Source organism: Lipophrys pholis (genome assembly GCF_963383615.2).
Source record: "Lipophrys pholis genome assembly, chromosome: 13".
NCBI classification, from domain to species: Eukaryota; Metazoa; Chordata; class Actinopteri; order Blenniiformes; family Blenniidae; genus Lipophrys; species Lipophrys pholis.
The window spans coordinates 9,319,034-9,463,212 of record NC_137632.1 but is presented as its reverse complement, the minus strand read 5'-3'; the positions used below and the strand labels follow the sequence as shown (position 1 = coordinate 9,463,212).

Sequence of the window (144,179 nt, the reverse complement as noted above, 5' to 3'; positions counted from 1 at the left end):
TAGGTGCTGCACAAATGACAAACATAAGAATAGGCAGGTGGTCATAATGCTATGGCAGATTAGTTTAAATTAAAGTATAAATATTTGACTTATAGACGTTCCTTTACGCCGTCGCTTACGCTTGCTCATGTAGATTTGTTGGGCTTTTCAGGAAGATTGCCCTGAAAGGACTTTGTTGTATTTGGCATTTTATGAATAAAGTTGAATTGAATTGAATTATACTGTATATCTGTGCAGTTTTTTTTAAAAGATTCAAATAACAATTGAGTAGGTTTGGGTTCAGGTAAAAGAATGGAGTTTCATGTTCACCGAAATCAGCTGCTTTGCTCTAATTCTTCTACATTAATTACATTACTGCAGTTGTTCACTGCACCTTGTTCTAATTGCTTCCCTCCTTGTTTAACAGCCACTAACAAAACCACATTAATAAAGTCAATTATTTCTCCCATTAACAAACAAACATTAACAAAGTATTTCTACCTTATAGCAGGCACATTGATCAGCCCTGAGTCTCGTGGGTTAGACAATTGAATCTGGCACCAGAGCCGCATGAGACCTGTGGTTGTTTCCTTAATGCCAATAAATGATTATAGTACACTGCAAACAGTTTACTTTTTAATTTGACTTGTAGACTATCCATCCATCTTCTATACTGTTTAATCTTGTGCAGGGTCGTGGGGCGCTGGAGCAAATCCCAGCTGACTATTGGCAAGGGCAGGATACACCCTGGGCAGGTCGGGCAGGAAGAACCCAGACCATTGCTTCGCTATGTGGCCCCACTTGTAGTAATACATAATAATATATAAAGTGAATATAATATTAGATAAAGTTGTGTAGAAAAGCCGATTTTACTGTGTGCTGAGGACACTCCGGGAACAAAGACACCACTGGAAAAGAACTGGGCACACTGCAGAACCAATTAGAGTCATGGATTAAAATTGCAAATACGACTTTTGACCCAATATATCTGAATTTCATATCTTGTGTGACACAGAATATACCTTAAGAGGTGGCGGCTGTCTTACTTTGGGCTCCTAACGTGAAGAGATCCAGTGGTGGAGGAGCAAACCCGCCAGTAGACAGACAGGTGACCTTTAGGTCGCTTCCACAATCTCTACGGGGAGAAGGGTAGAGCACATTCGAGTCAGGGCTTACATCATTAAAGGCATGATGTGCGTGAAAAGCTGATAAGCAGGAATTAAAATGGAGACGGGAGCATTAGTATAACTAAAAGAGTGGTTACTTGCAAGTCACATAAAACCATATTTTATCCGCAATTGTACATAGACAACAAATAACATTTTGAAAGTGACAGATTTTTCAAACTTCTTAAATATATTCACTTATTTTGAGTTTAATAGCAAAACGGTGGAAAAATTGAATTTGAACAAACAAGCAACAAAAGGGCATTTTACAGTGGCGGAATCAATAAAGTAAAAAGCAGTATATGACCAGCTTCAGCACTCTCAAGGCACTCCAAACTGTCACATTTAACCATTCACTCACCAATGCTGACACCATGAAAGGCGTTTGACTTCCATTCATCTTGCCCAAGCACACTCTGGCATCTGGACAGGGCAAGATGGTGGATCGAACCACCGGTCTACCAGCCGTGACTCGGGACAGAGGACGCCATCATCTTCCTGCTCAACCACATTCCACGCCCACCTGGACAGACGAGTCAGCACTGTGAGAGTCATGTTCTTCGACTTCTCCAGTGCCTTCAACACCATGAGGCCGGCTGTGGTCGATGACAAGCTGACCCTCCTCGTGTCCTGGATTGTTGACTACCTGATTAACAGGCCGCAGTGCTCCTGCAGGACTGTGGGTCAGGGGCAGTGGTCAGCAACACCAGGGCCCCTCAGGGGACTGTGCCCTCTCCCTTTCTCTTCACAATCAACACCAAAGACTGCTACAGATATCATTATTTATCTTTATTCTTCATACTAACTTAATTGATATTTATTTTGTGTTTTTCCATGTGGAGCTATGCAAAAAAATTAATATTTGGTATTAATACAGTATTTCTATTATATTCTTCTCTATGCAACCACACACTTAGATTCACACATAGGCACAATTTAGGGTCACCAATTAACCTCACATGCATGTTTTTAGAAGGTCAGAAGAAACCGAGTACCCGGAGGTAAGCCATCCACCAACACGGAAAGAACATGCAAACTCCACACAAAAAAGGCCGGCTGATATTTAAAGGCATGAACTTCCCCCTGTGAGGCGGGAGCACGAACCACTGTCCCACCTTTATTCATAGATTTCTTTTATACAAGTAAATTCATTGAGACACAGACCTGTTAAAACACACAACACAATAGATAAAGTGCAAGGACATGTATTTGTCATACACAACACTATACATTATAAGATGACTCTCTACCAACTGTCCCTCAGCAGCAATTAATGTTCACATTTAAAGCTGTGGTGTGGTGGTTAATGCAATGTGAAGTTTTCAGTTTTAAAGGTTCTTCCAAGTATTTGCTGAGTACTCTGGTTTCCTCCCACAGTCCCAAAATACTTTTAATAGTGTACATTTGCTGTAAATAGTCGACATGTGTGATTTTCCCTTTGTGTTGGTCCTGTGATGGCTGGGAGTCCTGTCGATAATGTCCCCTGCCTCCACCGAGTGTGAACCGGAATCAACGCTTGCTTAAGTTCTTAGTTTGATACAGAAGATGAATTCACATTCACAAGGTAAAACCTTTATAAGACATATATTCTAATATCAGTCTGTATCAAAACAAGACATCAGGCCATCAGTTTTGGTTGGTAAATGTTTTTTTTTAAACTCTTCTTTTGTATCATATAGTAACTGCTGCACACTTATGAATTAAGCACATGGAAGTCTTTGAGGCAAATTTTATTATAATCAGCAAATCTGTTTCTACAATATATTGGTTGTAAACACCACATACACCTTTGCATAAATATTCAACAATATAGATGCTAAACTTGTTTAGTAAGAAATGTGTTCTGATAAATATATTAAAAAAGATTAATTGTTTGTTTAAATATCTATTCATCCATCTTCTGTACCCACTTTAAATGAAGTCGGGGAAAGAGGTTGCTCTGTGGTTGAAATGTCTGGCCACTGCACACTGTACCTTACCGGTTCAGTAAGAGTTAAAACTGCACACATGAGACTACAATGACTCAAATGTGCTCAGGCTGCTCAGAGTTATTGCTTCCTTCCTCTTGTAAAATGATCACTTAAGTATTATATAATATATGAAAATGAAAAATAGCAATAAAAAAGTTATTCATGCACAAGAGGCAATTTGCTATTTTCTCGGAAGTAAAATGGGCAAATTGAGGATGGGGATACATAAATCAGGTTTGACTGAAGGCAGCTGAATTTCCCATTTCATTTCCAGAGCCTGTACTAGAACACTCAGGTCACGGTCCAGCTCCATATTTATGAGGTCAAGCATTAGGACACGAGATTAGAGACGACATGTGGAACTTTGACCCCTCATCTGGATTATTCGATTATATGAAGCGAATACCAACCAGCTGAGGGGATGATGAGGAAATTAGTTTCCACAGAGCTACACACAGCAAATGTTTGGGCACATGCGCTACGTGTACTGTAAGGAACTAATCTCATCCCATAAATAGTTAAAGGCAATTAATAAAATCACCTGCCCCCCCTTCGCCTAATGATGATGGATGGAGTCTAAAAGAGAGATGGCAAATACAGGAAATGGAAAGAGTAAGCTTGTGCCCATTGCCCATTGGTGCATGTTGAACATTTTGTCTGTCTGCCTGTGGGCTATTGATAAATTCCAAAAACAGAGCTGAATTTCAACAGAGTGAGACTGTTTGGACAAAAGATAAGTCAGTCGTGAACCCAGGCGTGACAAAAAACAGGCAAAAAGATATTGTACATAAATGATGCATCTCAGACAACGAGGGCTACTGCTCTGCAAGTTTTCAGTTTCCCAGCTCAATTGCACCTAAATCTATTGAAAATGTCGGCATTAAACTCTGCAGAGAGCATTACAAAAAGGCACCTATTACATTCATGTGGTTACAAGGAGAAAACAAGCAGGCATGTCGGTTCTCCGAGACCAGGGTTTAACGCCTCGACCCCCCCCCTCAAAAAAAAAAACCCACCGTATATGCGTCCATATAAATGGAGTGTTTTACTAACAAACCTGTTGACTCTCAAATTACCTCAGTCTTTATGTACAGCAAAGATAAGCCATGATTGTTTAAGGCATGGCGACTGAGCCGACGTGTCGTGTTTTATGAAATATTAATGTGCCTTTATAGTCAGGCATGAAATGTCTCATCAACCTTCAATTAACCTTGTGGCACTTCATCCCCTCTCCCTCATTCCTCTCGTGCCATAGGTGTGGGTGAGTGGAGGCTGTTGACAGTTGCATGGTGGTGTTTACAATCTAAGAAATCAGATTTATCTGTACAAATTGCTGGCTTCCCCTAAGTGCCACTCAAACCAGATCCCAATAGGTGTTTGGAAAAACACAACAAAAGAAAAAAAAAGAAAGATGTAAAGACAGACCATGATTCATTCATGATGGTATGACTGCCGATTTAATGCTTTTTATTTCTATATAATATATACTGTATATATATATATTTTCTTTTTTACATAGCATCATTAGCAAAGTCTCTATTGCTTGATGATCAGTGATTCAATTATGTAACAGAATGGACTTCAGCAAGGGCGACGACCTTTTTAACACAGAGTGCCAGTTTGATATGATCTTGTACATAAGTATACCATGATCATCAGCAGGATAAAGACTAGACTACAGTGTGACACAAAGTCCCACCCTAAAAAGGCCACTTAGGACTGGGACTTTAACATTATTTTCAATTCATTGATTCCTGGAGAATTTCACATTTATTCCAACGCAGAACGATTATCAGTGCACCGGTAAAATTTCTGATGGATCAGAAAATAAATAGACATCTGTAAGTAGGTCTGCACACTGCATTTACGGCTCATTTTGCTTTGAGAAAAACAGCTGTGGCCATTCTTGTGAAAAGCTGAAAATGCAAATCAGATCAACATGTGGCTCCTTCACATCTTGAGATTGCTCAGTGCCGGACTATACAGCATAAAGGGCAACGTTGTAAAATTGTTAATATTTCAACATGCCACCTATTGTACAGCAGCTATTTGCATTTTCTTTTTTTTCAGTTCCATGGGAAAACTAGTTTGTTTGTTTCTTAGTTATTCCATTAGTTTTTTTGTTTTAGTTTTTTTACCCACGGTCTTTGTATTCTTATTTTCAGTGTAAATGATGACAGGCTCATTGGGAAGTGGTCATCTATCTGCAGAGTTTTCTTGTGCTAAATTGTTAGCTGTTAAAGGTTCCTGCCATGTTCCCAGCTTCGAAATGAGAATTTACCAACTGGGTTATATAATAGGTGCTTGGGGTGTAGAATAGTTCGGTCTCTTCATGCAATGCCTTGGCTGCCATTAAATGGGGACTACAGGCCCAAATATGCTGAACACTAAATATATAAACAGATATAGATGGAGCCTTTTGTCCAACTTCGTGGTTCACTACGTGTGTAATTTCAAAAACCCAGGATGCTTGTGGATGTGCAGCAAATTGGATAGTACTAGTTTTAAAGTATTTTTTTTACCCATAATCACTTAATATTCTTTTACCTTGCCTTGCCACTGATTACATGTAGAGGTAATGTTGTGCAGTACAGTTCTTGTGCGACTAGTGAAAGACACAAAGACGACAACATAGCTTGGAAAACAACAGAAATGACGACGATGAAAGATGAATGTGTGCGTGGATACGAGCAAATCGACAACATTGGACATCGGGACAAAAATCCTTCAGATGACTTGTGTGAGCAGCTTACAAACGTCTTTACTAGAAAATTTAAAAATATAAAAACAATATGGCAACAAATTATCACCAGAGGCCAAATTTTAAATACCACTACAGGCAGAAATACTTATTTTAGCCGTTTAATGGATATTTGGTTTAGAAACGTCTCATGTGAAAACAAAAATGTGCACTGCTTTCTATTGGAGGTATGATTAACAAGCAAACTGATGTAAGGGAGGTATGACAATGTTTCAAATGCATGAAGCAAAACGTGTGTGTAAAGGAAGCATATTTGGGCCTCAACACACTTTGTACTGAGCAATTTTCCTCTTCCCCCCCATTTTATTATTTTTCTCTTCCAGTCTATGCTTGTTCAAGTGGAATTGTTGGGTTGTCTCTGTAAAACTGCCTTGAAATGACTGTTGTATTTGGCACTGTATAAATAAAGTTGAATTGAATTCATTGACTAATCCTGTTTTCCTTTTTTTTGTGCGATTTTCTACTAGATTACTTGTATCACAGTCGGTATTAAAAAAAAACCCACAACTATATTTGTCCTTTTAACCCGGGTGTTAACAGGTTTGGCTGATTTCAAGCCAATTTATGTTATTAATGTTTCTACTTTGGGGGGGGGGGGGGGGGGGGGGGGGTGATTGCGAGCTAAGATTAGCCACTGTCTCGGTCAAGAATCTAATATAATAGGGAAGTGCCATGGTTTCAGTTGATGTAGATGATGCTTATGATTACAGTAATGAACTTGAAGATGAGCTTATTAATCCCTTCTGATTATGAAGGCGATTGCTGCTTATCATCTTGAAATTAGAGAACATGGTTGTATTGTGTTAAAATCCATTGATCCAACCTGACCTCCGCCTGGATTACATGGTTATACAACCTCATCCTACTTGCTCCCTTGGACATAATTATAATGGCTGCTGGAGATCCAATGCTGAAATGTAATTACAGGATATTAAAAGTTGCTCGCACATAAGACATATGTTGGATATTCTTTTTCCTCAGCATGCAGATCCATTATTTAATGTGACTGTAACTTTCCAGAAGAGATTTGTAAAGGGGTTTATCACGGATTCCCTCCTGACAGTACAACTAGATGAATTAGCAAACTAATGATTTCCTTGCTGAAACCTTCAGATGTCTTTGTCCCATGACTTTCATCTCATGGGTCTTGATATTCAGGAAATCCATAGTCATTACTCTGAAATGCAATCAGCCAGGCCCATTTCCCAGGAGTGCAGATGTTAACTCAACTGAGTTATAAACCATGTCAAACTAAACCTTAAATATGTCCATACACATCGAATGTAATTTTGAACACAGCACTGTTGGAGGTTCTTTACATAAGAACCACGTTCCATATATATCCAATAAGCATGACACCACTGTGCAGCCGATGCATACCAGTGGCGTAAACTGACTACATGATTTGAAACATGAAAATAGGTTCAATCTGACAGGGGAGAAAGCAGGATCTCGAGTAGATGTGCATTAATGTTAGTGCTGCTCTTCAGTTTCTCATTAAATTGATTTCTCTTCTGATGTTGCTGTGCACTGTGGTGTCCACTGTGATCTAAAATATCCTCATGGACACGTCCTTCTGTTTACACATAACAATAGTCCGGCCTTGGCACCTTTCAGTCGTGGTGATGGAAAACATTGATTGTGGGGTAACAGATTCTGTGATAGAACTTGGGTAAGTGATAGAGTTTCCACTTCTAGATGGAGAAGTGCCTATCACAGACAATGCTCGGCCTATTTGGGTGGGAGTCCACCCACAGCAGATTAACAACTGGAATCCCCCTGTTGACACACTGATCTGCCACGGCTTAGCTGGTGACTCAATACGGCCAACAGAAAATGGAGGAACATGTTGAGGAGGCTTTATCCGCTGTGTCCTCTGTTCCCATACCAACATTAAAGTGGTTGCTCACAAACATGAAGAAATAGTGGAGTGGGGGGGATATAAAAATATAATAACTACTGTTTATATGAAATAGAGAAACTGTAAATCTTGACATTGAGCTCAAAAACGAATACTGATAGACAACAGTACTAAAGAAACTGGTGTGCTTGGATTAGGTTCGGTTGAATGGCAAAAGCAGCTTTTGTCAGAGATAAAGGTGTGCCATGATAAGAAGTCGATCAACTTCTATTTGAGCTTTCTTGTTTTTAGGTCTCTTTCATTCATTTTATATACCTACTCTATCCAAGTTAGGGTCGCAGGAAGCTGGGACTGCGACAGTAGAAAAGAACAACTTGAATATTTCAAACCCTTTAACAAGCATGAACTATGAACACTATCAAAAAAAAAAATAAGGCTACCACCTTCAAAATAGAAGCAATGTAATTGGATTACATGCAGATTGTATACTAGCTTTCATCTGATTCTTCATTTCTTGTTCAGTCGTCACACCTCAGGACAGTCGTGAAGGTGCATATGTTCCTTTGGGTCGTATTACGCCCATGTGTGGTATATAGAAAACTCACTCAAAATCAAAGTCCACAAGCAGATGCAGTTTCCTTTGTCAGCATTTCTTCAAACAACTAATTTTTAACATCCTCGTGTGTGCCATAAATACCTATCACTTCAGGAACTGCAAAAGAGAATTGCTTTTTTACAGTTGTTTTTTTTACAGTGTTTCCAAATGTTAAACGTACACGTGTCGTCATAACATCAGACAAAAAATGAAAATACAATATTTATTCCTTCTCGGAGAAAGGTTTTTAATATAATAGGCACACGCATTATGAGTAAAGCCTTTTACAGATGGAAAACTCATTTCTGCTCTTACACAAATAAAATTACCTGAAATGTTTTGTTCTGAATATTACCTATTTATTGATAAAGTGAACGTGTGTGCTTATTTACAATGAGCACACCCTATAGTGATGGTGGTCATTCACACCATTTTTAAAATGTTATTACGTTTCCATTTCTGCACCTGCAAAGTTGTTCGGTTTCAACCTGGGAATAGTTCAATTGCTGGAAATCAATCATAACTGAAGTAGGATAATAGATCTGTTTTCTCCAGTCAAAATCTTGTTATTTATTTGACGTGTACACACACTTTGAAAATAGCTCGGGGCAAAAGCATTTCTTGTGCAGGGGAATGTCGTATCAAAACAAGATTGGACCACATTTGCTCGTAAAAGAAAACCTGCGATGCAACGTGCCCCACAAAGAGGAGCAGACATAATTGCCAGCACATTTGTTTGAAATTTAAAATATTTAATTGTAATTCATACATCATCAGCTGATCATTTCTCCCAACAAGCAAACTTCTAGTTTAAATCAGTCTTGCTCCTGGCCACTTGGAGGCCCTAAGTGGGAAAAAAAATAAACAATGAAGCCCCCACAGTCATGATTATAATCTGATATTGTCGACCGCACACACTCTAGGGCACGCGCTCCTGTGATGGCAAAGCAACTTTACACACACATTGCCTTAACAGGGCATTTAAAGACCGGTAACAACTGCTGCTGGAAATAACTGAAAGCATAAACACACTGCAGCAGCAGCTCTTAATCGTGTCATTAATTGCAGGCAAAGTCAACAATATGGACAAACTTATTTGTGATATTTCGACCCACCTCTGAGTGAAGCCCAACTTTCCTTTGTTTTGTCTTTTTCTCGTTTGCTTGCTCCAGATCCAAACACTCATTTGTTGATGAATTGAGGTCTCCAGTGCGACCTGAGGTGGATGTGTTCTGCACACAGACAAGGATCGTTCATTCCAAGGAAAATCTCCCCATTCCTATTTCTGTTGTTGCCGAGCTGCACATTTTCTGATTGTAAGAGATGGAGATTGTGTAAGCTTTCATTTACATAAGAGACAGTTTGTATGTGAACATATGAAAGCAAAAGGAGGGTAAAGCCTTTTCTGGCTTATATAAAAATTGGAAAAATGCATGTCAGAATAACATTAATTGGTTTTATTCTATTTCATTCTTGTGTTTATTGTTTGTTTTCAAACACTTCAGGGCTCATTAGTGCCACCATCTGAACAGCAGCATGTGTTAGTGGTAAGTACTTCGAGTACGTACATTTGTTAAAAAAACAAAACAACAACTACAAGTTAAATATAGCTTTTCATGGATGAGTGTCATAATGACAATGGATTATGACATGTAGGCAATGGTGCTGGTACCTGCCTGCTGGGTGTAAGTAACTGACTTAAAGGCAGTAGACACACTGACTTAAAGTTAACTCTTAAAAGGTGATGACAGTCAGGCAGGAACAGAACATAAAGAAATCCGTACCAACACAATAGCCGTGTCGATTTGGCTGCTCTTTTTTTTAAAGGTGTTGCCACAGCAATTCTTTGCAACTTACCCCGTGCTAAAAAATCCATTTTTGAGACCGTATTAATTCAAATCTAAAAAAAACCTGTGAGTCCCTGTGGGATTTTAATATTTGGAATGACATTTCTCACTGCTTGTTGGGACAACTTCTTCTGCCTGTTATTGGAATATCTACTGGACAAATACCCCAGCCTGCCATGTGCATGTGTGACTGTTCTTACTGGTGCTGACATCGGTTAATCCCAAATGTAGTCAAACTTGAAGCTTTTTCAGCTGTGAAAACAGCAACACTGTGTGCAATATTTGTCAGTCAGCAGAGTTATATTGCACATATTTCCACTAGGTTTCAGCCACACTCTGTGGCACACTGTTTTCTGTGCAACTATTCACAATCATCCAGGCTTCACGCGAAGATGTCACAAATTAATTATGCCCCTCTTAAAAACAGTTCCTGTAAAACACAAGACACATAGATTAATGATAAGTGTAACAGTTTCATTGTATGCTGTGCCTGGTGTTTACTTGGAGGCCCAAATAAATTGGTATGAGATTGGTATAAGTGATACTGGTGCTGGTTTTATTTGGTATTTGATCTGGAGTGAAATCTTTGGTGTTGCACATCCCAATTAAAAACAACAAGGCAGATTAAGATCCTGAATTAAGAGTGTAATATCATTCGTGTCAATTTTAGGTGCAGTGGTTAGTGCTCTCGCCTCATAGCTGCAATTGATAAGGTCATGGGCTCAAATACCCGTGTGGAGTTTGCATGTTCTTCCTGTGCATGCACGGATTTACTCCAGTTTCCAAAATACATGCATGTGAGGTAATTATCCTCAATTGCCAATAGCGTGGATGGATGTTACAACTGGATGTTTTGTAATAAAATAAAAGCAAGTGTCATGAGGCGCTTCAAATGTATATTGTGAAAATTTATCCAGCAGAGGAGGGCCTTCCTAGTTCTATCAGGCTACTGGATGGTCACAATTCATTGTCTACCTGCTTGAAATGTAATGGGAGGCTCAAAATGAGACTTTCTGGGGACAACTTAAATAGACTCGATGTGTTGGAACGGCACCTCCTGATACAGGCTGATCGCAAAGGCGACCTGATTTATTAAAACAATTATTTAATGGCTTTTTGCTTTAACGGATAATTCACAGGCACATGCATTAACACTTAAGTCACTCAGCACTGAAAATGTGCAGCGCAGGATAATTTAACCAATGTGAGTGACGAGCTGCACGGAGACGTGCACTTAACTGTCTAATGTAGACCAGTGACTGATGAACTCCGTGAACGCTGAATACACGGCTGACCTCCCTTTCATCAACGCTTCCTGCCACCATATGGAATCCTGTCATGTTGTTCGAGCCCGACAGCGTTTTATGAAGCACCTGACAACAGAGCTGACCTGATGTAAATAAAGCTTCGACTTTAAAGCAAGAAGGACGATTTCTCTTGTTTGTCTTGTGTGAACTACAAAGCAAGACATTGTGCACAAGGGTTGATATTTGCTTTTACATTTACTGTATGATGGTGGTGTTGTTTAATATCACTCCACAATAGAACTGGCTTTGTTTGAACCGTATCAAAATAGGTGGAGCAAAAATGACGCCATCTGTAGCAATTGGGAACAAAAGAAGAAACAAAACAAATCAAACTGATCAAAACAATGAAAGCTCTTGAATTCATGAGATCCACATTCTCTTTATTACATTTTTTTTTTGCATTAAGACATTACTAATGCTCCACTGCCATTCTACTTGACTTTTTAAGGCAGAAGTCAAGCAGAATAACTGGATTTGTTAAATCCATGTCTCTGTTTAATGCAATTTATATGTTTGTGCTTGCATGGTTCTGCCACTGGTGGTCAGATGAGCCTTTCACACACACACACACACACATTGTCATACCGCATGGGCTGGCAGCTGCACAGCTCTGTGGTGCATGTTTCCTTTGTAGTTTATCCGTTTATCTTTTTTTTTTAGCTAAACTTGAAAGCTCTCCAGTGATATTAATGAACGTGGAAACCATGCATTTCTGAAATTGAAAGAAACCAAGAAAGAATGGCTTGCTCGTCATGTTCTGTCATAAAAACATGAGACAATATTTATGACCCAACATCTTATAAAGAGTATGTCAAATACATGTGCACACTGTGACATTTGCATCAAACACAACCTGCTTTAGGATACAAATTGTGTATAAATAAGTTGTGACCACCCCGTGCAGAAACAGTTTAGTGTGTTATTTTACTCTATACACTGGATCATATTCCGTGTCATGCCCTTTCTTTCCTGCAGACTGTTTGATTGTTAATTCAAGGTGAAGGTTCACTCTCCACTAATGAGCTGATCAGAATCAGTCATACCACCACTATGATTAATATAATATCCTGTTATCAACTTTCTGGAGTCGGCGAGTCTAACGAGTGAATTAATTTGCGACTGCGTATGTGTGCGAAGGCTTGTGGGGTGGGGTGGGGTGGGGTGGGGGGGTGGGGGGGGGGTATCCTGGATGTAGGCCTCATAGCAGGCAGAGATAGACATCATTGTAAATGTTCATGGCAGAGCAATCTTCAGATTCATTTAGTGATTGGAAGGCGTTGTCTTTTACGCTCCGTCCAGATCATTTCAAGCTAAAACCAGTTTCTGTATGACAGAAGGTGTTACACCAAATAGAGGGCCAACACACAATTGTGTACGCTGCGTGAGGTATGTAGGTTGCCTAATTAATCTCGAGTTTGGAGCCTCATTGGAGAAGCGTACCGTGGTTTCACCCTGCTTTGAAAATATCATAGTAACTTTCAGTAAGCGGTGAGTCATGATGGTGTTAATAAAGGAGAAAACCAGTTAAGCACACCTGTGTCGTGTCTCAGAGAAAAAGGTCGATCGCGTCCAAAAAAAAAAAAAAAAAAACTGTCCAACAAACTCATTAGTCCGCTCTGAATACTCATTACAACTTTTATCCTTGGCTTTAAAGAGGTAAGGTTAACAGTGATTTGGTCCTAACTTGTCAAAGTGAGGGCAGAAAAGGACCGAAATGCAGGACTAAATTAGAACAACGGGGATCTTTAATAACTGCTGGAGTGGGAAAGATAAAATCAGTATTATAAGGAGACGCAACACGTGAAAGAAGAGTGAAGTACATACCAACAGACGTACCAAGGAACAATGCATTCGTATTTTGTCACTGTACTTGAGAATTTATCTTTCTATGAATTTTGTACTTTTAGTCCCGAAATTTGAAAATATACTTTCTCTTCCTTGCATCCCTCTTTTCTTTACTAGTAGATAGTAAACTTGAAAGTTAAAAGATTACAATTGAAATTTTGAGGTTTTATTTATTGACACGTGGTACATGTAATTATGAATGTGGTTTCGCCACACCGTCAAACATTCTATCTATCCATGTTAATATACTATCGTAAATATATTTCGGCTCAATTCGGATTTTTGTACGATTATACTGTTTTGAACGTGATCTCGCTCTGCTGTTCAAGATAAACGCGGTTCACAGATTTGACTTACTACCTAGAATTGTTAAATGCAGCATAGCCCAACAAAGATAAGCAATTTGCTCATTTCTAGTTCATGGATGGGATTTTTATTCAACATTACTTGAGTTGAAAATTCACCTATGGATTGGCATTTTTCTAGCCTTTAAACAAACATGACGGAGCGTATGCTGTCAATTTCTGTACATGTATCACTTTAACATACTTCATCTTGATTAATAAAGACAAAACATTATGCATTCATTTGCTTCCACTATGAAACAATCTGATGTCAGTCTAGCTGTGTTCACTGCTGGTCTGTTTGTTTTAGTCAGAATCAAATCATCAGACTGATGTCTGTGGCAGATGGCATTAGAAACAGATGCTATCAGTCAAGGTTTAGTTCCATTTGGGTCTAATCACCAATGCTCTTTGTGACCTGTGCGTGCGTGGGCATGCACATGATGTGTGTGTACGAGATAGAGAGAGAGAGAGAGAGAGAGAGAGAGAGGTTTTAAGTTAGAATCTTTTGCTGAAAACATCAACAGCTCATGTTATGGAGAACATAGTTACTGTGTGTGTGTATGTGCACGCGCGTGCAGGATTAGTAATATCTAAAAGTAGCCGTCCCAAACCAAAGTCGACAGCATGACAGACACCGACATTTTTACCCCGTTATCCTCTCCCTTTTCAAATCTCCTCTCCGTCCCATCTGTGTGGCCTGTGACCTCCTCTGCTGCTGCGACACACACTCACTCATGCACCTGCTTTGCTCTCGCTGTAATTATTAAATGAACTGCGGCTAGACTTCATTGTTAAGGCATCTTTAGAGTTTGGTGGGCAAATGGGTGCAGCACACAGTATCACAGTCAATCCGTTTTATTTGACTCGGGCACTAAAATACAAATATGCACAAAAGAAATATGGATGTGATTTGTGATAGAAGCATTCAATAAAAATGGGAGACGTAGATGTGTGAAACTATGGTAGAAGATACTTGCAAACCCATGAAAAGAGTAATTTATCTTCATGAATGTATGATATCAGGCCCGTCGCACTATACGCAGTTTACAGCAGTGTTTCAGAATGATGGTAAAGTTGTTTTAAGTGCTATGAAGGGGTAAGATGATTGAGAATATGTAGATGAGGGGAGGAAGTAAATCCCCCATCCCCCATGCAAACTGCACCCTGGATGTACTCATATTTGCCAAAGCAGTTGAAATGACTGCTCATACTAATACAATATTCACCATTTGAAGACTGTAATCTGTGACACTGTGGGTGCTTTCACTTCAGACTTCCCCATGATAATGGCTTTAGGGAATAGCGTCCACCCATCTTCCTCCAGAAGACTGGAGGTGATAATGGGGCCCTTTAGCATGTTGTGTGTCTTTTGCTGGGAACAGAAAGTGAGGATGGCTAGGTGGTTTGTTATGGCGTGTGTAGTTTTTATCATTATGCAGGGCCTTTTCATCATCTGCAGAGCTGCTACATCACACGTGTGAGGACACTTTTAATGGAGAAGTGGTGCAATAACACTATATGGGAACTGTTGCATTAAGCATAGCCACACTTGAGTCCTGTGGTATTTGTATTTCAAGAAAAGGTCCTCTGTAACATGTATGAGAACTTTGAAGCACCTTATCCACCTCCTCTGCACTGATGTACTATAGAGACGTCTTCCTGAAACCAAGCAGGACTTCACATGTTTTTTTATGGTGGGATTTAGACCATTTCTCATGTCAGAGAAAGCAATAAAGGTGAAGGAAAAGTTCAGAAAAGCACGACAAAATTTGACTATGTGGTTTTGTTGTCTCTTTTTTCACATTTATGCATTCATTTTTTATGCAAAAAGTGACAAAAAATTAAATGATAAGATATTGGAAAAGATTGTGGATAAAATCTCAATAATTGAATAGAGATTTCTACCTGAACTTTGAAGACTTTAACCCTCAGTAGCCACACACTAGGAAGAAGAATTTGACATTGTATATGTCAAGAAAACATTTTTCAAATAAATCAAAAGACTTTACCTCTGCATTACTTAAATGTGACATTATCAAAAACCGATGGCATTAATGATAAAATTAGTCCAATATCTGACCTATTGGCTGCATTTGTCTCCAGCTGAAATGTGTTAAGAGATTCTATTCTTAAAAGCTGTGTGAAAGATACTAACGTGCACTGAGAAATTTGCTGACCGCTTGACTAACAATTTGCTGAGGTCTGCACTAATGAAAAACACCTCTATTTTATGGTTGCAGGACGTGACCTGTAACATGTGGTTATCTCAAGTGTTTGTAGGAGACAAAGCCTGAGACACAACATCTTAAGTTGGGGGAACGAAAACCTAGACTACAATCGGTGGAAACCCGTCACAGCTGGTCCCTTTTGATGACCTCGCTCAAGTACCCCTTGACCCCAGGCTGGCTTCGTGACATCCTGCAAACCTCAGCTAAACCTGCGGAGACCCCGTGACTCACCATTTGGAGAGCAGATGAAAACGCATAAATACAAATGTCGCCTAGGCAGACACGTCATTCTTCCCGTGAACTGCTCGCAGTTCACGTCGCTCGGTTTAGAGTAGGAACCAAGACCCAGAATTCTGTAAATTGAGAATATTGCTTGCTTATCGCACTTCAATATAATTTGATGGTCAATCTTTAAGAAACCTGACTCATGTGTCTTTCTTTAGTTAGACTGCCAACAAAAGGACTTGTGGTGCGAATTGAAAGCACCAAAAATGCTTGCTGCAAACAAATGCAAAGCTGTTTTATTTTATCCAATGAACATTCTTCAGCTTCTTCACTTTAACCTCACTCTTCCAGGATTCAACATAATCTGCAAGTTATTGTGTCAGAAACACTTCATGTTACATAGAGCATACCAGGTCAACCAGTCAATCACAAAGCAAACACAGGGGGACAGACAGTCACTTACAAACTGGCCTAAAAATAAATAAATCATGTAAACTCCACACAAATAGGCAACGAAGCACAAATTCAAAAATGCAGCTATTCGTGCAACATTTGAATGTCCGCTGAGTGTGAGTGGTCACCACAACACCACCAAGCAGCTTTTAAATATGTTCATATGAACCCATACACGGAACATATTAGCAGTTCGACACAGGTACTTAAAACACCAACAAATATTCTGATCTCCTTTCACAAGATGTATTTTTGGCAGATCGCTAACAGTTCTAAATTACAGACAAAAGCTTCCAAGTTTACCTTTTTATTTTCCCACTTGAAGGCACTGTAAAACTAAACAAAGAAAAATAAATATTACACGCTGCACATCAAATTGTTTGTTTGTGCACCTCATTTACTTTCATTTGAACAACACAAATGATGTACTTACAGACAAATGTGCACTACAAACGGGCAGGTGCAGCTAACACAGGTAGCTCGTGCTGCTGCTGCAGTGAAACAAAATGGATGACAAACTTAACTACGGCGACCCAGCAGGTCAAAACTCAAACTCGAAATTCACTTGAGGCTGGACACAAATCACCATTGGGTGGAAGCTTTAGCTGCCTCATAAAGGCAGATTAACTTTCAGCCAGTGCTTTTCTAAAACTATTTTACTGTCTTTTTTTGGGACAAGTAGGTTTTTAAAACACACCTTTGACATGTTTCCAGTGTGGTCGTGATCAGAAATGTCATATTTCTGAGAAAGATGGCAGAACACTAAAGGCATAATTGAACTGCTCTGCAAAGTTGATCTCTGCTCCCTGAGCTCCTTTTGATATTTATTCTGTATAATGTTTCTTCTGGCTCTTTATTATTTGATTCCTAACATGACATTTTGGTTCATTACCAATGCCACTGACAATACTGAGTCTATGACATCGTCCAATGATCCCATTAGCTGAACTGAACAATATGAAATAGATTCCAATCCCAATGGCCACCTGAGGCCAGACAATAAATAGAAGAGAATAGTGAGTCCTTGAATTTACAATATAATGTTCCTGATGTGTTCCCACGGGTTAGTACTTGGGAAAAAGGATTTATTAGCCTGCTCTTTGGACGTATGGTCCTCCATACAGGCTCAGCTCATTGTGCGCATCAGCTGCTTGCTACGTTACAATGCAACATTAAAAAATATCGAGATTAAACAGACGGCCAGCTGAGACGCCCTCTGCTTCCGGTTGCTGAAATGTTTGAGCGCATTAAACATCTGTAAATCATGGGAATAGCTGTGATGGCAAAAGTGGGTGAGACAGAAAAAATAAAATCACAATTATGTCATTATTCTTGCGGACATTTTTGTGTTTAATCTTGTTGTTACTCAGAGCAACAGCAGTCGGTAAAATAAGAGCTGTGAATGTAAAATTGCTCTGTTTGTCTAATTGCCTCATGTCAACATGTCTCAGATAGACAGAGAATAGGCCACACTCATCCATAGCAGACTGCAGAAGCACAATGTCTGTTTGTGTATTGTAGTGGATGTTCTGAGTGCATGAAGTAATTGCTGCATATGGGTACACTTTTGTTAACTCAATACTGCCAAGTTGAAGCTTTAATGCATTGTCGTCCTTCTGCCAGTTAAAAAAAAAAACAAAAAAACATACATTATATTGACAAACCCATATCATATTGCTTTTACTTTTCATACGACCAACAAAGAGGAAAAAAAACAAACATGAACTCATTGCCTCCTGTCAACATCTTACTTTATATACCTGAGTGCCCCTCATTGTTTCAGTGATATGTTGATGTGAGTCGGAGTTGCTGGATTGAACAGTGCAACAACGAGACCTCAAGGAGGTCCTATGGATTACTGCGCCAATCAGGCTGATGACGTAGAGAAAAGCAATGAATGTAAATCTACGTACTTGTCGTCTGGGCTGTGGAACTCATACAACATTGCTATAAAAAGCTATGGAGCGGCAAGGATCCTCATTTCAAAGACAGTAAATATGGATGCAATTCAAATTGTGCTTTTTATGACAGCGCTTTGTTGCAAGAAGAATGAAAGCAGACTTTATTCAACACCTTAGGGAGATGCAGTTCATTCATATAGTGAACCTTAACCGCAAATGCTAGCAGCAGTGGGCTGCCACAGTGTGGCACACAGGGAGCTGACAGGGGTTCACAAGTCTTGCTCCGGGAGCCATAGGGGTGACCCGTCAGCTGTTTGAGTCAAACATACAAACTTCTAAACTTATTATTCTATGGCCGCATTCATAAAACTACATGATGTGTGTAAAAATATTATTATCAATAAGAAAAAAGACCATTTGAAGGTCTCTCCCAGTAATGGCTTTATTCCTTTGAACCGGTTGGATTAGATCAAAGGTCTCCACAGCCTATATCTCTGGTGGAGAAGCACCTTGTTTCTAAACAGCTGGCCAGGAGCTCAAGCCATTCATATTACCATGTGATATGTTAGTGGTTGAGGAAACCACATTTTCAGATCAATTGCATTAAAGTTTGAGCATTTTATTAAAGCTCACTCTTCTTTTACTTACATAGTTACATATACGCACTTGAGTCTCATTTTCAAGAATTTTGTTGCCCAAAAGATTTCATAATCATTAATTTTGTTTACTCCAGCTGCTGTCAGGTGCTTCCAAAGAACAACCAATTGCTGCTCACTGAGGCTTCAGAGATTTCAGGTGGGACTTTTGTTAAAATCTTCTCTGTCTCTATCCTGTCCATCAATCCTGTCATCAATCCAGTGGAGAGAGAACAACACAGACATCAGAACCATCCATGCAAGCATCCTCTTTTTCCTAGTAACCTTGTGACTAATGCACCACTGAAAACAGCAGTACATAATTCATTTCTTTTCTGTCCAACTTGTTGTGAGTGCAGCCTATGAACAATGTAATACGTTGCAACTGTAACTATGGCAATGATGAAAACAGTCACATTATTTAATTATTGCTATGATTACACTTAAAAAAATGTTACTTGATTCTTTGTTTTTAAATACATAGTGAAAGGTGGTGCCCATCCTAATGGTGGACGGGCCGACTGCTGATGGGTGAGGCTTGGGATGAGGGACCGAAATATCACCTTATCGGAAGATTTAAGAGCAGACAAACACAGAAATTGCATTTTGGGGGGGGTCTCTTAAGTTGTTTTAGCAGAATCAAAAACGGATATGTGAAACTATTGCAACTATTGGCTCTCTCACTCGCTCTCATTGTGCACATGGTCGAGCAAATGCATTGGACATGTGGCGCTTACTTGCTAACACGCTCGACCACTCACATTGTTTACTTTTATGTGTTCTGACTGATAATTACAGCCAAAGGCAGCTCAGCACACCGATGTACGCTCATAATATTGTCTTCACTATGAAGTGTAGGAAGCAAAGCAACAAAGTAACATTTCCACCAAGAGTTCATCGGGAGAGTAGCCGCCTTGCATCATAATCTCAGAATGATTATGTATCGAGATTATCTGTAGATAAGAGTATCAGCAGACCAAAAAACCCGACTAATCCATGCATTCATATCTCAACTGGAGTACGTCATAATTTGTCCCGGGATGCCAACAGATATGTGTTGAGTGGGCGTGTGACTATACAGCATGTACGTATTAGATATAAGGTATTTACGTACCATAGAGTGTTTGAAACTTCCAGAGAACACATGTTTGAGAGTGTGCTCTTGCCTGGCAACCGTATGCCCTGTGTGAGTCATACCTCGTAATCTTCACACTGACAAGTCAATTAAAGCTCGGGAAAGCAGGAATAGATTCACAATGTCATCATTCTCATTGGAAGTCAACTAGTTTTTAGAAGTTTGTACTGTGTGTTTAAAGTGTTTTAAGTCCAACTTTGTTATCTATGTGTTTATCTGCTCACTCTTGCGAGCCCCATATGAAACAGTACTTGAAATGTCTTCTCTGCAGATCCGCTGAGGATTAAAGATGCTGTAAAGTCATTGCGAAATACTGAGAAATATTGCTGTGGACTCATGCAGGAGAACAGTAAGGCGTGTACACTTCTGTTTTATATCACATTTCAGTCTAGACACACAAAACAAAGAAACCCATAATAATACTCTATATGCTTCAAATGGAGGTCATGATTTCCCAATGCCATACATTGATTACTGATATCAAAATATCAAAGTGAAAAGAATATTACTAATATCTCCATCCTGTCACCTTTCCTAAGGTACTGCAGGCTGTGAAAGGTCATTTACAATATGTACATATACATTTTTCATCATTCGATTATATAATTGAGTTTGGTATTCTAAACCTGCACAGAGATACATATTTATATTAGACTCTCAAAACGGACTCTAACACAACACTGGAATGTAGATTTGAAAGCTTAATGAGAGTCTCTAAACATAATCATTGAAAGGCACAGTCACAGGGAGTAACACGTTTTTCTTTTTTAATCTATTCCAGTCATATATTTTGCCAGACTTTTGAAGAATGCTGGCCTGCAATAAAGTGTTTTTTTTAATGAAAAATTAACGGTTTGCATATCATTTTATTTCCACGCATTGCTTAAATAAGAGTTGCATAAATGTAGACAAGACAGTGTGTTTTTTTTGCTTTCTGTTTTTTGCTCCGAGATTCATTTCAACAGTTTAACTGGATGGTTTTGCTAAGTACATTTTCTATTCATCCTGATGCATAATTAAGATGCACTTTATTACCATCAGTCCATGTTTGTATTCAATGATGTGCTTCTGGAATGAATGTTTCAGGCAATTTAATCATAGTGCTGTATTTCTATCAGGTTTGAGATCTTACTGTTGGGCGGGCCTCTGAAGAAATGATGTTTCAGTGGGCTTCTTGAATTTGGGAGAGGCTGTGTTAGCCATTTGTAAATGGCAAAATTGTGATGGCTACAAAAAGAGAGTATCTCTGGAACGCAGCTCTTTAGGGGTGTCCCCGGCCTGCAGTCGTCAACACTATCACCTAATCAGTGTTTATTTCATTTGCCATTGAAAAAAAATTCACATGAAATTCACATGACTCATGCTGTAGTGGCAACATTAATAGCCTAATGCCCAAATCCCACCAATGAGTTGATTAAGCATACACATCTGTTTGATTATGCCTGTTTCATTAGGCCCGATGACCTACAGTGACCAAATAAACAATTGGAATTTTCCTTTTTTTGTCATAGTTGCCCAATAGTATGAATGGCACTGCTGTTCTGTGTCTAAATTTACTCTCAGGAAAATGATCCTCTTCCCCATTAATCCGTTTAGTTCTGATGTTGCTCTCCTAGCCTCCCACATGTTCTTAAACCTGAACAGACACAGACACAGTAAACAGACTGTCCTGCAAAAAAAAACAAAAAAAAAAACAGGGAGGATGCGCCAGGAATTGGTTTAAAAACGGTTACGAGGGACGATTGCATAACCTCAGAAGCTTTAACTTTGAAATATTAATCTTGGCTGACATTTTTCAACAGCTCTCAAGAGAAGCCTACCAATGGGATACATGCACAGCAACACCTGTTTAGAAGTTATAGAAGGTTCATCCATCTTGTTCAATACCTGCTTCATCCAAGTTAGGGGTGTGGGGAACACAAGCACACAAAGACAAATATCAACACACATTGAGAACCACCAATTAACTTTAGAAGGAGGTGTTCCTACTGTACACTGGAGAATCTGTTCCTGGCCTGAACCTTCTGCTGTAATGCAAGCATGTTTACCACAATTGTCTGGTTGCTAATGTTTAATAAAACACAGTGATGATTAAATGTCATGTTCATTGCAACTCATTGTTACACCTAATTGTGCCAGCTCTGAATAGTTGTTGCAGTCATTGTCAGTCTGGCAAGAGTCTGAAGTTTTGAAGAGATAGAAGGCCAGATAAGGAGGTCGACATAGATGGATGGGTCAAAAAAGCATCCGATGTTAACTCAGTAATTCACATTTTCATGTATATTAAGGGCCACGGGTGTGATATATCCACCCAAACATGTAGGGAAGTCGATCCACTATTTGGACACACTGACTGTGACACACACTGTCAATTTAACATGTTATACTGAGAGTATATGATGTCATATGAATAGATCTGTATACGAGGCACAGATTTCTGACATCTGAAAATGCTTGCGTCGATTGTGTCTGTTTGAAAAGGAGGTGCAAAGCAGTTCAGCCTTTCAACCAACTTTTAATTCTGCGCTTTACACTGTAAAATACTTTGTCACCAGTCATTTCCCAAATTCAGTTTTACTTACTGTCATATGATGACCTCCTCCACCCACATGTCCATCTCCACTGTATCAAACTTAATGTTGTGCTTGTGGGGGCTCATTGCTCCATTCAATCTCTCCAAAAGCAACACTGCTTCCAACAGGTCCTCCTTTCATAAGGAGGGCCTAATGCATGTAGAAGATTCATATTAATGCACATGTTTGTGCACTCGTGTGCCACTCATGTTGTACTCCTTCCTGCAAAACTCTTTTAAACTAAGAGTGCAATCTGTTTCCATGATATTAACATGCTTTGTGCAGAATATAGCACCCATCCTGGTCCCATAGAAGTCAAAAATATTAGTGCCAATAACTCACCTGTTAACAATCATGTGGAAGCTTTTAGAGCCTTTTTCTTCTATTGTATGCAGCCATGGGCAATACAACAATCCAAGGTGGCCTAGATTTCTTCATTTGCTTGGACAAACAGAAAATGCCCTGTTGTAACAAAAAAATTGTGCAAAGGTGCTCTTTGGAAAAAGCAGTGTTTATTTTCCACTCAAACGCTTACATGGGACTTCTGCCAATGCATACAGAGGAGAAAGAAGCAGCGACCACAGTGGTAAATGAAAGACAGAGTCGAAATTGCACATTTTATAATCAACTGCATGACACTGACCTCTGTTGGTGAATGCACCACATTACTGCGTTAACCCAATGTGTCCATGAGTCTCACTTAAAATAATTAGGAACCTCTTTATTATGCCAATGAAGATTAATTAATCTCTAAAACAACATCAACATCAGTGAACTATTTTCAAAAAAAATACAACATTTTAATCAAAAATAATAAAGAGGAATCCACTTACCCATACATGTGCTTCAATGAAACACATCCACATTGTGGTTTGAATGACAGCTGGAATATTGGATGGTGACTATTGGCGGGCTAGTTGAGGATTAGTCAGTTGAGCACTTCATCCCCACCAACAAGCTGGAATAGAAATGAGGGCTTAATCCGACAGGGAGGGGCCACAGGAACAGAGCGGAAGTCAAACATGAATATGCAATATGCTCTTCTTCAGTGTTGTAATCCACCATTAATGATAGCACTGACTATAATGTACCAGTGAAAATAAAAGCTGAGACAAACTATCTCAACATTTTATTCCACACATCATGACATATCTGACAGGCCCCAAATAAATGGATGAACCATGACCTGACCTTCAGAGTTTTAGCACATTGTGCTGTAAACTCAGGGGAGATATAATGTGACCAATGCTCGAGAAACAGCGGGATGAATGTATGTGCTGTGGCATCAAATACTGAAAGGTTGAGTGTGCATGCAACTAGCCTGGCTGGCCTGAGCAGGTCCCAGCTTCAAAATGTATAATGGGAAAATATTGTCCCTGTCGTGTTTTAATGAAGGCGACACATTGTAAACAGAATGATGTACACTCACAGTCTGCAAAATATTTAACCAGAAGTCATTAGAGAGGGTTTAATTAAACTGTATGGTAAATTTATGAAGTTGTGGTTGTTAGGGTTGTTTATCTTCATTGCACTGGGAGATGCTGTTACAGTTGTGGCATGCGCCATTAACATAAATGAGAAGGGTAGAGTAGTTGCACGAGATAACTTTAGAGTGGTTAATTGTAACATACTGAAGTGGCTGGTGAGTGTATATCACGTATAAGTTCTCTGTGTTGCGGATGCTGAGATTTATGGTGGCCCAAAAGGGCCAACAGCACAACACACCAACAAAAGTCACAACACAACAACAAAGAGCTACATCGCAACAACAAAAGCCACAATACAACAACAAAAGTCACAACACAACAAAAATGAGCCGCAACAAAACGCTACAATGAAAGGACGCAGCGGTCGGAGAGCAGGCGCAGTTTCCAGGGGACCATATTTTCTGACGGACTTGGGGTCGGAGAACAGGTTTTGTTTCAGGGGACATTTTCTGACATTACGGAGAGTTTAATGAGACGTAAATACAGTTCTGCGGCTAGATGATTGTGATTGATGTCATTATGTTCTCAGATATCAGCAATCTTGATCACTGTCTTGACATTTTCGTAACGTTGTGTGTGCGCTCTTCGGTCTGTCATTTGGTTCTGTTTTGGTTCCGTCAGAAAATATTGTCCCCCTGAAACAAGGCCTGTTCTTCCGGGCGGACTATTGGGAGAATTTAATGAAGCGTAAGTAAATGGACTTGAATTTAAATATTTTATTGTCACTGTTACAAAACATTCCATATTAAAAATCTTTGATTCCCTAATAATGATTTAAAGAATTATTCGGGAGCAATGCTCTCTCACTTTACATTATAACCAAGTTAATTCAACTACATTACTTCCATTGACTACCTCGTAATAAAAGATAAATAGCATACAAGTAAACAATACTTTATTTTGATCAATATACACTTCCAATCATGTTGGGTCAGCAAAGGTGTATTTTTCCTGCCCGCCTTACCATCCATGTTTGCCTATATAGCTATGATCTGGTAATTATACACGTTGGAAGGTCCACCATTTTGAGTGCCTGCTATAATATGGTTATGTTCATCTGATTTGCAAAGATTACCAAAGTAATGCTGCAGTTAACGCTAAATACTGCAGCACAAATATATAACAGTATCACAATTTCAACACAGTGACCAACATTGCTGATATCTGAAAACACATAACGACATTAATCAAAATCTTCATGCAGCAGTACTTTACTTACTTCTCATTAAACTCTCCGTAATGTCAGAAAAGGTTGTCCCCTGGAAACAAAACCAGTTCTCCGACTCAAAGTCCGTCAGAAAAGAATCGGTTGTGGCGTTTTGCTGTTGTGGCTCTTTGTTGTTGTGTTGTGGCTTTTGCTGGTGCGTTGTCCTGTAGGCCCTTCTGGGCCACCGTAGGGAGATATGATGAGTTCAGCTCATAGCTGAATCAGATAACATTCACTTATGATTGCTCTGGCTCTTGTTATGCACCTGTGTGCTGTTTCCCACTAACATAGTCTATTTTTAGACTGGATTGTTGTATACTTCCTATAATGTGTTTTCACTGCCATCTTGAGGTAAGTAGCATTGCACTTTCACTATGTCCTTTTTCATGAAAGTTTTTTTGCATGGTTTCTACAGCATGTCCTGCCATCCATTGTATTTGTCCAAATTGTGGAGCTGGAGCTAATAATCTGCATTAGCCCTTTCTAGGACGGTCCTACATGAACTCTGTAATCACCGCACTTAATGTGTGTTTGGATCAGCTCCAGTTTCCACAACCCTAACATGAATAAAGTGGATATAGAAGATAGAAGGATTAGTGTCTGACATGTGGTTGCGCTAACCCTAACCCTGACCCCAAGTAGCATATTCACTTTCAGATACATTTGGAGTACCAGGGGCACGGACCTCCAGGGGTCGCGGCTGGAGGGGTTTAGTCCGAGGATGGGTGCTTAAGGGTTGTTGTTGGTTTTTTTTGCACAGTTTACATGATGAGAATGTCTGTATGTTGTCAAATAACATATTGATAATTGAACAATTACTATCAAAAATGACCACAATCTCAACATAAATCCAATTTCAGGGAAATCATATAGAAATGCCCCAAAAAATACCCTCTCCCATAGCTATTGCATTATGTATGTATTTACAGCATCGCTTTGAGGTAGCCGGCTTTCATGGCAGCATCACTGACATCTCAGGGTTGTGTCGTATACACTACTCTTCAAAATTTTGTTGAAAAAAAAAAGAAAATAGTTTTTTTCAACTTCTAAATTTTTCCAATTCTCTTGGAGGTTTAGGTAACCAGATTGAAGTCTCTTGCAGGCCGATTTTGGCCCACAGGCTTTATGTTTGACACGCCTGACCTATGGACAGTGACATGACAATAAAACTGTCAACAGTAAGATTTACAAATAGTACAAGCTTTGACTTGGCACAATAATTCAACCGCGGTGCTCTCCGTCTGTGCTATGTGCAGTTATTTTCTTGTTTGCTTATTTTTCAATATTTACTTTCTCTTTTATTTGCTCAGGAGACTGGAAACGTACACGTCTCTTGTCATTACACGTCACTCAACTGCCTCATTAAGGACTTTTGAAGTTGTTGCATCTCTGAGCGATGAATTATTACACCTTGTGTCATCATGATGTTGTAACCTTTCTATCATCATTATTCTAGGCTTTTCTCAGAGCACATTATCTGTATATGCTCACTCTATATTATCCTGAAACATGCACATTTTATTTAGTTCTCATGGGAGACTTTTTGTATCGTACCTGAAACAAAATCCCGTCAATCAAAACCACAATAGAAGAGCAGATTATATATGTCTGTATTTATTTTCATCAGAACACAATTTTAATCATTGTAGCAGTAGTTTTCATACTTTTCGAAAAGGTCATGACTTGTGAGACTGTTTTATAAATCATTTCATCAAAGTTGTTTGTAAAAAAATTAAAGAAGTTACTCGAACTAAAGCATCTATAATATTACAATATACTGGTAGTATAATAGTAATCATAATAATCATAATCGCAATGATACTTCTATATGCCTTTGAACCTTTTATCATTTCTATAATCATAAATCTTTCGCTTTCTCACACACACACACACACACACACACACACACACACACACACACACACACACACACACACACACACACACACACACACACACACGCACACACGCACACACGCAGAGAACCGCAACCTTTCACAATGAGGTTGCGAAGCTGAGGACACGTCTATTGGGTAAACCTCACCACATTCTCTTTTAACATCAATGATTTCAGACGCTCAAAAAAAGAAAAGAAAAAAAAGGAGTAGAAGAAGGAGTAGAAGGAGAAGAGGGAGAAGAAGAAAGTAACAACATGACATCAAATGAAAATACACAGGAGAGACATACATTATTCAGCATCCTAGGGAATGTATTTACAACCAAAAAAAAAGAAAAAAGAATGGGCTTCTGCATAGATCCACAGGATAGAAAACAGAACTATCGTTAAAACAGAGAGAGGCTTAGAAAGAGTGAAAGAGGGGATTATTTGTGTACATACTATTTGGTGGTGGTGCACTGGGTAGGGACAAGGGATTTTTGTAGTCTGTGCAGGGGTGAAAACACAAACTTGGTTGGTGTGTGATGGATTGTGACAGACCGTACCTCATGACTGCTACAGACCATTCTAGACTGACTCCACACACTTTCATCTCAGTTAAATGCTGCAAAACTCTGACAAATCAAAAAGTACATGATTAAATGAACACAGATTAACTGCTGTGTGCATGCCTTGCATTCATATCAAATCAGAGACTTACATCGGTCAAATTGAATTCTGTTTCTGCTTTGGAAGAAGCTTCTTTTTTTGCACAGAGAAACGTACATTTTTGTGGACAAACACATGACAACAAATATGCACAGCATTCGCACCCATGCAACCACAGTGGGAATGCATCACTACATGTAAAGCAAACCGCTCTCTGCATTACGTTTAGATGGATGTCCAGTAGACGAGATGGTCCGAACACGATGGGGGACGATGGACTCACACCCATTGCTCTTTTGTGAGATCGCTTACAAAAGGTTGCGTGACGTCTGCATATTGCTGACATGGCACATTTCTACATGGCTGGCAGACCCTGTATTCCTACACATATTCAATATGTTTAATTATGAATTCATTATGAAATTTGTTGCATTCTACTATGCTTTGGCACCAGTTTTAGGTCAGGCCACATTATTCACCCCGGCTTTATCTGCTCTCCCGCTGACATCGCCCTTCATTTCATATTGAATATATTGCAGGATATTTTCTATTAGGACTTTGGCAGATTATGAATTATCACTTGTCTGTTTTGGGTCTTGGGGTGATTATGCAGTTCTTACACTGCATTGTCTTATACTGTGATTGCAGTTAATGATGGAAAAGCTTATGTTGCAGACCCCTGGCCAACAACCCCAATGACGTGATAGAGCAGCAATCGGACATGAACACAGAACAATATGCATGTAATAATAGGCACGCATACAACAGCAGTCTTTAACCCACAAACTACCAGGACTCACATATTCCTGCAGAGTCAGCTTTTCTGATTCCTGCATGAATGACAGTTTCAGTGTGGTAGGCCTTTAAGCAGCAGCGTCAATGTACAAATTATGCTCCCATCTACTGGTGGACATTGGTATAGCAGCATTGTTCTATCAGAGAGCAGTCATCCATAGTGGGCATGGGTGTGCTGTGCCAAGTGAGCATGAGCAGATGTGTGTGTGTGTGTGTGTGTTTCATTCAAACAGGGTAGATACAGTGCAGACTGGGGGGAGGTCTAAACAGCTAAAAACAAAAGAAAAGTCAATAGCCTATACCTGTAATATAGACATGGTATCAATCAGAATGAAATGGAAATTCTTATATAAGGTATACAGTAAAATTCTTGACATCAGATATCGGACATCTCATATCAGTAATAGTCATACTTGAAAGTGGGAGAAGAAAATGCATCGAACAAATTTCCTGCTTGTCTTTATCGGATACCTGATCTCACAGCCGTCGAAGACAACAGAAGATAACAACTTTGAAACAAAAGGAATAAGTCAGCCCTTAAGGTCACGCCGTTCCTCTCTGTTCACACACATCAACATTTAAAAAATAAACCCAGGGAGTCAGCTGACTTTTGACGATTATCGGGTAATGCGATCAGCGCTTACACATACAATGACATACTCCTCTCTCCACATTTGTTTCTGTTCCTGCTCTCCGGTAACTGCCGGTGAAATGCCTTCGTTCTGGGGAAAAAATGTAATAAAATGCTTTTACCCTTTTGAATATACATGTTCTTGAATGTGTCTGACTGTGTCGATGACAATGTTTGTACTGTATATTTTCAATAAGCCCTTTACTTGATGAGACATTAATTTGATGCTGGGAAGGAGGAAACTGGACGACGGTGGCGGGGCATGCTACAGCAGCTGATTTGGGGATGTGGTGCCGATAAAGGAGAAAGTGAAGCTGAGAATAAAACCTTGCACAGCCTTGCACATGCAGTTGGTGTATCGCGCATTGGGACTGAACAGAAACAAACTGGGTGCAGAGTGGCATTATCACGTGGGACTGGATCGATGCAATGAGCCGGGGAGCAGGAGTCACATTAACCTGCATTCCTGCAGCCAGGAGGCGATCAGTCGCAGCCAGGAGTTGACATTTTCGCCTTCTTACATCTGCCGCAGGGGGGATTGAGTTATAGTAAACAAATTCTGACAAGTCTTAAAAGGTAACATTCAGTCATCCCTGTTTTCTTTAAATGCAAAAGGCCTGAGATTAAAATCCAACTAAGACAGTTTCACTCCAGGGGGCAAATTGTGTTTTCAAGCGGTGTTTATGGGATTAGGTGGAAATCACATAATGTAAGTCACCCCCGTTAAGCTGACAAGACAGAATAACCTTCGAAACCATTTTCTTTTTCTTTCTTCCTAATGGATGACTGGATACTACCTTTATAATCTAACTTAAATGGAGTAACAGTATTGAAGATGTTCATCTGGTCATCAATTAGGCTCACTGAGTCATCTGTGACTAGATCCTGAATGGGGTTTTGGTAAAGAGAAACAAAATAAGCTTTCTTTTGTTAGGTGAGATAAATTTATTCAGTCTGTGCCTTTTTTTTTTGTATTTTCTTTTTTTTTTGGAGGGGGGGGGGGGGGGGTGGATGTGTTTTCTGTGCCCAAATTAAAACTGTAAGATATTCCAGATGTAGTACTTTAGCAAGTATTATAAAAGACTTGTAGATTAAAATCGAGCCTTTTCACTAACCGTCCCACTTCTGCTCGTGTTGATATGCGTAGTAAACATTTTCTAGAGGTACTCTGGTCTTCTCATTTGTTCATAAACAGTCAAAACATGAATCAAGCTCTCATAGCGCAGCTGAAAATTACTCCAATGACTCAGCACATGCAGATTCAACTAAAAAGGAAGGTGGAACGTATTTTTTCTTAGTACCATCATGTTTTCTTTCCAATATCAGTTTGTTGCTTTAGAGTTAGTTTGTTCATGTGGCTCTATTGTAGTTTTAACTTAGAAAACTTAGAAACATGAAAAAGTCCAGGAAGAATTCGTGTTTTACAATCATACACTACCGGGAGTAAGAAAATACTCTATAAAGTTGCTGTGATTTGGTTGGGTTTATTCAAACTGACCGACGGTACATCGCATCTCAATTAACCTTTATTTAAGAAGGTTAATAGAGGTGAGACTAATAATAATAATAATGCTGATATATTCTATTTGCGATTAGGGTGGAATGCATCGTGTTTATGCACAGTTGAGCCATGTGTTGTTGTTTTTTTTTTAACCGATGCCAGTCACAGACATCTTTTGATCCCTGGAAACAGTCTTATAATAGATGAACTATTATCTCACAAAACAAAGGGAGGGATGCCATAAACTCTGCGTCGACCAAGAGTTTATTACAGACACCAGAACCACATTCAAAACCCAGTGCACTTTCGAAGGATTTTGGCCAACGAACTTAGCATGGCGGAGCAAAGTCACATCTGAAGGGGGGTTGGGGTTGGGGGTTGGGGGTGGGGGTAGGGTGGGGGCGGGGGCTCTATAAAAACATCAGCTGCACCAGCGTGTTAGGTAGGCTCTTAGGATACGAGTTAGCATCACGCATTCCTCCTCTCAAACACGCACGTTTGCACATGCACACTTAATCTAGAAAAAGAAGCCGTCTCTTGTTCTCGCTCGCTCGCTCACTCGCTCGCTCACTCGCTCACTCACAGGCATGCACACACACACAAATTTGCAACAATTTTTTTGTTTGTTTGTTTTTTTGTTGTTTTTTTTTTTTTGCGACACATTTTTCCATCCTGTTTCGAGAACAACACTTTCTTCCTGTATGAGAGACCCGGAAACAAAGACAAAGGATGAACATTAAGAGAGAATATGATTGTGTTATTCCATAGTCAGCCAGTGCAACAGAAACCAATAACTGGAACACAGTGTAAAAAAGCGTAGTGAGAGAAACTCAGCCCAAACGAAAGCTGATCTTCCCTCTCAACAAAGGCTGTGGCATTGTCCTCTTTTCCCTACCGGAGGGACTGGATGGATCCCTCAGTACGTCTGCGTGTTCAGTGATTTATTCGTTTTGATTGATTTGTGTGTCTTTCATCCCAATGCGTTCCCACATTTCCCGTTGGCCAGAGAGTGTTACAGAGTGTCCACAGGCACACAGCTCCAGCCGCTCACGCAACTGCGGCTGTAATTTTCCACAACTGTTGCCATGGCGAGGGATTCCCCCACCTCAACAACCTCACCTCCTCCTGGCAGCGCCATCACTCCTCATTGGCAGGGCTCTCCTCCAGAGGCGCGATGGTGGGGAGACCCAGTCCTGTTGCATTGTGAGATGCAGTGAGGCTGGCAACAGTGTGTAGGAGGACAAGGACGAGCAGGCAGAGTTTGAGCCGGCTGTTACACAGTCTGCAGGCTGCCGAGGAGCTGAGGGAGGTGCGGTGCTGGCATGGCGGGTGAGTTCTTTTCAGGGTCCCCCGGGATCGGTTGTCCACTTTCAAGTCCCACCGCACGTCGCAGCACTTTGCTTCTGGGTCCACGCCTGATGGGTGGTCCTCCAGCAGCCCTGGGGGTGATTTGGAGAAGTCGGGGTGGAGAATGAAAGAGTAAGAGACGAGACAAGGGAGCATAGAAATATTCAGGAAATAAAAAAGAAAAAAAATACATTTTGTACAAACAAATACTTATTCATTTAGACAATCCAACCACAATATCCATGGTTGATAGATTCTTGATTGTATGTATGTATGGTTATAGCTGTTTATGCTGTATGTACAAAAAGATGTTAGATATTTACAGCATTCCAAAGCACAACAATTCAATGTCAACAAAAAAGTTTTTTCCTTTACCTTTTTAAAAAAAAAAGTTTTCTGAGGCCGCTGCATGATGAGATTTTAACTTGGATGCTGCACCTGATGGCTTTCCTTTAATCTGCTGTACTATGTTAAACAATAGAAAGGTTGACGACACACGGATAAACCCGGTGCTGTCATGAGTGATCACAGCCAGTGAGCGAGCTCAGGTGATGAAGTAAACTTTTTTTTTTTACAGTCAGTTTGATGATTAGCAGCTCAACTGTGACTAGAAAGATCAAGTAAATTACTGTGTGCACCTCACAAAGTCTACATGTATGATTCACACAATGACGGTGCGTACATACATACATACATACATACATACATACATACATACATACATACATACATACATACATACATACATACATACATACATACATACATACATACATACATACATACCAGGAATAAACAATTCTCAAATTCAAACTCATTTTGAAGTTTATAACCATGGCGCGTGATACTCAATATGGCCACCAGAGGGAAGCATCAACCTGTATAACCGCTTTCACAGTCCAATTGCTGGGATTCACCCCTAATATAAAGTATATGCGAAGATCGGAATCAGATTCTGATACATCTAATCATTGATTTTGATTCAGAACTGTGCAGGTTTGTGTTCAATCCAGGAAGATTTACTTTATTGATTCATTTGGAGAATTCACTTCTCTGTATTTAGCCCATCCTGTGTATAGTCACCCACACTACTGATACTAAGAGCAGATGAAAGTGAACATATCAAGTTTTGGAGAGACAGTTTTATGCCTAAATATGTCCCAAACAGCTGTTTTAGTTTTATTTTTTTGTCGTAAACCATGTCCTTTAATAGTGAATTGGAGCTTGGTGTACTCTCCTTGTCGAATTAGATTTAAGACGTTTTGCAAATCCAGTTTAGTGTGTTTATTTGTTATTTGAAGGCTTGTTTTTTGCAAGTGGGCATGCCCACCAGTGTAATTTTGGAAACTAATACTGCACTTGTACAAATGTCATTTCTAAAAGATAGATGAATAAAAAAAAAAATCAACATTTGCAACTATTGTTTTGTTTGTTTGCCAAGAGATTGGAATCCGTGACAATGTTCCAGCTGTGATGTCCATTTCATTGTATTGATCAACTTCCAAACTCCAGTGGAAAAGTATTCATAAGTAAATTATACTCAAGAATACTTTTTCATTACTTTAGACATGTTGCTATTATGCTGCAAAAAAAACCAACAACAAACAAAGAAGCTTTCCAGTAAAATAATCATTGTTCCAACAAAATATATGTTATCAAACACCCTTGCTTTTCATGCTAAGATTAGACTTATTACCGCAATGCTCCATTGTGCAGCTTGATCTCAGTGCTCGGAATTATTAAGCGGAACGTAATTAAGTAGAACATCCTGCAACTGGAATGTCACGACTGTTTGCTCCGTGTCTGGTGAAGTATTACTGACCGAGACCTCAGCCCTGAGCAACAAACTCGTTCACTCCCCGTATTGTGAGTTACTGAAGCTTAATAGATGATTTCAAGCCAGTGAAGTTGGAAGGAGCAGCTGAGGTAAGAGGGGAGCCTTTTACTAAACGCACTTCAGCCTGCACCAAAGTCTCACTCTACTTTACTAATGTTTTTTTTTTGTTGTTTTTTTTTTTTTCCTGAATGAAAAACAACCTTCACAGGGAACAAACACAAAAGAAAAAAAAATACAAGCAGAACATTGGGTGCACTGTAGGGCGATGGTTTTGTACCTGTGCATATAAAACTGGGGCTGCCTCCGTGAATGAGATCATCATTGTCGGGCAGAACGAAGGGGCACCGCTGTTGCACCTCCAGGCAGTACTGACCACAGGGGATTCGCTTGCTGCAGTGCTCCTGGGTGGTCTGGAAGTACTGAGAACACAGCCAGGGCTTATAAACCATCTAGGTGGAAGACAGAGAGGTGAGAGGATATTGATGAGTTAGGATGGGGGGGAGGGTGCATTGGATGATACGCATACACACATGCACATTCTCACATGTACGTGCATCATCATGACCTCTACAGCTATCGATTTCTCAGAAGTGATCCTAATGTGCACTGTTACATGTGGCCGTTGCTGGGCTTTGACCGTTTCATCTAAAGTATAACCCATCTCTCTTTCTCATCACAATTTTTTTTTTAACAAGGGTAGCTTTTGTTGTTTAAGGCCCTTGCATTGTATCTGACATAAATGTTTCCACAATTTAGCAAGTTTGAATAGCATCAGAGCTCCAAAGACTGACTTCACACACTCTTAACGATTCAGTCCAGTACCCTGGTATCAGTTTACAATCACAAACATTAAACTAAAGAATGGATCTTTTCACATTTATTCAGAAACTGGAATTAGAGGACAAAATCCAAGCTGGAATATCTTTTTCTGAAGTCATTTTGCATTTGGGTTGGCTTTAACAACTGTCAGTGGAATAATAACAATTAAAAAAAAAATCAACACTATTGTCGTAATACATCAAATTAAGTTTGTTTTATCGGTGCAGAGCTCACTTAAGTAAACAATGGGTCGAGAGGGTCAATTGTCTTTAATAGTGAAAAATCCACTGTTTCACTAACATGAACAAAAAAAGAAGCTTGAAATCAGCATGCTCACATCTCGTCGTTCATTCAGCTCATGTGCATCCATATAACACATCATCTCTAGATAATTAACGCATGCAATAATTGCTTGCAGGCTCTTCTTCGTGGAGATGGAATGAACACCTGTGAGACAAAGGAGGCCTAAGCCATAAACCTTAAGAACATAATGACGTGTAAAAACACTGAAACGCTGTAAATGTGATAAGATCAGACATGCATATGCCGTCTATACTTGTTGTATGGTGAATTAAAGCCATGCATTTTATCAACACCCTCAAGTTTTCCATGAAAACAGAAAAAAACTGAACTGAATAAAGGCAATTTGATGATTAATGTTTACATTGTATTGTGATTTCCACAAAAAAAGAAACTCCCAACTAATTCACAATGTTGACATGGGCTGCTATTCTTGGAGATAGAACAACATGATCTCTCCACTACTGCGGCCATTCGTTAAGGAAGGGTTAAATATAGGCAGCTCCATATGAAACAAACTGTGATATATTTGAACACATTTCCGTCAGAAACAACATTGACTTCTGCGGGGATGTCAGCTATAGTAGGATCACATTGTCTGGCTTTCCTGCCCCGTTCACTTCCTCTCCTCCCTTGGTTGCTTTACTTTATATGGGCACCGATCGCTGCACATGGGAGCAGCTCTGACCAGCTATGATGTTTCTCTTGCCAGCACAAAAAAACTTTGAGGACATAATGTTTCTAATGCATCCCACCCACTAACAGACGCCACTTCATTCACTTCACCCGTCAGTGGTCATAATGTTCTGGCCGACTTGTGTGTGTTGTATCTGCTATGGTACGCTTTTCTTCTACTTTATGGATAAACAAATGTCACACGTGTCGTATATTGTCAAGCTTTGGCACTTAACCGTCCACTAAAGAATTCCCAGTCTTCTAAATGCTGAATAAATGAAACGGTGTCACAGTGTTAATTCACTGTGTATTCGACACAACATTTCTACCTACGCTGGGTTAAAATGGAAGCTGCGCTCTGTATTTGTTGCCATGGTGAAAATTGGAGCTCCATTGATGATTCCTGCTGCGCTTCATTTATTTATTTTTTATCCTTTCTTATTCACCATTTAACTGAGAGTGAACTGGATTCACCCGATCCGGTCAGCTGGTGTTGGGGAGCTCAGCGATAGCTGCTGTTAAGCCTGTTTGCATCAAAACCACTTGAAAACACAGCAGATGGAATTTAGCTCATAAACACTTAATAACACAAACACTGCTGTTCATGATGAAACATAATAAATGGTAAATCACCATTTTTTTTTATTTATAAATTTTTCTTTAATGTGCATGCAGGAGTGATTCAAATATACAGTGTTTGGTTGTTTTGTCATGGTTTGTCGTGGCAATGATGTTTGCGTGTCGCCGTTTTGGTGACACCGATTCTCTCACCTCTGCAAGTGCACGAGTGGGTACAAATGATGTACTTAGCACCTTATTTTTCTCTTCTGGTGTGATAAGGTGTTTGCCTCATTGTTTGGTATTATCAACTGCAGTAATTAAGTGGCATTTCCTGTTAAACACCCCCAGGGACTTTCAGGTGAGCTCGCACCTGCTCAGAGCTAATCATCACAACTAAAAACAATGCACCGAACCACAGATCATATCGCGCCGCCGTGACGGGCGGTTATACTTCGCCATTTGTGTGTGTGTGTGTGTGTGTGTGTGTGTGTGTGTGTGTGTGTGTGTGTGTGTGTGTGTGTGTGTGTGTGTGTGTGTGTGGGTGTGCCCGAGGCTTTATGTTTTGAGTAAATATGCATGTGTGTATACAAGATGTGTACATTGATATCACAGTGCATACGCGAGGTGTACACACTCTGGCCTGCAGGTCAGCTGCAGTGCAATTTTCATTTTTAACAGCACGGCAGTGCAACCAACGGCTCTGGAGCCACATGTGGCTTCTTTAGGCGTCTGGAGTGGCTTCTTGAAGCGCTGACAATAACAAAAACAAACACTAACACTAACAAAACTAAAAAAAAAGACTAATTTTCATTCAATCATATAATTTCACTCACGTTTTATCTCCTGGCTAAAACAGCTAATATGGCTAAAACCACTAGAAAAGCTTAAAATAGTTTGTCTTTTTTAAATGGCAAAAATGTCTAAAACAGTTCAAAGGACAGCAGGTAAAGGAACACAGTTGCTAAAAATGGAAAATCAAAGTGGGTAAAACAAATATATCAAAACACACACACACACACACACACACACACACACACATATATATATATATATATATGAATGAATGAATGAATAAGAGAGAGAGAGAGAGAGAGTGGGGGGGGGAACTACTACTACTTAAAAACAACTACAGTGGAACCTAAGTGCTGACCATAAATATATATAAAAGCAGAAAGTGCAAACAATAAAATACGATAAAAAACAATAAAATGACAACGGAACTCAAGCTGCGTTAAAAGCCAGGGACTAAAAATGGGTCTTAAGATGAGTTTTAAAAATGTGACAGTGAAGGGGGCTTGTCTGATGCGCAGTACTGTACGCAAAACAGATGAGATGAATGAATTGGATAAAACAACTTAAAGCACTAGAAAATGTAAAAAAAAAAAAAAAAAGTAGGGAAATAAAAACAATTGCGAAAAACAAAAGTGCAAAAGTTAAATATGCGCCAGACAATATATTTTTTTTTTTTGTGAAAAGTGTCAAAAACATCTATTTTGGTCCTGAAGGTTTCAGACCGGGATCATCATTTTTTTTGTTTGTTTTTTGGGGGGGAAAGAAGAGACTGAGAAACAAGCAGAGCGACTCCACACATCCTGAGTAATTATAACTTTAAATCAATTTGTTTGTACTGACCACAGGACTCTATTTTTAGAACATGCCGCGAGTTAGCATCTCAACAAAAACTAAAATAATCAAAGAAAGATGTTCCTGCTGGTTACTAAAAATGACAGAACTGTAGAAATACAGGGTAGCAGGAGAGTACAGAAAATCCCTGACAATGCCAGGGATATATTTCAGCTTTACTGATTAACCCTTTCAGGTGATCCATGAATACAAGAGGAAAAACAGCTTCAGTCATACTGAAAATAAAAGTTTAATCATTCAGTTTAAATATATTATGTTCCTGAAAATTTGTATTATATCACAATTTCTTGTTTCTAATATAATAATGTCCTAATAATGTGGACATGTTGTTGAGACACATTACCTGAGTTGTCAGTCGTAATTATAGTAAAATACATTTTTAGAACGTAGAAAGCCTTGGATTTATCCTTGGTAACTGTTTTACAACATTAATGTCGACCGCATAATAAAATGTTCCATTATCTAGGACATTATAGAGCATTATTGGTAGAGTGAATATGCATTACCATATCATTTACGCCGTGTCCTCTTTTCATCTTTTGTAGCCAATAAATTGTAACAATGTTCTTAATTTTAGCAAAAATAAATCTGACTTAATATCTAAATTTCCCAATTATTTTTACACGATGTAATAAATGTGGTTCAGGTGTAACAAATACTTTGAGTAGTTTTGGGGAGAGTACTAATCAATAGTTATAACCGAGTACAAATGAAGGACTGTAACAGTAATTGCACTCTATCAAGACTTCTGGATCAAATCTTTATTGTAGCATGTGTCTTTTATCTCCAGCATAATACAGTGATTAATACCTCAAATATAAAACCTGAAAGTGACAGAGGGACTGGTGGGTGATATCCGTTCCGAATATTACACACTGATAGGCATGTTATATAGGCATGACTGAACATGTGACTGGACACACACACACACACACTCACTCAGAACACATTTACACACACTGTACAAACAGACATGGCTTGGTGCTAATAATTAGATGTCAGGTTGAAGATAAGGCTGGATCGCGCACACACACACACACACACACACATACACACATACACACATACACACACACACACACACACACACACACACACACACACACACACACACACACACACACACACACACACACACACACACACACACACCCATTCTAATCAGCTATCACACCATGAATGTCACGGTAGCAGAATGTGGTTACATTACCTAATGTCATATCGTGCATATGTTATGCTAATATTGCTAAATTATCAGTACCCCCTGTGTATATTTATGTGTGTGTAGAGTACAGTGAAAACATTTTAGGGACATTATATTGATTGAGTCACATTAATGAAAACAGGATGGAGGCTTGTGACAAATATAAATATGCAGTATGATAAGAAGTATAGTCAATGAAGTCTACTATGAGTAGCAAAATAAGGTACTATTTTATTGTACATTTTGATTTGGTTGCTTGTAAAAGTTCAAATAGATCCAATACTCAGATTTATGAAATAAATTCTCCCTTTACTGGTCTCAAAGGACTTTGTACAGTGTCATTCATACATTTATTGGCTATTCTTCTGCTGAAAACGTGGTTTAATACAGACATTCAGAACAGATGTTGGAAGAAAATTCATGTGCAATTAATACTTTCACTTTCACTGTATGGATATGTGTGTACACCAGCCAGATACTCTCACAGAGGTGCATACAGCTTAATGGTGGAAATGTCAATTCACTTTTGGAGCGAAGTACACAGAAACAGCTTTCAAACAATAAACGTTATAAAATGCAATTTCACAGAAGTTTCATAGCACTCACCACTGCATTGTCGCCAATTACACACTCACTCACACACACCGACACTAATTGTTGCAAAGCAAGGTGCTCACTCTGGGTTCAGTGTCTTGTCCAAGGACACTTCAGTGTATTGACAGGCCGAGCCGGAGATCGAACCCGCAGTAATGGGATTGGAGGGCAAGCTGCACTCCCACCTGAGCCACGGATCACCTTGACAGCAACATCAAAGGTGCTGCCCCACACATGCGTACGCGTAAATGAGAATTCACGAAACCCCTATTCTATAATGGAACTCACGATGTCCTCTAACTTTTTACAAAAAAGGAATATTATCATTCATACATGTTACCTGGCGTCAGTGTATCAGTGAATGGGCTTGATTAGTGTTATTGACGTCACACTAAAACTTTCTCCAAAATGAGAAGAAATTGTCCTGAAACGTCCAACATTTATTTAACCCTTTGTTGCATTATTGTGGTGGTAAATTGATGAACACAATGCAACATTTACTAGATATGGAAGCTGGATTATTGCTACAAGATGAATACAGTAAGGATATTGTAATCTGAGCGTGTATCAATGGTTCTGAGTCACCGTGCACTATCAACGCGTTGTTCAGGTAACTGTGCGTGCTGTAGCTGTCAGGACGGGAAGATAAAGACGAACTGAGGAAAAACGCAGGCTGTCCTCTCTCAGATACTTATCATGCCACATTAACAACACTGGCAGGAATCACTGTCAAGATTTGTCTGTTTTGGTATTCATCAGATATGTTGGTGTTCAGCAGAATGTCAGAAAGGAACATGAACATCTAGGTTTGTCTGGCCATGTGCACTGAGAAACAGAATGAGGAGAATGAGAATCAGAAGCAAATAATCGATAACTTGTATCAAGGATTACATTTTAAATATCACGCGTTTGCTTTGGTTCTCACAGATGGATAACTAGGCTGTGGGCTGGGTCAAGTGGGGGTGGTGGTTGGTTCAAGAGAAATATATGCCAATTTTATACATTTAAATACGAAATACACTGAAAGGATTTCGTATGCGGGTACATCCACATGTTGCTGTTATAGTAACTCGTTCCTTTTAGTTCAAGTTTAGTCAACAAACCTTTTACCCTGTCTAATCTATTATTGTGTATTTCATTATGAGTTCTAAAACTAAACTAAATTATTAATACTTTATTACTTTTTAATACTTTACTCCTTGGGGAAATTCCTTCTTTCACATTTACCCATTTTAGTTCTAGAATGTAGTGGGGAGGCACATTACGACGCTAGGGGAGCTGGTGGGGGGGTCAAGGGTCATGCTCAGGGACCCACAGTGGTGACCAAGCTGCTAAGCCTGTCAATTCCTGTTATTTGTATTTGATCTCAATTAAATTGTTGTTAAAGTGTTTTTTTTGGCTGATATTTTTGTGTGGTAGTAATAATAATAATAATAATAATAATAATAATAATAATAATAATAATAATAATAATAATAATAATAATAATAATAATATACTCACTATTATAATACTAGTGGTTTTACACTGTTGCTTCATAGTGAACATACCAACACTGTGCATTTGAGGATTAACTGTTGACTCTAATCTGTCCTGGGATTGGCTCCAGCGCCCTGCAGTCCTTTGTCCTTTGGATGACGCTGTATAGGAAGATGAATGGATGGATGAATAACACTAAAGCCTATTTCGGAAGACAAAAACACTACAGCAGGTTCGATCTGGGTGTCAACTACTGAAAGTCCACAAAACCTCACAGACAGACTGTCAGCGGGACGCTGAGTGTGTCAGTCGGCAGCACATCCATCTTAAATACACGAGCTGTGACAGATGCGGCCTTGAAGCAACAGCTTTTTTTGGCGTTTTGCCACTCAGTCATGTCCTTTTGCACTCAGCCCCGGTTAGTGAAGCTCGCTGCTGCTGCCGCCGCTGCATACCAGATCAGTTCGCCATCAACCATCAACCTACTGTACACCCATGACTGGCAATTTATCCTCCTTCTGTCAGTTTTCAGAGAGAGACAAAGAAGCAACCATCAAAACACTCAGGGAAAAGAGTGTGTGCATGAAGAGAGCGGTATGGCTCATTCTCCCTTTTATATAACTCCTGTGTTTGCTCAGCCCCCTTAGGGAGGGAATAAAACCTTGCTTGCTCCTCGGTCACTGAATCAGAGGTCATCCAGCTGGCTCTCAATTTTTCATCCTGCTTCTTTTTTTTTTTTTCTCGGTCTCTCATCAATTCCTTTTACATCTCTCATTCGCTTTTACTATCTTAACACCTGTCACTGTGCCATTTATCCCACTGAGTGGATCACATCACCGTATTAAAGTCTGACAAGAGTCAATGTAATTCGGATGAATTGAGGAATCAACGCTTCACTGCTTATAGTTTAGGAATATAATTTCATGGATTGCAAGCAAGTGTCATTTTCAAATATATATTTTTCCGAATGATATACTTTTTTATTTCTGGGTTTGTGTCGTACAATGTGGACCACAGACCACATTCAGGTCAAAAGTGCAGCGTGTGCATGGTGTTCAGGGCTCAACACTGCCCCTCACAGTGAGGCTGAGGCAGGTGATTGCAACAATTCCAACATATTTCAATGTGATTTCATGTTGGAGTTGATCCCAGCTCATCGCAGGGCGAGCACAGAAAGCCACACACTCTCACATTCACACTCACATGCAATTTAGAGTCAGTGATTAACTTCAAATGAATATTTGTGGACTGTGGGAGAACGGAATGGCACCCCAGGCTCAATCTCAAACCAAGGCATTTTCATGATTTGAGACAATGGTATCACAAACTAATTTAACACCCTGGTTTTAGCTTAATGTCAGTGGAATAAACTGACCTTTACAGTGAGGCCAAGGAACAAACTGCTTCACTTCCAACTTTGTTACCGCTGTTTAACCGTGTATGAGTCAAGTGACCAGATACAGTATGTTTGCTTTAAGCTTTTTCCTTATTTTGTTTTAAAACTCACTGTTATATTTTCAAATACAGTGTCATTTTGGCAATTTTACAACATTTTACAACTGACTTTAATCCCTATATTATAACACTTTGATTCCGTTTTTTTAGGTCCGACTCCAAAAAGTAACAATCGTAAAATCGTAGGTGTCGAAATATTCTCTAGTAAATGCTAAGTGTTTAAATTATGAATATTCCAATGAGCGCCCTTTAAAAGGCTGATGTCAGTTCAGCAAGAACACCTTATCTATCCATATAAAATTCATATAAAATGACAACATATAATAAATGTCTGTTCACAGTACCCGATTTCAGCATCCAAATATCAACGTTTAATTTGACAATTTTCACTTTTCACGACCGCATCACATACTTCCATTGCAACGGATCTCCACTCCAAGGAGATTATTTTCACTATTTCTTGATACTGCATAATAGCTTTTGAACATATGTATTTATCTCATTAAATAAATGACAATTGTTTTAAGCCCATGAAGAGAACATTAATATGCGGCGTATAAGTTTGAGGAAAGTAACATTAATTGACCGTAAATAAAAATATGATGAAAGAACAAGAAGAAAAACCTGAATGGATCCGTTGGGTTTCTCTCTGTAAAAAGCTCCTAGAAATGACTGTGTTGTATTTGGTGCTATATAAATAAAGTTCAATTGAATTTAGCACAACACTAAATAAACTAAATCCGTGTGCGTCAATGTTGCATTATGTGTTGTATTTGATGTATTTCAGGAGAACAGGTGAACATAAATGAATTGTTGTGTTGGCATGAACAATATCAAACGCAATGCAAACTAGTGTCAAAACCTATTAACAGGGAAGAACTGTGAGAACAGAGCAAACTTCAAGACAAGACATGTAAAGATTTACTTGCGTTTCTCAAAGGCTAAGTGTTACATTTTAACAGGAGAATGGAATGTCTTGACTATCTTTTAACTGAATGTTAAAAATCACACTTAAAGAAAAAGTCCTTTTAATTCATCATAGGCACTTTATGACGAAGTTCCCTCCTTGCATGCATATGGAAAATGTACGCCGAGGTGAATTTATTACATTCCAATCCATTTCAAATAAATGTATGTAAATGACATGCATGTCAACGAAGGAATGTATAGCAAAGGAATGTCCTAATTAGCATAAAGAACCAATATTATGACTGAGCTGAATGTTTCCTAAGTGTCTGGTGCCGTGGTTAGCCACCAGAAATTTACAATCCAAAGTGAAATGTAGACATTTTATGAATACAAAGTGACCAAAAACGCAGGAATTGTGACGGACAGCATATTCCTGCAAACCCTTTCGATTCTCTGAAAAAAACGTTATTGCGAGCTTGTTTTCATTCCAAACATACCAAACACCTCTGTTTGGTAAGACGAGGTAGAACCTCTACAACCAAGTTAATCACGTTCCAAATGGAGCAAACTGCACCTACTAGTGGACCATAAAGCCACTGTGTTAATGAAAGTTAAAAAAAATGGAGAGAGAACTTAGAGGGTTTACTGTAATTCTTTCTTTAAAAATAATTCCATATTTTTAAACTTTGAAAGGAAAATCATTGTGAAATTTAAGAAAAAAAAAGCTATAATCAAAACCCCTTAGTGCAAGAACTTTAATATAAAATCATTTTTTAAAAAAAGCCTCCAAGAGCACAAGTCAGTGAATGGGATTTATTATCTATAGACCCCAACCATCACCAACATCAACATCTTTCAAAATGAAACTCATGAGGACATCTGGGATTCAACAAAACTAACTATTTGACCTGGGATAGGGGAACATTGGTGGTGCAGTGATAAGTACTCGTGTCTCATAGTGAGCATGTCTCCAAAGTGAGTCTGAACACCAGTTCCTGGAAAGTTTCACATTTAAAAACCAACTATTGTCATACACACATTAAAATGACCACACATGCTACGGATTGCATGCCAGGCAAATAGTCAGTGCTATATTTTTGTAAAACAAGCACACACCAATGCTTACAGTTCACTATTTTAACTTTAATTATCATATGAAGAAGTCCTAAATTGCCAATAGGTGTGAATGTGTGTGTCTGAACATGCTGTCGTCACCCATGTTCGGCTGGATTCGCTCCAGATCAAGTTGGATAAGTTTGGTATAGAAGATGGATTAATGATGATACCAACATTTGAAGGCGGCAGTGACAAATTCACTTTGTGTAAGTAACAACGAATAATGTAATCCCTGCCAATAATGTGATAATTTTGTCCTTTTTCAATGTAATAAAGCCTATAATGTAAAATATTTGAGCCATTGCTGTAATAAAATTTTGCCAATAATCTAAATAGTGATTACATTTCGGAGAAACATTTGAAAAAAAACCTTTCAACATGTAGTAAATGGAATCAATACTTTACTAATGCATCAATAGGACTGCATTTCTTGGAAATGAAGGATCTGTTTGAAGGTTTTGTGCAGTTTGCGTATCAAAAATAGATATAGGATGGGACAGTCGTCACACTCATTTATTGAGGATACATACTAGGCTTATTTTTTCTGCAATTATTACATTATTGGTTGCTTCAGGGTAAAAAGAGAAATATTCTTGGCTCTTCAGCGGTCAATGTGAGAAAACATAAGGAAAAAGACAATCTATTCCTGGGCTCTCTCTGGATATCAGTTCTGTAATCGAAAGCGCCATGCTGCAAAATGTTGTTACAACTCACTCTCATCCATCTCTCCACTGGTTTGCTTGCCTTCTGGTGATCAGCAGAGTTGAGACTCAGCTGTCTCCTGAATTGGATTATTTCATTATGATTAGGCTAATAAGGTTGTAATTGATGGAAGGCCTTATACCCTGCCCTGCGGTATTGGTTTTAAGTGGCCCCGGATGGCCCTGCCTTGTCAGTGCCTGATCTTCAATGTCTTTTTTTTTCTTTTTTTTCTTCTGGACTCGTGGATGTGGCTCAGACGCTGACAGAAGCACAGAAAAAAAAAATACAGCTTCCTTTTCAACTTACCCTACAATAACCCGCACATAAACTTGCTGGGTCTTGAGAGCCATTTTGTCAATTACAACTAAGAGCAGCGTTCGACAGCATCTATGCATTTAGGCAATTGTCCTGTGTTTTATCCTCTTTTCTGCTCTGTTTATTCAAATGATCCCTGTCTTAAATAACCGACTGGGACAAGTGTACAGCACACTGGCCTGGCATTAGACTGCTCTTAAGCCTTGTGAGACTGGGGGTTTGGGAGTAGATGAAAACAACAGCAGGCAATGAAGAAGACTCACTGCTTGAGAATAAAAAGTTTTTTGTTTTTATTCCAGGACATTGACCCGGTTTTGAAATGATTATCTTCTAGATTGTGTTTGTGTGTATTAAAAAGTCTTTCTCTCTACAAACTGAACTTTAGAGTCAACGATGAAAATATTTTTAAAATACAGATGCATTATGTTCTCCCAAACTGCGGGAAAGAAATATTAACCTTTTGATTAGAAAGAGGATGATTCTGACACACTTTGAATTGAAACTGATGTACCCTATAAAATGTACACAGCTTGCTTTGGGTAAAACCCCTATATTGAGCTTGTTCTGGATTATCATTCAGCCTGCTCTTCATACTGCTGAATGGTAAAAGCAACCCATTCCGGCAGTGACACTAAGAAGACCGAAGATCCAAGGGGTCAAACAGAGGGTGTTCTCGAGTTGAAACCGGCTGCTAAAAGAAATCCCCTTAATTCCTGCAGCAATGTCTCCGTGGAGATTTATCCAAAATAATGAGCAGAAGGGTCGTAAAGGAAAGGTTACACCAACTATAATCAGCAAAACAACACCCGCATTCACATGGGCAAACACAGTGTGCATGGCTAAGCACACCAATAATTTCATGAATGAATTCAAGCGTGAACTCAAACACAAAAGGGAATAAAAAGCAAACCGGAGATCTCCACACAGATAGTCCATCTATAATGACTTCAGTATCATTGCGATATGATGTTGCTAACTTGGGCAGATAACATGTAATTGGATTCTGCATGTATGTTCTTGTGTGTACCGTGACTTTAATGGCTGTGCGCCTGGGGCGCCAATACCTGGCACGCTTACAAACCGTGTCAGCAGCCATTATATAGAGAAAATTTGACTGTAACTAATGATCTCGGCAGCAAGACAGACGTAAAAATGAGCAGACAGGTTTAGCCAAGATGATTACAGGAGCCATTGAGAGTGTAATAGTGACACAAATGCATGAGTGAGACTGGCAGCAGACTGAAGCCGCATCACAACACACTGATTAGAATGAAGTAGTAGCCACTCGTGCAATGATTCAATGAAATTGATGCGAATGTTTCGGTGTCTATTTGGACACATAAGGACTGGTATCTCCTAAATGAGCCACATCCTGCTGAAATACTGTACAGCAAACATGCACACATAACAAAAGAAATACCTCTCTCGCTTTCTCTCTCTCTCTCTCTCTCTCTCTCTCTCTCTAGGGCATAGTTGAATCGAGAATGACGCTTCCCTTGAAATAGGCAAGCATATAACAAGCATCATTTATAAGTGCTGTATGACAAACTACCACAAGTGCATTAAAAAAAAAACATATGAAGCTCCTGCATGCAACAGGTGGTGCTCTGTGCTCCCCTATCCTGAGGTGGCTTTCTGCCAAGATGTCACCGACAATATTTCTTGAGCACATTATAAAAACAACCAGTGAAATGTGATCGCTTTCCCAATAAGTCTTTTAAGGTTACAACTGCATCAGGTTCCCTTATCTCTCTCTCTCTGTGTGGTGCAGCCTGACAAGCATTGTCGGAAAGAAGTAATCTGGGCTTCAGTCACTTCTGCCTTTCTTTCCAGCATTTATTGCACTTTTACTACAATCAGCCAGATATCGCATGCAGAATCACTGTTGGGAATCACTGTTATAATGCAACATGTTACTGTACGTCTACCACTAGTGGCTCCAAAAGGCTAAAATCCAGCAGGTAATTGATGCTAAAGTCCATTTCCTGGTGGCGCATTGAGTCCAAACTTGGCCTTGCACATGGGGGACCCAGATTTGAACCTTGGTCCTGGCAGGAAGGCAACCTGGTGTGAAAAGTAAATAAAATCTAAAGTCTAAAGTTGAAGTTGGAATGACTTACTGCTGAGATCTCTGCATTTAAAAAAAACACAGCCTTAATATGATATTGATGTTGAGCAGTTTAGTGTGATGATACCAGGATAACATCTACTGATCTCAAAGTACCGCTGAAGTTGATGAAAATATTTGTGTTGCAGGTCATTTGATCATAAACCAAAACCCTGAATTCATTTGCCAAGATGTCAAAACTCCAAAAGAATCAAGATCACCTCAGTCACTGTTAAACAAAACCTCAAACTGGAGTTGGAGGGGAATTCTGAGGATTACAAGAGCTGTGAAGATTGATTATTCTAGGCACCATGATGTCTGTGCAATCTTTTATTTTTTTATGGTGGTCCATTGGATAGTTGTTTGGATAAATCAGGCTGGAGTAAAGTTTCCATTCACAGCTCAGCTGTTGTGTCTGGTGTACATACTGTAGGCAGACAGCTTTGTGTACAGACCGACAAGATAAGAGAAGAAAAAAAAAAAAAGAAGCTCATTTATGGGAGCAAAATGAGTAGAGACAGGAAGAGAGATATGAGAAATTATGGATGTGAGGAGATCAAGATGGATGAATATGGAAGAGGACATTTTATTCAGAGCGGCCATCCATATGCACAAAAAAATGCCCCCAAACTCATTTTGTTGATTAATCAGGGTTATCTGGATGTAATCCATCGGCACTGCCATGGTGACACTTACACTGATAATTAATTTGACAATGATAATTATCAACAAGATGGGCCTACTGTGAGTGAGAGTGATGAATCAACACCCACTGCAGTCATACAGCCTCCTGTTAGCTCTACCAGACCATGCTTGTCTGCATGTACCTGCGGCTCAGTTATCAACTCTTCCTCTCTGGGTTCTCACCACAGCGTCCCAACCCGTGAAAAAACTTTGATATAATGTAAGTAATCTGTAAAACGGTTCCCAACAGCCACACAGTTTTGCAGCACCCCCCCCCCATTTATTTCTCTTTTTTTTGCAGCAATGTAATCTCTCACTGATATCCATGCCACCTCCTACCCCACCTCATCTCCACTCTACCCCCCTTTGTCTCCCTCTGCAGTATGTACTGCAGCAGCTGGATGAAAAATGGCCTGGGAGGGGGTGCTGGTGCAAGGTTGCCAGCAGAGACATAACAGATATACACACTCACCTTCAGATCCATACACTATGAAAGGTCTCTTTTCAGCTTTAGAGCGCTATTTTTTTTCCACTTGTTCTTATCTGACATGCACGTGTGTTTGGATAAGAAACGAACGGGGCGGCAGACTTAGACACAGATAAGCAGGAAAGTTGATGTCTTTACATTATTACTGACCTACAGCAGCCTGTAGGTTTTTATTATAGAGTGCCTGCAGATGTAACGGTCCCATCCAGGCCACCCTCCTAAATGTGTGCTGATCCTATCATTTTACATTGCAAATGCAAATGGGATATATGCAACATGACAGAGAGAACGCGTGAATGTGCTCTTGCAAATACGCAAACAAATCTGCATAGATAATTCAATCAGAAAATGCATTCATACTGTTTATGTTAATCTGCTTCTTGCATCTGTGACAAAATAACCAAAATAAAAACCAATCAGAGTGTGTTGCGGACGTTCATCAATGCGTTTGGCTGGTTTAAAGCAACGCAGCAGGAAAAATCTACATCGAATATGAAGTTTGGCTCCACCAAAAGAAAGTAATGATGCAGGTGATGTGATGGGCTTCAAAGGTTTAGTGCAGGGAATACAGGCCTTTTCTCTGCAACAGCTCTGCTGAAAAATTAAGAAGTCACATCCAAGTTCAAGCAGCAAAACACTCACTTTATCCAAGTCAAAAAGAAGCTATTCTTCAGTTGTTTGACTAAATCCATATAGGACTTTGCTCCCATTATATGCACAAAATCTGCAGAATGAAAGAGCCTGTTTAGCTTGCCTAGGAGTGCAGCAAAAAAAGTAGTTCAAAGTGTGGCGCAAGAAATACTGTAAAATACAGTGAAACTCACTTTCAAACAAAGATGAAAAGACATACTTAATCATAGACTAACTGAAGGTTCAATGACTGAGTCTCAAAAAAAAAAACAATGCAAAAGACAAATCCTCATAAAAAAACTCTTTTTTTTTAAACCTCAAACTTTGCTTTATAAGAGTCAGCTTCCCAAGACATCATTAAGATTGTTTCATTATTTTACCAGGAACTTGAGCTTTGAGCATTAGCAGCTCCAAATCTGTTCACAAACACCCAGCAGGCAAGAATCTCCTGTTTTCCAAGGGTGCGTCTATGAGTTTCAAGATGCTAATGTACCTGTTTTCAAATGTCAGACTAAACCTGATCACATGGAACTTGGACTTAAAGTCTATTTCCTTCAGAGACCTGAAGCCCCATTCGTTATACTTCGTCTGGGTATGTTATGTAGGACAAAATCAGAGAAAGTGAAGCATTTGATGAAGTACAACATGTTTTGAGTTTGCTAGTTGGCACAAACTTGTAATCCATACATGGATTAGTGCTTGAAAGGGGTTGCGTCTGTTGGTTTGTATCTTTCAAAAGACCCTCCTAAAATTGATTGTACAAATTGCATTGATAATTAAACAACTTTTGTCAGGGTCCATTACAGTCACACTCCTCAAAAACAGGCGGTGAGATACGAATGCAAAGCACTGGTCACTGTGAGCACGGTCAAGCTCATCAGTTCATCACAAGATTTACTCTGAGCAAAATCTGATGTTTGGTGTTTGGCCGTGAAGGTAAACACAGGAACATCCATACAGACTGTAATGACCAGTAGAACGAGTCAGTTCATTATGTCGCTCCACTTCTGCCGGCTCACATTCAACGCCAGGCTACAAGACACCGAGTCAGGCATTTACATTTTGGGAAAAGCTTGTTTCGGTGCTAATACTTCTAATCATTTGCTTTCCCAATGGCTGGTAATGGATGGCAATCTTCTTGCTGTTAAGCGTAACAGCTAACATGTATATGCAAAAAGTTGAATGCTAATGCTACGGTAAAGACCAGGTATAGTGGCATTATTAAATCTGTAGATGGGTGACATAAATCATTAGCAAGGGAGGGAAATAACTTTTAACGAACCTGTCAAATGAAAGAAACAAATCAACAAATTTCTGAATGAATAACATTGAAATTGTTGCATGTTTCGTCGAACGTGAAATGAAAAGGCGATGCAGTATCCAAGATTAGCTTCGATCAGCAAATCCGATTTACTGTTAAATCGAGCCACACATCTTATCCACTCTCCATATGAAGGTAGATGGAACTGATCCCAGCGAAGAGGGGCGAATAACAGCATACAACGCCACACAGAAAGTCAAGTCTTCTTGCTATGAGGCACAAGAACTAACACACAGCTTTGTGGTCTGGATTCTTCTACTTGAAAGTATAATTTAAAAGATGAAGCAACTCTCAGGGCATTTAGGCACAAACGACAATAATCTAGTTTGAGCATAGTTCATTTGTTTTAATGGTTGCTGTGCTAATATAAAAAGCAAATAGATTATTCCACTTTGGTCTTTTTTGTGCAAGATTTCAGTCACAGCAAAGCTCATAAAAGTCAAACAGCACAATATGATCATGGAAATACAGAGTGCTGAATATTTAGGCTTTGATGGGACATGAATTAGTATCAGCCTTCACGTCACTCATCCACCCATCAATCCGACTCCTATGCCTACTTTTTCCAGCCGAAGGTTGCAGAGTGTCTGAAGCCGCTCCCAGCTGACAAGGTCACCAGTCAATCACAGTGCGAGAAACACACACACCCAAGAACACATTAGCACACCTATGATCTAATTTTGGACCGTGGTCAGATTACAGATAGGAGTCCTATGCACACAAAGAGAGAACATGCAAACCCCACACAGAAATGCGCCGAAGCCCTAGGATCAAACCTCAAACCTTCTTACTGTGGAACTTCGGTATTCACTCACACCAACATACAGTACATACTTTACTGTAGTGCAAACATGGCTACAGCACATACATTTGAAGTATGTACTTTGTCATGTTGATGATATAACGGGATAAACTGAGAATAGTTGTAAATTTAAATGGTATAGGCAAAGCACTAAAAGCTTCTGTAAATCAGGGATTTTGAATAGGTTTTGTTTTTAAAATTTAAATTGTTATTAGGGGAATGCTATTGAAAAGAAAAAACGACACAATTTTTTTTAAATTTCAAATTAAAATACCAAAAAGAGTGGGAAGTGGAAAGTCAAAATACTTTCACGCAAATATGGTGCTGCTGATTTAAGACCTTTTCTAATTAACTTGAGGACAATTTGCTGTAATTGGCTCATGTGGGGCACAAAAACAAAAGTGACATCCGTGTGTGTTTTCATTTGACACAGACACACACACACACACACACACACACACACACACACACACACACACACACACACACACACACACACACACACACACACACACACACACACACACACTTGAAAACACAGTCTCTTGGTACACAGTGGACTGTCAGAACTACCAACTGTTTAATTATCAGGTGAACAGCTCACAATGCTGTGCGGTTAGAGATAATGAAGGTCTTGTCTGGGCTGGTCCAGTGTCCACACACACACACACACACACACACACACACACACACACACACACACACACACACACACACACACACACACACACACACACACACACACACACACACACACACACACACACACACACACAGTGAGAATATCCAATTTTCTCACTGGTTTTCTGTGTGGCGTTTGTATGTACAGCAGTTTTATCACACAGTCCAAAAACGGGCATTTAATTTCAATTGGTGACTCTTAAATTGCTCATCGGTGCGTGTGTGCGTGCGTGTGCGTGTGCGCGTGCGTGCGCGTGTGTGCAGTCACCTGCTTCACTGAGATAGTACCTTGACTGCCACAACCACAAGAGGGATGAAAGATGAATGAGTGAAGCTTCGCAAATAGGCTTTCATTCATGTAACTCTGATTAGCCTTTATATTTTTCTATTATATTGTATTTTTATCTGCTTTTTTTTTTTTTAGTTCCTGCTGTGTGTGCTTCTTTCTCTTTACTATCCTGTCGTACCACTGCAAATTTCTCCACATGCGAGATAAATAAAGGGATATCTTATCTTATCTTATATACAGTATGAAACTGTGGCACCTGCTTTAAATATTTTACTGATTGATGTCTTCATAATATTTGTAAAAAGCTAATTTTAATTAACATTAGAAAAAGTTAGCAAAACCCTCAGAAGTTTTTTATCAAATGGACAAAAGGACAAAATGTAATGCAAAAGAAGAAATAATTAGCAAAAACTTCCAAAGCTATACAACATTACTACGTCAACATTATTGGAATCAGTGTCTTCTTTGCTTCTTTCAGAGCTTCTTTGCTTTATCACTCACCATGTGTCACTATTACAATACATTAACATTTGCCTCTCTCCCAGTCTGTGCTCCCCCCCCCCCTCTCTCTCCCTCTCTCTCTCTCCCTCTCTCTCCCCACAAGATCTCTGACAGTGGAACTGAAGTTTGTGGCCCGAAGCCTCCTGACCTGATTCGTCTGCAGTGAGTAGATCTCTGTCTTGTCTGTCTGTCCTATCCTTTTCTCTTCTTCTATCCCCTCACCCCAACCAGAACAGCAGAAAGCTGCCACCTCTGAGTTTAGTTCTGCAAAGGTTTCTTCCTATAAAAAATATTATTTTTTTCTGTCCATAGTCACTTATACTTGCTCATGTGGATCTGTTGGGTTTCTCTGTAAAAGTGCCCTGAAATGACTTTGTTGTGTTTGGTGCTGTATGATTAAAGTTGAGTTGAGTTGAATTGAATTGAAGTAAGACTAGAATGAAATGTTTCAATGAAAGCGACTTAATTTAATACTGTGTGAGTTTATAATAAATGCTTGAGCAGTGATGGCTCTGTGGTATACCCATAATGAAATTAGTTTGTTGTATTTCATTCATTGTGCTCGTGAAATAGACTTTATGTGTTTGACATTAACGTAACTAACTTAACTTGACCTCAAACTAAGTTGAAAAATTTAAATTCATAATTGATTATGAAGGGGACACTAGCTCAATTAAAAGCTAGTAAATTAAATTTCTAATGGGTTAAATTGTCACCACAAAGGTTAAATGAAATTAAATGCAATTACATGAAATAGCAATGTGTTTGAAACGATGGTCCAACTTAATGCTTTTTAGATAAGAAATAATCATGCAGATCTAATACTGCCTATATTGGCTATAAGTGACATTTATTTCATCAACAAAATCTTCAAACAAGTTGATTTCTTTGAAAGAGGCTTGAAATACGCTACAGTATAATGGGAGTGATCATAAGTATATCTTCATAAATATGTCTTCATGACATGACGTTCTTTAGTCAGTTCTGCACCATTATGAATAGAGTTTATGTCTTTCAGCTGTTCGCATTAATACAGAGCCTGTTTTGGTCGTTATGCACAATTGCTTTTAAATAAAGCAAAATTCAACGACAATGCATCTTGAAAGCAAGTTAATCAGGTCTGAATGTATAACTAGTTCAACCTTTTGTTATGGAAGAGTTGAGAATTGAGCCCAAAAAAACAAAAATCAAGAACTGCCCAAAAAGAAAAAAACTTAATGAGCGACAGCTTCATTGTTTAAAGATAACATTGACAGTTGATATATGCCAATTCTTGATCATTATTATTCATTTGATCTTTTTTACGTTCGCCAAGGTTGGAATAAAATCATTGCCGTATATTTGTCTGTTAGCAAGATTCCATCTAAAGTACTACACCGACTTTGACAAAACTTTCACCACAGATGGCTCTCAGGCCATGGAAGGTTCCATTAAATTTTGGGAGGCAATCCGGAAGCATTTTGGCGGACGTCAGAAATCTCCGATTGCTCTTGCCTTTGCAGTGCTTGGAGGTGAGAATTAGGCCATGAAATTGATTCTAAGCTTATCATCACTTTAAAGCACAATTGTAAAGCGGCAACTGTAATAATGAGTGCAGTCTTTTTAAGAAAGCTCTATTTGTCTGATTTCTGGCAGTTTTGGAATTTCCTAGATTACATAAACGGTCCAGCGGTTGTGGTTATGAGAAGTACGCATGCTAAATGCTCCTGTCAGCGGTGGCAGGATACGAGTCAGATACGAGTCAACAGGTAACTGCAGGAGCAAGAACTGCTAGAATGAACACAGCCAGAGGACCAGTGACATATTTCCAAAAAGAAAGAAAAAAACTGAGCTGCTGTGAATTCATTTCTATTTTGTGCAACAATTTGGTCTTATATATATACATATATATATATATATATGTATATATATAAGACCAAATTGTTGGATTAGTCAGTTGGATTAGTTGCTGGAATGGTGAGAAACTTAGAAAATGACTACAATGCTGTACAATGGAATTAAGGACGTTTCCAAAGAAACACATTTTGAAAGTATGAGGAAAACTCAGATAAACAATTAAACTTGTCTGAGAGCAATGACCTCTCAACTCCTTGACAAGAAAATCTTCAAATATAAGTGTTCTTCCTGAGGTGATAGAGCAGCTTCTCCTCCGAGGTTGGAAGTTCAGTCGCCGTGCTGAAGTGTCATTGAGCAAGATGCTTGCAGTGGAGGATGAAGTCATTGCACAACAGTTCTGCTGCCAACGATGTGTGAATGGCTAAATGTGAGAATTGCAAAGTGCTTTACCGTCTATAAACTGCAGTGTATTTACACTTACTGTCCCGGTCAAACAGAATCTGCTGTGTCAGCAGTGCTTGTGGGAAGATTAATGTTTGTCATTAGGTCGCAAACGAGGAGGTGCAAACTCAAGGCCAATGCTAAAATGCATTTTTTGTGTTTATGTGTGCACATGCACGCGCTCATATACAGTAGGACTATACACATTGGCTGTGACTGAAGGTGGAACATTCTGCAGCATATTCTTGCACTCTGTTTTGCTGTAGACGCAGTCTGCAAAAGAGGATGTAATCATCTGTACAGGATTCACTCCCAGTGGTGCACGGTTTCCATGGAGCACGCAGGGCAGGAGTTCCTGTTTTTACCAGGCGACTCATTAACCTGATCCGCAACCCTTTGAGTCCTTTTGCGTGACTTATTACAGTCTCATTTACACTAGTTTCTCTGGCAACAGTGTGGAATCAGCAAAAATATTGCACGTATAAAGTCAAAAACATGAGTAGGGTTTCATTTTGTTAAATCTCAGTCAGAGCTTTGAATCTTGTCTAGTTTCCTTCTGATGTTATCTGTTTATCACACATACGGACGGGTATGTGGGCCAGGACCGCTGCTGTTTGAGATAAGGGACAGAATTAGAAAAGGAATGGCAGAATGCGAAGGGGTCACATCGGCTGGGCCAAGCGGGAGAGGGAGCCGCCTTGCGGATCCCAATTACACTAAAGAATACAGACAAAAAAATGTGAGTCTGATGTATTCGAGCAGGCCACATTTCACCCCTGTGCTGTTTTTTCTCCTCCTTGTCAGAGAGAAAAAAGTGGGTGAGGGAGAGCAAAATGGGGAGATGCAAACATTAGAAGAGGAGGAAGGAGAGACTGAAGATAAATTAGCCACACACCCCCTACCCCCCCGCGTCTCTCTCAGGACTCCTGTGTGCGAGACTGCAGATAGATTCTGATGTTCTCATTTATGTCCTAATGATTGGGTTAGTATGCAGCTTGTGCTCTGCAATGCTCAATGCTGCGCTTAGACAGAAAGCAAGATCACAGAGGCACACAGGCATACATGGGCACTTGGACACACGTACACTGTGAGATAAAAAGACCGACACAGGCAATGTAATACATGCATACACTGGAGACAAATAGAGATGACAATATATCGTGAACTGGGAGAGTATACCTGTGTGTGTGCATTGTCGGAATCAGATACGAGTCATGTCTCAGCCAGTTCAGAATACTGCCTGTTTCTCTGAACCTGCCATAACTGAAGGGAAAGCACATGCATGTTACACAGACTGCCTCAGGGTACACTGACATGTGAGGGGAGGGGCGTGAGGCAAGAGATGGATTGAGGCATAGCGAGCGAGGTGCTTGTAATGACATGTCATAGCATCATTGGTGGCTAATGCTTGAGATTCCGGGACGAGCATCCTTTTAGTAAACAGCCGTATGATTTGAATATTTCATTGAGGCCAATTATGAGCTTGTTTACTTATTAATCTGATTGCCACTGCCAGAATAAGCTTCAGGCCCATATCAAGGAGAGAATGAGAGTTTGAGCAAGCAGAGGAGAGCAGAACAGAGCAGCCCCCGCACAGCTTTCAGGCCCACTGCAGGGAGAAGAGTTTACACTGAATTATAATGATAGCTGGGAGAATACTACCATGAGTTAAACATTCAAGTTCTGACAAAATATGCACCAAAAAATGAATACCAGGAATTTATGGAAGCTCCCCAGTTCAAGTCCGGGTGTGAGGGTCTTTCTATGTGGAGCATCTATGTTCTCCCTGAGAAAAGCCCCTGCCCCCACCGACACAGCTCACTTGGGGCTGCACTGTAAGGTTTAATCCAACGAATAAGACGGCTTATTATGATAAAGTGTCTGTGTTTTGGACTGGCTGTTCTCTGATTTCAACAATAACCAGTTAGGATTGGCTCCAGCCCGCCACCACCTGACATCTCATACATATGAAGCGGTACAGAAAAACAAGAAGAAAAACAAATTTTCAGAATGCGATTTCTAAATTTCAGTGTCGTAAAAAATAAACAAGTGACTACGTTTCAGTAATGTGCACAAAACACAATTTGATGTCTCCCAACAGTTGCAAGAGTAACAAAAAGTGATAATAAATTCTCAAAGAATTGATGTTTATTGATCAGTCCAGATTAAATGTATCATTCGCAGTCACTTGTTCATCTTTAGTCACTTTTTAGTTAACTGGCAAACTGACTTTAAGTATTGGAATACACTGCGGTGTGTTCTGGCTTTTTGTACCTTTAAAACACGACAAAACCTTGCAGGGGAGCAAGGCTTTCTCTTTTAAAAGATCCTAACATGTCGACGCTGCTCGCCAGCTGTGGCTGCCGAGTATTTCAAAACACCTGTTGACACTTCACACTTCTATTCATCAGAAAAGATAGGCTTTTAAATGCAGCCTCTCACTATTTAGCTGGGGGAAAAAAAGGTGAATATTGTATCATGCGGTAGTCATGTTGGTATTAAACACATTTTTTTAATCTATCTGTCAAATTTCATACATGGAAACAAAGCTTTTGGAAAGCACTTAACCAGTGGATATTTTGTTTCTTCGGAGGATCCACCGGTTCTGTTGTGACTACCTACACTTGTACCATTTGGACAGTAAGTGAAATGGGAATTTCCTGATGCAGAGTTTAATAAACAGTTTCACTCAATTCTTTGTGTAAGTCGCCTTTTTAAATTTGCACTTCATGTTTGCATCGGGCGATGACGGGCCCATTAATCTTCAGCCGCGCAGCACATCCCATTACAACAGGCTGTGTATCAGCATGGCTGTGTCGCAGTACATGCTGGCTTATTACAACTCAAGGGCCCACTCAAACACCTTGCCTGTCATTTCACACATTCAATCTGGGCTGTGGCATCTCATGTAATAGGGCATGTGTTCCTTCCTTGCATTTCGGGGGTTAAATGAGGGGGGGGGGGGGACCCAAGATATACTGTGAGAGTGTGACCGGGAGAGGTACAATCAGCTGTGCTCTTTCATAGCATCCTCATTTACTTCCATCCATCCATCCATCCATCTATCCATCGATTCATCTTCTATACCGCTTAATCCTGTGCAGGGTCGCGGGGCGTTGAGGCCAATCCCAGCTAACTATGACCAAGGGCAGCATAGTCCATCATAGGGCAAAGACATAGAGAGACAAACAACCACACACTCGCATTCACACCTGGGGGCAATTTAGGGTCACCAATTAACCTCTCACAAGCATGTGTTTGGACCGTGGGAAGGAAAGCTACACACTCACTGGGAGAACATGTAAACTCCACACAGAAAGGCCCCTGCCAGTATTTTAACCCAGACCTTCTCACTGTGAGGCGAGCGCGTTAACCACTGCGCCACGTGCAGCCCTATATGTGTGTGTATGTGTGTGTGTACACACATTCACACACACACACAAATATGAACATGAATATGAACATGACTGTTATTCTGCTGGGCTGTGGTGACAAAATAGACCATCTAATAGCATCACTGGCTAGAAAAAAAAGAGCTATCCTCAGGGCTCGGCTCACCACCACTTAGGGGAGTTGATATATGAGAGGATGAGACCAGAGCAGAAGGGAGGAGAGCACCTAAGGGGCAGCTGCAGCTTCCCATAATAGTAACACTGCAATACCTGAAATGATCGCCGTGTTGTGTGTGTATAATGCAGGTACACAGGTCACAGCAGCATTTTACATAAATGGGGTGGGTGGAGCATACTTTCAGCAGTGTGTGCTTGTGTGCATGTGCTCATGTCCCTGGGTCAGGCTCGTCATAATCCAGAGATTTTCCACTCTGTCGCCTCCATTGTGAGGAGGAGAGAACACAGGAACTCTTTGTGCACTCTGCTCCACTTCCAGCCACATGCTCCATGTAACCAAAGTTAATACTACACTTCAGCCTCATCAAGTGCATGTGTCCTCTTCAGCATTAATCAGTCAGCCACTCATGGAGGAGCGGCTTAATGAAGAACATTCTTACGAGCTGTCTGCAGTGATGAAAGTACAACACTTTTCTGTGCACAGCAATAATAGATAACCCATATCTCACTTCAATAATTGATAGCCTATATCTCACTGAAGTTCGGGGTCTGCTCAGCTAGACATTACAGCTCAGGGCCCTTTCACATAAATCTTGTAATGGGTTTGAGCTAAGCTGAAGCAGAGTTACAGCTTCACCCATATGACCAAATTCCCTTCAGATTTATCTTTGCTTTAAAAGAAGAATGCAATTCAAAGATTGCTCTCATCTTGAGGACATAAACATTTAAAGACTGTATTGAAACCAGGAAAATGTGCATCAAAGCCAGAAGAATGACATGAAATACATTCATGTATCCATGTCCTCACGTGCATTGATCGACAACTGACGGCACATCCTCTCACCACTCAAAAACATATCTCAATGTTTATATTGAACGTGTGGTGAGTTGCATGTCCATGCACCAAGTAGATTTGTATGTTGTCTCTAATTTCTGTGCACGGTTGAAAGGTTGATCGTCTCCATGGATGAGCTTCCTGCAGAAGTTATGCAACTGTCAGTGTCGCGCAAAGACCCAGAGCCAAACAACTTAGCTATGAATGGAGACAGAATAGAAGAGACCAAGAAAACAGGATGTGTGGACTTTGAGATCAACAGGACTCAGCTGCAACTGCGTCTAGTCCCAATGTGAGGATAAAATATGAAAAAAAAAGTCTGACGTCCTGCTGATGTATGATGCTGAACAACACAATGGATTGGCTCTCTCTGGCTCTTAATAGTGGTCGCTCACCCATTGCCATTGAGACTACGATTTTCCTCAGGAACTCCAAAACTTGCCACAATTGAGGAGGCAGATTGATCTGTCATTAACCATGACATTGTCTGTACTGCAGCATCAAACTGAGAAGGTTTTGAGACTGTGAGTCTTGCCACTTGTTTTTAAGGTGTCCATGCAAAGCAGCTTAATGTTCGAAGTCAAAACAGATTATTATTGTTGGTTACAACACTGTGAATATTCTCCCAGCCATCGCTCTGCTATTTGACATCTTTGACCAATACAGTGTCCACGTGCACGTCACCTGTAATTGCATATGCATCTTATTTTCCTGAGGTTTACTTAGTCATTAGTGTCTTTTTGCTCTGTCCTTGACTATCACTATGACCTACTCATTCCAAACTCCAACTTTACATTCCTTCGTGTTCTCCAGTGTTTCTTTTGCTCATTTGCTCCTCTCATTTTTTTACTCTGTTCAGTTCTACTATTAAAAGCCAAGATGAGTATGATAGAGCCTGACTGAGTATGGAGACGTGGCTTGTTCAGCTACAACAATGTGTTTTATGAAACTGAACATTTGGAGCATAATTTTGCATAGTTATAATCCCCAATGAGTCTCCTCTATTTCACTATGTAAATGAGTCTCTTAGAATTACAGGTAAGACTTTATGAAAGATTGAGGATTTCTAAAGTCTGGACATGTGCTGTAACCTCCACAGAGGCTGGATGTGAAGTTTTACAGTATAATAGAGTTACCATGAATGGACAACCAAGTAATAATAAAGCTGCACATGGTCTTGTTAGTGCAAACATAATGCTGAACTTTCTTCACGTCGTTGTCTAGCAGATGTAATGATCCTTGTGAGGCTCTGCCCTTGGAGATCCTCCTAACAACAGTCAATAATGGGTATTACACTGAGGTCTGTAAACATCTTTCCACACACATGCAAAGCCCACATTTTTCTGCTATGTGTGCATACCTCGAGCTGCTCACATTACCCCCAAAAAACCTCTATCTGAATTGAAAAACAGAACAAGTGATTCCTTAATTCCCTCAGTATCCACAGTCCCAGTTGACCCCCCTCCCCGACCCCAGCCCCCTCACTCCACAGCACCCTCCCACACACATCTACAAGAACAGAACGATCTTTTCCTGGATATCACTGTGTGCTTGACACCTCCTCTTCCTCTCCCACATATATGCACAAGGGGGTGTATAGGCACGTGTGTGCACACGCACATACATGAACACAAACAGACCGAACACAGCTGAATAAGAGTTGACGGAGGATTCCTGCTTTCATTACTGCGGACTTAACAATTCCAGCGAACCTCTCTGCTTTCTTTGTGCCAACCTTATTGTGAAAACCTCATCGTGTTGTGTGAGGAACCCCCCAAAATGGAAGGAACCCCCGTCGTTTTTACATAACACTGTTATGCTGTGTGGAAAAAAGAAATCAAACAAAAAAAATAAAACAAGCAAACTACTGACAGCTACTGTTTTTTTTTAATCACCAGTAATGTATGACTCATCCCCAAATTATTCTGTCTTTTATTTTTGAAACAAGTTTTCTTCTTTTCCTTTTTTTCCAAAGGAACCAGTAATAAAGTATGTGTACTTATTTACTGTAAATGTGAGTTCTAATCTCTTGTTTGAAGACAAATATGACTATATTATCTAAGCCAGTGCAATAAACATATCCCCATAACAACTCTGAGTGAATGGACAGATTAATGAATCAATAAATGCTTAAATGCATATAAGCCTGCCCATTGCACGTGACATAAATCTTGCATTGCTCCTTGGGACACAGAAAATCTTCTGCAAACATGTGCATCTGCTGCCTCAGGTGCAGTGTGGCCTTAAATGTCCCACAGTGTCGAGGCAGTTACATAACACAGCAATGTCTGGATGTGTATTACCAGCTTGCCAGCTTAGTGGCATCATAGCGGCAGATTGTGTCATCTCTATGTGACTGGATCCCTCCAACACCACTGTCTGCCTACCTGGCAGCACCAAACACACAGCCCCCTGAGCAGTATGCTGAAAGCTTCGCTTGTCTTATCATATAACCGCAAAACCCTTGAAATCACAGCGTGTCTTTGCACAGCAAAGGGCTGAAACAGACAATGCATTACATATGTGTATGTCTGCTCTACATCAACAGATGCAGCAAACCCCACGATAAACAGAAATAAATGTTCCAAACTAACAATAACAAACTGACAGAAATACATGATTGAATGGTCTTGCAAAATATTGTTTGAAAATTGTAAATAATTTTCAGGAATTTGTTAAAAAAAAAAAAAAAAACACCCACACATGAAAATATGTACGTTTATGCAAGTGCAAATGTATTTCAAGCAGATATTGAATGCATCTAGTACATTACAAATGAAGAAATGTACAATTTCAGGTTGGCTTTTATTTATTTTATCTTATTTAATTTTGAATTTTTTATTTAGTTTAATGAAATTTTATAAAATTGTATTTAATTCAATTTTATTTCATTTGATTTTTTTGTTGACTTTATTATGTGCATAATGGTGTACATGGTTGTTTAAATACAAATTGATTTGAAAATATGTGATTGTATTGTTTGATTGTAGTGATTTTAAAACTATCAATTAAACCTAACTTCCTCAACATTCAGAATCAGATTCAAATCGTTTCTTGTCACAGTATGTCTACACTGAAATAAAAAAAGAAAAGCTACCTTTGTTTTGGTGCAAGCAAAGTGTGTGAAAACTTGAAAGTGAAACAATTTCCACAATATAAATACAGGGCAAACGGGATGCAAAAACAAACAAAAAGTAAACTAAAAGTGATCATATGTGTGTAAAGAGTAGGGAAACAAGATACAAAAACCTCAATAGAAGGTATGACATAAGATTTTTTTTAAACTGATAGAGAACAAAGTTTTCAGAATTGCAAACTCAGTAACTTCAATTACCTAAACGATGTAAAATTATTTTTCCAACCGTGCCTATTTTTTAAACAGTGTCCTGTAAAGGGTGAAAACATCCACACTCACGACAAAGAGCCTATTTCAGCTCCACCCGTCTGACTAAACACACACTGGAGCAATGCACACTGTTTACCAATTAAAAAGAGTAATAAAAAAAACACCTCAAGCACATTTTAAAAAGTAAATGAACAAATAAATTAGGAAGTGGGTCACAGTTTTTTGTTGCTCTCTGTGTTACTGTGATGACAAATATGTACAAGAGTAGAGGTAACAAGCTTTCTTGGGGATTCACTGTACTTCTCCACATATTCAGCTGGTGTTTGGTCTGCAGGCTTACAGTCATGTCTTAATGTCTCCATCATCTAAATAAGGCCCCCTGACTCCCTGCTTAGCTAAATGTCATCAGCATGCCAATGCAGTAGCCACAAACCTCCCATAAGTGGCTTCTGCCTCTAAGCTTGGAAGGAAAAGGTTCCTGCCTTAATATGCTAAGTAAAGATGAGTGCCCCAGTGCTGGCCTGTATCACTTATTAATAAAACGCTATGAGACGCACTCCCCGGGGTTCTGATCAATGCTGTATCGCTTAACACAGTTCAGCAGGTCTATAGCATGTGCACGCATGTGTAGTGTGTACAGGCTGATATAAACTCTTCAACAACCACAAAAAAATGACCAGTTTAGCGGTTAGCACTCACACCTTATAGTAAGAATATCCCGCCAGGGAATCTTTCCGTGCTGAATTTGAATGTTCACTCTGCATTTGCATGGATTTACTCCCACTCTAAATACATTTGGTGATGATAATTGGTGACTCTAACGTTGCCCAAAGCTGTTAGTCAGTGAGTGAGTGTCTGTCTCTCTGTGTTTGCGCTGTGATGGACTGTCAACGGGTCCAGGGTGTGACTGCCTTTGTGTATAGTCCGATGGATTTGGCTCCAGCAGTCCCTGACCATGAGTGCTCACGGTTTTCACAGGTGTATGAGTTATTGTAGAAGTTTGTACGTTGTTGTGGGTTGTTGTAGTACAGCGTGCAGCATGTAATTGTTTCTATATCTATCCATCTTCTATAATGCTGGTTCCCTGTCCATCACAGGGCAAACACAGAGACACAAACAACCACTCTCACTCACATTCACACCGAGGTGCAATCTGGCACCACCAGGAGGAAATAAGGCCGGGGGGGGGGGGGGGGGGGGGGTGAAAAAAAAACACTCACATATGGGAATAACACGCAAATTCCACACAGAGAAGCCCTTCAAGGATTTCAACCCACCACATTATGATTCTGTACGGCAGAATTTGTTGTTTTTGTTGAACATGGAAATCGTTAAGGTTAGAAGTGAAGTGGCTGGCTCTGCATTTCATTACATTAAAATGCAGTTTTCTGAAGAATCCCCCTCATTATTCCTGGCGGAAACATGAAAGATGTCCAACAGTACGTAATATAACCTGGATCCACAGAGCCTGCAAAGCATTGGATAGCTCACCCACTAATAGGGAACGTGAGCTGGGTTTAGACCATCGTGAGACAGGTTAGTTTTACCCTACTGATGATGTGTTGTTCCAATAGTAATCCAGCCCTAAAAACACTATTGACCAAAAAGACAGTTCCTGCTGTCATAATGACTGAAACCACAGGAGGGCGCTGTGAAAATGAACCACCATAATTTAATCCACATGGTCAAACGATAGTTTACACTTAAATTGACACTGGAGCTTCTGACTTTTTGGCAGTGGCTGGTCTTTTTCCAGCTGATGGCTTCATTATTTTTAGTCATCAAATCATTTATGGTTGGCCCCTCTCTTCCAAGGCTTTCCACACAATTGACTCTCTGAATTATTGCCACTATCCTTTCTCTTCTCATCCAAATGTTTGGCTCCGGCATCCAGAGCTATGGCTGTCGGGTACTTGTGTCGTTACCCTTTTACCTTGTTTCTAGATCAGTAAATAAAAAATAAACTACCTCTTCTCAACACCGCTGGCAAAAATACACTTTGACGATGGTGAGAGGTATGATGTGTATGAGAAGAGCATAAACAGGCAGCATGGTCCAGATAAATAAACCCTTGGGTGTTTTTTTTTTTTTTTTGTTTGAGCAGGCAAAGAAAACAGCTGCCTAAAAGACAACTTCCTGCCAAACAGCCGGGCTGAGGTGATATCTGTCCATTCATTTCTTTTCTTTTCTTTTTTTTTATTCAGTGTCAGCAGCCACTGGAGCTGTTTAGAAATCTTACCAACGGTAGCTGGTTATCACTCCCTCAGCACACATAAACAAACCACCATCGCAGGCCAGCGTGATACAAGCGAGCAGCACAGCTTCGAGCTCCTGAAGGTGTGCAAACGTGCATGTTGTGTGTGTGTCTTACTTTCTATTTAAGTCTTTCTCATTCATATTTTCAACTGTTTTAGTCTATATGTGACATATTATACGCTCCATTTGTGTTTATATTATCAATGCTTTGTTGAGGTTTTTTTTTCCCCCCAGTAACCCAATACAATATTAACCCTAATACTCTGTCACTACTGACAGGATTTACCATTATTACATCACTTAACCACAGATCCTAAACAGTTTCTGATAATAGCATAATCCAAAAAGCTGAGAAAAAGTGCTTTTTGTCCATTAACTAGACATTACAGTGTACCCCATGATTTCCCCAGTGTTATGGTCCAATCATAGACAAGACTCAATGACATCAATATTAAAGACCTGCCAAATGTTGAAACAGAAGTTAATTTAATATTTTCATAAATATTATACACAAAATTCTAGTGCTCTAAAATGATTTCAAGCCTAACAAATACAATTCCTGTCAGTAGTGGGTAAAAGACTTCTCTTTAATTGCGTTTTTGTTGTGAAATAAATGTATTTCTCCGTTTTCCACTGCCTTTCTGTAACTGTTGTATAAACACGCAGTAGAGGGAACAAAGCTGTTTCAAGGCTGCGATAAAGTAAAGCAAACACTTAGAGATCAAAGCTCAGAGAAACATATTTATTAAAGTGCATTTTTCTGTGTAGTCTTTGTCTATGCCACTTGTCTAGTCTCATTGTTTGGGTCCAGTAATATGAGTTCATGGCCCTAATTCTAACTGTATCCCTTTTATCATGGTTGTAAGGTTTGTTGTGCTCTTGAAGTTTAGTCATATTTAGGAGCGTACTTGACTCTAAACTCATAACACTAACACACATTATCGCATCATTTTTGAATGTTTGAATTTTCTAAATATTTCACATTAGAAAACTGAGACATACATATATTTCACAACAAAAACATATATGTATTATATATGTCATGCATCATTGCGAGGCATTTTGAATCTGTTAGAATATCTGAGACAAACACTGTAGCGCAGGTTTGTCCATCGCCAGCCTTAATTTGGCTCTTTGTATCTTATTTTTGGCTTGTAAACGCAGTACTACATATTGACTATGCGGGATAAATGGTCTATACCAGCCTGCACCACTTTGTAGATGCTAAGATTTTCAGTTGTTATTGCTTTAACTATTTCTTTCCCCCGACTTCTTTAAGTGACTCAATACACCCTCTTGTGGTGCAGTCTTGTATTGCAAGACGGGTCCGGGCAAGTTGAATAAACTGATGACTTTGGTAATCACTCCAGCAGCACATTGTCTTTGAGATGACATTGCAAGAAGTGTTTTACCTCATTCAGCTTATCATTCCAGGTTATACTAATTTAGCTCAGGCTGAAATATTACTATTGTACCTTTAATGGCTGTTCATTTTAAAACAGCTAGCCCTCCAGTGAATGCCTTTGTTGTAGATGGCTGATGTATAAAAAGAATAAGAATGAAATATTTTGTTTGCATGCAGGGAGAAAGCTGTTTTAATAAATGTAGTTTTTATCATTTCATTCCTGCGTTTCAATAGTAAAATTGAAATTGTTCAACAAAAGCTTTTCGATTGTTACGAATACTTTTCTGGCACCTATGATGACATTTCATAAAAGCATTTTTGCTGCTAAAAAATGCATTAACTTTTTTTAAGGACATATATGTTTTCTTAGTATGTGTATAGAAATATTGTCTCCCTAACATGTAAACAGATAGCAAATAACAATGTATTACATTTTTGCCACATTAGCGAGGCTTACAGGAATGGCATTGTTCTCCTCTGTTACCACTTAGTGAAAATAATATGTCCGGTTTATTCTACCATGTTAACATTGTGAGCATGAATGCCTGCTAAGTCAAAGCCAATCCATGTCCACCTTTTAAATTCATCTTACGACAAAAACAGAGAGACATTGATATATACATACAGTATGTACAGGCAGTTTTGGGGACGTAAACATACACAGGTAGAACATGAAAACTCCAAATTAAAAGTCCTTATTCCTATTGACTTTGTCAATAGTACAAGCCACCATAACACTGCATTACTGCCATGAAATTATCACGTGATAAAAACAAGAGTAGGTTAATCATACAATCTACAGTAACAACGTCATGAAACAAAACTAATTGTTCCAGGAAAGGAAAATTCAAATAATAATGATAATCTACATCAGATTGAAAATGGAGGATGGACAGATGAACCACAGGACATTTCCCATGGAGATTATTTAGCCACATCTCACCGAGGTGAGAACTGAGAAAAACATTTCCTTGTTTTCTAAAAGAGAAACAAAAGCCTAGGATGGAGTAACACAAGCAATGTCATATCACAACGAAAACAGCAGGGTCGGATTCTGGAGTTTGCATGTTCTTTCTGCGTGGGTTTTCTTCAGGTGACACTAAATTGACCATATGTGTGAAAGTGTGTGTGTTGGTGATAATCTGTTCACAAACTAGTGACACATGCAGGGTTAAACTGGGATTGAATCCATCCCCCGTTATCCTAACTTTGATAGAAGTGCATGGATGGATCAATGGAAACGAGTGGAAATGTGTGTATACTAGGTTTTTAATGTGAGGGCATGCTAGTTGAATCAGAAACAAAATATTTGGTACCTCACTCAAAAGGACTGACATAAAGCCCTTGGATTAGTGTTGCTGAAGAGCTGCCTGACAAACAGACAAATCAGGCAACTGGCCACATAAAAAGGGTCATTAAATCAGCAAATCTTTCAAACGTTGTCCATGCAAGGTAATTACTTTTCTGTGTATGTGTTTGCGTGCCTGTTTTATGCATCGCCTCGCCGTGTACCAAAGTGGAGAGTGAGTGGGGATAATAAGTCTGATGTGCTCAAGAGTGAGGGAGAGGGAGGGATGAAGGGCCGGCTCTCACAGAATGCACAATGGAGCAAGCAATGAGACAGGAATGTCAATACACCCTGTGAGCACTGCCTGGAATACCTAAACGTGCTGCCAAGCAGAGACCCTGCAGGACAGTCTCAACCTGGAGGTGTTATGTTTGTGTGTGGCTGTACTCGTCGTGTGCAAAACCCCCCCCCCTCCGACTCAGAAATCACCTATGTACACACAAGATGGCAGTGACGTCTCAGACTTGCTCAGTTTGTTAAGGTCAACTTACAACTTCCTAGTCATCAAAACTATAATAGATTCAAACTGTAGGACAAACCGCATTGAATAACTGCTGATCAGTCACGGTTTATGTTCGCACGCGCGCACGCACGCACGCACGCACGCACGCACGCACGCACGCACGCACGCACGCACGCACGCACGCACACACACACAGCAGGTCATGCATGTGCAACGTTTGTGTGATGACCGAGTGAGGAAGACGGATGGTGACTCATACCCCACTTTAGATAGCCAACACTACATTTCCCATGAGGCCACTCGTAACACCTACTGTCAGAGGCAATGTTCATCCTGTTTTTCTGTGATTGGAGTGCAGCCTCATGGGAAAAGGTCAGATGTCACAGACCGGAGGAAATACGTCATGGTGGAAGACTACAGATGGCCTCAATTCTGTTCACAAGTTTTCAAATGAAGCTTAATTGCTTGATTTATGAAAGCAACATTAACTACTACTACTTTTTTTTTTTTTTCGTCATTTCTGTATTTTCTTTTCCTATTTCAAGTTTGCATGTAAGTACAAGTACAGATAATTGTGAACAAGTATGCACATCAAGTTTTGATGATCAATAATAGGCATAGTGGATGGGTTCATGTTCAAATTCATTCATTGAGGATACATACTCATACTCATACGTACATGCAGCATTTTTCCCAATAATGGTTTAAAATCTCATGTAATATTTTAACACTTTATTAACAAGTTATTACTTTTGGACTAACTTTCAGAAGGGTAACAAATATTACATTATTGGCCATTATTAAGTTATTGGTTGCTGTAACACTTTACATGATAATAAACACTGTAAAATATTCAAATGTTCAAGAAATGCATAAGCTATAGAGGTATAGAGATTGTTTATTTATGTAATTTACTCATCTTTTATTAATTCTATACAACTGACGCAGCCGAGCTTTACTCGATTTTATGTGTGTGAGCAGCTTTACAGTGGCTTTTTTTTATTTCACAAACCCATTCCTGTTGTGCCAGCTGTATTGTTATTGTGCTGCTGTGGCATGAGTTGAAAAGTGACTGGTGAAGGTGTCGCGTTAGCAGCAGTTTTCCCGGTACGCTTGAGATTCCAGCAAACTGCCATGTTTGTTTTGAGAGCGTCACACTGGTGAACAGCGAATTACACCTTCAGCATCCGAGTTACAATAGTTTTATTTCCATCATACAATACATAATGAAATTGAATATATATAGTATGAACACAAATAAAAAGATCAAAACAAAAAAAGGTAGCAGCATTAAAAGTATAGGTAGCACGTTTTCACATTCTCGCTAGAGGAGTCGCACTCGTGCTGCTCGTGGAGGACTGATTAGAGGCTCAAAGGCATTTCTAGCCACTTTCCCAAGCTTGAAGCGCTGGCCGCGGGCCTACGCCTAAGAGCTCGGACGGACAGATCCTCACCTTCAGAATTATGAGCTGACAGCTGCTGGTCAGATACTGTGAGCGGAGGGGGAGACATCATGTCTACCGTGATAAAAGACAGCGAGTGAGCTAAAAAAGCCGAGAGAAACGAGCAGGGCGAGTGTTACTGTACTCTAAATCTCATCCATCCATATTCACTGCGTATGCTCGTCAAAGCCACGGCAGGAAACAAACATGCATGCCGCAAACATCTCGCTGTTTTACAGTGCGTGTGGCTGAACAAGACATACCATTTTCATATTTTGGACCGTTTCCAGGCGATTAAGCTGAAGAGTCCAGAGGGATAGCTGACAGGAAACAGTCATACATCATCCGGCATGAATTAAGTGGGTTCCATGACAACCGCAGACCTAATTCCACAAACAGCTCCTGTTAGAAAGTATAACCATGTGCTCCATGAATGCATCCCCGCCGTATAAAGCTGAATGCCCCTTTTTTATGATCATTTTCATAGAAACTACATGTCGACATGGCTATAGCTCAATGGACATTTCAATTCCAATAAAATGCTAAATAAAACTATTGGTTGTCTGATTTAAATTCATTGTTGTTAAGTTCAACAGTTTTTTTTGTTTCTCGGGGTATTTCAGTTTTTCCTTATTAGCTAAGGGTACCTCCTGCTTCCAAGCCACCCATGTTTAGAATAGAATAGAATAAAAATAGTTATATGAAAATGATAACTAATAAATAATTTTGAACAAGCACATGCACACAGACATACACACACTTTCCTGTCAGTGCACAGCCCCCTAAATGTACATTCTGCAGTTTGTGGTGGAGCGAAACAGCTTCAGTGAAACTGGCTTGAGCAGTTGGTCTCAGTACAACTCTTTTTGTAAGGCACATATCAGCAACAGTGCAAAACAAACAGGCATCAATAGCAAGACCAAAAGAAACGAGAAAGGCAAATGAAAACAGGAATAAAATCAGAGCCTAGAAGTACAAGGGTTGAAGACAGAGTGCAACAGAAAACATATCAGGGTCGTTTAGAAGTCAGAATCATTGTCTGATATATTTTGCCAAATGATTTATATACTAAGAACAGAAATGTGTATGCAGTGTATAGATAACTTCTCATGGAAAGTTTCGAAAAGAGCACTTGATGAAACCAGAAGCAATTTTGCAGAAAAGAAAATGATCAATGAGCTTAAGAGTGTAGCTACCGAAGGAAAGTCCAGCTGGGGCAGTGTGCAGACCAATGTATCGTATACAAGGTTTAAAACTTAGTGTGGCCCCTGCTAACAGCTGTTAAAACACACGAGCGCCACATGATTGGACAGGTTTTTTCTTAATTCATAAAAGTACATTCAGATCAGTCCATTCATACATTGATAGTTTTGGCTGTTAACACATATTGGTAAAAGATTACAGTCGCTTAGAACAATACAAGCTGCTATTCTGGATGTGGTGCAGGGTCAAACAGTAAAAAAAAAAAAGTGAGTGCAAATTAAGTGTATTACAATGAGTTAACATGACACTGTTATGAGTGCAATGACTAATAAATCTGATATAAGTGAGGTTAAGATGCAGGGTTTATAGCAGCATTTTAAAGTGACTATAAGCTTGCTGTGCTCGGCATAAAACCACCAAACTGCAGCCAAAGATTAGCTTCTGCTCAAAGTCGATATTTTCCGTGAGGAAAGTTGAAGAGATCGTGCACAACAGACAAGAGCAAAATGACCCGATAATGAATAAAAGCTGTTTCCCAACATGGTCACAAAATCTTCCTAACATATTTCTGCAGTTTCCAATTAGATCTAAAAAGCTCCTTTTCAATGAGGAAACCTCCCTTTTCTCGATGCTTTTCTATTGCTGTTCATCAAACTTGACATTTGCACATGCTGCACTTAAAACCCGGGAATTGTTTTGCAAAAGCATATTCAGCTTTCTCAGACTCTGGAATATGCAATCATGCAGCGCATGGTAAACACTATGCGGTAACTACAGGGTCCAAGAAAAATCCCGAACATTTCAAAGGCAGAAAACTAAATATGTGCGCAAATACTCAATGACAGCCGTCTTCCCGGATCTTCCTGCAATCTGAGTGAAGTTTGAAAAAGATCAGGAAAAGTAAGGTCTAACTTGGCCTAGTTTTTACAACAAACAACGATCTCACGGCTCAAGATTTTCCAACAGATTCACAAGAAAACAAGACAAAGCCAGCCATGTGCTACAGAGAGCTCACCGTCTGCAGGTTTTTACTCCACAGCAGCTGATGCTCTTACTCACAAACTTTGAACAGACCCCAGCACAGGGTTAGGTTTTTGTCCCGGGAAAGAAACCCCTTGGCTCTGGTTAGAAAACCCATTCTAACGGGGTTTTACTCATTAACGTGCTTTACATGCTCAGCCACAATCCCCTATTTGCACACACGATCATTCACACCCTCACACCGACGGTCACCATGCAGGCCCGTTGGCACTGGAAGCAACTGAGTCAGTGAGTGAAAGGCAAAACTTTCGCTTTTAATTGTTAGAGGAGCGAGGATGAGAGTGTACAGTTAATATTGCATGCTGAATTTACGGCAAAACGCAAAGAGGGAAACCTGAAGTTGTAACGACCCCAAAGAAACGACGAGAGGTGGAAACAGCAGCCAGGTCGGCAAGACGTCTCGCCATACAATGACACTGAACTGAGTCATCAAACTGCCCTTCAGTTGTATGAGAAACAATGACATGATTGTTATGAGGGAGCTGAATAATAGCCTTTGTTCTTCGACACCAACCGTTTTTAGGTCGACTCGGCGGCGTCTTGGGATGGAGTACAGTACGGCAGAGCCTGTGTGAGCGCGATACTCGCAGACCAAAACAGCTGCACTGACTAACTTGAGGAGGTGGTCTCAGTGTGAGAGCAAACGCTCCGGGGTTCACACTACCAGCCGCTCACGCTCACAAGTTTGACGTGAAGGCTCATGTGGCGCGATGAGCAAGCATAGTGTCTCGGTTCAGGAGCACATCTCTTGTGTTTGAACATGGTGAGGGAAAATACCAACGAGCAAACAAACATAACAAAACCCGAAGCCGAACTGAGATCATGTGTGTTGTTGATATTTTGTTCAATAGCATCATGAAAAAGCGTCCATCACTAAAACACATGCTTCAAATGGTGTGAACTCCACTGCCTTCATCCTTCGGACTTCAGTCACACAATGCGTGTTTGACACAACTTAGAAATTCAACTTTCTGACTAATCCTGAGACCAATCCTCCACCTCTCTTTTGAATGACTCACACAATTCAACATTTACGTCTCTAACCTTTCAGAAAATATGTACACCATTTCACTTAAAACATGCCACTCAACATTAGCGACGAGCAAAGCAATCGTTTCTAGAAAGCCACTAATTGAGCCGTACTCATATACAGTTCATATTAAATGCAAGCGTTTCAAAGAGCAGGGCACCACCGCCGCAGTCGTAATGTGTGGAGAATAAAGGAAAACTAAGTGAGGCATTTTTGCCATTGAACATCCAAAAACTAAAAGCTTGTGGCACTTTTTAAAAGGAATCATGCCCGGCTATATAGACATGCTTGCCATAACGTGCAATGTATGGCCACTACTGCTAAGTGAGATAGTCATGGAATGTTTCATTCATAAATGAGTACTTTTCATTTTCACAAAAAAATTCTCAATTCAACAAGGTGCACTTAAAAATGTGTTCTGGGGGGGAAGACGTGAAGCAGCTACAATCCAGCGTACACAAATACATCAATATCAAGAGGCTACAAAAGGGTACAAAAGGGGCCCTGAGTTGCTTGTAGCTCAAGTCATTTTCAAACCTATGGTGGAAATCGAAGCCTCCCTGTGTCTCCTGAACATGGTCTGGAGGTGAAAGCAAGAAAGGTTAATAGGAAGAAGAATAGTTGCAGATGACTATAAAGCCCCACATATTTGCAGTTGTGCCCTTGCCACAATTTCACATCAGCTTCAAGACGATCTGTTTTTGTTTTCTGACGCAGAAACCTGAAAGCAAAACAAAATAATTATTTGCCGATAATTGCCCGATTCCACATGTATTGCGATATTGTTTCATGTCCCAACCACTTTTGTGACTGATGAAAATAGACCCTGGACCTTTCATAATGTCTCTCGGGTGGAAAGTTCCTACTCTCAGTCAACAGATCAGGAACCATTACATGTAACGGCCCTTCGAATATACTTGATATTGAAAACTATAAAACCTAATCGACTCCAATAAACTTTCCTAAGGTAAATGTAGCATTATAAACACAAGATGGCAACAACACAGTCGATCATATTGCAGTATTGGTAGAGTAAATTAGGACTGTAATATGTCTTGCTGGAGTTGTTATTACTATAAATAATTAAACAGTAACTTACAGTCATGTATCACAATAATTCATAGCAAATCTTAAATTTACTTTGCTTTGTAATTTATTCTGACAGGCACAAGGTGCAAAAATGGTTACTCCTTAGAGAAATTTAGAAATTAATTATTATATTATGTTTATGGAGGAAATTGTCAAATTAAATTTATGATATTTATATGATTTTTACTGCTTTCAAAATAATAATTTATATGTTTATATGTATAATCTTTAGTGTCTAGACAACAGCAAAAATTAAAAAATTACTTAATTTGAATAGTCAAAATGAATTTGATTTGCTTATTGCTAGTATTTCTCTACATTTTTTAATATTACATTTGCCATTACAGATCAAAACTAATACTGCCACTGGCCAAATGTGAATCTAGACGTATACAATGGTGGTAATAATGTAAAAACTTTGACAACCCAGACAAAAAGAAATAGGCTGATACAATGAAAAACTGCTTGGATCAAACTAGACGTATAATAACAAAACAGCATTTAATAAAATAATTTTTTTTTACTATTTTTGTGTAGCTTTGATCTACATTTTTGACGAAACTTTATGTAGATGCTTGAACAATTTGGACAAAATGAAATAAAGTTTAGAAAAACATTTACATAAGATTTATCGTGGGATCTAAGGAATCTTGAACAACAGACAAATCAAAGCAGCACTATAATAGAATAGAATAGAATAGAATGCCTTTTATTGTCACATGTACAGGTACAGTGAGATTAAAAGGTACAGTGAGATTAAAAGAAGATTATAAGAACCATAACTTACAATATGGTACATTTGAACATTTCAGAACGGAACTTTTCGACTCACTACCAGTGTGTGATTTGCAAAAGAAATGGGATCAAATTGAGTTTTTGGAAGCTAAAGGAGCTCCAGTCAGAAAGAAAAATCCGTGGGACTCGAAGAAACAACTGAGGCAACATTCATAACAGGTGGCCAAGGTCACTAAACCCCACAACTTTGTGAATCCTTTCTCCTTCCTGCTGCAGAAGATATTTGTGCCAGTGGTGATACTATGAAGCTAAACTCAATAAACTGACACGCAATGCCATGCGAGGCTGCATCTCGAACATGGGAATCAAGTGAGGCTCACACTCCTACAATTTTGGAATCCTCTGTATTACGCCAAATGTTGCTCTTAAAAGGCAATGGCACATAATGAGGGGTAATGTGTGAAAATACTCAATGAAATGCAAATGGGTAAGCAAACAAGTGCAAAGTATCCCCAGTTTTATCTCGTCCTCTTCTCACAGGTTTGACTTGGCCAGCTTCCAGGTGCGGGTACATGTGACTTTGAGCATTCTGTTCACACGTTTCACTCATTTACCTTCACCGCAGCTAAGACGTTGACATGGACGAGCTAAATCAGCTTGAAAATGAATTATATTTGCCTAATATTTCAGTTAAAGGATGAAATAAGATTCCCAGCGAAGGCGAAGTGAAACGAAACGTCCCCGATGCTTCATTCAATTACTTCAGTTTCTTCCATACGACACACGGACAAACATGCAGCGCACACAGGTGCTCTGAACAACAGCTGATTGAATTTACAGCAGCCTAAGCCTGTTGAGCCGAGCCCAGAGAGCATCCATGGCGTGTGTTTAGAGATCCCCCAGGACTATTAAATCAGCCCAGAGTGGATCAGGAAGTCATCGCCATAGTGACAAAGGAAAATAAGAGGGGGTGACTTATTGCAGATCCAGCAAATGCTGTAAACACACCATGACCAATGGTGACGCACATCTGGGTCTCTCAGTTGTTTTTTTTGTCTTTGTTTTAGTGTTTTCTCAAACTTAAATTGTCGGGGTTGATGGTGTGAAGCTGAATGCTGTCCCCCTTCAAAGCTCATGAGTAGCAGTCAGCACCTCGTCACAGCTCAGCAGCTGAGGAGAGCGCTTTGTCCCCATCGCCACTGTTACAGAGGAGTGTGGATTATGTAGTTTTACTGGTGCAGTGAGGACTGAGGTCAATTTAGTCAGGTAAACACACCGGGAAGTTAATGATCCAGAAATGTATACACCGTTAAGAATTTCTGGAAGTGTATTGCTTTCAAAGCTATAATTAACTGTTAAAATTGATAAGGACGGTATCTGCAAATTCATGTATTTGAATACATATAAGGCAATATTTGTATTCAGAATAGGAATTTTTTTTGTCGATACAAACTTTACATTTTGTGTGCAGTGATTGAGCATTTTGACAAGAATTATGTTAACTCCAGCTATAATGAAATAGAACATAAACAAATAGAAACTGAACAGCCATTGGCCGCGTTGGTTTTGCGGGTGAGTGAGCCACTTCTAAACCGCACGGCCATGAACATGAAGGTCTTCTCACCAAAATAGTCATAAATAAATTATAGTGTCTCAGAAAATCTCTCCTCTCCCTGAGTTACTCCCACACACCTATCCATCTTCAGGATCAGGTGTGAATTCAAGTTTCTAACCTGCCAGAGTCACACAGTTTGCAGTGAAACTGTTGGACAGTGACAGTTGTGTGTTGCTCTGTTCTAACCTATTTCTACTCGTGAAGAAAGGCTTATTGGTTGTTGGTCTATTGTTTGCAACTACAGAAGGAAAAAAGTAGAGCTACACGGTGTAATATATTTGTGCAATTCAGTAACATTGAAGTATGTCTCCTCAGTGCTGGGCGCTCACTCTTCATTTTAGCCTCATTGTAATACTTTCAAGCATCATAATGGTTCATTTAAAAAGCAAATGTAGAAAAAACAACATATAGCCTCATAATTCCTCTAAAGGATTAACTCAGATTTACAAGTTAATCACAACGTCTTGTGGTTCATTTGCTGTGCAATGCAAACAAATTGAAATACTTTACCGATTCACAAATTATTCAATCGCAGAGAGCCTCTAACGCGCACAAAACAAATGTATTACTTATTCGTGACTGATGTATTGATGTACTTTACTTAGACTTCACAAAACATTTATTCACAGTTTGTTAGTTTTTGGTTTTTTGTCATCCGGTCAATTTGCGTCAATCATCATGCAGAAGAGATATATTGCATCTCCCCTGCTGTGAAGATAATTAAACAGACGCCAGATGCATGGGGTCACACCGAATTGTTAAGAAAGCAAAACTGGAGGAAGAAGTGGTGGCAGGAAGCTCTTGAAGAGGTTAAAGTAACGGGATTTACTCCTACAATTGTTGAATTTCTTTGGACGCTCTTGCGAGCAACAAAATGTGTAATGCCGCTTCGCTGTAGTATAAAATCTCGCTGTTCCCTCACACAGTCGATATATCAGAGTTGTTGCTAACAGGAGGATTAATGGGGCTTCCTTTGCCCACACCTGAGCACACGTGAATCAACCCTGCAGTGTTTACAGAGAGTGAGAGCTACAGGGACAGAGGGAGCGAAGGAGTGAGAGAGGGAGGGAAGGAGGGAGGGAGGGAGGGAGGCGGGAGGACTCCAGAGCCCACAATCTATAGGACAGAAGGAGATGTTAAGTTGGAGGTGAGAAATAACTGGTGCAATGCAGGTGACTGAGGAAGTGGTTCTGCAGGGGGGTGGAGGTGGGGTGTGAGAGGAGCAAAAGTCAGGCCTCTGCAGTGCTTTGCGATAGACGACCATCAATCCAGAGCCCACTTAGCTGCCATCTTTGTCTTGACACTCCAAAGAGACCCTTACATTCAGAAAGCAGGAGGGACATGATCCAGCCCTGCAGCACTGTACTGTATACCACTAACTGCACTATGCAACAGCATAATTCATCCCTATTATTGACCCCATGTGTGCATTGCAGTAAATACAATTATCTTGTGTTCAGTCTCTTAATCACCCTTCAGGTTTATGCAAGGTCCACTAAATCTACTGTACTGTGACAAGGGTAGAAAAAACAAGGTGATAAGGCTCAATATTTATGTCAATATGTCATCTCTGATTGTTTTTAACTGTCATATTAACCTGATTTGTCCTTGACAAGATTTACTTTATTTTTGCGATTTTTATTTTGGGGGGGTGTCTCTGCAATAATAAGCTCTGCCTGCTCCATGCATCACTACAGCACAAATGACACCGGCTCTTTACACTAAAACTATTACACTGAAATGCGATTTGTCGTCCACTCCAGCTGGCCAGTGCCGATCATCGTCCCTTATCAGTGCAGATCTCAATGCGGCTTTGCGTGAACTAACTCTTGTCCCGATATCCGTTTATTTGCAGTTTGTGTATATTCTCGTCTCATTCCCTCGGCGGTACTTAGTTTGCCTCCTATTAGAGTGTTGACAGACAGTGGATGCTCCATGCTGTGGAGATGCAGAGCGCGTGGGAGTTGATGACCAGGATTATTGCCATACAGCACAGTATGTCGGCTTTTCCACATTTAACCAACACCAGGAACACATCTCAGAGATTCGTACGGAAAGGAGGAAAATGTACCTACTGTTCTCGTAGAATTTGATTAAATATTAATCAGGCAGTAGGATTACATTTAGCGTATTTGTGCAGTGTTCGGTCATTTCCATTGTGACAAAGAGGCAGGGATTTATTTTGATTTTGCAGCTATAGGTTTGTCCACCATGCAACAGTAGTGTGAAGCACCTGATACAAATGGCAAATATTTTGTGCTTTTGGACAATCACTGCAAAAGTCTCAAAGACCAACGTAATGATTATATACACGTGCAAAGATCTATTTCTCTGCTCTAATGGTCTAGATATCATAAAGGGTCAGGGTAGTATACTTATGGAAAGTGCGCACACTAAATGCTGTCATATGAGGAACATATGAGGAGAATGGTTAGCCAAATACTTATATTTATATACACACACACACACACACACACACACACACACACACACACACACACACACACACACACACACACACACACACACACACACACACACACACACACACACACACACACACACACACACACACACACACACACACGCACACACAAATGGAAAGAAAAAAACCAAACACGAATTCGATTGAAATGGCTCTATTATCATCAGCCCAGAACGAGTAATTACGATGTTTTTTGTCCTCATTGAACACGGTCATTAAACATTCAGGTAGCTGCTGGAAAGAGGAAGTGAACTCTTATTCTAATGATTTTACAAAAACTAATTGGAGTCAGGGGTTCACAAACTGAACTCAAAGTTCAGTCAATCAAATGAGTCTTCAGCTTGGTGTCGAGCCGACTTCAAAACAACAAACTTTTTTTTAGCAGTTGGCAACAAGCCCATGCAGTTGTGAATACAGAATCACAAGGAAATAACTTCCCAAAGACTTTTGATGAAGAGTTGTCGATTTGCAGAAGGGCTTAAACGCTACATGTACATTGTTAGTCCGATCCGTACATTTACAAACTAATGCTTTGCAAAGTGGTCAAATTTGATTGTTGAGTGTCTTTTCCAAGGACACCTGGAACGGGCTCAAACCTGCGACCTTGCAAATGAAAGATGACTTGTCCTTCCAACTGAGCTACAGATGGGTTCACAAAGACATCTCCGAGACTTTGGGTATTCACCAGCCTATAGTTGGACAAGCTGTCCTCAAATAGGAGATGATTTATTGCTATGCCCTAAAAGTGAACACCCAGCCTCGCTGACTCAAGAGGAATACTGCGGAATGCTCAGCGAGGCAAAAAAAAAAAAAAAAAAAAGGAAGCCTGGAGTACCAGCTAAAGGCCTGAACAAATCATTGAAACAGTTTAAAATCTCTTGAGGAGTTCACCTTTCATTGGGCAGGCATTGTATGTGTGGCAGGATGGCCTAATTTCCTGAAGAAATAAAGCACCACACTATACCTGCAGTTTAGAGCACAGAGAAAATGATGGGATAAAATATTATCTGAAAGGAAAAAAACGTACCAGTATGGGATCATTAACCTAACAGTAAAGCACAGCGGAGGAAGCATCATGTTTTGAGGCTGCTTTGCTGCCTCTGGGTCAGAACTGATTCCCATAATGGAGGATGAAATTATCTTTGACTAGAAAAGTTCATCATGGCCCATGGCAGTGTGCGGTGGCACGGTGATGTGCTGATCAAGGTTTGAACCTGACAGGTTCTCCTCTCAAAATCCAAAGACACTTTTTAGTTTAATCCAAGGTTCTGAATTGCTTGTCTGTGTGGATTTGTGTGTTGCTGTTGGTCCGTGTCTCCATGATAACCCCGTGATGGATAAGGTGTCAAGGATTGTTGATTATATCTTGTTTAGTTTAATGTTTTTTTAGTCTTTCTGTTATGTTCAGTCAGTGTGCGTTTTGCACTACGGTTTTCTCCAACAGGTCCAAAACATGCATTTGAGGTTAAAAGGTGACTAAGATTTGCCTGTAAGTGTGCATGTGATACTCTATGTTTATCTAGTGATAGAGTTCAGGTAATTGTCAGGTTTTCAAGTCAGTATTTAATGTTTCATGTTATGGTTAGTACGTCTTCAGTCCACTAACACTTTGGGTCTGCTGTTCTTTATTTATTTGTCCTCTTGTAAACTTTCAGTCCATCAGGTTCTGCCTTTATTTACACTGGACTGATCTACAAACTAATGTTTCCTTCCAAATCCAAATTTAGCATCAAAGAGAGTCCGACTGAGTTCAGTCCTGAACTCGTGCATCGGGGAATATGCTGTACCCTGTCACTACCCCAATGTCACATGGTGTTGGCTCCAGCCCCCTGTGGCCCTAACTTATATAAAGTAGGTGTGGAAGATGGACGGATGCCAATGTGGCTGTCAGCCAGTTGCATCTCAGTGGGAGCTCGGTGATGCAGCAGAACAATGACCCTAAATGTTGACATAAATCTCTCATAGCGTAACCTCTTGCAGTGGTCCCAGGCCCGAGTTCTGTAAATATGGTGCGCAAGGACCTCAAAAGAGGCCCTTTATCATCCCCAATGTGGATGTTTGTCTTTCCTTGCTATAAATAACACACAGTCACACCAAGATACAAAAAGAACCAACAAAAGGCAGGAGATAAAATATAATGTGTCAACATAACCTGTTGAGACAAATAAAAGCTACAGCTCCGTGCTGTATCACTTCCCATCGGCCTGCTGCTGCTGCAAAAGTGGGAATATTATGTAAAAATACATCGTTTTGAGCTTTCATTGGCAACTTATACGAAGAGGGTAACAACTTTAGGCTACTGAAGACTGAGAAATTATCAGTCTGTGCAAGTATGGATTTCATAACCTTGGATAAAAAAGTAAGTTCAACTATAAGATGTTGCTTTTCACTGAATTGGAGGTAACATTATTTAACATGCAAAAAAAAAAACATAATCATGTAGATAGTCTGTGAATGCAACCCATCACATTAACATTTAGATAAAAATTTCAATTAAAAGAAATCTAAATAGTTTGACAACCATCAGTGGGACCAATCTAGAGGCATTTAGGTCTTTGCCAGTAGGGATTCACAGGTCCCATTCAATTAAAATAGAATATTCTTTTTTTCTCAATGTTTTAAGCAAATTTCAAGCATTAAACTAATGACAGAACTACAGTGACATTTATGGATTTCAGCTTTAAAATGCACAACAGCTTTTGCTTTTTCTATAGTTCTGACAGTTCCACAAGCGATTTAGAATGTTTTGGCTCACCCTAAACGTGGTCACTTGGAAACGCATTCAGACAAGCTGTGAACGTTTCCTCAAAATAGGATCAGTAAATTCCTGAACGGTGTCAAGGTCTGATGAGCAGCTGGCTGAGGTTACTGCTGCAAGAGGAAGGTCGGTTAGTGATTCAATCTGGGCTTCAATCTTTTTTTTTTTAAAGCCGTTATATATCTGATTTAAAGCTGTGTGCAAAAAAGACAGCATTTCTTTGTATATGTGGTATTGATTCAATTGGTTTGTTGTTGACATGTTACTTATGTGGTGATTCAATCACATTTTATGAATATCTATGAAGTAGTCCAAGGCTAATTTTTCAAATATGTTTAACTTGTTTTAATTTAATCTTACAGTTGTTAACCCATAGATATATTGCGAGAAATATTGTGCCAATAACATCTGTGTTAACCCTTCACCTATCTCTTCATCTGCTTCTCTTTGTTTTTCTTCATCCGCCATACTGCATATAGGCTTGAGCTGTTTTTTCCTAACCTTGTTGGTGTTTCTGGTGAAACCTTTGCAGTCTGTCTTCTGAATCACTCTTTGTCTAATTCTCTGTAACAGCTCTCAAAGATGTACTAGAGATAAATGTACACTATTGAGAAGTTGATAAATCCTTTATTTGTGGAAGGCTGGAAAAACATAAACAGTTGCCTTCACTGAATACGGCTCTTTTGAACCCTCACAAAGCACATGCCCATAAGGCCTTTCAAGACATAAAAGATGTAACCGCACTTGCTTCTTGATTTGTCTGGTAGTATAAGGACATTTTGGGGGTGTATCTTCCTGATCAATGGTACTTCTCAGGGAAACTCTGAACTCACACTCTCATGTCACACACGCCTTTTCCTTCGCAACAGTTACATTATTATTATTAAAGTTTTAACCTCCTGATAAGTTTTAGGTTGAACAATATTGTGTTGCTGACTGCTGCTGAGATGCAGGTTACTCACAAATATGACACCTTTTTATACAGCATACAACCATTTCACCTATTACACCTCATGTTTGTACAATTTATAGTTTTTGATAACAGTTTTTTTAAGTTTTCATTACATTAACTTTCGGAAATATACACACTTCTTCAGCCTTTCGAAAATACAGTATGTTAGTTTTACTGCCCACGTGTTTAGTAATTACCTGGACATCTTCTGAAAAAATAGTTAGGAGGGAGTGATGAAGATATGCCGCAAAGCAAACAGCACCCACTAGTGGCCCAACATGAAAACGACCTAATTTTCAGCATTACTGCTGTTTCCATGTAAATGGACAATGTTTTCAAAACGTTGCCATGTCAACACTAAACTTTGTCTGTAATAAAAACGCAAAAAAAACCAATGTGTTTTCACTTGAGATGTGGCGTGAACGGGGCCTAAAACATGCATTTGTGACAAATTGGTGACTCCAAAATTGCCTGCAGGTGCACATGTATGTGTGTTACTGGCGATCTGTCCAGATTGTACCCCGCCTTCACTCATATTCAGCTGGGGCTTGCTCCAGCACCTCTGTGGCCCCAAATCGGACTAAGTGGTGAGGATGAGTAGATTGGCCAAAATAGTGTTGGAAAAATAAGTGAATAACAGTTTTACATATATGGTTAGGCTAAAGTCAAGTTTGACTGCTACCGTCATGGATATTAGAAATTGATGCTCTCTGTGGTTGAATGCCAACATTGGACTTCTTTGTTACGTTCTCATCAAGGCTTTTTGTCAATCAAGTCATTCACCCACATTCTCAATTTGCCCACATGTGCTCACAGTGACAATATGGCCCTGATATATCCCTGTGTGATCCAATAAACAACCTCTCCAGTATATCCAAAGCCAACACGAGGACCTCATCCTGGTTGACCATGCCAAGCGCATCTCCAGCAGGAGAAATCCTAATGAGATACCACTTTAACTTGCTCCTCTCCATGTAGTTGTAGTTTGAGTCTCCCCTGCAACCCTCACTGTGACACAAAGGGTCAAATATACCACCCCGCGAAAAGGAGGTCCTCTTCTCAGCTCTTTGCATTCGCAATTGCAGTCTTTCAGCTATGATCCGAAGTTCACCAACAAAGGTGAAGGTTGGGATGTAGAGCGACTGGTAAACAGACAGCTTCACCACACAGCACATCTCTCCTTTTGGAAAATAAAAAGTCCGGAACAGCCACTTGCATCTCTGAATAAAAATCTGTGAGAAAGTCAACATATGTTATCGTGGTCCAAAGGTAGAAGAAAAATACAAACGGTTATATTCCAAGAAAACAAAATGTTTAAACCCAGTAACTTCAAAAATGCAAACAAAGTCTTTTGATGAGATTTGTATCACATTTGTATGCTTATCAGACAGTTTGCAAGACTACGTTTAAAGACTAGGTTGACCTGCAGTCACGGCTGTTTTCTAAATGTTTCTGCGTATATTTCCCCAAACACACAAAAAGACGTGTTTAATAACTCAAGGAATTGTTGTTTCCCAAAATAGAAGACAATTTGCAGGAATAACATAGTAAAAGTAAATTGTTTGATATTAACTTTTTTTTAAGAACAAAGAAAAATAAAATCCAAGTTTTTAAAGAATTATATGCATCATGAGTTATTTTGCAATATGAATTGCCTTATTGCCAGTACTCAGTATATCAACCACATGTCTTTGTTTTCTGTTGTCACAGAGTATGCTCGTTAAATGACTGCTTGTATAAATATGCCACAATATATATATAACATTTTAATAGAGACACAGAAATTGTGGGTTACAGTTCTAAAGTTTCAAAAGTGTAATTTACAGCAGCACACATTTTATTACAGCTTCTGTTTAAATTTTAAGCCTTTTTCGCTCATTTAGTTTTTACCTTAATATAGAGGTTTTCGCTACTTTAGTCATCTTAACTTAATATATATATATATAGTATTTTACCTTTTTTAGCCATTATAAGTCCAAACATCATTAAGGATACTCTGGTGTGAAAATAAAATAAACAAGTTTATTCACTCAATTATACTTTGGTGAAAGCTTCCTGGAGCCACTATGGAGAGGCTGGGGAGCCACATGGCTCGATAGCTGCAGGTTGCAGGCCTTACATTAGGTGTGTTGTAATAACTTTTATGAAGAAGTAACTTTGTTGGCTCAGACAAACCTGCTAAATTGCCAACCAATGCACCCAGCTTCCGGTTTAATGAAAGGGGCTTTAAAACTATTTGCTTAGCGAAGCTGTACAAGATAGCTGGTCCAACTCATTGCCAAAATGCAGGCAGTTACCCTCTTCCTAACTAGATTATCAGTAATCAATAGTGATTATGGGGTGGAGCTGCCTTGGCCTTTCGCTGGCTCGAGTGTGCCAGGAGTCAGGAGTCAGTAATCACTACATCGGAGGGTTGCAGAGGGCCAGAAGTGTTTCCTCGGCCAAATCGCACTACTGCCAGGTCATCACAATCTTGTCCAACAACTCCAATCATCCACACACCAGTGTACACATACAAGATATGGCCAGCTCTACGAAACACTGAACACATATTTGGGTACAAATAGAAATGGAGCCCTGTCGCCGGCAGATGAATGAGGTGAACTTTATTTTTTGTATTACACAGCAATGGTGCAACAAACCACTTGATGGGTGGGGAAACCATATTATTGAAAGGCAGCATGAAAAACTGACTTGTGTGGAGAGCCAAGTCCATAAGTTGAACACAATTCTGCTCAACATGAATGTGTAAGAGCAGTATTTTATATATCTTTGAAAACTACTGTTACTCTTACTGTACTTATTGTCTGCTAATGGAAATTCAACTGGGAATTATTGACCAAGGTTATCTTTTGCTCCGACATTCAGCCATGTGTTAGCGTTGACCTCAGAAAATTTGATTTCTACATCTTGATAAAGAATTAAAAAAACAACTTCTATAGTAATGACTGTGAACTTGCAATGCTGCAAGTGAGGGTAAATAATTACCCATAACCACAAATGATGTACAATAAAAACAGTAACTACTTGCTTTACTATTTTCTAGTTTTCATTTCTTATTGCCCTCACATGAGCTGGTTAGGAGCAACAAAACGGCCCAAGTGAGCCAAAATGCCAAGTTTTGACTGAGTCAGTTCTTGAAACTGTGATTCCCAAAGATCCCTAATGATAGGTTATGGCCAAAAGACGTGATTGGAGCATCTGAGGGAAATCTGAGACAAGATGACCAAGATGCAGACACAGGTAAATGAAATGTGGGCTTTGTAATTAAAAAAAAACCCAACTCAGTCTCCAATAACATTTTAAAAAAAACCTGTCCAAGGTCCTAAATACTAAGAAAAATGGGAAAACAAGAACTCTAAAAAGTTATTATTGACAAAATGTCATTTTGATAATAGTTCAAATATCTTAATACTTCATTGGCTTTATTAGATTTAAAATGCCCCTTTAAAAAAAAAAGTGAAAAAAAAAAAAGTGAACGAAGACATAATGACAGCAAACGTGACTAAATCAGCAATGTTTGCAATAAAAGCACAGAAACACTTGATGCATTGATCGCTGGGAAAAGAATGAATAAGACACTGGGAAAACAGCAAATAAGGTTAAACAATAAGGAACTGGATTAAGTTAACTTATGTCTTTCTTTCAGTCGGTAGTGAGCGGATGAAAATGACGACTATAAAGTTGTGTTGCAATTATTGTGCTGAATCAGGAATACACACTCCACATGGTTCTTTCAGAGGTCGCACTGGGTCCAAACTCCGACAGGTCAAAGCTGTCCTGTCCGACAGCTCATTAGGGCACAAAATCCATTAGGACTTGAGTACAGAACAATGTGTACCTGCGAGAACACACACCTAGAGACAACTACCCGATAAACATGTAGTGTAATTTATGTGATATACCTGGAAGCAAAGGTCTGGTCTAAAAAAAAAAAAAAAAAAAAAAAAGAGGCATGAACGTGAGTTATCACTCAAGGTTATTTTCTGATACCCCTGAGGGTTCCTTCTTGTCATGAAGACAATTAGTAGTCCTGAGTCATAGCTGGCTAGAACGGGGCGTGTAGGAGTGAAAGCTGCTAAAAACAGTAGCAACAACACCCTGCGAGAGTGAGAGCTGCTGTAGAATGTTAATTCTTCAATGTGAAACCAATGCTGCTCTGTGAGGCACAGGTGGAGAAAGGCTGAAAGTCGGCTGAAAACTTGCCAGCGCGGATCTGAGTGGAAATTCATTTGAAGTGCAAAAGGGGGGAGCTTGAGCTCATACAGTTTTTTGTTTTTTTTTAACAAATGTTGAAACGGTGACGCATAAGACGGCAATGCCTCGAATACTGTAACAGAATGGTGGCTTGGTTGTGTAATACCTTAAAAGTTGTCACAGAGAGCGTGGCATACGTGTTCTTTGACTGCAGCTATCTGCTCAAGGCTCGAGCAATGAGCATGAAACGCCACATAACAAGCTGAGAAAATGGATCAAGGTCAGCGAGCCACTCACTCACATGTATGTAGGTCACAGGTCAAGGGAGGTGATTCAACTGGAAGATTCTTTTGGTGAATCTATTAAACAGTTCAATCTGAATCTGAATTTTAATTAAAGGTAGACGCATGCAATGAATAGAGAAGAATGGAGGGTTGTGATTTATCATAATGTTTTTGTGATAAAAGTGATAAAAATTTTATTTCTACAGCGCCAAATACAACGCTGTCATCTCAAGGCACTCTTCAAGAGAAAAATCCAACAATTCCACTTGAGCAGTGAAAAGAAACAGAAAAAAATGCCTTTTTACAGGAAGACACTTAACCTGCAGAACCAGGCTCAGAGGTGTAGACTTCCTGCTGTTCTGTTTGGGGTTAGGGGAGAGAAAAGGATGCAACAGAGACAGAAAGCAAGAAGCAACTACAGTTTGTCATAAATCCACTCGATGCAGGCGAGAGACCATGTTAGAGATGTGTAATAGTGAAACATCACCGTATGGAGCTTGAGAAAGGAAAGAAGCTCAGTGCAGGTCCCCCAGTGGTCTAAACCTAAAACAACTTAATTACAAAATGGCCCTGAGTGACCTGAACCTTCATTAATTGTAAGCTTTACTAAATACAGGAGTTTTTAAGTTTAACCTTAAAACTACAAACTGCGTTCGCCCCCCTGAAACTGGGAGCCGGTTCCACATGAGAGCAGCCTGGCAGCTGAAAGCACTGCCTCCCATTGTGCTTTTAGAAAACAGGAAACCTCCAGTAAGTCGGCACTCCGAGAGCAAAGTGCTCTGCTGGAGTAATATGGGTCGAACAGCTCCTTTTAAGATATGATGGTTGTTAAGAAGCAGAAGGGGGTTCTCGAAGGAATGGGTTATTTAAAAAAAAAAAGAAAGTGAATCAGAAGGAAAGAGCAAAAGTACTGAAAGGGAATATTATTAGTAGTTTTGTCTAGATATAAAGCTTCAGAAATTGAAATGTAATATTTGCAATTGTGCAATGTAATATTAATGATATAATGCAAACAAATTAAACTAAGTTTATATTAAATGTTACAAATGGGCCCGTTGTTGAGACTCACTTTAGTTTCAAATTTCAAGATAAAGCCTCTTGCTTTCACCAAGCCACCAATGTCATGTATTGTTTTTTTAGGTAGCTGTTGGACATTTTATTTTCTACTCTGAAAACAGTGACTATTTGGCATTCAGCCAAATTGGTTAAACAGGCAGACATTGCCCAACATGAGTCTAAGTTTAGTTCTGTCTCTAACCCTGTTTATTATTATTATGATCATTATTGCTCTGGTTTTGATGAAGTAATTGTACTTTATTAGTCTCCTTGGAGAAAGAAAGAAAGAAAGAAAGAAAGATTATTCAAGCAGTGGTGAAACAAAGCGCTCATTAAAATACACTACCTGTGATTCTTAAGAGCTGCCACTTGACATAAGCCTGTATTTAAATTAATGACTTTCTTGAGTCTCAAATCACTTTGAGTATCGGAGCTAATTACGGAGTATACACATAATTTACTTGGGTCGATCCCACACTTCCATTCCATGTGCTGTTAAACATGCACAACAAAGTTTTCACTTCACCTCTGGGTTGAGGAGCTCAATAAAACATCAACTGCAGTTCATGAGTACGACTTCCTCCATCAAAAAAAGTTTATTCAAGGACTTGCAAGGAGTTGGAAAAACCAAGACATCTGTGATATCTATAACCTTTTGCAAAATTGATTGAGAATGTAATTATTGTACTTGTCCAAAGATGAATAAACATGGATCGTGGAGTGTTGAGAATTGTTGTTTAATCATTAAGCCAATAAGAAAGGGTAAATGAAGGAACCGGTGTTGTAGTACAAGAGGCATGAATGCGTCTGATTCCAGACCGCCAGCGTGCTTCAGTCACTTGCTGTGGTGGGATTTCACTGGCTTTATCGAGTTTCCAGGAATTAAAGAACAATGTTGGAAATGTTTTTTTTTTCGAGCTTGACAGATTTAGATTGCAACGTTTTTAGACCTAAAGTGACATTCTCACTTCAGAACACGCTCGTTAACAAGAGGAGATACATTCTCACCTTTTTTCTTCACCTCTTTACCCGAAATAGGAAGGAGACTCAATTGAGTAAAAAATTAAATGAACAAGAGTTCCCCCCCCACTGAACACCCCACTGTCCTTTTCTCAGCAACGATGTGTCAAAAGCTAAATCAGTCAATCAGAAACCGGAACGAGGCACTTTTTTTTTTTTTTTAACATTTTCTCTCTGAGTTCCCAGAAGCCCCAGGTAACTTCTGGCATTTCGGTGGCGTCTCTCAAAGGTAGTGAACGCCTCCCGTTGCTTTCCTTAGTATTGCCCTTCTGTCTTTGAATATCCTTAAAACATGTCCAGACTTTCCTATTCGTGGCTGTTCTGGGTTCTCGTTCTGCACAGAATCAGGCAGCTTTCCCCGGCCCAGTTTTAGCCATTTAGATATTGTTTTATTGTCAAATAGGTAGCACGTATCGGCAATCTGACATCACACAGCATAAACGATATCACTGTTGCAGTGTGAAGACCCTAAGCACAACAGAATTTATGATGATCTCCTCCCCAACGTGCCGTTGTGTGTTTCCCGATCGTCTCTATAGAAGCAAAGTCTATTTGTCTCGTATCAGCTCATGCAGGGATTATTTCAAATGATGTTAGAACAAAGCAATGAAATATCAATGTTTAAAACTAAAAATCTACCTTAGGATGTATTGTAACAATGAAACTTATGAAAATAGCATCAAATTGGGCTGCTGTGAATGAATTCAGTAAATCATTTTTACTTAATTTCATAAGTTTTTGGTATTTTAAAATTTCATCTTCGTAAGACATTAACTTTGTAGCGCTTAGCGAAAGGTATTTCAATAAAAAAATTAAAAAATACTACACATAAAGTGTTAATGTTTCAAAATGAGTGAAGTTAAAACAGAAATTTGTAGAAGTAGAATACAATTTTGGAATAGATGTTGCTTGTTGGCAATGACCTTTTTTTTAATAGGGTGTCCTCACAATCAATAATATTACTTGCCATCCATTGAAGATTGTTAAGAAGTGCTTCCACGTAACGTTAACGAAAGTAAAGAGCTTCAAAATGGAATATGTTGAGCCTGAACACACCGTGCAAAATTCTTTTCCTGAGACCTCAATTGGGAAATTAGTCACCAAGAGCAACCCACGTCTTAAACACAGTAAAATGAAGTCAATCATCTACAACAGAAAGCAAAAAAGTTGAGGATTATTGTGGCTCAAGTACATACAGTATCTGCCAATAGTAGGTCTTACTAGTGTAATTTATTTGCAGGGTAACAATAAGCCATTTAAAAGTGGACAGAGATGACACAAGCGGTTTCACAAAGCCAATAAATAAGTGGTCTTGGTGCATTTCTACTTAAAAAAGAGATTTAGTTTCTATTGTAACATCAAGCCTCTGACTCGACATTAGACATTTTCAAAAAGCGAAACGGCACAGGACCTGGATTAAAGTTAGCACACTTCTGCAAGGCTGATATACGACTGGAACAAACTACTAACTCGCTCCCAACAATCTCTTCAACTCAACAAGGGCTTGTCACATAACTCCGACTATAACAAAACACCTAAACAGCACCTTGAAGTCCACCTCATTCCACAACCCTCCTTCTTTTAGGGCTTGTCTGACAGCAAAAGAACTACTGTGGTCCCTCTACTGTATTTGTTGTGAAGTAGAGGCCATCGGAAATAGGCTGGTACAGTAAGTGATGACTGTGCCAGCCGCAATGACACCCTGGAGCCTAGAGCTACAGCACACTCGCTCCGAACGTAGCACAGTCTCTAATTAACTAATGAAATATTAACCACCTCTTCATTTTCCTCCCATTCTGTCTGCCTCCTTCCACACTTTTACCCCCATGCTCCTTATTACCCATCCTCATTAACCCCATTTTTCATGAATGTCTCCTGTTCATACATGCTGAATGGAAGTCAGGCTTTTTTGTACAGTGAGGTGACGATAAGAGATGTCCTTTTCTTTAGTTTCCCCACATACTGATTCCACATGACAATGTCGTAATGATGACAGCGTGACATTTGAAAACAAAGACAGTCCGAGCAGATCTCGGAGCATGCGGTTTCGTTGTTTCGTCGTTCAGGCCGACGTTGAGAATACCTCTCACGACAAGGGAGCAGGAAGACAAGATTGCACTTTGCAGACATATACACCAAGTTCAATATACAAAGGAGACCTGAGACACAAGAATGCACAAAAACTGCAGCCTCCAGGTCTGTGTGCTGCTGTGATATTGGCAGCTCGGCTCGGTGCCTATCAATAAAGCTCTGGAACAGGCCAGGACCCCATGCTGTTCTCCCAGGTGCCCGATCTATATTAAGGTGGGTTTCCAGACCAGCTGAGCTAGCAGGGGGTGCACAGCAAGGGTAGATAAGGAGGCCCGAACAGTAGTCGGCTACCTCCTGCAATGACTCTCTCAAAGGAAAGCACTTATTAGCCACCCAGATAGAAAAGAGCAACCCGGTTAACATACACGGTCCAAAAAGATTTAGTTATTGTCACAATGGTTTGGCAAAGAGCGGAAGATTCGGTGGAACGTGAAGCTTTGCACCACGAGTGAATATTATCCATTATCGATTAAAAACAAGCACAATATCATGTCTCCTGTTATACTTAATATGCTGATGGGCTTTTGTGTGCCGCCCAAACGATTCCTACCCGACCAAGACTGAGAAATGGGTACGTTCATTTCAAATTCAGTCTATGAGCAAGTAAAGAACACTCACACGTTGCATATGCAACTGTAATGATATATAGCTCTCTATAAAGGGCATCTGTAAAGACTCGGGGAAACAACGGGAGCACTCGCTCGCACACCGGAACATCTGGTATCTTGCAGGTAAAATTCATTAGCAGCGGTCGTGGTTCTTGGCCTGAATCAATCAACTTCAAGCAGTGTGAAGACACTAATATGCAGTTTCCTCTTCTTATCCTCAAATGATTCAACCTCCTTTAACATTTTCCCTTTCCACTTTATCCTTAAAAACCTCCGGTTCCATCGTCTGTGCGTGTGTGTGTGCGTGTGTGTGCGTGTGTGGACCTGAGAGCAACACAACACACACAGTGCCTCTCACCTTTCTTTGGGGACTCTGAGTTGATATCAGTTGACAAAGCAACTGCTGAATGTTTCAGTGATATTACTTTGCTACAGGGAGGGATAATACTTGAAATCAGAAAGCTGAAGGCAATTTCATTTCATTGTTGCGGGGCACAATAAACCCCCCAAAAATCTCGAGAGCTAATTTTTTGCAGGAGGATTCTCTATCAGTAGATCTCTACAATGACTTTCAGAGACCACGCCATTGAATTTAATGGTTTTTGGTATAATTTAAAAAAAAAAAAAAAAAGGTCTTTACTTATCAAGCCTCCATTTATTTCCAATACTGTAATCCAAATTGAGTTGTGCAGTGGTGTAGTTGTTAGCACCCTCACCTCATTCCCAGAATAACCCCAGGACTTGATGTTGGTTTAAGGGTTGAGTTTGCATGTTCTTTCTTGGGTTTCCTTCAGATATTCCAGTGTCCTTCCACATTTTAAAAACATGGTTGAATCTACTCGGGGATTCAAAATTGTGTTTATGTGAAGCAAGACACAAACAAAAATCACTTTTGGTTCTGACCAAATTTCTTAAGGAATGACCAATACTTTTTACAAAATGTTTTGTTGTGTTTGCCTGAGCATTTGTATTGTGCTCTCTATCCCCCTTCGTTCTTCCAGCATTGTTTCATGTCTTATCAATTCGTTCACATTTACCATTCCATTTCATGCATCACTGTCATGCCAGGGTTCTTTGAACATCCCCTTGTCTTTGTTTCTTTCGGTTCAGTTTTATTCTGATCTCTTAAAGACACATTTCTTTGTTTTCTTTTCTTCTGAGGTACGTGTGTGGTCTGGCGTTCTCCTGTTGTCAGTTATTCCCAACCCTCATGCCGCATGCAGGTCTCGTTTCCTTCTGCTTATGTGTAACTGTCTAAAGACGGATATATACTCTAAAAGAACAAAGAACAACATAGTTCTGGCAAGGAGATTTCATATTTTACCGGAGTAAGGAAAAAAAGAAGCAACGTAGTTGGCACATTTACTCTTTTGCATTAGCCACGCTCTCTTCAACTATCTGACCAATCACGCAGGTGTTACACACCTATGACATGCATATGCGTCATTTTTGGGTGTAAACAGGACAAAGTCCTTCATCTTTTTGGATTTCATAGTTCTGAATTGTATAGACAATTATCAGGGTAAAAACTCCCTTAGTGATGTACCATATGTTACGATTGCACCAAAAAACACAATGTTAACTGCCTCATACTGGGTGCAAATATCATGCTGTTTTAGCAGAATATTGGGGACTGAATAATTCTTGGGAAGAAAGATGAAGGATACAATACAGTCATAGCACTATGTACTCACAAAACCTCTTGTACAGGATTGTCAAATACATGGCCTGTACACCAAAACCAGAGACTAAGATCAGAGGGTTGATTCTGGCCCGCAGGATCATAAAGGTTAAACTTTACCAGAGAAAAAGCATTCATATATACCTTTTAATGGAAGTAGGTGCTGTCCCTAATTGATTCACCATGTGTTGCCCTATTGTACGAACAGTAGCCAATGCAACACTGGCAGCTGAAACAAGCAGCAAAGTCATACTTTAAAGGTACATTTGTGGGAATACATGCTAAAGGCTGCAGGAATTGTGTGTCCTGAAAGGGGACTGGCCCACAAAGAAAAACACTGCGGCAGAAAGGTTTACGGTAAAATATTAAGAGAAAAATAGTTCTTGTTGTAAGATAAAGGAAAATATTTGGAGTTCATTTTAGCCATTGGTTTTGCCGTCATTGTAATGATTCGGACCACTGTCAGATTAGGCCATATATACCCCTTGAACTATAATGAGTTCTGGAGCCTGCTCCAGTATTTGAATAAGCCAGTAAATTCAATATGTGTGAGTATCTTGTTTGCTTCAGCTATTATGGGAGGAACAAAGTGCATGCTGAAGAATGAAAAGTTTGAAACTTTGGCGTTTCCAGCATTGTCTCATTCTTTCTTTCTGCTTCTGACTACAAACTCCTTATTGGCTCTTTATACTCGCAAAGAAAACCTAAAACTAAATAAAATCTACTCAATCTTCAACGAAAAAAATAAAATAAAAAGCTTCATTATCATAACAACTGCTCAAGTGCTTTGAACAACTGCTATTATAATGAAGCATTTTCTGTACCCAAATGGATTCAAGTTGATTCAATCAGATTTGCATGAAATTGCTTTATAATGGGGCAGTCACCGATGTTCACCATCATCCTCGGAGAACCTGAGAGTCCTCTCTCTGTCTTTCTCTGCTGGGCACACCTGGAGAGTACCAGACCTACCTTTCATCACCCGGAGGACGATAACATCGGGTCCTCAGAGAGGACAAAACATGCACAGGTGCACGGCTGACAGAGGCTCTCCCATCGCACTCTGCTCTCGCTGGTCGCGAGTGCGAAAAGCAATACGCACATGCACGCACACTCGCATGCACACAGACACTTAGACAGGGGCGAACCTCTGACAGCTAAGGGGAAGCCTTATGATAGCAGGTGTGACAGGCACCCACAGCTGTTCTCATAAAATTTTAAACAGGAATCTCTGCATACGCCACGGAACGCCGCGACCTTTAATCTAATAATAATGGATTGTGCAGTTGCTCTGGAAGATTATGCACATTAAGGGTGTTTTTTTTCATAACCTGTGTATCCTTCAGTTTGATTTGCCAAATGAATAATTATTGAGATTTTTTCTTCTCCTTTTTTCTTTATTCAGAAACTCCTAACAGGATATTTTATATTGCTTTAACGTCACAAAGTTAGAACAAAAAAAACTAACAAAATCATTAAAATACACACCTCAGCATGAAATCCACGAGGTATTACTTCACTTTAGCCCCCAACAACCCAGATACAAGTGTACAAAGTATAACCGTTCAAGGAAAAGAATTGCTTCTGTCAAGTTTTATAATCCGTCTGTGCTAAAACCCCCAATGAGTGTCGTTCAACAGCTAACATTTGTTCTGGTAACACAACTGACTGCCGCATGATCAACCACTTTATGATGTCTCACAACAGAAGCTTTTGTGTCTTTGATGGACGTTCTGACTAATAGTTTCGGGGCCAGTCTGTGTCAAATGGGTCTAATAATCTAAACTGAGTTGCGTCTGTTAAAGAGAAAACACAAGCACACTACGTATCACTGCTCCAAACTATGGATCACGTCAGAGAGCGAGTTAAACTACAACTGCCTCTATAATAGAGAACAAGGGGAAATCAAAACGTACAACATGACGCCTATTTATAGTTTGGTAAGTTATCGGTTTCAGAATACATTTGTCATTGCGTGGAAGAATCTCTGTGGGAGGGTGTGGAGAGAGATACTGCAGAACTGAAGGAAGAGCAGTCGGTCACTGCCGGAATGAAAGCTGCCCCTGAGGCGTAATGAATAAAGAACCACCCTGCACATGATCCATTAATCATATTACAAGACTTATTGACAGCAGATACAGTCTGAGCTCTGACCAGGGCAAAGCTGCCTAGAGTCACCACTGCAAAAGTAATAAATTCCCATCAAATGTCATGAATTCTTTTTTATAAATATCTGTAAAGATTACAAACAAAACCCATTTTTCCTTCTGAGGTAGACCTTTCAAGTACCCTACATCGTTTTGGTTTTTTTTGATGAATTTGTAACTTTTACCACCTGTATTTGAGGATAGCTGATGGTAACAATAACTGATACCTGAAAATGATTATTTCACCGTGCCATGGTGTGACTGCACAGACACGGTTTGTATGCTCTCATATACTTCTTGAAAGTGTCTGTCTTGTGTCTATGGGCTTAACCGTTTGAAAATGTGTGAAGTGGCTCTGCATTCAATATAAATGTCAATGTCACTAGTGTCAGATTAATGGGAAAGTGTCAATTAAACCTGTAAGATGCCTCAAACTCTTTGAGATATTACTACCGGAAATACAGAAAACACATCATCAGTGTGACAGGCGAACTCTAAAGGTCTCATGATGGATTTGAAAGAATTGAGGATGTCATTTTTTAACCGGGGAAATGCTCATTGGGTTTGTTGGGTATTTGAAAACCTTGAGTGGAGCAATGAGAGTTTGAAGGGACTGAAATGACATTAGTGGAGCAGAGTTGGACTTCATTCAAAGTTAAGTCCAGACAGATTAATACGGGAGGAATCTCAATTCAAACAACCCCTGCCGAACTTCAAAATGTAACAATCCGTGTTTTCACACTCTTTTGTGGTTTCTTCTCCCATTACTTTTTTTTTTTTTTTTTTTTTGCTTTTTATTCTTTGTTCACTAGGAGACCATTTGATTTATGTAGCACTGTGAACAGGGACTTTGATTTATTGACTTCACTAAATTGCAAAAGCAAAAGCATTTCTTAGAAAAGTGCGTCGAACATCCAGGAGGAGAACTGACAGGAGATTACAGACTGATGACAGATTGCTGCAGACTGAATCTTACTGTCATATGACCTCCTATCTGTCATTTATGTATCATATTTGTGTTACCAGCTTATTTTTTTGCTCCTCATAAACATCCAGCAAAGGATCCAGAAATGCATGAATCACGACCAGAAAGCGAAAAAAGAACTGCTGGCTCACAGAGTTGCGATGTGAATGGTGTTAACAAAAGAAAAGCCCACAACTCCCGACAATAAGAACAACCCACTCTTTGAAAATGACTTCCTTTTAGGTTCTTGCAATTGTAGTTGATGTATCATAATAATAGTAATCATTCCTCCTATACACAGCTTTATTCAGTTCAACATTACATAGCTCTAGAGCCAATCCCAACTAATAGAGCGAAGGAACTTACACTTCTGGACAGGTAATAGTAACAACGATCATCTGGCTTTCTTCAGATTCTCTAGTTTCCTCCAACAGGACTAAAATATTTGTTTGATGCTTTTTTGGGGGTCTAAAATAACCTTGTAGATGTGATTCTCGGTCTTGCTGTGTTTGCCCTGTGATGGACTGGTGACCTGTTGGAGGTGTTTCCTGCTTTCCCCAAAGTCAGCTGGGATTACCTTCAGCAACTGTAAGTGTGTTTTGTCATCCTGCCCATCATTCGGCATTTCCTCAGGGCCGTCAACAAACAACATGCAAACAGCAAATAAGTGAACATGGACTTTAGAATGAGCAGTGCTTCACAGTAACTGCATTTGCGCATTCATAAAACTCAATGACAGCTGCATTTTTCTCCTGTTTCTGTGATATTTTTCTGACTGGTGACTTTAGCATGTCTGTCTGTAGCTTCTCCAGATCTAACAGCAGATTTGTAACATTCTCTCTATTGATCTGACATCAAGCAACGGCCTTTTGTTGTGTCTCCACATCAGATAATATTGTCAGGCGCTGAAAGACTACAAAATCAACAGTCTGCATTGACCGGATGTGTGCCAAGTGAAGGCTATAGCCTGCAACCATTAAATCAAAGTGAATAAAGCTTCTTTACGAGCAGGCTGGATGATCCACATCAGAAATTTGAATTTGTAAATCTAATTATAGCAGGTGTGCCACCGCCTCACATTGTGTCTCACAGAAAAAACAGTACATTTTAGTAAAGTGCCAGGGGATCCAATAATGACTTTAACATTAAAAGATATTATCATTTAGCCTGTCGGAGGCCCTGCCAGTTAAAGCCTTTTTACTGTGATATTTACATTTTCATATCATCTATTTGGTGTGCGACTGTTTTTCCTGTTTCACTTATGTTTTTGCACTATTTTGATTAGTCTTTGTTGCATTTCCATTTAGTTCAGTCCTGAATATGTGTGTTACGATAAGATATATTTGGGAAAAACACTGTGTGTCTACACACACACACACACAGAGAGAGAGAGAGAGAGAGAGAGAGGAGATGGTTGGACGTTGACCTTGGCGTTGAAATCAATTTACTGCTCCAGATCAGCATGGCTCTTTCAGAGATCTCCCCTGGGGTTGCACGGATGGAGCTTTGACACTAGTTAGAGAGGTGAAGAAAAGCACCATTCACTGCATTTACAGGAAAAGGACATCGCCCAGGCTGCAGTTTGAATACCCTTCAGCTTCAGTGGTCATTGCTTGATTCCCGGTGCTGGGCAGGTATTAAGAAGCAAAGACCTGGAGGACAATAGAATGCTAATTATTATCCTCTGAGAACTTATACTAAAAGATCTGTTTAATGAATGTATATTTCACGTACTTGGTTCTTCAGTCAAGGGATCAGCTGCATTTCTTCGAAAGAAGATGGGATAAAATGTGAATGTGGTCATTTAATGGATTGATTTGGAAGTGATTCTCACTGGCTTTGAGCAAAAGATACTAGATGAATCCTCTTTTATGACGACAAGTATCACTGGTTTGGAGGGCGACTAATATAATGTCACAGGTAAGACATATTTCCTTGCAGTTGCTAAACAGAAGCGATGACTGTGATGATTTGTTTCGTCACATTTAAAATCACATTAATCTGCTTTTCACTCTAGAAGGGCCGTTTTTTTTTTTTGTTTTTTTTCTCAACTTTCTGCTTCTTGGCAGCATCTTATTTATTTAGTTTGTTTTTAAGACGTGCAAAAGAAAAAGGGCAACACAAATCAGATTAGCAGATACAGTATACTGACACAAAGACGTCAGTTTTGGAGAAAACTCGAATCCGAGCTCTCATAATCGTACAACTTTCTTTGTCTGATAAAGCCTATTATATTATGATGATTACATGAATATAATGCTTCAGAGATCGGATCAGATTTCCAGTGTGCATGTAAACGAGTTGATCGTTACTGTGAAAACAATCAGAGTCCTTTTCATCTTCAGGAAACGCTTCATCATCAGTCACATATTATCTATATACATGGACGTATTAATAGGAAAGACTGAAGAATAAAATGTTTTATTAGTTGAGAACACATTTGTTAGGGGCCCAGAAAGACTATTTAAAATTGTACTTCATTTTCTACATTAAATATTGACATAAACTGATATCAAACATAATAAAAGTCAAATTTCTACCAAAATGCCCTTGTATTGCAGGATTAAGCGTTCCATCTTGAATACATTAATGCATTAACCTTTATTAATTAGGAAAGATTTTCAGTCTATTTATAAACCCACTTTGCCTGGGTGAGCTTAAAAATTGCTTGTTAAAACTTTAAGAGCGCGTGTTGAAAGGACACAATTAATCAACAGTGTTTTTATGTCTTAAATATTTCGTTTGTGGGTGTGGTTAAAAAATAAAAGTTAAATAAATGCAGAAAAAGAACAAAAATAAATTCATTTTTCCTCATTGTACTTAAATCTGTATGAAGTTTGTTAAATTGTATCATGTATTATATAATTTATTGGTGTTTGTCTGTAAAGTTTGTGTGTTTGTGTGTGTGTGTTTCCAGGAAAGCATGACGAGTAAACTGAATGGTTACAACATTATATGATAGCCTCAGTGTAATTATGCCGCTGTAGCACAAGTACCACTCAGCAGGTGAGCATGTTGATAAGATACAGTGGCAGTCATCAACATCTCTGCATGACTACGTGAACTTCTCCCGCTTGCTGTCAGTGGATGCTTTATTCCGTGCTTCAACACAGTGTCTTTTTGTGAAAGTTCCTCCTGACTTCGTCTTAAACTTCGCCTGACGAGCCACTGAACTTTACCCTGAACCGGGAAACAAGGCTTCACACACACACAACTTAAAAACACCTAACACCTAACAATGCTAAGATAGTTTTTAGTTTAGTTTTTTTTTTTTTTTTAGGAAAATATCAAAGGGTGTGCCCCTGGCGACACGAGTCCACATGGGTTAGGTTCTGTCCTCCTCAATATTGAAGAGCAAGATTTCACACATGCACACACGCTATGCTTTCATGCCCTCAGGACACATGCGCTTCACTAAAACTTTAATATTTCCCCCTCATGAGGACCTTCATCATTTGTGTCCCTACGGTAACATTAAGTCATCAAGTTGATCTCCCTCTCTTTCCCTCTGAACAAAAATGCATTCATATGGAACATAATGTTATTCCCCATGAGTCAGTCTGCCATCGGGTTGACGTCCACACCAGTGTAGATAAACAAACAAAGCCACACTCGCACGCGTACGTACGCACATACACTGCACGCACACTTGAGCACTTCATCACACACAGAAAATAAGTTTTGCGCAAAGGCCAGAAAATAAATCTATCTCAACACCAGTGAAGATCTCGCTGTGTTAAACGATAATAAATAAAAAGGCAGAATTGGTGAACTCTGTGCTTGCAGCAGAGCTGGCACTGAAGTGAGGATGCTGCATAATGAAAATCAAAGACTCCCATTTCTTGCAGGGAAAAAAAAAAAAAAAAAGGATTTCTTCAGGAGCCAAGTCCCACTGCAGGTGACAACCGTTCTCTTTTTTTTTTCTTCCTGAGATTCTGTGTTTGTCTCGGCCTCTGACCCTTGAAATGTATTCTTGTCTTTCTATTGGTCTCTGTCTCTCTCCTCTGCTGTGCCTGCTGCAAAAAAACTGCAGATCTGCGTCACCAAGGACACAAGAGACAAGACTGATGAATCTCTATCACCATTTACACTCATTTCTTTCTTTCACTTTTGGCTGCCTTTTTCACCAAACATGCATTTCCCCCCCAAAAAAATTGCAGCTTCACCCAAGCAAAAAATATTTGGCAGCTTGTTAAAGCAGTTTTTTTTAAAGCTGATTTCTAAAGTCCAGAGTGGAATAACTCTATACTAGCATTACTGAAATGATCATGACGTATATATATATAGAATATACATAACGTATTACAGAAATGTGATCGTTCATGGTAGCATTTTAGCATGTTAGCATTACCCCCTCGGGGGTCTTCTATAGTATCCCATGTTAAAAAGAGAGTATGTATAACAGGCTGATTAGCGAGAACATGTAAATTCACATCGAGGAGCTCAGACGTCCAGATCCTTTCCTGACCCACTTCTCGCACCCGCTGATTCCTTCATTAACACGCCAGCTGCAAACAACTCAGTCCTTCTTGTTAATACATGTTAATACATTTGCAAAGCAGTTCCCCTGTTGTCAGACAATGGTGGCACCTATAATGTATATGAACTTATTCATTGTGGTTTTCACTCAATAAAAGGATCCACGCCACATCTTTCACTCAATTTCAACCCATTTCCTGTTACCATAGCAACTCATCTCTTCCTTCTTCCAAACCATTCCTCTTTTCTACTCTTTCTTCATCATTCATCAACCCTTAGTCAGCATAAACCTCATCAAATATGACTCTTCTGAGACGGGGCAGTGCGATGCCTAAATTCGTCGATGTGAGTCATATTTTAGTTATTTCCGGGTTGTGATCTGTTGGGGGAATAGGAGGATATACCTTCCTCTGGTCTGCATATCATTATCTTTATGGACGGAGGGATTAAACACTTTCACAGTGATTAAAGCTACTTCATTTGCAGACCATAAAGCAGCTTTTTAGCATCAGAAGTTTAAGCGTGTGTCTCACATCAGGAAGTCATCTGTGCTTTAATGCTGGACTTTGGATTGCTTTTTATTAGGGCTGCACATTATGTCACAAACATATGAAATGAATGATTGAACTGCAAGAACTCATGATGTTGCATTCATGCTCTGTAAATTCAAAATGACAGACTGTAACGTGGAAAGAAAAGTGAGATTAATTTCAACAAATTGTGAATGGCTCATCAAAAACTTGAATGAGTGGGGAAAGAACACATTTTGAGGCATAAAGAGAATTAACATTAACACAAAATACTTAATTGTTTGAATTTATTGTACTACTTTATAAAATATCACATATTGTGCAACAAAAATGTTCCATATTGAAAGATACCATTGCTAACAGTTGTTGGGGCCAATAGACAAATACATATATATATATATATATATGCTTTGGAATAAACGACTTATTCTTTAATGGCTTAATATCAAGATTGCTGACCAAGTAAAATCCACAAATAAACAAACTGAAAACAGCTCCCAAGTTGAGACTTTTTGAAAATCCTCTGATTCCATCTGCGTGTGAATGGGAGAAAGCACAACTTTTCTGAAACCCTACTGCAGCACATGTTGTTATTGTCCATCTACGTGTGCATGTACTTACTGCAACTGTGGTGGGCATCTGCAGTAGCAGGGTTTCACAAAAGTTGCGTTATCTCCCATTCAACCGTAACACCAATTCAACTTTGTCGTCTATCAATACGAATGTCCGTGTAACCGCCATTGTTAATGATCATGACATATTGTTCTCGGCATGCATGTGTGTTGGTTCATTACAAAAAATAACATCACCAACTAGTGGCTTCACACAGAAACTACATCATTTTCAAAACGTTGTCATGGAAGCACAAAACTTTTCCCAAACAAAAAAATGCAAAAACGATTCACTTGAACCGTTGTTGTGTAAATGGGGCCTTATACAAACAAGGAATATGGCGAAATAATGACCCCCTCTGGAAGCCTTGACACTTTTTTCATAACGACTTTTCAAAAGCACATTCTCTTTAGAGAAAGCAGCTGTGTACTGTTGTTTCTCTAATTCTGTCAGCATGAGTAATGAAGCCAACAGCACATTAACAACTAAGAAAAGAAGATGAGGAAAGCGGGTGTGAGAAACCATTCAAACTGTTAACTTAGGCCTTTACACACACACACACACACACACACACACACACACACACACACACTGGGTAGACTTCTCTGCGGTGGATGTGTCGGTGCCTTCACAGCGACACTGGTGCCGAGTTACAGTGCTAATGAGAACTTTAATGTCACCCACACACTGAGTCCGAGCCGACAAATTAGAGCTGTGATTACACTGAGCCCCGAGAACACGCAGCAGCGCTGTTATACATACCGACACGTGCGCCACGCACATACTCTAATCACGCATCAACAGACAAACAGAAATGGGGTTGAAGTTTCACAAGGCAACGACCAGTTCTAGCATCTCGTGTTCTGCATGAGCTCTCCCTCTTTCTACGGCTTCACAAGGCATCTGTTGCTGCTTCAGGAGTGAGTGCTGCACGAGCAGTCAGAGACTGAAAGACATCCCGAAGAAGAAACTCAGACACGCAGCGAATAACTCAAGTGGACGTACCAATAAAGACTTTTGGATCCACCCATCCATTTTACACCTGTCATATCGAACATCACTCGTCCATCATAAGGCTCATACAGAGATAATTACACATTGAGATTCATGCACAGTTTAGGGTAATCAATTATTCGAAAATGAATGTTTTTTTTTTATTATACGAGGTATACTGTGTATAAAAATTATAGTAAATTTAATCTATTTCCTATTTATCTGCTTCGCCTAGAAGTCTGAGTGGTGGTGTCCACAGTTGTTTCGGTTTCGGTTTTCATAAGCAACCAACCCTCGAGCAACTTTAGTTAAAACACTACTGAAAGAATTACATTGTTTAAGGTTCTGACTACGGGGGAAGAAAGAGCCACACACAGGTGAAGTGGTTCGATAAAGAGATGTAGAAGTATGTAATTATGCTGAGGGAAGCCTGGCGCTGTCAGACAGAAGCTCAGTGCCGTTTGACAGGCCTGTCACAACAGCAGTTATTGCACAGTGCTATCTACTGTATGTGTGTGTCAGAGGAGAGCACAATGACGTCTTTACTGTCAGGGAGGTTAATGTTCTAAAAGACGGACTTTTTTTGTCTAAGAAAATTAATAATGTGAATATGCTCGAGCTGGGTCTCTGGTTGGAAAAGTCAGAGGGATGGTGTTTGCAGAGGTGAATAGCAGAGTGAGATAGAAGAAGAGATGAAGGAGAGAAGAAAATAATAGTGTCAGTAATAGTCTTGGTGTCCTCTGTACAGGATATGACCGTCACCGTCCCCTCTCAATCAATCACCATGATTTTTTTTTTTTCTTTTCTTTGCCAGAATTGTGCTACGAGCATCTGGATCTCCCGACTGAGAGCATCAATCCGGAATGAGGTAGGGGAGGTGTAAGGTCGGGCCCTTACACTGTTTGCTCACCCATCCTCCACATGTGTCTCTTCCTTTTAAATAATCATCTGGATTATTCTTCTGACAACCTTGGACCCACCCCTTTCTCCACTTGTCTCCATTTTCCAGCCCAAGTCTTCCTTTCTCTTGATGACTCCACCTCCCAATCTCTTCTATACAGAAACTCGCCCATGCTTTCAAATGGAAATCAATGGGTCTGTTTGTGAGAGTCGCCCTCTTTCTATTTTTCCGCTCTCACCACTTTTCAGTGTACTCAATCAGACAATCACACACATTCACATATATAAAGGGCTCCTCTGGCCTCCCACCAACACTGCATTTAACACAAAAACAGACCAATAAAGACTCAGATATTGAAAAACTTTCCAAATAATTCACATCTCACCCAAATGACATGGCACAATGCTTACCACAACCAGCTTTTTCTCATAATGTCAGAAGGGGGAAAAAATCAGTAAAGGGGAATATCCATAAGGCTATTGTTTTATTCAATTATGTTTGAATTTCACTTGGTGGAAAGTGGCAAAAATGGCTCATTGGGTCATGAAGGTTGTCGACCCCTGTGTTAGACGGTAAATGGTTAAGCTCATGATTGATCATTTCTCCCAGGACACCAGTAATGAGAATTGATAAGACATTATCAATATCTTTGCCATTCCTGACTCTGCTTATCAATCCAAATCTTTATCGATTCCCTAATCAATTACTGATAAATGTGTAACTTTCTTGTTTTGCGGTGGAGTGAGTGGCACATCATGTTGTTATGTAAATGGCCGATCAATACACTCGACCAGCTCTTATCCACTCAGCTCTACCGTTTCCAAAGGATGTAACCCTTTCACCACAAACTAAGGAGCTCTCATCACCCTGCCACTCCACATCAGACAAGGAAATAAATAATGTTGACACACCTCATTTACATTCAGCAGCTATGTTCCCAGGGTCATAAAATTGTTAGCAGGAGCCCACAATGACCTCTGTTGTCTGTTAGGCCACATTTGATATGAGATCATTTCACCTGAGACAAAGGGCAAAGTTAACAGTGCATTCATCTTAGAGAGCAAAGTGCTCGAAACTGAGAGCTAAACACACGGTTGAGAGCTTCACTGTTGAACAGTTTTGTTTGTGTCCAGTCCAACATTAAAGATATGCATAAAACTGCAACAGGCCCCCTTTAATACCATTTCCACCATGGAGCCGACTCGTTCAGCTATTTTTTTTAAACAGGCTGGAGTTTGTGACGCACCTGCATTTGACATATTCTACATTAACAGCCAACTAGTTGCTCTTTGGCTGCACTTCTATTCATAACTGTTGCATTAAGGTCCTTTATAATGACGTTTTGACAACATTGATCAGCCAAGGTGACGTTTATCGCTTCTACTGTTCATACAGCTGCCGATCACAGTCCGACCCGATACCACTTCTAGACGGGAAATGTAGAGGCTTGAATTTAGTTATGTTAAAAGGTGGACTGAAAACAGACACCCCATAAAACTTATTTTCATTTTATTTAGATGTACTCATTTGCTTCAAATACAAGCTCTTTTGGAGTAAAGTGTAATCCCTATGCTGTCCATTAGATGGCGCATGTCGCGCACTGGCAGAGATGAGATGAGGCACCGCAGAGGAAGAAAACATCCTCTTACGTGAAGTAAACACAGCTTCAACGCATGTGCTCTCTCTTTTCTTTGTCACAGGTTGGTAAATACTAAAATTCACGAATGTAAAGCGTATTATCTGGGTTGTAACAGGTTAAGGATAATATTGTGTTGAGTATGGAGTGGTAAAACTAAGTTGTACAAGGGTTTTCAAGTGAAATGTGAATCGTGTTGAGGCTAACCTGCTAAGCTATTAATTGACACGTGTAAGGGACATACAACGTGGAGAAAAGCTAATCCACACCAGTTTTTGGTACAAAGAAGCACTTGAGTACACTATTTCAGGAACTTTTATGAAACGTTTTTCAAACAATATGCAATTTACTGGGATTTGTTTGTGATTGAATATGTCTATTTTATGGTTTATTACCAAATGCCAGTATTGCTATTGAAAACTGTATTAAACTTTTGGACTCTTTCAGGCCATTTTGCATGTTGTTATCTGGATTACTGTTGTTGATGTACATTGTAGAGGAAAAAAACATCCTCTTACGTGAAGTAAACACAGCTTCAACGCATGTGCTCTCTCTTTTCTTTGTCACAGAGATAAGCTGGTTTCTTCACACACTCACATGTATGCCCTCTGAACCCCAGAGGAGCAACAATTTTGGGGGCTCGTCCGGGATTAGCGCCGCCTGTTGTCCGGCACTAATCATTGCAGAACCAAGGGAAGCTGATCACCCGTTCCTGAGCCGATGACTACAGTAACATAATCCAGATAACCAGAGATGGCAACACTACGTGACCTGAGATGGGAGATCCAGGAAGCGCTTACCCAGCTGACCAGTGTCCACAACAGAGATCTTCTCTACAAGCTTGGTGAGTCAGTAAAGGATGAGGTGGAAGATGAATTGCCTGATGCAGAATCGCCCGAAGTGGAATTCTTCGACTTCATTGTTGACTTCCTGAGAAGTCCACACCTGAAAAGTCTCGAGGACCAGGGGATGTCTCGCTTGCTCGCTTTCCGCAACCTCATCGAAGAACTACAGACAACCACGGCAGCTGAGGGAGACGATGCTGCAAGTTTGCCAGATTTGGAAGAGATTCCTGTTGTGCGCGAGACCAGAGAGGCTGCTGCATCCACAGTAGTAACAGTGAAGTTGCCCTCACCATCCGAAGTTGCTGACTCTGTAACTGGTTTGGTCAAACTGTCTGAGCTCAAGTCACTGTTACCACACAGGGAGTACAGGATTCATGGTGGTCAAATCTCTGATTTCGATTCTGATTTAAGTTACAATGTCTTGTGTAAACAGATTGATGAAGGGCTTACTGAAGGGTTCACAGAGGCTGAAGTTATCAGAACGGTGTTAAAGATAATCAAGCCTGGTACCTTTAAAGACATGCTTGTCACCAAAGATACGCTGACTGTAGCAGAGTTAAAACGTTTCTTGAAGGCACACCTACGTGAAAAAAGTAGCACTGAATTATTCCAGGAATTAAGCAACGCTAAACAGTATGATAAAGAAACACCACAGCAGTTTATGTATAGACTAATGGGTCTTAAACAACGTGTGCTGATTGCATCTAAGAACAGCGGTGGGTTTCATTATGATAACAAGTTGGTACAAGGTGTGTTCCTTCATTCACTTTATCAAGGTATCAATGACAAATGCTCTTATGTCAGACGTGACTTAAAACCGCACATCTCTGATTTAAGTGTCACAGATGACTCCATTTTGGAGCTTATAACAACAGCTGTTAGTGAAGACACAGAGAGACAGAGTAGACTGGGACAAAACCAAAAATTCAGAACTGTGAATGCAAATGCAGCTCAGGCTGAAAAAGACAAAAGTGCTGTAAAAATGCAAACTGAAGTCCAAGCAAATCGTGCTGCTATACAAGAGCTGACAGCGCAGGTGTCGTCTCTAACTAAAAGTTTAGAAAAGGCCCTAACTCCAATGGTCAATGCAGTAACTGAAAATACTTTTCCCACAGTATCTGCCTCAAAACAGCCAGCTCCAAAACCCGAGGTTAAAGGGAAGTGCCAAAAGTGTATTGCTCAAGGCACTGAACATTGCACTCATTGTTTCAAATGCGGAAAAGAGGGGCACAGAGCGATAGGCTGCCTCCAGAAAAGCATTATGTCGGGAAACTCCAGGAGGTCACTGGGGAGGGACCACCAGTGACTGTCCCATCAGAGTCCCATAACACTGAGAGACCAAAACCAGAACAAACAACACCTACTGCTAAGTTCCAGAAAACACACAATGTAACCAACAAAAAGGGTGTGGCACAGTTAATAGGTGGAAGGTGTATGATAAACTGTCTGTTAAATGGAGAAAAACTACAGATGTTATTGGACAGTGGAGCACAAGTTAGCATTGTTGAAAAGTCATGGGTTCAAACAGCTTTACCAGATGTAAAAATACATCCACTTGAGACCTTGCTTTCAGATCATCCACTAAAAGTCACTGCAGCAAACGGGACAGACGTTCCTTTTGAAGGGTGGATAGAAGTGTTACTCGAGATCATGAGTTCACAACATGGCTCTGTATCCTTGTATGTTCCAATGCTTGTAAGCCAACAAAGTGTAACCACTCCACTGCTGGGCTTTAATGTCATTCAAGAGATAATAATGGGAAACAGTGAGCGAAGTGACAATATAAGCATAGTGGACTTGCTGTCAGAGACCCTGAAGGTACAGAAGTGTAATGTTGAGTCACTTATCTCTGCTGTTCACACCAAGTCAACCGAGAGTGAACCAGAAAGTCCAGTCATGAAAGTTGGAAAAAAAGGACTCACTGTCCGCAGTAACCAAATCTGTATGGTAAAGTGTCACATCAGATCATTTCCTGGCGGAGGTGAAATGTTGTTTGAACCGTCCTTGACAAGTAACGTACCTGATGGATTGGAGTTATTTCCAGCTCTCATCGATGTCCCCCCTGGTGCTACAAAGACTGTTAAAATCCCAATCCAAAACTCAACCAAACGTGACATTTTCCTACATCCTAAGACTATGTTAGGATGCATTGGAGAGGTTTCTGAATACAAACCTGTGAAGTGTTGTCCTGAAAATGTCAAATCAGCCAACCAGTCATACTGTTGTACAGCTCAGGTGTCATGCGACAGTCAAAGTAAAGAAAAAGAGACTTTCAGCACAGCTCCTTTACAGCTGAGATGGCACCCAAAGGTTGATCTCGACCACCTCTCAGGAAGTGATCAGGAAGTTGTTCGCCAAATGCTTTATGAACAGTCTGATGTTTTTGCTTGTGAGGAAGGGGATATTGGATGTATTCCTGGATTGCAGCTAAAAGTTAACACCACTGACAACACACCTGTGCAAAAGAGTTACAACTCCATTCCCCGACCACTCTACAAAGAGGTAAAAGAGTATGTTCAAAACCTTTTAAACAGGGGTTGGATCCAAAAATCAGTGTCAGCTAATTCGTCACCGGTGGTGTGTGTGCGTAAAAAGGACAATACCTTGCGCTTATGTGTTGATTTCCGCGAGCTCAACCGAAAAACTGTACCCGACAGACATCCATTACCGCGGATACAGGATCTCTTAGACAGTCTCGGAGGAAATACCTGGTTTTCCATATTGGACCAGGGCAGTGCATATCATCAGGGTTTTGTCAGTGAGGATTCGAGGCATTTAACTGCTTTTAGCACACCCTGGGGTTTGTACGAATGGGTGCGGGTTCCATTCGGTCTTACAAATGCACCGGCCGCATTCCAAAGGTGCATGGAGGGAGTGCTAGAAGGGATCAGAGACGAGTGTTGCGTGCCTTACTTAGACGATGTACTTTGCTACTCTAAAACCTTTGATGAACATGTAGACCATCTTAGACAAGTCCTGTGTAAAATGCGACAACATGGCATAAAACTCCGTCCAGCCAAGTGTGAACTGTTTAAAAAGCAAATACGCTACCTTGGTAGGCTGGTGTCAAGCGAAGGGATCCAAGTTGACCCAAAAGATCTGGATGCTGTGATCGCTCTGAAAGAAAAGAAACCCTGCACAGTCGGAGAGCTCAGAACATTGCTCGGTTTCCTCAGTTATTATCGATCGTTTATCCAAGACTTCTCACGACTGGCAAGGCCTTTGTTTGAGCTGCTCCAGAGCCCTAATGATACAAACAGTGAAAACAAACCAGCACCAAAAAGGGGTAAAGGACAAGCAAAGAAAGGAAACAAAAACCAACTTCCTTCTCGCACACCAATAACTTGGACAAGTGAACACCAAGAAATAGTGTCAAAGTTTGTGGACATTCTGACCAATCCTCCCATTCTAGCCTATCCTAACTTTGATCTTCCATTTGTATTGCATACAGATGCGTCCAACCAAGGCTTGGGAGCTGTTTTATATCAAAAACAAGGTAACAAACTCAAAGTGATTGGCTATGGCTCTCGAACTCTCACACCTGCTGAGAAAAATTATCACTTACATTCCGGTAAACTTGAGTTCCTCGCGCTCAAATGGGCCATCTGCGATAAGTTTCGTGACTATCTGTATTATGCTCCAACATTTACCGTCTATACAGATAACAATCCCTTAACCTATGTTCTCAGTTCAGCAAGGTTGAATGCAGTGGGTCATAGGTGGGTTGGGGAGTTAGCAGACTTCCATTTTGATGTCAAGTATAGACCAGGGAAAAGGAACGCAGATGCCGACATGTTATCCAGATACCCGTTAAATCTCCAACAGCGTATGAGTGAGTACACAGAGAACGTTTTGCCAGATGTAGTGTTTGCAGTGTGGCAGGGGAGTAAGGCAGTCCAAAACAATGATGTCCCCTGGTTAGCTGCATTACAACTGAGTTCCAGTGAAAGTATTGAGCCAACAGAAAGCATTTTGAGTATGACACCAAAAGACATTAAAACTGCTCAACAAGAAGATGAGTCAATCAAAGAAGTAATCTCATTTAAACTCAAGAGATGGACACGAAACGAGAAAGACAAACAGACAATGAGTAAACAAACAAGGAGACTACTGTATGAGTGGAACAAGTTGGAAGTGGACAATGGACTACTGTACAGAAAAACAGAGCACTACAAACAACTTGTCCTTCCTGAACAGTTAAAACCCATGGTGTTAAAAAGTCTACACAATGATATGGGTCATGTAGGTAGCGATAAAGTGATTCATCTGGCCCGCGAACGTTTTTATTGGCCGTATATGCAACAAGAAATTGAAGATTATGTCACAAAGAAATGTCTGTGCATCAAACAAAAACGACCAAACGTTCCCCAAAGAGCTCCTATGGGATCGATCACAACCAGCGCTCCCTTTGAGTTAGTCTCCATTGATTACTTACATCTGGAACCAAGTAAAGGAGGGTACGAGTACATTCTAGTACTTGAAGATCATTTTACCCGCTTTGCGCAAGCATACCCTGCTAGGAATAAGTCAGGCAAAACAGCTGCTGAAAAGATATTCCAAGATTTCATACCGCGTTTTGGATATCCTGAAAAGTTGCACCATGACCAGGGCCGTGAGTTTGAGAACAGTCTTTTCCAAAGATTACAACAACTCTCAGGAATTGCTCACTCACGAACCACGCCATACCATCCACAGTGCAACCCTGTGGAGCGCCTGAATCGTACGTTACTCCAAATGCTTCGTACTCTACAGGAGGAAAAAAAAAGTGAATGGAAAGAACATCTCCCGCAAATTGTCCATGCCTACAATTGCACGAGACACGAGTCGACAGGATACTCGCCATTTTTCCTCTTGTACGGCAGAGCTCCTCGGTTGCCAGTAGACCTACTTTTCAATCAAACAAACGAGACGGAGAAACACAACCATCAGACCTATGCTAAAAAGTGGGCAGATAGGATGCGTGTTGCATATAAAATCGCTGCAGAGAACAGTCAAAAGTCTTCAGGCAAAGGCAAAAGGCAATATGACAAACGCATGAAAGGTGTCACTCTCGAACCAGGCGACAGAGTTCTGGTAAGGAACCTCTCTGAAAGAGGAGGTCCGGGAAAATTGCGTGCCTACTGGGAATCAGAAGTACATCGGGTTGTTGAGCGAGTAGGTGACGGACCAGTCTATAGAGTACAAACAGAGAGAGGCAGTAAAGTCATGCGAGTGCTACACAGGAACCTGTTACTGCCAGTAAATGATTTGCCTTTAGAAGAAGAACTGCCTGTAGTTAAAAAGACAAAACCCAAAAGAGAAAAAAGAATCGAGACAAATGCAGACAACAATAAAACCGACAGTGATGACTCGGAGGATGGAGAAGAGTACACTTACCGTTACAACCTCCGGAGTAAGATTCCGATATACAGATTCGCAAATCCTCAGCAGAATGTGCAAAACCAAAACACTCAGCAACCAGTACCTGTCGTGCCTGTGCAAAATCCTCAAAATCAACACAGACTTAATGCCGGGGCTAGAGAATTTCGCCCACCAGTGAGACTAGAACCTGTACCCACACAGCAGGTTGTGGAGGAGCCAATGGCTGAACCAGTTTTGCTGCAGAAGGAACAAAGGCAAATTGAGGAAATGGATGGACATAATGGAGAACCGTATGAGCAGAGAAGGTCACAGCGGAGGGCCCAACCAGTAGAGAGACTTACTTATGACTCCCTCGGGCAACCATCATATCAACCATGGACTGCAGATGTAAGACCGCTCTTACTCCCCACTACTGTGCCACTAGCTCAGAACCTTATGGCATATCCATACCAAATCCAAAACCAACCTTTTGCTTATAACTGGTACACTCTTGTAAACTAAGTCACCCTAAAACGTGAAATGTCGGGAGACATTTATTTTAAGTGGGGGAGAATGTAGAGGCTTGAATTTAGTTATGTTAAAAGGTGGACTGAAAACAGACACCCCATAAAACTTATTTTCATTTTATTTAGATGTACTCATTTGCTTCAAATACAAGCTCTTTTGGAGTAAAGTGTAATCCCTATGCTGTCCATTAGATGGCGCATGTCGCGCACTGGCAGAGATGAGATGAGGCACCGCAGAGGAAGAAAACATCCTCTTACGTGAAGTAAACACAGCTTCAACGCATGTGCTCTCTCTTTTCTTTGTCACAGGTTGGTAAATACTAAAATTCACGAATGTAAAGCGTATTATCTGGGTTGTAACAGGTTAAGGATAATATTGTGTTGAGTATGGAGTGGTAAAACTAAGTTGTACAAGGGTTTTCAAGTGAAATGTGAATCGTGTTGAGGCTAACCTGCTAAGCTATTAATTGACACGTGTAAGGGACATACAACGTGGAGAAAAGCTAATCCACACCAGTTTTTGGTACAAAGAAGCACTTGAGTACACTATTTCAGGAACTTTTATGAAACGTTTTTCAAACAATATGCAATTTACTGGGATTTGTTTGTGATTGAATATGTCTATTTTATGGTTTATTACCAAATGCCAGTATTGCTATTGAAAACTGTATTAAACTTTTGGACTCTTTCAGGCCATTTTGCATGTTGTTATCTGGATTACTGTTGTTGATGTACATTGTAGAGGAAAAAAACATCCTCTTACGTGAAGTAAACACAGCTTCAACGCATGTGCTCTCTCTTTTCTTTGTCACAGAGATAAGCTGGTTTCTTCACACACTCACATGTATGCCCTCTGAACCCCAGAGGAGCAACAGAAACACAACTATACATTCCGGTTAAACGTATTCACGATAATGACTTAAGCCAAGCGTAAAAGACTCCATCGTTTTCAGCAACAATAAACCTTTATCTTTTTGATGAATTTATGAGATTTCTTGTCATTGTGCGACTGAATTTCATGCACTCCAAAGAGCTTGACCTTGTCGCAGTGAAATCCACCAGAAGAGTGCTAAAAGGGGGATGTAAAGGGGGTACTGCTGTAAATCCCGCCATAAAAAGAGGGAATGGAAGACAGCTTTATCCAGCTAAGAGCTTGCACAGCAGGATTAGGACTATAGGGGGGAGATAGGGAGAAAGAGGAGGTGACAGACAGGGACAGCGTTCGTCTGAAGGGTAGCCACCTTGATAAAAATGGAATTGTATGCAATATATGCAGGGAGAAAATGAGTAGCAAGGGTAAAGGGAGATGACGGTGTTGAGAAAATGTCTATACAGAGGTCAGACTTCCTATGGTATTACAAAGAAAAACCAATATCGACACTGAAACACATGCATGGTCAGAGTGGAGCAAACACATACGAAGAGTGCCGGTGTGTCAAAAGTTGTTATTGTCGAATTGTTGAATTGGTTCTACCCTTCACTATTATTTTTTTTTTCAGATGTGCTCAGTAAAATTCACGAAACATAGATACAGTAATACAAAGACAATAACCTACACGGATGGAGCTCGCATAAAGAGCTGATAAAACAAGCAGATGTAATTACACAAGGACGTTTTCAAGTGAAAACGCAGTCACCGTTTTCGTCTCAGAACCGTACCTTTAGCCTCACAGACCACCGCAGAACTGATTCATTACATTAAACTTGTTGAACATTTTCCCAAAATTCTCAGATCTCAAATGATCAGATTAATTATTTGCAAAGTATTGTCCGTTCTTGAGGCTGGGAAGTACTGAGTATCTGCTTTTGTTTTTTGTTGTGAACCTGTGGAAAGGTTGCTAGAAAGAGGACGTGCAGAAGGAAATATCAACGTCTATTTCCAAAGTAGAGATGACCTCCAAGTCAATTTTCTCCAATACAGGAAAATATTAAATGTTTTCGTTTTCTCTGAATGTTCAGGTTTTTTTTTTTTTGGTTTTTTTTTACTTTTTCATGAACTGCAAAGTATAATATATAATACGTTGTCTATTTGAATTGTCACTACTAAGGTTTTGTGGAGGAGTATAAAAATTCCACAACACATTTCTTAAGGAAATTGGTGTCAGCTATGTTGCTCTCCTGGCTCTACTGTATGTGTTTCACTTAAGATCGCATGACATACAAAATTTGTGATGAGCATGCTTGTGTAACTGCATATAAAGAAAAAGTTATTATGCCTATAAGACTATATCAAAAGGAGGCTGGAGCAACGAAAAGCAGTGCTTCACTTCAAACTGAGCTTTTTCAAAAGTCAATGATGGATAAATTATTTAGCAGGAATCACTGAAGGGCTGTCACTGCCACCGTCATCAAAAGAGAAAGTCAGAATGGGCCAAGAGCACCATTCATGTACGAACGTGGTTTGGAAGTGGGGGGAAAAAAATAGAAGGAATACATCAAGAAAGAGATGAAAGGGAAACAGAGGGAACGGCTGAGTAAAAAGGTGATGAGTGACACTGTTGCAGTTGACTGTGGCAGACGGAGACTGAGGACAAATGGACAAAAGAGGGTTAGACAAAGCGGGAAACTTCAGCAGGTGAAAAACTGCACAAACCCCTCCACCATCCATCCCCTTCACACACAGACACACACTCAGCAGGTGAAAGAAAAAAAAAAAAACCATTACAAAAAGGTGCTGATAAGACCCTCATCATCAGGTCAAGCTCCCTTCCATTTCTCTTCCGCCTTGCTTTGTTCCTTTCCCATGTTCTATCTGTACCCATCAATAAACCCGCCTCCCTCACCCACCTTCCAACTCTGTCCACAATCAAATTACTCCGTCAGACCCGAGGAGGTGTTTGGATGAGGGGACTGCGAGCAGCTTCAAGCCCACTCCTCATGCGAACCACCAAAAGTCCAGTCTGACGTGCTCACAGGCCTCGTGTCCACAGAAAATCTTCCTCGGTGGTGAGGTGGTTGCTAGGTGCCACTGGAGTAATGATGTGAATAATCAGCCTCTCTGGCTTCATAATGAGGGCTGTGAGAAGTACAACACAAATTAATTTCCATTAGTTCTCGAAGAGGCTTTTAGTGTATTATGGCCCAAATATTTATTTGCAGGATTTTTCCCATAATTTCTTTTGGTTTAAACTGGAAATTCAATACTAAAACTCGGAGATTAATTCTTTTATTTTCTTTCATTCAGTTCTAATTATCCGACATGTGTAAAAACATATTCATCCGAGAGCCGCATTATCACCCCGTCATGGGCATTTATGCCAAAACCGCACGGCAGGTCTACAAATTATCAGGACAATGCTGCCAAGGCTAAACTATTGCCTCTTCAGTCTGTAATAAAGGCATAAAGTCTATTTTAAATGTTGCCTCATTTCACTTTTACCAACAAAATGTTGCTCAACTGCACATGTAACAGTTTTACATGTTTCTTATGGTTGTTTAGAATATATATGGAATTTATACATGGAATACCTACAATAAAATATAATTGAACATTGATTTAATGCAGTGGTTGCACGGTGTTGTAGTAACTAGTCGTTGCAAGAAAACAACAGTTTGATTTCCACCCCATGGCCTCTTGATGTAAGGTTTGCATGTTCTCCCTGTGAATGCAAGAGTTTTCTCCAAATACTCCAGTTTCGCCCCATAATCCAAAACAAACTTGCCAGATGACTTTAAATTCCTTGTAGATATTTGTGTGTGTTTCGCCTGTGTTGGACTTCAGGCTCTATCCTGCCTTTTGGCCAGTGCGAGAAGAGATTGGCTCCATAAACTTGATAAAGTGGGTATAGAAGCCAGAGCATTATTGGAAAGTGATGTTTAATCCGACATTAAACCTTTCGGGAAACAATGTTTTAGGAAAACTGGGTTTTTTTTGTGTGTTTTGTTTTGGGCCTTTTGGGGGCTTTTTTGGTAGGTATATTATCGGTGCGATTCATACAAAGCTACAAAGTTCATAGCCATGTGGCTGCAGCTCTCTGCTCAACAGACACTCAAAAGACTGCAATAAATCATAACCAGTATTTTAGGAAATGGGCCTATTTGTCACAATGTCAAGCTATTCCTTCATAACTCTTTAAAGCTCTTCTGATTCCCGGTGACAGTGGAAAGTATTACAACATAGTGCCACCGCGTGTCACAATGCATTCAGGCACGCACACATGTGGCCTCACTCAACACGCACACGCACAAATTCATTGAGAGAAACACTAGGCTGATTAAAATGGAAAGGATTACGTAGCACCAGGTGCTCAAATCAATTGTTTGTACAAAAACCCAGAGAAAATACAGTATGTCAGGGGACGTCCGAGCCGTCTAACACAAGCTCATCACGCTGCACACATCACGAGGTATTTACTCAAATCTACCCGCTCATTTGTCATCGCCCTCTCTTCTCCACCCATTTGCATCCGTCACATGGCAACTGTGGGCCTCCAGTTCCATGTGTGTGTTTCCATGAGCTGCAGTATGTGTCTGCTCAAGTTTTACAGTAAAGTATGAGTTAATGGTCATGAGACTGCATGTGTGTGTGTGTGTGTGTGTGTGTGTGTGTGTGTGTGTGTGTGTGTGTGTGTGTGTGTGTGTGTGTGTGTGTGTGTGTGTGTGTGTGTGTGTGTGTGTGTGTGTGTGTGTGTCTGTGTGTGTGTGTGTGTGTGTCTTCTTCCCCTGTTCTGCTATGCTCTCTCTGAATCAGGACACGCTGTGAGCGACTGCTGCTGCTGTTGCTGATGACTCAGTAATGTGAGAATGTCACCAGAGTCTGAGAACTGTCACTGGTTTCTGTCTCCCTGCTCTGACTGTAGCTTTATCAGCGACCTTCTGTGTTGCTGCTGCAGACTTCTCTATTCTCCTCGTCCTCTTTATGAGGTTGATCTTCTCACAGTGTAACCAAAAAGAACACCTGAGAACTGTTGCTCATTTTCACCTAATATTGTCTTTCACTCATGCACCATTCAGGTTTTGCATTGATCAAGGATTAGATGATTCATGTTTATTGCTTTACAAGTTACATCGCTTTATTCCAATTATGGCTCACCTGATGTCTTTTCAGTTATTATTATCACAAGGGAAAGGCATGCAATACTGAAGGTCTTATACTTGGTGAGACAAAATAATACAAGTGTGTTCTGGAATAAGAGCATATTTAAAACCTTTTAACATGTGCAAAAAAAGGTATTCTTCATTTAAGTATGTCCTTTATTACACTATTTGTTTTGCAAAATGCATTGGCCAGAAAGTTAGCTACCCTACCCATCCAATAATTATTTACAGGTATGCCCTCATGATGGTAAAAACAGGATTGATTGCGTTGTTGTGGTTATCGTTGAGGTTAAAAAGCTCCCAAGTTGTGGGCATAACAACTTCAAGAGGAAATGCCTCTCACACAAGGGAGCAATGTACCCAAGCAGGAAGTGGATTGATATGATTGAATAGTGTGCACCTGTTCAAGATGAATCCTCCGCTGGGAGAGAGGACAGGAGCTGGTGACTGCAGTCGGGGGAGGTGACAAAATGCTGCAGTCAGCTTGGACACTTTCCAGCAGTACATACAGACTTGCACATTTATCGGAGTCACACTGAATGACATCAGTCTGTGTGATTTCTGTGATAGTTGGTGTTGTTTATGATAAAACGGCATCATCGTTATCATGTCACTTCTCATTCTTATCCAGGGGTTTTACACAGAAGACCCTCATTACCTCAAAGGATGGTCAATCGTATCCAATCCGACATGCAAAACCTGACTGAAGCTCTACAAATAAAGTCCAAATAGCACCTACTTGTACTTCCTGCTTTAAAAATAGCTTCCAAGAAGCTGCTTCAATGGAGTTCTGAATAAATGCATCTAATTTTTATCGATGACTCAGTCTATTGAAAAGCAAATCTCTCTCCCCTTAATAAACAATTGGCTCTACTGATCATTGTTATGCACAAAATCTGAATTAACGGCTCAATATGAAGATGAAGGTTCCTGGATTGTCATGGTAGCAAGTCCATATTTGAATGCTTTCTAGCTCTGATGGTTAGAGTCTTGATATTACCAACTGTTGATTCATTTTCACCTTCATTTTTATTTTTCAACCATCAGAAACTCACGCTGCATAAATCTGGTGTCAGCCAAACCATGGACACGAGTGCAAAATCTGTGCAGTGTCATAGTGATCATTACTGTTTCAGTTATACGGACGATTGGCATAACGACGTTATCAGTACCATTAAGTAGGAAACAAATATATTCCTAATGTTTACCGATTTGATTCCTTCACCGTTTAATGTGTTTTGTATAGATTTAAACAGCCACTTCTGCTCTCTCTCACCCCTTCTCTCCCTTCACTTTGTCACAGAAAATCAAACATAACACATCACCCACTCATCGGCTCATTCAACTAAGCATACCAGATAGAGAGGAGAGAAAAGACAGATAGCAAAGTGTGCATTTGTAGGAGTCCAAAATGTTTAGATTGTAGACTTGATTGAAATATATGCGTTTTCTAAATGCTATTTTTATTTGAAGGATATTTGAAGGTGGGGTTGAGGAATTGTCTAACAGCATTCAGTCCAGAGTTTTTCCCCACAGGGGCTCATGCACCTGAGGGGCAGAACATATATTAAAAAGTGACAAAGACTTCTTTCAGAATGAAAAGTGGGAAAATTACAGGAGGAAATAGTTGTGGATGTGCTGATTGAAGCCAAGGCGGCGGAGAAGAGAACTGTTCAGTGTCATTGTGCTGTGTCGACAGGGAATAGGGGATGACGAGAAGGCGTTTCCATGGGGGAGCTGCTGTGTTCTTCTCAAACAGACGCATTCCCTTATCTCCTGCCTGGGGAGAAACAAACACTGGCAGTGCTTATGAAAGGGAGTTTCCCCCCTGAATCTATTTGAGCTGTGCAGAAAAGCCACACAGGCATAATTGAATTTGAGGAAGAGAGACTAAAGTGCAGGACATCCAACAGGTCAGAGTCATGTGTGTTGGAAAAAGAAACAGCCACGTTAATTCTTCAACTATTCCTAATCTTTTGGTTGCTCCCTTTAGGGAATACCACAATGAATCATCTGCTTCCATGTCACTCTATTCCCTCCATTCTCTCCTACTATAACAACCATTTCCACCCCCCCCCCCCCCCCCCCCCCCCCTCAATACATTCTGTTAACCCTTTAACATTTGTTACAGCCCATAATGTAAGAACGTTGACCACTTTAAATTTAATAAACTAATTATGTAAGAAGTGGTAAATTATATTAACTTATCGCACTTTTCCACTCGCAGCCCCCAAAGTGGTTGACAACGTGAGTCACATTCACTCATTAACACACATTCACACACCAATGGAAGTGGCTGCCATGCAATGTATTCAGTCCATCCACTGGGAGCAGTTTGACGTTTAGTGCCTTGCTCAAAGACACTTCCAAATATGGACAGAAGGGGACCAAACCTGCAGCCTTTTCTATTATTTGAGGCTTTTTACGTCAATATACAGTGTGCGCACTTCAGAGCAGTTTCCCGAACACTTCCGGTAAAGGCTGTACCTCCCCTCTTCAATCTCTGTCTTTACAATATTATAGCAAAGAAACCTCATCTGAAAAACATACAACAGTAGCAACATTCCAAATAAAACCAATGAGCCAATTTCCAAGTCAGCTACAGTATCAGCTATTTCCAAGTGATCTATTGTGATTTTGTTTGACACATGCAAATGTGTTTTTCACAATCCCAAGGAGGGTTCAGGATGTATTGTCTATGCATCTGTAGGATGAAAATACAATCTCACCATAACACCATTTGTTCTAATCAAATACATTTCCTGCAGAGTTAAGGAACCATATTCAAGCATGAACCCTCATATCTTTGGAGCTTCAACAAAATCAAAAAATTAATAAATAACAAATCCAACCAAACAAAGTCCTTTTTTGGAGCAAATGCTGGGAGTATAATCAAACGCTTCATTTGTAAACCTTGGAGTGATACTGGATTTTTCAAGGTCAAAAATTTGCATCCCATCTATCCATTCAGTGAATTGCCTTAAATTTAAGGCAAAATTTGATTTATCTTTCCGGGAAAAAATCTTTTCACTCGGCTCCATCCTCGAGTCTAAATTTCAGTTTAAACGAACGAATAGCGAGTGACTTAAGTTCAGCTTCGGCTGCAGTGTTTGTTTTTTGCTACAGTGGAATTACCACATAAGCCTAAACAACTGAATTAAATGGGAGGGGAGATGGAATAGTCCTGTAGAAATAGAAAGTGATAAAGGAGAAAAGGTGATTGAATAAGCAAAGCACCAGAGAGGCACGGCAGGGGAGCGCACAGATGGATCTGTGTGGACAGGCCTCTATTGAAAGGAAGGAAAGGACTTTAACCGAGATCAGTATCGCTCACTCCAACATCAACACAGGGCTCAACACCCACATATTTCCGGAACAGGCAAGGGAAAGAAAAACTGCAGTCTCTGACGGGAAGAACTGTACATGGACAGGAGAAAGAGAGGCCGGAGGTGATGTGGAGACTGATACTGGACATGTGTACGCATGACGCTGGTTCCACAGAGCTCTGACACAGATGAGCAAAAGACAGAGCAGCGAGAGGATCAGAAAGAGAGAGACGTGGTGACAGATAGACGAAGAACGAAGCTCAACATGTTGAGACCGAGCCCTGGAGACACGGCCACCAGAGAAGCAGAGAATTATGGGAGTGCAAATTAAATTACACCGGAAGGGACCGTCAGGTCTGGACCTGCAGGAAACACTGCGCATGGGGCTCTGGTGTGTGTGTGTGTGTTGCATGTGTGTCTGTGTGTGAATGTGAATGTGACAGTGCACTCACATAGGACTAATAATGAATGTATCATGTTTCTGTGTTTCTATTGAAAAATAGATCTCAAACTCAAAGATGTTACATGATTAAATAAAATCACTTGTGCGCACATACACGCGAACACACCCCGCAAACTTACTGTACACAAAGTCATAACCACTCCATGCCTAACTGCTATCTCATCTTCATTTAACCCGAGCTTGAGTCTGAACCTAAAACATGTCTTCACATCAAAATTTAATGATATGATTTATAAATACCTTATTTATCCCTCAGAATATCAACACCACCAAGTGTCGTGGATATCTATACACACAAATGAATTGCACATTCAGTGTGTGTCCATTGTGCAGGTGATCAGCTCCAGCAACGTGATAAACAAACAGTGTTTTGCATGCATGAGAAGTGCTGGAAACCGTATTGTTTCGGTGTTCATTTCCCATGGAGTGCCTGGATGGTGCACTGAGCCACATAAACACAACATTTTATGGTATACCCTGGAGTTGACGTGAGGGTGGAGCAAATGATCGAACCTATCAGAACATCTCTATGAATAGATATGAAATATAGAAAAAAGACAATGTGATAATCTGTCAGAAGTTGTGGAAAAACAAGAGCAACAAAAGAGTGTCACAAAAAGTGTAAAAATGAAAGAAGGGATACAACAGGCAATATCCTGATCATGAAATTTGCACATAAAAGTTGAGGCGAGCCAGCTGAGAAAATGCTTCTCAACACACACGGCAGCATCTCTACTAAAGACTGAGCAGTTCGTATCTAATTTTACGTCTGTTAAAATCAAATTCTGTGAATCACATTGTGTGTTAAATATTAGCACAGCTGATGTTTTGTTTGTGTGTGTATGTGTGTGTGTGTGTGTGTAATATTAAGTTTGTGCTATTTGTTTTATACACACAAACCTTTAGTAGATCAAGCCCAAAATATTGAATCCTTTCCTTGAATAATCTGAACCTCAGGTGATGAACAACATCTTTACTCTTAAACAAATGTAAACTTCTCTGGTTCCCTGTATTTTAGATCCCGCAACATAGGTGCATAATGTGCTTCTTGTTTTCCGGCCTGATATAATCTCACAGACAAGCTCGCACACACAACATCCACATAACACACATGCATGCCCAAAACAACATGGGGAAAATGTCTCCTTCAATATTTCATATGCAAAACATTTTACTGTTTGACTTGGGTATGCGAGGGAATACTCTGGAAACAAGGCCACATTTAGCCTAAGGTTCAAATCTGTTTAAGTTTATTTCAAAGAAATGACTTGCTGCAGGCCTGCTGTTTTTCCTGTTGTCACACGACCAAACTCGTTTTTGTAAATGTGCTTTTGAGAAAATGCACTGCCATCATGTATGTACTCAAGTCTTCAGTCTGACGAATGAGTGTTTAAAAGTGCTTGTGATCAGTTTTACCTGCACGGGCATTGAAAAAAAAAAAAAAAAAAAACTGTGCTTGGAATATAAAGCTGAAGGAGGCTTGCCTTTTGAAAGGCATGTCAACGTGCAGCACAGTGCACCAGTTGTGTAGCTGGCAGGTGGCACCACACCAACAGAGACAGAGAGATAACCAGCTGCAGGGAAACACAATGAAGCAACTGTGGAGGGAGAGCGAGGAGACGGCGGTCGACACAGCGACTGTCAAGGCCACAAGCCAGCAGCAGAGAACTTACTGACCGGAAGCCAAGGAAACAAAGAGCTGACAACCGTGTGGACAAACTACCCACAGGAAGGATAAGCACCCTGTTCTGTGACACACAGGTGGAGTGTAAAGACTTCTTTCCCAAATGTGTGAGCAGCTCCAGGCAGTTACTGTAGTCTGGTGTGTGTGTGTGTGTGTGTGTGTGTGTGTGTGTGTGTGTGTGTGTGTGTGTGTGTGTGTGTGTGTGTGTGTGTGTGTGTGTGTGTGTGTGTGTGTGTGTGTGTGTGTGTGTGTGTGTGTGTGTGTGTGTGTGTGTGTGTGTGTGTGTGTGTGTGTGTGTGTGTGTGTGTGAGACCGACCATATAACTTGTGGTGAGTATGGTATAGTCCTGTCAAGAGAGAAGCTATGTAGGTCAGTCAGCTTCGATAATAAAAAGAAGAATGGACACAGGAAGGACCAACTCAATAAATTTAAATAAATAGCATAAGCAAAACTTTAAGTAGACATTACATAGAAAAGTGTGTGGACTTTTGGAACTCTTTAACGTATTTAATCAATGTTTTCTTTCTCTTCTTCATGAGTGTGTTTTTTCCTCACATTTCAAGTTATTATTTTTCTAATTCACACATGTTTGAGGATATCATGGAGACCCTCACCAGGCTCATATTGGTCCTGAAATGTGCTTTCAAACTAGCAACAGTAAACACTAGGCTACACTTTACTACCACAGCAAATTTTCTGAATATCCATGGCAGACAATCGCAGGTCAAATGAATGTCCTTCACAGTGGTTGATCACATGTTATTGTGACAGGGAGCCGCCGTGGACAATAACTACAACCTGAGCCTTGCAGTGCTAAGTGGGAGTTATCCTTCACTGATGTTAGTCTTTAGCCTTTTGCTTTTTTAGTGATCGCTGAGACTGTTAATCCAACACAGATAGTAGGATTTGTGCACACTTTGATACTGCAGAGTTAAATATCCAAGTCAAGAAAAGCGACTTCAACCTTCCTTTTTTTTTTGGACTGCACTGCCCCAGTTCATTGTTTCTCCTCACTATTTTAGTTCAATTAAGTCAAAGATATATTTTCTTATTGTATGATAACTATACATTTTTGCCTGTATTATGTGAGCACTGTGAATATCTATTCACTATGTGCCCAATTTCAACATTACCTCTCCTTTAGCTTTTCCCAATTACCTGCTGAAATGACACCAAATATCTTTATGTCACTTATTCTATTAATAATCACAAAAGGGTCCTACTATGTCATTTCGGTAGTGTGTGAAGAAAAAAACCTTTCGAAAGTGTTGTGAATGTAAAGGAAATGTTTGGAGTATGGGAATTAGAGCAATAGGAGCGATAAGGCTGAATAGCAACAATTATTTCTTCAAGCTGTGTGATGTCTTTTCATTGTTCAGCAGAGTGGTTCTTCAGGAAGCTGTGGCTTGAGATGCAGGCCTGGGGTGCAGTGCTCTCACAAAGGTCACACTAACACTGAAACAGATTAGCAATTCAGATTGGGCGAACGGGGCTAAAAGGCTTCAGTAGCCCTGCTTGAGTCTTATTACATTAGCAAAGAGTAGGAGTGCAAAAGCTCGCTACTGTTTGGGTGGGAAAACAGAGAAGCAGCTATAGGATGCCATCAGAAATAGCATTATATACATACTGTATAAGCAGCATGTTTAAGCATGCACACGCAGAAAAAAAAGTAGAGCAATGGGATATGACTTACAATAAGCAAATTACGTATTCCATAGGCCATTTGTTTATCTTTGGTATGTCCTAACAATACTGTCTTTTATACGAAGACGGACTATCAGTGCTAATATGCCTGTACTCTGACCATCTGTCTTTGTATGACATCTGTTATTCAGAAATGGGTTTAGATAGCGGGATCTTTATGACAGCAGTTTTGAGGGAAAATTTCCTGCTTCCCAAAGCTCATTCCCTGACCTTTATTATGTTGCTCGTTGATGGATTATGCTGCTCACCTGTCTTTAAACACATTTGAAAACAACTATACTACTTCTAATGCGTGAGATGTGAGAATTGGTGGTGCTGTGCTTGCATTAAATACAAATACACATCACCTTCAAAGTGGGAAATGAAAATGAACCGATATGGTGCATGCAGTCTAATGACGCATGCACTATACCTCTGCCAGGTATAGTACAATCTAGGCTGACATCATAAATCGCCGCTGTCCTTGTGAGGCTTTACTCCCACACCCCCCAGTATCGTCCACAGTTTCCATACCACTGCTTCTCAGTCATGGCTATGTAAGATCCCTACACTGCATATTTTACATCTCCTGAGGGTGTTAAGCCAAACAAGAAAACACACCTCATTTAGATCTGGGAAGACCTGGATGATGAGACTATCCTTTAGTAAACACGGTCAAATAAAACAGGTAGAGCATGATCTTTGTGTCAATACGGTTGATTAACTGAAAAAAGAATTGTATATAACTGGATAGGTGAAAGGCTCAATAGGTTCAATAGACAGATACAGCTGACAAAGCTTTGGCTGTGTTTCAGCACCATGGACAGTGAATACAAGAGCGTGCAGCACCATGATGGGGACACAAGCAGCTGCAACAGTCCAGTGCACAACAAATGAAACAGATCAAAAAGTAGTTTAAACAATGTTTCCTCACCCTGTTTCTCTTAATAGGTTTAACTTGTTCAACACAGCAGAGTAGAATTTAACACTAAAGATAACAAGACATATTGTGCGTTGCTGTGTCTATAGATGATGTTGACCTTGGTATACCATGGTGTTGACTTGCACAACAAGGCAAAAAGCCCCATACATTTGGGTTTAGACCATTTAGGCACAAAAGAGGAAAAAGCCAGACATGTGCTTTGTTGCCACTGTGTTATTGGGACAAGAGCAAAGCCTGGATTAAGAGCAGAAATCACTGGAGTGGCATTAACGATATTGAAATGTGCAATATTCAACAGCAACTCACTTCTGTCGTCTCACAGAACTGAACCTGAACTGTACTCCAAATGTCAGACGTCACTTCCACAGTCACAGTTCACACACACACAGTAGTTCCTGTTGGAAAAACAACTTACAAGGCCAGAAAACTGAGAAAAACAGAAAACATGTTGATGGGCTGCATGTGTGGACCTGTATCCTGAGCTCTTCGTGCAGTTTTCACAATATGCAACTGCGTATTTGCTGAAAACCCTGGCAGGCCAGACGATGCAGTGTGGGCACTGCTGGTCGTCTAAACTCTTTGAAAAATAAATACCACTAGACTGACAGATATGCCCAATGGTTGCCATGACAATCGTGAACCCACCCCCTTAAAATCACTCCTGTGCACGCGTGCGCGCGCGCGACTTGGCCGCGTTAAGTCCTACCTTGCACTCCTCCATGCACGTCCTAACCGAGTATGCATCCGTCTCGTATTTCTGAACCAGCAGTTCAAACTCCCGGTAGTTCTCCTCCGCCCGCTGGTCAAGACGCTGATAAGCCCGTACACACTCACATCCCAGCCGATCCATCCCCATGGTCATATTCAGGGTGCAATTCAAATCGCCCGGACTCTTAAACCCGTTAAACAAATCCAAAAGTGAGTAGGAATTACAAAAAGAAAGGTAAAAATCGCTTAGATCCACGTACGCCAACTGTGTCCCCTTTCCCCCTCCATCAGAGAGGCCGAGGCACACGGTCTCCACGTCCGTGAAATTAAAGCAGTCTCTGGACAGGCTGTCTGGATGACAGGTGTCCATTCGCCACAGAGGTTTGGTAGAATTCCCTAGAAAAATAACATCTTGCTCTCTGGGGAGACGGTCGGGGTCAGGTGATGTTGGGGTATGGTGTTGGTGGAGGGAGTTTGGGTACTCGCCCATGTCCGTAATTGCAAGCCCCTCGTCCGACCGCTTGTCTCGGGTTCGCGTCAGTTTCGCCTCGGCGCAGAACCACAAGTGATCAGAGAGCAGGACGGTGATGAAGAGCAGAGAGGCCAGCGACAGTCGCCATCTCTGGGCCCGCTCCGACTCGGTAAATGGCTTCTCGTTCTCTCGGGGTGCAAACCAGTATTTTAAGCCTTCGTCATGCTGCCGACGCATCCAAGCACCCCTGGTCATATTTTAGGAAAGTGCTGCCCTGGCCGACTCCACCGCGGGGGCTGCTCTGCCACAATACTCATTGACTTGTTGGGAGATGGACTCCGGTTGGTTCTCCTCTGTATCGGTGGGGTGCCGAGCCTCCGCCGGTCCAGGGCGCTCCACTATCGCGCCCGCAGCAATCGGTGCTATTCCGATCCAATTAGCGTGCCCGCACAGATTAAGCTTTGCGCTGCCGCATCCCGGTTCTCCATGGCTCTCCGGGGGGAAACGGCGTCCTCTTTGACCGCATGCCCCCCTCTCCCCACCGTCCCTCCCCGGGTTTGTTCTCTCGTCAGGGGCGCAGGGAGACCAGCTGTTGCGAGCCTCTCGGTGCTGATGCTGCGCGTCAGCCGCCGTTCGCTTTGCAGATTCACTTAAAGGAGAGCGACGAGCCCCCGCGATGCAGCCACACTGGTTTCTCTGTCCCGTCCCTGGGCGGAAAGCCGAGAATCATTCCTCCTGTTGGCCATTGTCATCTTGGACCGCGGTTAAGTTGCCGCCATGTTCGTCTTGAAACACTTTTTCGGAGAGCTGGGTCTGTTTGCGTCATCTCCATCGTTGCAATAGCTCCATCGTTGCGCAGTGGCGGAGCAGCTTATTACCTATATGCACACACACACACACACACACACACACACACACACACACACACACACACACACACACACACACACACACACACACACACACACACACACACACACACACACACACACACACACACACACACACACACACACACACACACACACACACACACACACACACACACACACACACACACACACACAGGCGCGCGCGAAGGGTAAGGGAGAGACCACAGACACTGAAAGGTGCTTAATGTCGTTTAGAGTTTTTCATAAATAGTATTAGGCCAGTATTTCTCCAAACAGTAAACAAACGCACACTTGTGGCGACATCTTCGTTTTGGTGCAGAATAGGCGGGTGTATATCACAAGAATGACATTTTATTTTTATAAATCATTCTTCAATTTAAAATTTCCTTTGGGGAAATTCCTTTTTTTTCTCCAAGCATTGACCCATCCTATTTCTGGTATGCGGTTCATCGTATAAAATAATATGCCACGGAAGTCTCATATGCTATATTTTAAATCACATCAATATCTCCCTCTTGAAGAAAAAAAGTTGAATTAAGGTGTAGGAAATGGTTTGACTATACACGACTGAAATTACAGAGGCTGTAACACCTGAACAAGTGGAGAGCAGCTGAACAAGCACAAGGTTTGTGCTCACAGGTTTAACAACATTATCTGTTCCCTGCAAGTGGTTCCCATCTTATCAGCTGTGTTGTGTTTGGTCAGTGGGTTTAAAACAAGCACACAACTTGCAGTGTGGCTCTATATGCACTGTTCCGGCATGTGTGAGGGAAAGAGAGGGATGGAGAGATATAGATGGTGGTTACACTTGGGGTGCTGAAAGTAAATTACAGTATTTATCCTCATCCTGAAAACTGCTAATCATTGTCAGTGTGCATGGCTTGGAGAGCTACCAAAGAGACACGAGAGTGTTCCCTAATGCTAATAGGCTGTATACTGGGGAGAAGACAAGAGATGATTAGCTGATTAATTTGCGCTTAAGGCTGTGCAGGAGGCAGCTTATTCTACAATTTGTTGGTGGGGAGGAGGAGGAATGTGCTGGTCTAACACCAGTCCAATTAGTTTTAATGCAGACACTGTCCTGCCAAAAAAAAAGGGATTCCACAAAATGTTTAAAAATATTGGGATTGTGATCAAAGTTGAAATTGTTGGAAAACTTTCAGCACCATGGATAGCTCAACTTACCAGTTGAACCAAGGAGCAGTTCGGCCCTTTATGGGGAAAGTGACCTAATATGTTCCTTTGTAGTTTATATAAGTTAATAATCACAGAAAAAAATAAAAAATAAATAAATAATAATAAATATATATATATATATATATATACACACTTTTTTTTTTAATTAAAAACTGTTTTGTTGCACCACACTTGGACCACATTGTGATTAGGCTTAGATTTGAGGATTTTAAAAGCTTATCGAGGACTTCCAATGAGATTGCTTTGCCAAATCAGACAAAATCTTACAATGCAATGTTGTCTTGGTCACCTTTACACCTTCCTCCAGATTTTTGCATAGTTTTTAGACTAACTATAAAAAGTCATAACCACTGGGGAAAAAAAGAAAAGAAAACATAGGTCTTGAAATGACCTTTAATAATGTCCAGGTGTTGAATTTCTTGACTTACAAACACTCCCATGAGTTTCAGTGACTTTCAGTGAGCTTTAAACAAGTTATGTGAACAACACCTCTCTGTATTAAACAGCTTTTCTAAGGACCAAACACATTCAGTCGTTTCTTCTTAAATGCAGGAAATGGGTTCGCCAATATGAGGTGATTTATCATCAAAATTTCACACAGGGAGATTCAATTTCACCCTTCAGAGTCCAGATTTTGGTAAGAATATTATCTGGAACTGAAACCACGCAGTGATATGGCTCACAACATCTGTCGTGCCATTGCTAGGGGTGCTCGAATGCTCATTCATCACTCATTGCTCTCACATATTATGTCACCGCAGGATGCTGTGATCATGCCTCTTGGGGATAAATGTCCTACTTCAGCTGGGATTGTCTAGTCTGTCTTTAACTGTAGCTGCTCAATTTTGAAATCTATCTTTGACCTTTACGGTGATCTGCGTGCGTGTGAGTTCATGTTTATAGCTGCACCGTATGTAGGCATATGGATATATGGTCTCAGCCGGGGCTTCATGATAACAATTCTGTGTCGTCATGTTGATTGGCGGAGGCTGAAAGCCCGACTTATGTCAGATTCTGAGCAGAGACCGATCAACAACATACGGAGTGTGAACCTGCACAGCAGAGAGTTGTCAGTTTCGCTCTACCAGCAATATTTTCCTACCTGTGTGTGTAAGGGTGAGCAAGAGAGAGGGAGAGTGAGAGAGAGAAAGGGAGGGTGTCTGCAAGATGAATGCAGATTGCTGGCCTTAAATCTGAAGACATCACAGTAACAGTAAGGGCTGGCAGACATGACTCATCCACTACCCATGCTCGGGAATGTGTGTGTGTGCGTGTGTGTGTGTGTGTGTGTTCTATATTTTATTCTTTTATACATGTTGAGAACTGCATTGCTACTCTGAATTGGTGATTGTGGTGCAGTGGTTGACACGTCACAGCAAAGCTAAACCAGGTTAGAATCTGGCCGATGGCATTCCGTGCATGTTCTGATGTTTTTGTGTGTACTCTGCTGCTTCCCTCAGCTGGGACAAGCTTTAGCCCCCCGCAGCCCTACTCTGGATAAAGCAATCAAAGCCTGGATGGATAACTCTTGGAGATAATTAGCGGAGCTTAGTATCTTGCTAGATTTGTGAATTTCTAAAAATTGAGAAGGGTGATCAGCGTGAATAACAATATCCAAGCCTTTTTATAGTCTCCATTTAGATCAGTGTGCTGTCTAGCTTGCCAAAGACACTTGAAAGTGTATTTCTGTCATCCAGCCAAAACTGAAAAATCTATTTATAAATGTGTATTTAAAAAAGGTCTAATAAACAAGACAGAAATAACCAAGAGGAAGAATCATTCCCCTCTTCTTCTTTTTTTTCGGTGTCTTTGATGTCTATCAAGTGATTCTCATTTCGAATGAGTTCAGGCTATAAAAAGCAGCCGCACTAGTTTGAGTTTCACACAAGGACTTTAAAGTGACGCTGACAAGCTTGGTTTTATAAAACTCCCACCTTTGTTGAGCATTTTAAGTTTTCTTAAACCCAACATTCACAGGGCTTTCTTATTTTGCCTTCTGACATCCCCAATATAGGCAAACAGGACTAGGTGAGAGGATTATGCTGGATTCTACCTGCTGATAATCAGGGGGGGGGGGGGGGGGGGGGGGGGGGGCAGACGGGTGACATCATTTGACTGTGTCCATTTGCCTAATTGTGTCAAATCAACAACCTTCATGCCTCCTACACACAGTGTCAGCATTTAAATTGACCTTTTTTTTTAGTACTTCTTTATTATATCGCTTTCAAATCCTTGATTGCGCTTTACAATGGCCTTTATCAAAGTGGGCTGGTATCTCCAGCCTCTCATTGTCACTTACTCAGGCTTCACTTCTTCGCCCTCTTTTCTTAATATTGTATCAGTGTTTTGCTCTGCTCTTCTCATCTCTTCTTCCTCTTTTCTCCATGCTGACCCTGAGCAACTCATCTGATAAGATTCATTCTCATTCACCATCAGCCTGTCGTCTCTCTGTCCTTTCATCTGGCGTCTGACGTCAGGAGGAGGAAGAGACACGGGCTCTGTGCCTCTGATTGGCCAGGATAGACAACACCCCCAACCTAGGATTAACCGGCTGTCCTGAGTGGATGCCACAAATTATCAAAGCAAGTCTGATATAGAATCATTTAAAAGAATCTGTCTGTAATCTATTGCATGTAATTAATCGAGTGCAAGTCTCATTTATTAAAGTAATAATGATTGATAATGTAATAATTGTGGCCATTTTAAATGTAATAAAGCCAATAATGTCATAACATACCAATAGTAATCACGTTTATTCATTGAGGATACATACTCACATACACACTGACTCTCAACTAATTTGTAAAACATATTTTACCATTTTATTACATTATTGGTTTCACTATATTCAAATTGACCCAAATCATTACATTACTGACAGTTATTCCATTATTGGCTGCTACATCCAGCTATCAATTGCATTTTTTTGGCCGTTCACATTGTTGTCACACAGCTTGCAGAGAATAATTTTGGTCTTGTGACAACAAGTCATAGATGTATTATTGACAGTGAGGACATATGATGTTTAAAAGAGACTGCAATTGAAAATCACAACAAAAGTTCTAATGGAAAAGAAAAATGCTGATCAATCTGATGCATTCAAAACAGAAATAAAGTCAAATAAGAGCAAAAAATTCTGAACAGTAAACAAAAAAAAATAATTGAGATGTTGGGAAAAAGCCGCAATATACAATGTGTTGCAAACTTAGAAACTGAACTGGAAACAGAGAACCGTTCTCTTGTAATTAAGATGTTAACTAAGATGATGTACTAATACAGCATCCATCTACCACCTGCCTATTGTGCATCAATACTGCATGCTGTTTAGGTTAAAAATGTAACTTTTAAATAAAAAATATTGTTTGTAGTGGCGCGTTTGTGTTGAATTAATTATTATCCGTGTGCCAATTTATGTGGTAAAGAACCTGTTGGTGACATTTTGACTTGTCCCAGCAGGTAAAGCAGAGGTGTATTAATGATGGCCAGATTACAGTTCTACTCCTGTGCATGCTGCTCTCACTATAATGGCTTACAGGGGATCTTAATGGAACTGTGCTACCATTAATACCATCTGTGGTTTTCCCACTGTGTCGACTTAAAATGTCAACGGGTGAAACAAATGTACATTTTTCAGACCACTCAAGTGGTCATTGCACTCGAGGGGGATTGGAACAGTGATGGAGATACAATCAGGCGGTCCACCCCACCCCATCGAGTACCACCTCTGCACAGCCTCAGGGTTTATTGTTGTGATCGATTGACTCATCCCATTTCCATTCCAGGAATCCCTGAGCGGCTTATCAAGACAGCTCACTTTCCCAAGGACACTGCCCATTCTCATATCCATGATCCAGGATTCCCGGTCTGTATTCCCATTGTGCAATGTAGATCTCTGCGCTCACCCAGCCCTGCAGCTTCAAAGGAAATGTGTCTGTCAGGGAATACGGCGTTCACGCCTTCAAGCAAACATACAGAATACAAATGCATTGTAGAGGATCCGTGTTTGTGTTGATCATGTAACTTCAAACATTCTATTTATAAACTTATTTTTTACATTGGTGCAAATCTCGAAAGTATAGCTCTATAATCTATCTGAATAAACATTGAATGAGTGCAAAATGTGGTTTTTTTGTGCATTGGGGTGTGTGTTTGTCTTTGTCTTGTCTTACCCTGACATAACATCACGGAAGTCCTGAGAGTGTCTCCTGATCCTCTGCATGAGCAATGCTCTACGGGGCACAATCAGAATGTGGTAGAAATCCTCATCAGAGAGGGCCTGACCATTAAAGGGTAGCACGTATAAAACAAATGCAAGCATGACGTTGTGCGCACAGATATGTGTGCTGATATTCTAACGGGATGAACTGAGGATCACACTCTCAATTTGACGTGTTTGCCATCATGAATATGGATCATCTGATGCGTGTTCCAGATGGCACCAAATACTGGGATTAGTTTATGCAAATAATTTTCTTCTACGACGCAAAGTGAGATTTATAATATTTGAAAACATTCATGATTGCGACTGTTTTTAAAGGTGGTGCAGGTCGGCCTTCAGCGGTAACGCTGCTGTGAATGTGTCAAGAGGCATTGCCTCAGCTGGCTCATTATAACTTTTGTTCGCAGAATTTTTCACAAGATAGTTTCCGGGTTGTACCCCATCTTAGGTTGTGTAATCTTTTTCTGAATCACTTTTGTTGTTAGTCTGCTTCTTGTGATCAAACGTCACCCAGATTATGTTTTATTTCCCCTTTTATTCCAATAAAATATGGATTTCTTTGCTGTGGCTGATAACTTCCTCCACCAACATGTCCAACTTCCTGCAATCATGTTTTATTTAAGCTTGTCGGTGCCGAGTGCTCCATCCAATCACCCCATGGCACATGCAAGCAAAACAAATACAGACTTCAAACCATTTCCAGCAGAGAGTTCTGCATCATGCATCAGCCCTAAAGCATGCAACACCCTCATTTTAATACTCCTGTTTGTGCTTGATGTCGATCGTTCCCATTTTATCATTGATCACTACCAAAAAATTGAAAGTGCTATGTATTCATCACTCTTTATGCAGGATCTTAGTAGGTCGAGTAGCCCAAGTGATACTCTTGCTGGTGTCCTAAGAATAAAAAAGGATCAACATTTTCTTTGAGAAAATAGCATCACAGAGGGCTTCAAGGAGTTAAAGGTCTGGAAGAAGCTCAACTTGCTCCAGGTAAACAGTTCAAACTTCCACATTTCCCATCGGGATCGCTTTCTCTTGTCGTGCCACCATCTCAGCCATCATCGCGGTTGGTGAGGTATTGGATCCGCCTCGCCTCTGTGATGTCCACATGCAACAACTCTGTAAGACTTTATTCCATCATCTTAAGAACATTTCCAAAAGGCCATTTACTTATCCTGGCAGATGAAGAGCTCGTCCATGCCTTTCTTTCGTCAAAGGTAGAATACTCTAACCTGCTCTTTATTGGGATCCAAGGATTTGAAGGACATTCAATAGTGTAAACAGAACCTCTGGGACCCCGATGAGAATGTGAAAACAACACTACCCGTCTCTCAGCCTCACTTATGTGTGCATTGAACTGCGCCATCCTACCCTCAGGACCTCATCCCGACTCAAACGTCTTCACAGTCCCGATATGTTTCCCATCCGCCCACCTCCTTAAAACTCTCGGGGCTAAGCTCCACGCCAAGGGGAAGCGGACTCCCTGTTCCGCTCCTCCCACATATGGAAAACCCTCCCAAACATGCCTGAGGGCATTAGACTGTGGACAGTTTTAGAAGTGGCTTGAAAAAATACACCTTGCAAACGATAAAACTCAGTGTTGGTGGTTTTAGTGCAAAAGAAATGTATTATTATTTATTGATTGATTTATAATGGGAAATTATTTTTGACATATTCACACATTGATGACGTGTTAACAATCACAGACAACTTGCCACATTGAAGTAGGTACTGCTTGTGTTTTGTATATATGTCTCATTCAATGGCCTGAAATGGTTGTGTTTGGCTATATTATATAAAATTGTCACATCATATTTAATCAGAGTAGGCATAGAAAACGGGACAATAAGCAATCTGGAGGAGTAACTAGCAACATTTGTTATAAATATCAAATATCATCATATTGAAAACTATGAGATAAGTTTTCAGGATTATATGCCCTCCAGTGAGATCTATGTATCCCATTTTGACACTTATCTTTAAAGATAGAAATCATGAATAATGGCTCACAATTGTGTTAGTTCACAAGTTCACTGTGATAACACTCCCAGAGACGTTTCCAGGTTTGGAATGATCTACTTTAAAAATACTGTATGTTGCTGCTCTAAAAATGCTTAAGAAAATATTATTGTTTCAGTCACATTTTTGCTTGAAGAAAACGTTTCCAAAAAAAACTTAGGAAATAAAGAAACATAGCACATTCTTTTGGTACACTCATCCTAATGATTATTGATTTTAAAACCTGCACATGAGTTTATGAGGCAATGTGGACGACAAGGTCAGTCCTTTTGTCCATCACTGCTCCCAGACCATTTAAGTACAGAAGTGGATTAATTGCAATAAATGTGATTCTGTTTGGTTGATAATAGAATGTCTTCAAAGCATTTCCAGTCATTGTATATCTTTACAAAATATACACATTTTGATGTGTTACATCACTTGTGTCAAACTACCCCTAACAAAACAAGTGATCTGGAGTGTAAAATAAAAACAACCGCAAATATTTTCTTCTTTTTTTTTCACGCAGAAAAAGATCTCAGTTAATATAAATGAGCTGCCATTTAATGTAATATTTTTCAAAAAACCCAAACAAGATAGTTAAAGAAATGTTATTTCAACTTTATCAACATTATGCGATTTTAAATGACGCATCCTGATGCAAAATACAGTGAAATGGCCTTTACAACGTGACCTCCATTTGTTAGTCCTATTTCCTCTTTGTATTTTCTTGCATACAACAGATTACTTGATCATAAGCTTTATTTGACCCTCGAAATCTACTGAAAGATAGTAAATGTTTTCCGACACAGCATCTTATCTAATGTAATAGTCTTTCACAATAGCCTTCAGTGTGCTTTATTTTTTTATTTTTTTTATTTCTTTCATGAATTCACCTTCACATTAAGGCATCGGAGCCAAGCTAATGCTACATTGCTCACTGATCGTTATCATTGAGCTCTCAGTTGTGGTGTCAGAGGTGTGTCATGTCCACTATTGTTAACAAAAGAGTGAATAGATTAGAAATAGCAGTCACTTGTATTCAAAAACTGAAGGTAATGTTTTTCCTTGTAATTGTAAAACTTCCACAGTTAGAATGGGCAAAGCTGGTGGATCACTTTTGAGCTTTGGTCTGTATGTTTGACACCCCTGAGCGAGATATATGTCGAATATGTTGAGAGTGGCCAAAACATTGTACCTGCTGCCATCCTGACAATGCCTGTTCTTATTCAAAAACTTTACAGCGCTGCTGTCGAATTTCTTTTTTAAAATTTACTTCCAAAATGATGAATGACGGAATCAAAAGCATCCCACCTATAGTTTGCTTGATCAGAGCAGAGATATGAACACATTTTAGATGAGCTTTTGAAGTGGAGGAGTGTTTTAATCAGCTCGAAACCCGCGGGAACGTCTCTTCCAGATGGAGAGTGCGAGCCCCGCTAACATCAGCTTTAGCCTAAGTGTAAACAACAGAAGGGAGGGTTTACAGAAATTGGAGGGCAGAGAGTGAAGCTCCACACTTCCACCAAAAATAAAACCAGAGACCCAGCCTAAAGTGTATGTGTCATACATCCCTTCTCCCATTTGTTTTGAGGTTTGTTTGTTTGTTTTTTTCATCTGCACGGAGTTTTCCAAATCAGTTTATTTCAATATTCCAAATCTGATGTGAGTGTATTTTTTATTTTTTTGGTTTTTTTAACTCTCAATTTATTTAGGACAATGACAACGAAGCCCATGGATGAATCATTTATCAATGCAAAGCATGGTAAAGATTCGATGCGTGAGCAGGAGAAATGAACCTGGTGCTTTTTTAAGTGCATTTGCCTGACTCTAATCTGTGCCGTCAGAGAAAAGCACCTTCTGATGAAAGGGGATACATCGGCCCTGGATCCAACAGAAAACTGGAGAGGGATGCGTATCTCTGCCTTTGAAGAACTGGGCATGAAGTGAAATCCTGGCTCACGTAGAATAGCATGTATTTAAGGGTAAGATCCAGCCACCCCTCTCTTATAGGAGTGGCATGTTTAAAGGAACAAAACATGCAGCGACTACCCAGACTGTGCTCGGTTTGGGGCTGGAGCAAGGCCAGTTTAGCTCTGCTCCAATTCCCCAGCTTCATCATCTCTCTTTCCTTTTCCTCCTCTCCCCTGTTTGGAGTGTTTAGTATGCCGAGGCTCAAAAAACATCACCAAGCAGTGACTGCCACAGTGTTGAAACACAGCTCACAGGGCTTATCGCACAGGTCCACATCAATTCATTTCTTCAGTCTCTGTCTCACTCATGCCATCACGGTTTTGCTGTTTGATTGCAAAGAAAAAAATGAGTTGCAGGGAGAATTGGTTAAATTAGCTGTGATATATCAGCAAAAATGATACATATTTTGATAAATGAGCCATTTTAGCTTTTTGGCAGCGTTATCACTTCTAGCTTGGTACTTGAGAAGCAAACAGTATCTGTTTGAATTCATCATCCTGTCAATCATTCAGTCAGTCTGCCAGTTTTGCTCCAGAATTAAATCTAAAGCATTTAATTGACGTCACATAGAGTAGTTTGCATGCTCACTTCAGAGTAAGAAGGTCCCCGGTTCGAGTCCAGGTCAAAGCCCGTTTATGGTCAAGGCTAAATACATAGACGGACAGGGAGGGCATCCTGTCAGTCTTCTGCATTCAATACACAAGTAATTTGGTGCATTTCCAGAGAAATTACTTGTGCTTTGGAGACTGAGTAATACCAATGGTGGCCTGTGGGGGCAGTGTTGTGCAGTCTGTTCTCACCGTGTGTGCACCTGAAAAGTAAAGTTTAGGCTCCACTGTTGCCTTGGAGCTAACATACTGAGCTACCATGGGTACGATGTAGCACTTAATACACAAACCCTCCCAACAATCTGTCTGTCCTATCATTTTCTCTCCTTCTATCCCCCAACTCCAACCGGAGCAGCGGAAAGCCGCCACCTCTGAGCCTGGTTCTGCAAATACATCTTAATTTTAAAAAAGATTTTTTTTTCCTTTCCACTGACGCTTATGCTTGCTCATGTGGAAATGTTGGGTTTTTCTCCATAAAAGTGCCTTGAAATGACTGGGTTGTATTTGGCGCTGTACAAAAAAAAAAACTGAATTGAATTTGGTTAATTTCCTCCGCTGATACTATTTGGCTTTCTGGTTTGTAGATAAAGCCAAGGTTCACTCTTTTTCTAATTGATTATTCAGAAATGCAAAAGGCTGGACTCGTGTGTCACTGTGCTGCTCTCAGCCGAGGCCTTTCCTATGCGTCATCTATCCCATAACACAGACTGACTGACCTCAGATGACTTTGCAGACACACTCTGCAGTCTACCAGTCACGTGCGAGTCTCTCCCTCTCCCCCTGTGGCAGCTTGCTCCACTTCTGATCACGGCACACATCTGTGCTTCTGCCGGTAATCTGGAAACTAAGGCAAATTTAGACAATCAAAGAGGTGGTCGCCATCCATTAGCAACACTTTGCAATTGGTTTTCCACATGCACCAGCGCAAGTTCAGTGAAATGTTTAGATTGTGTGACTGTGCGCTGCGTTATTCGCCCATTAGCAGCTCTGAAAACTGCGCCCTGATAGCGGCTTTGATATGAAGGAGCCTTGCCTTTTCTCACAGATCTATTCACACAACGTCCCACTTTCGAAACAACTATCCCTCCTCTTTTAATTCCCCTTTGCCGGACACCTATGTTCTTTCTTTCCACCAGTCATGCTCCTGTCTGTGGGGCTCTGTAAATATCTGCTACAGACAGTGTAAAGTTCAGGAAAAGGTCAAAAGTGGTCAATTCTGAGGTGGCCGTGTCTCACTGCGAAACCAGCGCTCACCAACGCGGAAAGTCTTAAATCTCACTCCGACTGCAGAAGCTACGATTACCCAGCATCTGCAAGGTTCGCACATTAACATTTTTTAAAATAACTTCCCATCCAGCATGTGAACAGTCGCTGTAACTATAAACAGGCCCACTCAGTAATGACGCATGGAAAAACATCAATCCTTCTCACAGGGTCCTTTCAGCTGTGATGCATTGCACCACTGAGATATTTGATAGCATAAATGATAAGCTGAAATTATGTCTTTACTTGAATCAATCAGCTCCAGTTGATCGGCTTCATCTGATTTTGTGAGCTCCCGTCATACAGGGAAGCTAAAATATGAGATCACAGTGGGGTCATGGCTATAGCTGTAGTGATACACTGTAATCAGAAAGAGGTCTGAAGAGCCGAGCACTGGAAAACATAAATCAGCCAGATGGATTGCAGCTATATTCTGCCGGGTGGAGGACTGGTGCAGTACCCATAATGCAGGGTAAATAAGGCATGACTCCTTAAACCAGATATCATACACCGTTATCATGATCCACACATTCACACAGACACAGAACAACCTTCTTGCAGTTAATTCCTCCCATTAACAGTGACATTTAAAGATATCTCCCCAGCGCACAGCTGCCAGTGTAAAGTACCTTTTCATTAAGCTCTTACTGTGTGGGCCTCAGGGGTGAGAAGGGGAGGTGACTGTGAGTGTTTACCTCTGTGTGTGTGTGTGTGTGTGTGTGTGTGTGTGTGTGTGTGTGTGTGTGTGTGTGTGTGTGTGTGTGTGTGTGTGTGTGTGTGTGTGTGTGTGTGTGTGTGTGTGTGTGTGTGTGTGTGTGTGTGTGTGTGTGTGTGTGTGCGTGTGTGTCAAAGAGAGAGAAAGCGGGAGGGAGCGAGCAAGAGCAGCTTTAAACAAATGACAACCAAGCGCCAAGTGCAGAGATAAAGAGGGAAAGATGAGGAGGGGAGGAAGTGATATATTGTTCAGATTCACAGGTTAAAACTCTTGTCACTAAATCACAAAGCTGCCGGAGCAAATGCTATTGCAGTGACTTACAACAGGGTCATATAACTGAAAACGTGTGTGTGTGTGTGTGTGTGTGTGTGTGTGTTTGTGTGTGTGGGGTCACATATGTATATCACAGCATGGGCTTGCCTCTACATTTCTCCTCAGTTTCATTGTCCCTTATTGCCTGTGCCGGATCAGTTCTCCCCAACTCCTGGAGGCTGCAGCACTGCATGTTGTAGGTGTCTTCTGGCTCTAATTTATATGAATGAGTCACTATGGGGCTTCTGCAAAGCTTAGCGGTGATCCATTCATTTAAGTGCAGTGTGTTTGAACAGAGAGGCATCTGCTGCATGCAAGGCAAGGAGCTCCCACAGGTTTGAGACCACTGCTATAAATGCTGCTGCTGCTGGTCGACAAAGCTGTGAATAGGTTCATCTGCAAACACTTTTGAAGAGCTTCTGTTGTGTTGTGAACCATCCAGATCTGTTAACCCAACTTGATCAAGTCTACTTTCTGCTCCCGGTATCACAATCAAACAGTTTAAAAGCTCAGATATCTGGAGGAATCACCTAAAAGAACACATTAGGTTATTTTGACTCCATTATAGGCAAGTTATCACAATGTGATTAAAGAATATATGTTTTAAAATGTGATTTTTTTATGTTACATTTATACATAAAAAAATATATATATATATTAAACTGACCAAAACCACACATAATTCATACACATAGTTCTACATCCATAATCTAAATTAGATTTTCTTCTGGACTGCTATAAAATATTGACAACGTACGATTAAGTAACACAAACACATTGTGCCTTACACTCCTTTCAGCCACACTGTGCTGACAGTAACATTTTTGTTCATATTTTGTTTTCAATTTAAATTCATTAGTCACATGCATTGCCTGCTGGGAGGTCAAGCTTCATCTGCGGAAGAGGCAAAAGAAAAGAACAGCACTCATATCGATATTAAGCATCGCCATTTAATTGTGTAGATTGTCCTTGTAACAACCAATAATGTAATAATGGCCAGTAATGTAACACCTGCGGTTAATGTAATAATTGTGGCCTTTTCCAATGTAATAAAATCCATAATGTAATAAGTTGCCTATATTGCAATAAGATATTGTATTAATCATCATAATATCATTTAGCCAATAATAAGATACATGATTGAGGTAGCATTCGAAAAAATTTATTCAAACTGTAAAAGCTGCAGCCAATAGTGTAATAAAGAGCAACATTTCCTCAGAAATAAAAGCTCTTTTTTGAGATTTTGTCCAGTTGTCTTATGAAAAGAAGGTGTAGTGGATGGGATGGTTATATTTATTAATCGAGGAATCATACTCTGCAACGCACTCTCGCCGTTGTGATTTTAGTATATTGGTATGTCATTACATTATTGGCAAGTTACGGAAATATTTGCTTTATTTGATTAAAAATGGCTAAAATTGTTACGGTATTGATTGTTAAATAAATATGTTAATTAGCCCAATGAAGGGTTAAAACAAAGCTGAAGACCTTCCAGTTTGCTGTTGCCTTTGTGCAATTCTTGAATACAGTGTGAGGGATTTTCAACGATGGGGGTCTAGACTTTAAATAGTGCATAAAAATATAATACACATATTATCACAACTTGTGATTTAGTGGAAATAAATAAATAAATAAATGAATAAAATGATCTAATAAACTGCTTGATCATACTAAATGTTAAAAGTGATTTGGTTGCAGAGAAAAGCCTTCAAATAGCCTCTATCAACACGTTCATTTCCTGTAGATCCTGCATTAACGGTATCTTTAATTTTGAAAATACATTTGTCATTTGTGTGGGCTTTACTTCCATTGCTGCAGAGGCGACAGCTCAGATTTACCTCAATTTCAAGTAGCCTTGGAAGTAATATGAAGAATATATAAAGTTTCCCTCCCGGTGGTGAAAGCAATTAACAGATAAGTAGAGGGATCCATAGAAGAGTAGAGTGGTATAGTCGACCCATCCCACACAGCAAATTACACTTTGGCAAAGCGTTGATGCATTTTATGCTGCTGCATCTTTAACTTTTGTGTTGCATTTACTTTATAACCTTTTCTAATTTGTTATTGTCTCTGTTTTTTGTAATGGTTTGTCTTTCTATGTCACCTCATTTACAATGTGTTTGTTTTTAGTCTGTATTCAAACCGGTTAATATAAAGCCCTTTGTTCAACACTGAGGACCGAATATGCCAAACGTAATTTTGCTATGTTCTTAAAATCATCTTAAAGTTATTTACCCAAATCACTTCCAGATCTTAAATTTCTTAGCAGCAACCTTGCTTGGCTATTTTTGCACTCGATACGTCATTTTTTGTGTTAATAGACTTAGCTGACCCCGACTGGGCTATTCGCACAGAGCTGCAAGATTTGTTTTAGTGCACGACCCGCTGAAACACAGCAATAGGTTAGTATAATCCCTTCCACTTGAATCACATAAGGCATTATTTTCAAGGCAACGCCAGCCTTTGACCAATCACAGTGTGCATATTAGCTGCGGCAATGCACATACAGAGGCATTCATGTAGAGCAGGCGTGGGCAAATAATGGTTTCCCTCAGACATGAGAAACAAGGGCGACCGTGGAAGGCCAAACCCATAAGTTCTCCTCAATTCTGCTCAATACGAATATATTATAGTTTGTATAAAAAAGCAGGATGTCAGATGGAATGAATTTTTTTTCTCGTCATGCCCTGCTTTAGTAAGTTTCTTGAATACTCTAGTCTTTTTATTGGTAATGGTGATGAAAATTGTAGAAAAGAAAAAAAAAACATTTTAGAAAGATAGATAAACTTTATTATAATTCTGACAATTACATCAGTGATGCACTGCAGAACGAAATTTCGATGCAGGGTCAACGATAAAACACACAAAAAGTAACGGAGATAAAATAACTTAAGAATCCCTGACATAAAATAAGGTGCCTAAAATGCAGTGCAAGAATAAATAAGTGGAAAAAAGTTAAAACAGAAGAATAAATAAGTATTTACAGTCCTCTGTTTAAAAGACGAATGGCGGGCGAAAAAAATCTGTTCTTGAACCGGGCAGTTTTACATCTCAGGCTGCGGTTCCTCCTGCCTGAGGGGAGGAGAGGAAACACTCCAGGGCAGGGTGAGTGGGGTCCTTGGTGATCCTCAGAGCCCTTGACGGGCAAAGTCTCCTATTTGTGGCAATGAGACCCCAATGGTCTTCTTGGCGGCCCTCGCCACTCTCTTCAGTGCTTTTCGGTCAGAGGCGGTGCTGCTCTCATGCCACAGAGACGCTGCTGGTCAGCACACTCTCTCTGGCTCCTCTGGAGACGGTGGTGAGGGCTGATGTGCTCAGATGAGCTCTCTTCAGACGCTGTAGGAAGATCAGGCACCGATGAGCCTTCTTGGCGATGGAGGAGGTGTGGAGAGACCAGGGGAAGTTGTTCGTTGCTGCACCATTTCCACTGTAGTGTCCATGATGTAAAGTGGGGCGTGCGCTGGCTG

General features: G+C 40.2%; 1 protein-coding gene across 1 annotated transcript; it reads right to left on the bottom strand.

Moving 5' to 3' along the window:
• Positions 1-30,488: 30,488 nt before the first annotated feature.
• nalf1b (NALCN channel auxiliary factor 1b) lies at positions 30,489-128,385 on the bottom strand. Its single transcript, XM_080477867.1, has 3 exons — positions 127,057-128,385; positions 34,456-34,627; positions 30,489-32,433 (listed from the first exon to the last, which is right to left on the bottom strand). The coding sequence occupies exons 1-3, from the start codon at positions 127,783-127,785 to the stop codon at positions 32,132-32,134; spliced, it is 1,203 nt and encodes a 400-aa protein (XP_080333993.1). The 5' UTR covers positions 127,786-128,385; the 3' UTR covers positions 30,489-32,131.
• Between the last annotated feature and the right edge of the window lie 15,794 nt (positions 128,386-144,179).

Coding starts and splice junctions, on each gene's coding strand:
- nalf1b (XM_080477867.1), bottom strand. CDS start 127,785: ATGACCAGGGGTGCTTGGATGCGTCGGCAGCATGACGAAGGCTTAAAA. Junction 34,628..127,056: donor CGTGCATGGAGGAGTGCAAG/GTAGGACTTAAC, acceptor TCTTCCACCTAG/ATGGTTTATAAGCCCTGGCT. Junction 32,434..34,455: donor CCCCAGTTTTATATGCACAG/GTACAAAACCAT, acceptor AATCACCCCCAG/GGCTGCTGGAGGACCACCCA.